General features: G+C 31.7%; 18 protein-coding genes across 21 annotated transcripts in view; 8 read left to right on the top strand and 10 right to left on the bottom strand.

Annotated features, from left to right (window-relative positions):
* The window catches only part of LOC114186223 (glutamine--fructose-6-phosphate aminotransferase [isomerizing] 2), a 5264-nt gene extending 2199 nt beyond the window's left edge, over nucleotides 1-3065 (top strand). For both annotated transcript variants that reach the window (XM_028074262.1, XM_028074261.1), the window contains 7 exons: nucleotides 51-215; nucleotides 457-817; nucleotides 913-1163; nucleotides 1270-1384; nucleotides 1978-2233; nucleotides 2308-2476; nucleotides 2769-3065. In XM_028074262.1, the coding sequence (XP_027930063.1) occupies nucleotides 51-215; nucleotides 457-817; nucleotides 913-1163; nucleotides 1270-1384; nucleotides 1978-2233; nucleotides 2308-2476; nucleotides 2769-2852 (1401 nt within the window). In that variant the 3' untranslated portion in view covers nucleotides 2853-3065. The remainder of the gene's footprint in view (nucleotides 1-50; nucleotides 216-456; nucleotides 818-912; nucleotides 1164-1269; nucleotides 1385-1977; nucleotides 2234-2307; nucleotides 2477-2768) is intronic.
* A 5764-nt stretch (nucleotides 3066-8829) lies between these two features.
* On the bottom strand, nucleotides 8830-11372 carry LOC114185298. The gene is made up of 2 exons (XM_028072952.1): nucleotides 10764-11372; nucleotides 8830-9182 (listed from the first exon to the last, which is right to left on the bottom strand). The coding sequence occupies exons 1-2, from the start codon at nucleotides 11208-11210 to the stop codon at nucleotides 9141-9143; spliced, it is 489 nt and encodes a 162-aa protein (XP_027928753.1). The 5' UTR covers nucleotides 11211-11372; the 3' UTR covers nucleotides 8830-9140.
* A 1729-nt stretch (nucleotides 11373-13101) lies between these two features.
* Nucleotides 13102-17200, bottom strand: LOC114185296 (biotin carboxyl carrier protein of acetyl-CoA carboxylase, chloroplastic). Its single transcript, XM_028072951.1, has 7 exons — nucleotides 16912-17200; nucleotides 16667-16714; nucleotides 16056-16204; nucleotides 15633-15933; nucleotides 15478-15549; nucleotides 13529-13594; nucleotides 13102-13433 (listed from the first exon to the last, which is right to left on the bottom strand). The coding sequence occupies exons 1-7, from the start codon at nucleotides 17017-17019 to the stop codon at nucleotides 13410-13412; spliced, it is 768 nt and encodes a 255-aa protein (XP_027928752.1). The 5' UTR covers nucleotides 17020-17200; the 3' UTR covers nucleotides 13102-13409.
* Nucleotides 17201-19308: 2108 nt separating this feature from the next.
* LOC114183643 (membrane-associated 30 kDa protein, chloroplastic) lies at nucleotides 19309-22603 on the top strand. Its single transcript, XM_028070726.1, has 11 exons — nucleotides 19309-19452; nucleotides 19751-19875; nucleotides 20001-20111; nucleotides 20295-20359; nucleotides 20474-20555; nucleotides 20953-21027; nucleotides 21206-21276; nucleotides 21368-21450; nucleotides 21570-21634; nucleotides 21784-21858; nucleotides 22078-22603. The coding sequence occupies exons 1-11, from the start codon at nucleotides 19350-19352 to the stop codon at nucleotides 22141-22143; spliced, it is 921 nt and encodes a 306-aa protein (XP_027926527.1). The 5' UTR covers nucleotides 19309-19349; the 3' UTR covers nucleotides 22144-22603.
* Nucleotides 22604-22705: 102 nt separating this feature from the next.
* Nucleotides 22706-23504, top strand: LOC114183644 (protein TIC 20-II, chloroplastic). The gene has a single exon (XM_028070727.1). It carries the CDS (start codon nucleotides 22756-22758, stop codon nucleotides 23350-23352), a length of 597 nt encoding a protein of 198 aa, XP_027926528.1. The 5' UTR covers nucleotides 22706-22755; the 3' UTR covers nucleotides 23353-23504.
* A 1377-nt stretch (nucleotides 23505-24881) lies between these two features.
* LOC114185508 (putative RNA-binding protein Luc7-like 2) lies at nucleotides 24882-30978 on the bottom strand. Of its 2 annotated transcripts, XM_028073264.1 has the most exons (14): nucleotides 30656-30978; nucleotides 30516-30568; nucleotides 30132-30300; nucleotides 29991-30054; nucleotides 29149-29228; nucleotides 28849-29002; nucleotides 27770-27831; nucleotides 27571-27633; nucleotides 27313-27371; nucleotides 26905-26986; nucleotides 25929-25975; nucleotides 25604-25849; nucleotides 25208-25270; nucleotides 24882-25085 (listed from the first exon to the last, which is right to left on the bottom strand). In XM_028073264.1, the coding sequence occupies exons 1-13, from the start codon at nucleotides 30800-30802 to the stop codon at nucleotides 25252-25254; spliced, it is 1245 nt and encodes a 414-aa protein (XP_027929065.1). In that variant the 5' UTR covers nucleotides 30803-30978; the 3' UTR covers nucleotides 24882-25085; nucleotides 25208-25251. The 2 variants fall into 2 exon arrangements, with proteins under 2 accessions (XP_027929065.1, XP_027929064.1); XM_028073263.1 differs by having other exon boundaries at nucleotides 24882-25270; nucleotides 30656-30977.
* Nucleotides 30979-36556: 5578 nt separating this feature from the next.
* On the top strand, nucleotides 36557-41753 carry LOC114186006 (ER membrane protein complex subunit 10). Its single transcript, XM_028073997.1, has 8 exons — nucleotides 36557-36972; nucleotides 37171-37233; nucleotides 37336-37431; nucleotides 37926-37973; nucleotides 38964-39035; nucleotides 39800-39858; nucleotides 41121-41211; nucleotides 41332-41753. The coding sequence occupies exons 1-8, from the start codon at nucleotides 36664-36666 to the stop codon at nucleotides 41494-41496; spliced, it is 903 nt and encodes a 300-aa protein (XP_027929798.1). The 5' UTR covers nucleotides 36557-36663; the 3' UTR covers nucleotides 41497-41753.
* A 1399-nt stretch (nucleotides 41754-43152) lies between these two features.
* Nucleotides 43153-47423, bottom strand: LOC114186194 (calreticulin-3-like). The gene is made up of 14 exons (XM_028074235.1): nucleotides 47261-47423; nucleotides 46387-46494; nucleotides 45994-46186; nucleotides 45588-45846; nucleotides 45343-45399; nucleotides 45084-45131; nucleotides 44877-44963; nucleotides 44742-44799; nucleotides 44592-44659; nucleotides 44373-44465; nucleotides 44068-44124; nucleotides 43883-43978; nucleotides 43557-43580; nucleotides 43153-43391 (listed from the first exon to the last, which is right to left on the bottom strand). Exons 1-14 carry the CDS (start codon nucleotides 47361-47363, stop codon nucleotides 43380-43382), a joined length of 1263 nt encoding a protein of 420 aa, XP_027930036.1. The 5' UTR covers nucleotides 47364-47423; the 3' UTR covers nucleotides 43153-43379.
* Nucleotides 47424-49245: 1822 nt separating this feature from the next.
* On the bottom strand, nucleotides 49246-50750 carry LOC114183443 (acyl carrier protein 2, mitochondrial). The gene is made up of 2 exons (XM_028070463.1): nucleotides 50431-50750; nucleotides 49246-49638 (listed from the first exon to the last, which is right to left on the bottom strand). The coding sequence occupies exons 1-2, from the start codon at nucleotides 50638-50640 to the stop codon at nucleotides 49462-49464; spliced, it is 387 nt and encodes a 128-aa protein (XP_027926264.1). The 5' UTR covers nucleotides 50641-50750; the 3' UTR covers nucleotides 49246-49461.
* Nucleotides 50751-51186: 436 nt separating this feature from the next.
* On the top strand, nucleotides 51187-55453 carry LOC114185062 (dehydrogenase/reductase SDR family member 7). The gene is made up of 12 exons (XM_028072558.1): nucleotides 51187-51415; nucleotides 51496-51551; nucleotides 51660-51693; nucleotides 52281-52379; nucleotides 52499-52647; nucleotides 53105-53143; nucleotides 53288-53380; nucleotides 53617-53715; nucleotides 53899-53985; nucleotides 54408-54491; nucleotides 55015-55080; nucleotides 55206-55453. Exons 1-12 carry the CDS (start codon nucleotides 51349-51351, stop codon nucleotides 55290-55292), a joined length of 960 nt encoding a protein of 319 aa, XP_027928359.1. The 5' UTR covers nucleotides 51187-51348; the 3' UTR covers nucleotides 55293-55453.
* A 256-nt stretch (nucleotides 55454-55709) lies between these two features.
* LOC114185060 (peptide chain release factor PrfB1, chloroplastic) lies at nucleotides 55710-61456 on the bottom strand. 2 transcript variants are annotated; one of them, XM_028072556.1, is made up of 7 exons: nucleotides 61232-61456; nucleotides 61002-61082; nucleotides 59578-59798; nucleotides 58194-58397; nucleotides 57432-57647; nucleotides 57000-57186; nucleotides 55710-56205 (listed from the first exon to the last, which is right to left on the bottom strand). In XM_028072556.1, exons 1-7 carry the CDS (start codon nucleotides 61389-61391, stop codon nucleotides 55901-55903), a joined length of 1374 nt encoding a protein of 457 aa, XP_027928357.1. In that variant the 5' UTR covers nucleotides 61392-61456; the 3' UTR covers nucleotides 55710-55900. The 2 variants fall into 2 exon arrangements, with proteins under 2 accessions (XP_027928357.1, XP_027928358.1); XM_028072557.1 differs by having other exon boundaries at nucleotides 61002-61079; nucleotides 61232-61444.
* A 7404-nt stretch (nucleotides 61457-68860) lies between these two features.
* Nucleotides 68861-75232, top strand: LOC114185683 (phospholipase A(1) LCAT3). Its single transcript, XM_028073554.1, has 11 exons — nucleotides 68861-69134; nucleotides 69221-69312; nucleotides 69406-69533; nucleotides 70225-70360; nucleotides 70466-70517; nucleotides 71605-71705; nucleotides 72269-72448; nucleotides 73433-73590; nucleotides 73950-74004; nucleotides 74460-74513; nucleotides 74814-75232. Exons 1-11 carry the CDS (start codon nucleotides 68930-68932, stop codon nucleotides 74991-74993), a joined length of 1341 nt encoding a protein of 446 aa, XP_027929355.1. The 5' UTR covers nucleotides 68861-68929; the 3' UTR covers nucleotides 74994-75232.
* Nucleotides 75233-81356: 6124 nt separating this feature from the next.
* LOC114183636 (AP2-like ethylene-responsive transcription factor AIL1) lies at nucleotides 81357-85794 on the bottom strand. Its single transcript, XM_028070717.1, has 9 exons — nucleotides 85349-85794; nucleotides 84620-85196; nucleotides 84319-84401; nucleotides 84145-84153; nucleotides 83936-84024; nucleotides 83522-83595; nucleotides 83382-83432; nucleotides 83137-83213; nucleotides 81357-82647 (listed from the first exon to the last, which is right to left on the bottom strand). The coding sequence occupies exons 1-9, from the start codon at nucleotides 85587-85589 to the stop codon at nucleotides 81788-81790; spliced, it is 2061 nt and encodes a 686-aa protein (XP_027926518.1). The 5' UTR covers nucleotides 85590-85794; the 3' UTR covers nucleotides 81357-81787.
* A 9430-nt stretch (nucleotides 85795-95224) lies between these two features.
* LOC114185568 (putative metallophosphoesterase At3g03305) lies at nucleotides 95225-99056 on the top strand. The gene is made up of 4 exons (XM_028073384.1): nucleotides 95225-95603; nucleotides 96175-96416; nucleotides 96810-98384; nucleotides 98562-99056. Exons 1-4 carry the CDS (start codon nucleotides 95324-95326, stop codon nucleotides 98679-98681), a joined length of 2217 nt encoding a protein of 738 aa, XP_027929185.1. The 5' UTR covers nucleotides 95225-95323; the 3' UTR covers nucleotides 98682-99056.
* A 1022-nt stretch (nucleotides 99057-100078) lies between these two features.
* Nucleotides 100079-105915, bottom strand: LOC114185342 (chromatin assembly factor 1 subunit FAS1). The gene is made up of 12 exons (XM_028073009.1): nucleotides 105155-105915; nucleotides 104928-105027; nucleotides 104489-104636; nucleotides 104272-104395; nucleotides 103474-103826; nucleotides 103078-103398; nucleotides 102710-102791; nucleotides 102500-102628; nucleotides 101827-102222; nucleotides 101462-101599; nucleotides 100604-100649; nucleotides 100079-100513 (listed from the first exon to the last, which is right to left on the bottom strand). Exons 1-12 carry the CDS (start codon nucleotides 105686-105688, stop codon nucleotides 100353-100355), a joined length of 2532 nt encoding a protein of 843 aa, XP_027928810.1. The 5' UTR covers nucleotides 105689-105915; the 3' UTR covers nucleotides 100079-100352.
* A 7790-nt stretch (nucleotides 105916-113705) lies between these two features.
* On the top strand, nucleotides 113706-118920 carry LOC114183277 (phosphoglycolate phosphatase 1B, chloroplastic-like). The gene is made up of 10 exons (XM_028070232.1): nucleotides 113706-114063; nucleotides 114784-114851; nucleotides 114969-115061; nucleotides 115157-115228; nucleotides 116516-116587; nucleotides 116952-117011; nucleotides 117101-117153; nucleotides 117696-117793; nucleotides 118024-118123; nucleotides 118509-118920. The coding sequence occupies exons 1-10, from the start codon at nucleotides 113784-113786 to the stop codon at nucleotides 118717-118719; spliced, it is 1107 nt and encodes a 368-aa protein (XP_027926033.1). The 5' UTR covers nucleotides 113706-113783; the 3' UTR covers nucleotides 118720-118920.
* A 958-nt stretch (nucleotides 118921-119878) lies between these two features.
* Nucleotides 119879-120781, bottom strand: LOC114183508. Its single transcript, XM_028070547.1, has one exon. It carries the CDS (start codon nucleotides 120677-120679, stop codon nucleotides 120125-120127), a length of 555 nt encoding a protein of 184 aa, XP_027926348.1. The 5' UTR covers nucleotides 120680-120781; the 3' UTR covers nucleotides 119879-120124.
* A 1828-nt stretch (nucleotides 120782-122609) lies between these two features.
* LOC114185370 (sister chromatid cohesion 1 protein 4) lies at nucleotides 122610-135972 on the bottom strand. The gene is made up of 14 exons (XM_028073059.1): nucleotides 135381-135972; nucleotides 133153-133414; nucleotides 132776-132873; nucleotides 132614-132663; nucleotides 132004-132096; nucleotides 130849-131803; nucleotides 128766-129209; nucleotides 128522-128666; nucleotides 127782-127918; nucleotides 125981-127113; nucleotides 124785-124812; nucleotides 124311-124419; nucleotides 123686-123815; nucleotides 122610-123172 (listed from the first exon to the last, which is right to left on the bottom strand). Exons 1-14 carry the CDS (start codon nucleotides 135502-135504, stop codon nucleotides 123074-123076), a joined length of 3807 nt encoding a protein of 1268 aa, XP_027928860.1. The 5' UTR covers nucleotides 135505-135972; the 3' UTR covers nucleotides 122610-123073.
* Nucleotides 135973-141253: the final 5281 nt, after the last annotated feature.

The following is a 141253-nucleotide window of genomic DNA, read 5'->3' as shown; positions in this document are numbered from 1 at the left end:
GAAGACTTTCCGATGGACAATGATTAATGTAATTAGTGCTCTAATTTCAGGACTTGACAGAAAATAAAGGCAATGGTTCAGCATTTGAGGATGACAAATTCCTTTCAAAAGATGACAAACCCAAAGAATTGTTTTTGTCCAGTGATGCCAATGCTGTGGTTGAACACACAAAGAAAGTGCTAGTTATTGAGGATGGTGAAGTAGTTCATCTCAAGGTACAGACTACACCACTCCCTCTTTTCGATGTTACACTTGCAAGCCAATGTTTTCATGTATAGTACTGAAATATAGTAATCTGACTAAGGAAAACACTCCATGACAGTAACTTTTCTTTGTGAAGATTGTTTTCTAATTCCTTGGCACATCACTTCAACTATCCCTTGCTCTCTTGTCTATTCCCTTTTTGGTGTGAATAGATCATTCACTGATACTATATGTTACGTATGATTCTGCCAGGATGGTGGGGCTTCTATTTTGAAATTTGACAGTAACGTGGGAGTAAATGGGGCTTTTCTTTCTAGAACTTGTTCAGTGAGACGTGCATTATCTGTTCTTGAGATGGAGGTTGAGCAAATAAATAAAGGTCATTATGAGCATTATATGCAGAAGGAAATTCATGAGCAACCGGAATCTCTAACAACCACAATGAGGGGGAGGCTTATACGTCTTGGAGCTAACAAATCCAAGTCTGTTCTATTGGGTGGGCTTAAAGCTCATCTGAAAACAATTAGGCGAAGTAGAAGGGTAGTTTTTATTGGTTGTGGTACAAGTTATAATGCTGCTTTGGCAGCTAGACCCATCTTGGAAGAACTTTCTGGTCAGTGCTGTGACATAAATCATTTTGTATGATTTTGCCGTTTGCAAGTTTGTTGTCCATTCGTACAATGTTTTATTCTATACATTAAATTATAGGTGTTCCTGTTACTATGGAAATTGCAAGTGATCTATTGGACCGGGAAGGACCAATATACAGGGAGGATACTGCTGTTTTTGTTAGTCAGTCTGGTGAAACGGCTGACACTTTACTCGCACTGGAGTATGCTTTAGAGAATGGTGCACTGTGTGTTGGGATAACAAACACTGTTGGTAGTGCAATAGCAAGGAATACTCATTGTGGTGTTCACATAAATGCTGGTGCTGAGATTGGTGTGGCAAGTACCAAGGTAAATTTTGCATTTAAGACTCATGTTTTCTTCATTTCATTTTATATTATCTTATTATTATTTGGTTAACCAATGGTTTACTCATGCGCGTTTATAACTATTACAGGCATACACGAGCCAAATAGTGGTGATGGTCATGTTAGCTCTTGCAATAGGAGGTGATACAATTTCAAATCAAGCCAGAAGAGAAGCTATCATAGATGGTCTTTTTGACCTGCCAAGTGAGTTTTTGTTACCCAAGTATATTACAGGAATTGGATACATTTTGGGACTCTTTGGATACATGTCTTTTGAGTATAATTTTCAATTGATTCTCAGGTTTTAAAATTAGATTTTCATGATAGGTGAATAAGATCGCCACTTATTTAAGATTTAAATGAATGCAGGTTAATCATGGTCACAGATATACCAATGATGATAGCGTCATTAAATAAGAGTTAATATCCATCAGTGCCTAAGTTCATAACATCTAGTAGAGAACTCTTAATTTATGAAAAACGAGAAGGCTGGATTTGTTTTTAATAAAACTAAACTGGCATGCATTTGAATACATTGCTGTGTTCCACGGCGGTTTTGTTAATTTCTTTAATGGAATAATAATTGTGTAAAAATAGTTATAATTCTTTAATGGAATAACATCCCCTCCCCCTAAACTTCTATCGCCAAAAAGAAAAGAAAGAATATTCAGGAGGAATTCTAGAAACCTTCAAGCTGAAAACTTTTTTTTTAGGAATCGTTAAAAATGAAAGACTAAATACCTCATGGAGCTACAGGAAAGTTATAGTAATAATCTAATTAACATGTTGGATTGTAGATAAAGTGAGAGAGGCGCTGAAACTTGACCAGGAGATGAAGGATCTAGCAAAGCTGTTGATTGCTGAGCAGTCTCTTCTCGTCTTCGGAAGAGGGTACAACTATGCAACGGCTCTTGAGGGAGCGTTGAAAGTAAAGGAAGTGGCACTTATGCATAGCGAAGGGATACTTGCTGGTGAAATGAAGCATGGTCCTTTGGCATTAGTTGATGAAAATCTTCCAATTCTTGTTGTAGCTACTCGTGATGCTTGCTTCAGGTTGGTTGTGACTGTTGATTAGCTTTATTATCTGACATTAGAAGTTTTATATTGACATCTTTTATCCTTGGCAGCAAACAGCAGTCTGTTATTCAGCAACTTCATGCCCGCAGAGGTCGTCTGATTGTTATGTGTTCTAAAGGGGATGCTTCCTCCGTATGCCCTAATGAATCTTGTAGGGTAGTTGAAGTTCCTCAAGTTGAAGACTGCCTTCAACCTGTAATTAATGTAGTTCCATTACAGGTATATTTACAATGCATTTTTATTGTTTTTTTATCCTTACAAACATTGCTTGATTCAGCAAAGGGAACTTCAATATTAGTGTCAGATTATATTACTAGTCTGGCTATCTTTATATAAATTAATCCTTCATTGCATGTCGACAGTGATTCGTAATTAATTCATGAGCTTCTTAGGTATTTTCTCGTTTTGTTTGAATATAAACTTCGGTGTCTGGATTTTTCATTTCATTCATTTGCACTAAGGAAGATTTTATACCTTATACATCTCAACAAATTATTTCTTTCCGATGCAGTTATTGGCATATCACCTCACTGTTCTCAGGGGATTTAATGTGGACCAGCCTCGTAATCTTGCCAAGAGCGTCACAACGCAATGAAGAACAGTGTGGTATGTTAGCATATTGTAAATTATTAGGAGATGTAGCCTCACTGGTTGATCTACAAGACAGAATATTGTTTTAATATGATATTACATCTTTTAGGTGTATTTAATTTCTTTGAAGTGCACTAAAGAGAATATTGTTAACATGATTATTACATCTTCGGTGTATTTAATTTGCTGAATCTTGGTTGCAATTGTTTAATCACAATTGGAATGAGTATTGATTTAAAAGTAATTTATAAGTACTGTAGTAGTCGTTTGACAAAATCGGTTGAAGTTGGTTGACGCCTATTTTTCCCTTTTAGAAGCACTGCACATCATTTAGTTTTTGTATATTGATAAATACTCTTATTATGTTATAATATTTTAAGAGAAATTGTAATTATCTTACATTTTCTTTAATTTTGATTTATTTTATGTTTATATTTTTAAAAATAAAGTAAATTATAGTGACTTATTGATATTTACTATTGTTACACCTGATACCGCTCTTATACATAGATCTACAAAAGAATATTTGATTCTGCACCCCCACGAAAACTTTATACACTTTTTATTTATGTTTCATGATTTTGGTTAAATAAAAATTCGTTCATGAATTAAATTTTAATATAATTTTATCTATAATAATATATAAAAAGATTTTCTCATTTGTACTTACATTTTATAATATTAATTATATCTTTTATAATATAATTATTTATTAATTTTTTTAAAATTAACGATTACTTTTATTTATTTTCGATAAAATTATTTATCTTTTTTTCTCATTTTTATTTATGAACAACTATTATCTCTGTTAATTTAATTTAATTTTTAATAAATATAAATTAATGTTATATATTAACTTAATAACATTACATTATTATCACCTACAAATAAAATATTATTTATATTTAAAAAATATGTTATCATGCTTGTGTAACGCTAGTAAATGAATAAATATAATTATTATAAAATAATTATTTTAGCTATTATTAACATGTCAAGTTTAATTTTAGATCAAATTATTTACTCGTCATGTCACTGAATTAAGAAAATTATTTTCATTTATTTTTACAATTTAAAAATTAAAATAAATCAAAATTTAAAACAAGAATAATTAACGAGCTCATGTTTAAATTAACAAGAATATTACTATATTTGCATTCCCCATTAAAATAGCAATTTTCAACCATTATCCTCTGGACAATAATGAATGTAACCTTCCTTTTGTCTTTTTTAAACTTAACATAGAAACATTCATCATTTACTAAAAAAAATGAACACAACCAGGAATATTTATCTTACAAAAGATGTGAATGTTCTTTCAAGATTTTATTTTAGGTTTTTGGTTGGTATAAAAGTAAGTTAATTAGTTAATGTAGTGTTTGCCAATAAACTAAGTAAGATGAGTTAACATCTCTCTAGAAGATGTAAATATCATTCTATTAAAAACAGTGTTACTTATTATATATACTCAAGAGATAAGTGCAATTTTTCCAATATTTTATTTATAATATTTGTATATAAAATGGAAATCTATTCCCTCTCACAATAATCATGAGTATATATTTTTCCATATCATTTACTAAACAAGTATAAAATAATGTCTAAGTGGATCATGAGAAAAAGTAAAAGAAAACATGTTTAAGATCCGAGAAGAGGACAAAGATTACTTCAAACTCAGATAAAAAAGCTTGAAACAAAAAATTAAAGGGATTAGTTATATTATTAGCTATAGTTATAAAAGATAATTAAAATGGAGATTAAAATCATAAAATCTAAGATTTTATATTATAGTTAGGCGTTAGATTCTACGTAGAATCGACTTACAAAATCATATAAATTTACATCTTTTTTTCTTCTTTGTTGCAATATTTTTTCACCTTCTTAAATAAATGAATTTACTCTAAATTAAACTTAACCCCAAAAAGTAAAAAAAAAATTATTTTTACTAGTCATCAATCATCACATCTCATGAAATTAAAACTTAATATAATTGTTGTTAAAATTAATTTCACAAATAAAAATTAATACAAAGATGCAAACATCACACCACCATCCAACTAAAATTAATATAATTACTTTTTTTCAGCCATTAATTTTGGATACAAACGAAACATTTGGATCCCTATTTTATTATTTAAAATTTGAAAGTTAAATTTGGATTAATTTTTTCTTTCACTAAAAATTAATAATTATTTTACTGATAGAACATGAGTTAATTTGCACTCACAAAGTAAAAAAACAAAAAAAAAAATTATAACATAGTTCTTTCTCTTCGTCTTTATCGACGTGAAAATATTCATCCATATAGTTGTTGTCTCTTAATATCAATGACTCAATTCGTTTTTTTTGTCTGTCTTCATCATTTTTATTTCCTTGCTTTCATTTGTGTTTACATGTTCATACATTTATATATTCATTTTATTTACAAAACCAAATGCAAAAACATATAATTTTTACTTCTAAATCTCCATATTGCTGTTTACAACTCACAAAATGTTCATCCTAAAAATATTTAGATTTGTGTATAATATTATAATTTTACATATAATATTATAATTTTGTATAAAATAGTATATAATAATTTCTTTAATAGCTGAAAGGCTACAATATTATAATTTTAAATATAATTTTGTACAAAATAATATATAATAATTTCTTTAATAGTTAAATGGTGTATCTCGTAACCCGAGTTTTAGATGGGTAGAAAATAGGAAGGAGATTTTAGTTTTTTTTAATTTGAATGATTTAGATCAATTAAGTCTAATAAATTGCGTAAGTGAATTTCGTAAATTTAAGTTTGATTAAATAAAAATTAATTTTATTTTTCATAAATGTGTGTTTGGATAATATATAATATAATCTGTAACAATTTTTTAGTTTAGCATGAGCGAATTGTTCAATTACCTTTTACTAAAATTACATAATGTCATCCTAAACATAATATTAATTTTAACTATGATTAAGTTATTGTGCAATGGTGATATTGTTTCCTCAATATATTGTAATAAACAAAAAAGTATTGTTTCCTCACTATATCGTGATCAATAAATAAAAAGTCTAATTTTGAATGATGTATACTGACCCACTTTATTTTTTATCCTTATTTTTAAAGGCTCACCCTAATCAGTTGGGTTTAAAGGCGGGTCCATAGAGTGTCAAAGCTCCTAAAGCAGCCAAGGTCTTTCATTCTGCACTCACTTGTCAAAATTAGTGCTTTCACTCTCACCTTTCCTCTTCACATAAACTCTGCTAGGGCTCAGTACCACCATAGTCAAGCTAGTTCGAACTCATTCCTTCTTCATGTAAGTTATCTCTCATCTTGTACTTCCATTTTCTCTAACATTGTTGTCTTGGTTCCAACAAAGGTCCCTCTTGGTAACCTTGTTTTCCTTTGTTCTACCATTTTTTTCCAGCTTAGTAAGTTGGTAACCTTGTTTTCCTTTGTTCTACCATTTTTTCCAGCTTAGTAAGTTGTTCCCAGAACTGTGGTGCTCACTGTTTGGGTATATGAGTTTGTTGGCTAACTCTTTCCAGATAAGGGAAGCTAGCATTTTTTTATGCTTTTATAAATAATGTGTCTGTTTTGGTTCTGTTGGTGCTCTTGATGATCTAATGTGTTTTTGATGGTGTGAAAATAATTTGTGTATTGTTTATGGATGGATTTTTGGCAAGCATGTGAGAGTGTCAAAGCTCCTAAAGCAGCCAAGGTCTTTCATTCTGCACTCACTTGTCAAAATTAGTGCTCTCACTCTCACTTTTCCTCTTCACATAAACTCTGCTAGGGTTCAGTACCACTATAGTCAAGCTAGTTCGAACTCATTCCTTCTTCACGTAAGTTATCTCTCATCTTGTACTTCCATTTTCTCTAGCATTGTTGTCTTGGTTCCAACAAAAGTCCCTCTTGGTAACCTTGTTTTCCTTTGTTCTACCATTTTTTCCAGCTTAGTAAGTTGGTAACCTTGTTTTCCTTTGTTCTACCATTTTTTCTAGCTTAGTAAGTTGTTCCCAGAACTGTGGTGCTCACTGTTTGGGTATATGAGTCTGTTGGCTAACTCTTTCCAGATAAGGGAAGCTAGCATTTTTTTATGCTTTTATAAATAATGTGTCTGTTTTGGTTCTGTTGGGTGCTCTTGATGATTTGATGTGCTTTTGATGGTGTGAAAATAATTTGTGTATTGTTTATGGATGGATTTTTGGCAAGCATGTGAGAGCAGGTGAGATTTGTTATGCTCGCCTAAGCGAACTGTTGGTAGTTAACCGGGGGAGGGAGCAGCTCATCCGTCAGGATGGGATCCCTCTACTTCACGTTTTTGGCTTATCTTTTTATTGCTCAGACGCTTCCCATTGTCCGTCTGGTTGATGAAATAGGGGTTCCCGGTGAAGACCTAGTCTGACTCGTTCTTACCTCCCTGCCTGTTCTCCTTTCTTTCTTTTATGAGAATACTTGCCGCCTCTGCTCTCGTTCGGGCCCCGGGAATCCCTTGCTTTTGGCTACGGTCTTTATTTACCTTTTGTTTTGGCGCTCTCGCCCAAACTGAAAGTTCTCGCCTAAACGAGGAGCTCTCGCCTAAGCGAGCATGACAGTAACTCGCCCCCTTTAGTTTCGAGTGCTCGCTTGAGCGAGGGTCTCTCGTTTGAGCAAGATGGGCTAGCTTGAGCGAGAACTCAAAGTACTCTCTGTTTTCAATCTCGCTTAAGCGAAAGCTTTTCGCTTGAGCGAGAGACCCACCCCTGTGCGAGAGCTCCTTAGCTTGAGCGAGATTGACAACACAATTGTTTAAATGTTTGTATGCTCCCATGATTGATTTTGTTCACCCTTTTAAAGTATGAAATATGATGCCAACTTTTATACAACGTGCTTGTGTTTTCTTAAATTTTTTTGTTTGGGATTTTGTGTTTTTACATGTTGAAACAAGTGAAAATATGTCAGTTTAGCTTAAGCGAGAGATTTTAGCTTGAGCGAGATCAGTCTAGCTTAAGCGAGAATTTCTAGCTTAAGCGAGACCAGTCTAGCTTAAGCGAGATCAGTCTAGCTTAAGCAAGAATTGCTGCAGAATTTTAATTCCTTACTTGAACTTGAACTTGTGGATTGATTCAATTACTTTTAAAAGCATGAATTGGGCGAATGGGTATGAGTAGAATGGTTTATCGTCTGTGATTGATAAATTTAACATGACCTTGACATGTGACTTGTATGAGATGGTTGGTAATCAAAGTGGCATGGTGTCGGTATGAATTACACTTCTATATTCATGGATTGGAAAGGATGATTTGGAATGGATTCAATATGGAACATGTATGAGGATGGATTATAAAGGTTGGCTTGAGATTTATAAGCATGATAAATATTACATGATTGTTTGAATATGATTGGTATGTTGTTAATACGTAATTCCGTGACACTCTAAAGAGTCAGTTGTAACTGTATGATAAATTATCAATTTTTACTTTGTATCTGGCATCAAGGTATGTCTTGGTTACTTTTAGTTTTATTTCTCGATATTGTAAGAAGAAGTGATTATACTCCCATATTTGTTTCTTCTACCCTATCTGTGTGTGACATTTCATTTAAATTAAAAATAGTATTTAAATGGGATGTTACATGTACTATAGATCCATTCAAATTAGCATAGATGATATATTCTTCTAATCATGTTTGCAAAAACAAAGTATCTTAATTTTATTTTCTTATTAGTTATTAATCTATAAATATATTTTTAATAGCAAAATTCTTACAAAACATTGATTTATTTGATATAATATATATATATATATATATATATATATTTTACCAATTTACTAGATTAAAAATGTTAGAAATTTTTATGTTCAAGGATTATGGTATAGGAGGTATTTAATGTGTATGAGTCTAAACAAATAAATTTATTAAAAATATATCTTGAGACGGATGTAAAGCTAATCATGTTTTATTTAATGTGTATGAGTCTAACACAAGACACATAAACAATTATATGCACAAATAAAAGACCAAAACACAGATAATAAAACCTTTATATAATATTAGCTAAACCACTCTAACCCTACATCCTTTGTCTGTCACAGATTTTGAGAACATGCTTCCAGCCATCAAAAATTTTCATCCTTTGTCCCTTCAGACAGGCGATTCATTCAATCGAAACAGAAATAAAGAAATAAAAAAAAAAATCTCACTGTACAAGATATATATGTATATACATACATATATGTATATATACACATATACATATGAATGAAGACCAAACTTAGTACACAGGTAGAGGAACCGATTGATGATGCAATGCTATCTTATCTTCTACCAAGCAGCCCTCAGCACACCTTCACTACCAGCATTAACCTGAAAAAATTCAACACTAAATTATTCACAAAAAAACATATTTCACAAACCTAACACAAACAATCATAAATTAAAATCTTTTATCAGTGTAGATTACCAAATAGAACTTCAGGAGAACAACAGTAACACATAGAAAATATATGTGTAAGTTTAGTCCAATACAAAAACCTCATAAATTTTGTATATCCAACTAGCAAGAGCCAGAGATGGAAAACAAGAAAAGAACACAATTAGAGAGTTAGAGTTTAGGTTGGTGTTGATTTTTTATGCAAATCTTTGTTATGTGAATTATCAAGTGAAACTCTAATTTTAATTGAAAAATAACACTTGAACACATGAAAAATTGCATAATCATAAATGTAAGACGCCCCACAAAAAAAGACCATCAATCCACATACCAATTATGAAAACACCGAAATTTAAATGTAAATTCTTCAGTGTATAGTGAAAATTAAAGTTTCACTTCAATAATCTGTGTTGATTTAATACAAATAATCTTTATTGTGAGTAAATCATCACGCAGAACTCAAATTTTAATTTCAAAAAAATAGCACTAAATACTTAAGAAATGCATCCAATGTTCAATTCGAAAGTCTCTTAAATTTCACGTGTCCAAATAACAAGAATCATAAATGTAGACACCCCCACAAGAAAAGACAATAAATTCCACCTACCCAAATAAGAAAATGACATGATTTATACACAAATTCTTAAATTTGTAGTGTTAGTTTTGATCAGAGAAATTTCACGTCAATAATCTATGATAATTTTTTATGCAAATCTCTCTTAAATTTCAGATACCCAAATAACAAGAATCATATATGTAAAACACTCAACAACAAGGAAAAACCATAAATTGCACTTACACAAACGAAGAAAGAAAGACTCCTGCAAATTCTTACTTCCACCTTCAGTTCCTCTCTTTAAACTCTTGATGTTTAAAATTATTGCATAATCATAATGCTTAAGAAACATTTAGTATCACTCATAGATAGTATATTTAGTCTAAAATATACTCATTAAATATCTACATATTTAATTATTAGTTCAGGTACAACACAAGAAAATACGAGAGCTACCGTAAGAACGAAGTAATAAGAGTTGAAGTTTCAATTTGTTAATTTTTAATGCAAATCTTCATCATATATTATCATGTAGAACTCCAACTTTAATTAAAAAAAAAACACAAACAGCAGTAAAAACAAATGCATCTAAGTGTCATTCAACCCGAAAACATCATAAATTTCAGATACCCAGATAACAAGATCATAAATGTAGACACCACACAAGAAAAGACCATAAATTCCACACACCCAAATAAGAGAAAAAGACAAAACCTACACGCAAATGTTTAACATCCAGGATTAATCCAATCAAATTTAAATTTCATCCAAACAATATCTACCTAGATTTTTAACACCCAAATTACGAACTAGAATCCCAATTTCAATCAAGGATCAACACTAAGAACACAAAGAAACGCATCGAAAGCGTGAGCAACAAGAAAACAAGAAAACCCCAGAAATTTCAGATCCCCAAATGAAAGAAAGGGGTTAGAAGATTGAAGGATGATAAACGAACCTCAGGGTTACAATCAGGAGGGTCTTCAAAAAGGGACAGAGATAACTGCTTATCCGCAACACCGACATCAAAGTGTATAAGACCAGAGGTGGGAACATCCACACGAATGCCCTTAACAGGAAACCACAAAAAAAGTTCTTGCGCCGACATACCGGACAATTTCCCGATCCGACCGAATCCGAGGATACCCTTTATGTTGGAATCGTAGTGCACCTCGTTCTCGAACTTCGCGTTGCAGGGTTCCGGCATCCACACCTCGAATTCCCCACTTGTTCCGTTGAACGAGTACTTCGCAATTCCCTTCGGAAGAAGCCCCACCGGAAGACCCTGCGCCCGAAGCTCGTCGTAAATCGTCGTCGAATTCGAACCCCTCACCGTCGCCGCCGTGGACAGCCACCACCAGGCGGCGATCAACGGCAAAATCCAAACCCCGCCAGCTTTAGCCATCGATGATTTGGATTTTTGTGTGAATCTGTGTTCCTTCTTTCTCTGTTCCCTTTAATAATAAATCAATCAATTTAATTCTCTTTCTTTTTCTACAGAATCGATCGCTTTCGTCCTTTTTATTAGGAAAAACTGAAAAAAAATACTCCAATAACTTTGTTCCTTCTTCTGTGCTTCCGGATTTTATTTTTAAGCAAAATTGCAACAATATTTGTTTCCTTTTTGGTACGTTTCGAGCACTAAACATTGAAAAAAAAAATATTATTTGTTTCTTTTGTTCCCAAGAACAATTATTGTTTCCTTACAAGACTCAAATATTTTGTTAATTAATTATGGAGGTTTTCCAATGCATTTTAATAAGAGAAAATAAAAAGTTATTCTTTTTTCTATTTTTGTAAGTTTCTTCTAGAATTTTTTTTCGTTTACCAGTGTGACAAAAAATAACAAGCTTGAGCTGAATTAGTTGTATAAACTTTATGCATGTAAGATTAATTTTGCGCAAAAATAGTTTCATCGAGTTTTAATTTCATCTTAAAAAATTTATTTGTATTTTTTATTTGAATAAGTCAACTAGTTCATTTAATTAGTGTTAATCAAATTTAGTTGCTATTTACTTTCAGAAATCGTTATTTTTTATTTACCCATGTAATGAAATATTTTAATTTTGTAATGCTTTTTTCCCTTTAAACTACATAAAAATAAAAGTGATATAAAAAATATTACAAATAAAGCAATCAGTAATTGTCTCTATAAAAAAAATTAATAACAAATAAAAAATTAAAGATGATAAAAATATATATTAAAATATAAATTGTTATAAGAAAAAACTAAAAAATTACCTGCTATAAATTATAACTCCTAAAATAAACTATCTTAAACCCCTTACTAGATACTTTTACATGAATCAAATTAATAACTTGTAAATGAGAAACTAATTTACGAATTAGCCGAATTCGCTCTTTATTTATATATTGTTTTACCTTCTTTTTCTATCAACCCTTTGAACCATCAATTAAATTTATTTCATCTAGAAAGCTTTAATTTTTCTTAATTCATCTTTTATTTATTTATTTTCTTCATTAAATAATTTCTCTATAATTTGTAATTTCTATTTAATTTCTCTAATAATGATTTTTCTATTAGTCTTTTTAAAAATTCTACACATCACAAGTTCTTCAAATGATCCCTCAGAGGTAAATGGGGAAAACATAAACAATAAATAAATATAAGTTAATAATAAAAAACATAAAGACTTACTTACAAAAAACAAAAAATAGAAAACCATGAAATTTTGAGGTACTAAAATCTTCACCAAACCTATTCTATACCAGTTTGCACACATCATCGATTTACCTCACATTTATATAACTTTTATGAGCTTTCAGTGTTTGGTAACTAGACAGAGAAAAAGACATAAAAAGAATACAGAATCATCCTAAACATTGATTCCGAAACAACATTGGAATTTAGCATTTTTCAATGTATCACATACGTGATTAACACTACTGTTCCCAAACATCATTCCAAAACTGGGATGAAGGTTAGGTTCAGTATTAAAAGTACTACTTTACATCTCAGCTGCCTTGGACCATTTTCATAACAAAGCCAAAAGGGAAGGGAAAAAATTCTCAACATAATTGTAGTTGATCTTTAAATAAATTTTTCATAAATATTTCTAAAAGAATAAGATAAAATAAATTGAGCTTTTATCATAAGTTGAAAGCTATCATATAATATATATCAATTTTCAGAAAAGTTATATAAAAGAACTTCTGTAAAAATTAAATACATAGATATTGAAATCGATTTAGTTTATAGAAAAAATTTACTTCATTTTACATTTTAATCTTCCTGTTTTAGAAGTAATCATAGAGACATTTATTCAAACAAAAAATACCACCATGGATGAAACGTTCCCCACCCTGCCATATATAAAAAAGAAAAGGAAGACAACTTGAGATGAATATCATACACATTAACTTACCTTAAAAGTTGAAAGAAAGAAAAAATCACTAGAACATAGTGCAAGCATGTAGAAGAAAAATAAGGAATAAATCCATTGTAAACTAGAATTCTTCTTCTCAACTGTGTCATTCCAATTTAGAACAAAATCTTCCTACACTTCCTCTATCTTTAGGGGGATTCATGAGCCTCTCACTTCAACTACCAAACTGAAGATTTTCATCTACAACACTCTGAGCTCTATGGTTCAATCACAAATAGAGGCTGCAAGGAAACAAAACAAATCAAACCTAAATAACACTGAGCATGTAAATTTTAATGGATGAGTTATTAACCAGGAGGTTCTAGAATATACTCACAGTGTCAACGCTTACAGGCTTTGCATCTTCTGCAACGATTTCAACTATGGTTCCTGACTGATCAGCCTGTAAAGTACACAATTTTTTAAGTAAAAAGATAGAAGAGAAAAACCACAGGACCATCAAGACAACAGAAAATTATACAAACCAGACATTTCTCATTGACTTTTGATATGTATCACAGTTACAAACCTCAAATCATCAAATTGAATCCTATAGTACACAATTATGTTTAATGTAAAGTTTGTTCTGTGGAAGTGTCTACCATAACACATCCTTCAATAATTCAATATGTTTTGGCACTTCAATGTTGCATCTAGACAAAAAAAAAGAGAGAGTAAAGAGTAGCTCTTTCGAATTAAAGTACTGAATGTAATGTGCCGATTGATTTCACAAGCTGTTTTCTCCTTGAGTGTGAACTAAGAATAAATTACTAGTAGGATTTTTTCCTTTTTATTATTCTGCTTGGTTAAACTTCATTGCCACAACCAGCAGAAAGTTCAGAATCTAAAAGAAATTCTTTTATTGATGAACCCTAAATCCCAATTGTTGTGCCCATGTGTAATAGCATCCTTGGCTAGGGTAGAAGATACAAGTGAATGATTTCCCTTGATATCCGAGTTTTCAACCTCCCCTCTTTATTTATACACAATATGCTTTATTTCTTCTACTATCTCAGCCTGTCCAACTAAGCTAATTAACTCCTAACTAAATACAGTACCTGTCAGAGATTAGATAAACCACAGCATTAGCTCATTTGAATGCTGTCTGGGAGAGACATCAATGTTTTAAAATGAGACTGAAACGATCAGAGACAAGGATTGGGACAAAAAGGCCAGAAACTGGAGAGCAGTCAAAGGTCATTACAGGGATTGAAGGGAAAAACACAACCACTGAGGTCAACAATGAGAAGGACATCACAAATGTGGAAAGTGGTGTTGCATAGAGTTTGATCAAAATGTAGAAATCGTAATCAATTCGCTGTGGAGAAGAAGGTATTATGGCCAAAACTGATAATCAAAGTCAATGAGGCCACAAGCCGACAATTGGAGGTATTAGGCCTCCGTCTTCACCAATTGGGAAGATAATGGCACCGTGACATCCAAAGAAAATAGAAGATCCTTATCTGTCATATAGTGAGGTCTGAAATCACTGAAGCAGAAGTGGAAGGTAAACCGATATAGATAGACTAAAAGCTAGGTTATCAAAGTGAGATTCAAAATATGAGCTAGAAGACCTACATTACAAAATGTGAATTGAATCTTATTACAAATCACAAGATACATAATCCATAATTAAAAGAACAAAACTTATTCACATAATAAAATCTTCTATCCAAACATCTCCCACCAGGTTGACTGCCTCAAATAGTCCATCCATACATTTTCCTACCAGTGTAATACAGTTCATTCTATAACTTCCCCAGTAAAATTACAGAAAAATATTTGAAAAGTTATATTCATTGACAGGCTTGAAGAGAGATAGGGGAAAGGGCAATCCAAAATCATGACCAAATCACCATTCTGCAACACATTTGAACACTTTTTTCAATTTCCATTGGCTCAATTTACTTCATAAAGAGGTAAAAATAAATTGCATATGTGCTGATAATCTTTATTTTTACATTCCGCTGTTTCATCCATTACTAATCATTAATTGACAAGTGATGAAGATTCATTTTGCAAAAAGGGGATCATATATTTTTGTTGATTGTACTAATTAATGTTTTCTAGTATGCAAATAAGTGTTAATATAATCCTTACATAACAAAAAAGGAAAATGCAAATAAACCTATCCCCATTCTGTGGTACAAGTTCTAAACTCCAGAGATTCAAATTCAACATTTTTACAAAGCAAATAGAAATCATAGGTGCATGACAAATAAGTGATGCAGAATTCACTAATTTAATTAACAGTTGCAAAAGAAAATCTAAAACATTAGAACTTACCTCTATTTCATTCATTAACTTCATTGCCTCGATGATGCATATAACTTGCCCCTTCTTGACTTTGTCTCCAACCTAAAGAAGGAACACCTTGCATCAGGGTGCAAAAAAGCATGATATGCAAATATTAAATTATGCAATAGATAGAATAGAATTACCTTCACAAAGGGAGGTTCAGCAGGTGCAGGACTTCGGTAGAATGTCCCTGCCATAGGTGATTTAAGAGGTGGAAGAGATGATTTGGTTGACTTGGGCGCAGGGGGAGAAGTTGGTGTAGCAGTTCCTGGAGTAGATGTTGGTGCAAAAGGTGGCGGTGACGCTGGCGGTGGAAGGGATGAGTACACCACCGCAGGTTGAGGAGCAGGTTGCAGTTCAGGCATAGCCTCCTTTTTCCTGATTGTTAGTTCAATGTCATACTGCTTCATCTTCAACTCCACAATGTCCCTTGAATCAACAAGCCTGCAGAAGAAAATTGGACAATAAGGTTTCCGAAGCTGATTGCACCACTTTAAACATGCAGTGAAAAGCTTATATAACAGCTATTACTAATAGAAGGAAGCAAGACTGAATTATCTGCTTACTTGACAAGACTGGCAACTTGAGTAATAAACTGAGAAACCGATTCTTGAGTTGCCAAGACTGAAGGTGGTTCAGTTGAAGGCTTTGCAGGTGGTTCCTCATTTGATTTGGCTTTGATAGGAGTAGCATTGGAGGAACTGTCAAGTGCAACCTTGATGAAGCCAAAAACATGAGACCAACATTTATGTCACATGAGTAGATTTTAACAGAATGTATACGTATTTGGAAGAATTTCTCAGAAGTTAAAACAAACTAAGTATCTCTCATATACTTAACTCAGTTAATGCATCTGAACTTTAGTGAAGAAATTAAATTAGAAAACTTCTATAAAAATTCAGTGCACAAGTTGCTTTTATCATTTTACCTCTTCATTCTCTATTCTATAAACAACACCAAGAAGCTTATTCAAACAACAGTAAATGACAATCCCAATCCCACAATTTTCTGATCAATCATTGTAAATACACAATTTCCCATTCCATCTCAGTTACCCTCTTCAACAAATTAACAATTTTCCATCTAAGCTGCCCTCTTCACAGAAATCATATTTTCAGATCAAACACATATAGACAGATACACTACATAGTAATTCAGTAGAGAAAAGATCAATTACCTCATTTAATTGCGCCTTAAACCTTGTGAAGGACACCGAATGTCCAGGCTGCACACAAAATCAGACAGATAAATGAGTAGTCCCAAAACTGAAACAACAAAACAGAAAATATAAGTCCTGCGTTTGCCCTTTTCGCAACATGGAAGAGACACTTTAGTGTCTGATTTGAAACATTGTAAGAAAAAGATAGAGTCTTTTCAATTGTTGAGACCTAAATTAAGTTAGGGGGAGACAGAAATAAGAACCTTGGTGGGAGGAAAACGTAGGTTGTTCGGTTTAGGAGAGAGGCGAAAAGAGTGTGTGAGAGGGAAATTGGTGGCGGCTTTGGTGGCAGGTGGCAACGAGGATGCCATGTTGTGGAAAGAATGAAAGTGAAACAGTGGTGGTGCAGAGAGGTGAGAGAGATGAAAGGAAGAGAAGCAAAGAGTTAAGGGTGAACAGTGACACACGGCGCACACTCACTGGTCTTCTTTAACCTTTCACTGTCACTCTCACTCTCTCTCCCTCTTACGTGCCCTATATCCACAACCAGAAACAAACAACACACTGTGCTTTAAATATGATAATGCTGCTTTTTAATAATGTTTTTTTACTTCTCAAACTTTTGTTGTTCTTTTAATTACTGTACTATTACTGTACTGTAATGTGTCACGGAGTTAAATGGTACGGATATGGATATTACTTTTTTTTCGATTTATCTGATAGATAAATATATGTTCTATATTTGTATTTATACTTTTGTGAATATTTATTATGATCCGCATTTTTTTTAATATTTATAAATATAAAATATTTATGGGTATTTTTAAAATAAAAAATTAATATTTTATAACATATTTTAATCATAAATTTAAATAAAAATATAATATATAATGTTCGTAAATTTTAAATAAAGTATAAATAACTTATTTAAATAATGTTGAATGATAATTTATTTTAAAATTAAATGATAATAAATAAATAATTCAAAATCAATGTGATAATGTTTTAATCATGTTTTTTTTTTCAAGTTAACTTAGAGTATAACAGATACAGGTATTTACGAATATGGATACTATAATATTTGTATTTGTCTCATTAACATGAGTATAGAAACACCCTTACTCATAGTCTACAAGTATCCATTTACAATATTCATTTACTATCTATGACGGATTTTATTTACAAATATCCGCGAATACTAATTTTTTTGACATTCATATAATGTGTATTTATTTTAATTTTTATTCAATTTTTCATTTTTACTTTTTTCCTTAATTAATAATATTGTTCGTGTTGAATGTTATTATTTTAGACATACCATTGTCTTTAAGTTTGTACATTATTCACAGTATTTACAATTCCTTTTAGTTTATAAATTGCAATCCTTTATTTATTAAATATTTAGTTAATATGAAATTAGTGAATTTTTTTTAAAATGTTTGCTGGTCTTATAGCATAGTGACAAAATTAGCATAAAGATTAAATACGAAATTAAGGGTTATTATGTTGTATTTTTATGTGTGTATTTGTTATGGTGATTTATAATTTGAAATAAATCGATTAATGTCTCATGACTATAACAAGAATAAGGCATGTACATGTGGTATGATTTTACCATAATCAAATTAAAATTGTGTCACTTGATCATAATACTTATTTTTATTAAAATATTGTTACTTTAATATGATTTATTTCGTGTTGTTAACTTATGACATATTGACAATTTTAGTGTTAAATCACCTAAATTGATAATAAAATAAAGATAAAGATGAAAGAGAGTTGATGTGTTAAATGTGGTGAAGAAGTGTTAATTTATTTTAACACCTTCAACAGATTTTTTTTAACTTTTAAGTTTTTGTAATTTTATTTTATATGTTATTATATATTTCAATATTAAAAATATAATTAAGTGTTTTTATTACAACTTTATATAATATAATATATAAATCTTTAATTTCAATAACTTCTACAATTTTATTCAGTTTCAATATTTTTATTACAATTTTATAATATATATATATATATATATATATATATATATATATATATATATTTAATTTCAATAACTATTATAGTTTTATTTAATATCATTATTTTTACTACAATTTTATATAATAAGTATATTTATATATTATTTGTGTATTGCAGTCGATATGTGTATGCGTATATTACTACTAACCAATGAAAAACACAGTGGACATGTGTATGTGTATTCAAAGTTTTTAATTTTAAAATTAAATATAAATGATTTTTTAAATTTAATAAAAGTATTTTTAATTTATTATATAAATAATTTTGTTATTAAAAATATTTATTTTAGTATAAAAATAATTAATTTAAAAAAACAGTTAAATCTAATAAAATGATTACTTAAAAAGTAAACATGTAAAATAATGATTTTAATTATATATATATATATATATATATATATATATATATATAAATCTTTATATATAAATATAGATATTATTATTATTATAATGTATTACTATTACTATTGCAAAGATATTGCTTGTTAATAATTTCATTTATTCTATATTACCAAAATGTAAGTTTATTATTATCTTCATAAATACAATATATATTATTTCTCTCGACAAAATATGTTTTATAAAAGAAAAACCACCCGGTGTGAAGGGTATAAACACTAGAGGCTTCTCTAACAAGATTGTGGTTGGTGCAGAACATAGACCAAAGGAAAATGGCTATGGTTATGAAGACAACGCCAATCACGGTTGCGGGTTTCGTTTCGACAAAATCCTCCACTCTTCCACCCTTCAAATCATCGTTTCTCAGTTACCGCTGTAAGTCTCTACCTTTGTTCTAACCCATGTATGATCACACGCTATATTTTTGTTCTCATATAATACGTGGGAAGATACGTTTTCTTATTTGATTCTTTGATTCACCAAAAGCTGGCGTAAAAGTTTAAAAGGAAGTAGTTTGCATGTGTTAGAGTGTTTTTGATCTGCAAAAATTTTATTTCACCCGTTTAAGAAAATGTATAAGGAAAAATATGATAGTAGTGAATGTAAAAGTATGATGCATATAGGAAGAAAGAAATGTTTTTTACAACGGAAACTTGATGGGGTTGTATTGCAGCTGGAGCACCGGAAGTTCCTGGTATGAGGGCATCATACCCTCATAGCTTGAAACGTAATTGTCATGGTGGCGGTGCCCTTGGAACTCAAATGAATCTTTACAGCAGGTTTGCTAGAGTTATCAAGGTAACATTGGGTTATACATATCAGATTTTTGTCTGTGTATAGATAAAGTATAGATAGCAACATATGAATTGATCTTTTTGTATTCGCTACTGTTTTTGAATGCTGATGAGGTTGAATTAATGCAGTCTTATGTTAATATCATTATAAGCTTCTTTGAAGATCCCAAGAAGATATTAGAACAAGCTGTGCTGGATATGAACAGTGATTTGATAAAGGTTCGCCAAGCTACAGCACAAGTATGTAATGACTTTTTGTTTACATTTATATTTTGTGTCCCTGGGTGGTTAATTTTTTTATTTCACTTCGGGTTTTGGATTTTACTTTTACTCAATTTGAAAAAGGGAGCACTACTATTGTTTAAGGGTCAGGTTTAGTGAGCTGAATGCTTTCAATAAACATGTGTATTTTATTTTCTTCAGGTTCTCGCATCTCAAAAACAGTTAGAAAGCAAGTACCAATCTGTCCAAAACGCTTCTGATAAATGGTATTCATTTTTCATAATTTTCTTTGGTTTAAAGAACTTCTATATTTTTATGTTGCACTCATCATTCATTGTTTGGTCTTTATTCTCATTCTCTTTCCTTACTAATAATAATAGGTATGGAAAGGCACAACTTGCACTTCGGAAAGGAGATGAGGATCTTGCCTCTGAGGCACTTAAGAGAAGGAAGTCGTATGCCGTATGACATATCTAAAAGCTTTGTTGCAGTTGCGTTTATTCATCATAAATGTGAATAATATGCATCAAGTGTAAATCTTGACTTGTGATATTTGTTCACTTTTACCACATTATTTATGAATTATTGTAACTAGATGAAAAGGAAAGGGCTTTGGACATTGATTTCTGGCTTTTGCATTGTGTATTGTGTGTCTGTTCAGGACTTGTTGGTCATTGTGAATTGAGAAAAGTTATATTGGGTAGGTGGGAGTGTGATATTGATTTCTGCCCTTTGCTTTGTGCTGTGTGTGCAAACTCATTTATTTTGTGTCTGTGTCATTAGCCATTATGAATTGAAATTGAGTTGTGTAGGTATATTGAAGTTGATTTCTGCCATTTGCATCATGTGATATTTACAGGACAATGCAACTTCTTTAAAGACTCAGCTTGATCAGCAAAAGAAAGTTGCTGATGATCTTCTGTCCAAAACACGGGTTAGTTGCCATATTTTACGATAACTTCTTGCTGCCATAAAGTTAATGCTCTTTTGAACAAAGAAACAAGTTTGTCGGACTATTATTACATGTCATTGATAATGTTGAGCTTTTCTACAATCAATTAGCAGTTTTGGTTATTTTGTTGAAGAAATTTGTGTTTTTTGTTTTTCAACAGCTTTTGGAAAGCAAAATTCAGGAAGCAAAGTCAAAGAAAGATACTCTTAAAGCAAGAGCTCAGTCTGCAAAGTTTGTGTTTGGCTCATCTTTTTTCATTATTTAAAAGTCTGCAAAGTTTGTCTATCACCTTTATTCTTCTAATTCTTTTTCTTTTCCTTAGGACTTTAACCGTAGTCAGTGAGATGGTGGGCAATATCAGCACAAGCAGTGCCCTTGCAGCTTTTGATAACATGGAAGAAAAGGGTTAGTTTTCTTATTAGTTAAACCCTTTTGAATGCATCATATTGAAGAAATGACTTCCATTTACATAGCATATACAGTTCTTGTACTATTTATTTCAAGCAAAAGTTACATTTTTCCAGTATTAACCATGGAAGCTCAGGCAGATGCATTGAATCAGTTGTTCACTGACAATCTTGAGGGGAAGGTAATAATGATAATACTAATAATGGTTTTTCATTGATCTTATAATAATATACCTATTTCTACAACAATTTTCTTTCACGGTTTTGTGCAACATTTCTAAGGAAAACTATGTTTCTGGTTGAATTATTTCCTCTCTTACACTTTTCACAGTTCGCACTGCTGGAGAACTCTTCTGTCCATGATGATCTTGCAGAGTTAAAGAAAGAATTATTTGCAAGCTCCAAGGTCTTTCTCTATCTATGACTGTTTCACTTTATCTATCTACTAGTTACCAACACAATCTTGGATGTAACATTTTTTATTGATATGAAATTCCATGTTTATATCATTAACACTGAAATTTGTGAGTAAGACATTCAATAAAAAAAAAATTATTCAATCGTTTAACCATGTGAGATTAATTTGAATCTATCTGATGTTTCATTTTCTTTTTTGGATTGGCAGAAGCTAGAACTTCCCCCTGGAAGAAATGTTTCCAGTAACAAAGAATTTCCATTCCTTGCGATTTAGAAAGAACTTGATGGCTCGGAAGAGGAGCAAGGGGATACTTACTAGCTTCTAGCTTCTCCCTTTTCAGCACTTCACTTTTTCTGGAGTAATAATTGCTCTATTTTACCAGTTTTCTTGGAATTTTTTTAGTAACAATTAGTTATAAATGTAAGTTTAGTCTCTAATGATCACTGCTTTAATCAGATCAAGTTTTTCTCTGGTCTTCATTTCTGATTCCTTTAGTTAGAAATTGGAAACATTTGTAAAATGCATGAAACATAGTTTAGAATAAGATTTTTGGAATAAACCTTCTGAGGAAACTTATGGAAAAAAGCTTTTCGAGAAACACATGAAATACATTTTGGAAAGAACGTTTTCGCAAGTTTTTTGGAACAAGTTTTTTTCTCTTTGTTAACATTCTTCCTCTCTTCTTTCTCTGCGACAGAGGCAATGATAAGGGGTAATTTAGTGTTATTATATTGGTGTGGGGTGCAGTTAGTAATAGGCATTTTATTGGGCCAGGGAAGCCCAATCGATGAAAAAAATGAAGTAGATTGAGAGATGAAAAAAAAAAGGCCGAATAAAGGGAAGAGTAGTAGAAGAGAGAGTGGTGGCGGCGTTTCTGTCTGAACAATGGCCACTCTTCCGCTCCTCCGCCCAAGCTGCTTCCTTCCCACTCCAACCCTAAAACCCTCACTTCCCAGACACAAACCCTTTCTCCCTCTCAAACTCAAACCCAAAAACGGCGCCGTCGGGGCGCGCTTGTCGAACACCTCTTCTCCGCCGCCGACGGAGCGCCTCATCTCCATCGCCGCCTACACCCTCCCGTTCTTCAACTCCCTCCAGTACGGCCGTTACCTCCTGGCGCAGTACCCTAAGCTCGCCGTCCTCTTCGATCCCATCGTCCCCTTCCTCGCCTTCTACAGATCCGTCCCCTACGCCTCCTTCGTCGCTTTCTTCGCCCTCTACCTCGGCGTCGTGCGAAACCCTACCTTCCCCCGCTACGTCAGGTTCAACGCCATGCAAGCCGTCACCCTCGACGTTCTCCTCGTTATTCCTCACCTCATCGCGCGAATCTTCTCCCCTGGTCGAGGCCCTCTCATGGTTTGGTCCAGCAACGCCATTTTCGTCTTCAGCATTCTCTGCTTCCTCTACGGCGTCGCTTCCTGTGTCTTGGGACGCACGCCGTATTTGCCCTTTGTCGCCGACGCTGCTTCCAGGCAAATCTGATTTTATTTGGGCTTCTGCAATTGCTTTTCTTTCTGCTTTCTTCCTTGTATTTAATCCCCTGTCGAATCTTTCTGCATTTTTGTATCATAATTCTGCGAACAATTGATTCAATCAACCGACAAGTTAATTAACTCTGTTTGTTCTTTCGCTAATGGATTGCTCCAAATGCAAATGCAAATGCTGCTACTTCTGGTTTTGCTAAACACTGTACTGATTCACTGTTTATCCATCATCCGATGTTCAACAGCAATTTGGTTCGAAAACAGTCTAGTTAAGTTTGAACCGGATTTGATAGTCTGTTAAGGTTTTTGATTTTTTCTGATTCTAAACAAAGAATTAACCGAAGTTGTAAATTATGAAATACGTGTCGATTTTGCTTATCAAAATTAACCAATGAATTGTATTTTTATCAAGTTCAAATAGTTATATCTTTCTTACACAATCTTAAAAGAAGAAAAACAAAATGTAATTTTTTTTTTTCTGATTGGATTTATTTTTAAAGTTGAGTGGTTTTTCTTTTTCTCTTCAAAATTTTAAGAGACATGTTCCTACGAAGCTGAAAAGCAGATTCATTCTACTAAGATGAACTTAATCCGATACAGATCAAAACAAAATTATGCACCATCATTTTCCAGCAGAAAGCTCGTTTCATGTTCGACAACCGGTAAATCTAACTATTTAATTTGTTAACACAACTTTTAGCTTTCCATGCCCTTCTCGAGACTTTTGTGGTTCCAATTTTATCCTCCGGAAAAGAAAGCGAAAAGTTCATGGAAGAATACTAGTTACACTTTCTTTCAATGATTTAAAACATTGTTAAGTCCATACAATTTGTTAAGTTTCATTTTCACTCTACTTAGATTGTTTTTCTTATCCTTTTAAATAAGTTTATTCCTTTATAATTTCAACATAATTCAATGAGTTATTTCCATCACATCCATCAACATTAAAAGTTCCAATTGTCATTTTTTACGTTTAAAACTTCTCAATTATTATATTATCAACATTACATCTTTTCTTCCTTTTTTCATTTTTCACTTATGATGAAACCCTAGGAAACCACTCTCCCCGCCAGTCTCCCAACCGAAATTCGACAAATTCTTTAAGCGTTGTCAATTTGAAATCATTGAATGAAAGAACGAAACGAGTGAGATTTGCACACAGAGGATTTTGGGTTCGCGCACTTGCTCCTGTATGTTTTGAAGGACATAGTCATGACAAAGAACGCTAGAAACCTTGTCTATTATGCTAAAGGAATGCTCAACAGAGAGGAATTTGACAAAGAGGTTTATCGGGTGGCTGTGAACATAAAATAATGAACAAAAAAGAAAAGAAAAAATGATTTCCAGTGGTTTTAAACAATCGGAAAAAAAAAATTCAACTATCAAAAGATAACAACACAAACTTTTGTTTCGACATTTAATGCTACTGCGACAATTTCTAAACAAAATAACTAAACCGAAAATAAGATATACGATAAAGGATTACAAATATAATTCAGTATAGAAAAGAAGCGCTCAAAAAAAGTGTTAACAAATTAACTCCTTACCGCCTCAGAAACAGGAAAACCATAATTGTTTGGTTAAATCAAATTCTCAACTAACTTAAAACACTAGTGTGTGAGTTTTTCTGTGCACGACGACTGAAAATAGTAACTCGAATCAAACTACTATTTTTAAGCACAATAGCAAGAACTGCTCCAAAGTAAGGGAGATTACAAATTGGATTAACATCTGCAAAGCAACACAAGACCATATTAGGCTACACCTAAGCTCAAGCTACATCCATCATCGAAGAAACAGTTCAACACAAGAAATCGCAAAATTATTTGTCCAACATGAGGTTCAACACCCACCTAAACTAAACATTTTCTCATATCCATAAGATTCATACCAATTGCTAATATCGATCATGACGCCTGAAAAAGAAAATACAAGGGTTAGGTACAGATACCAATTAAAATAAAATTATGCTTTTAAATTCATTAGTTACATGCACATGCACAGGCCCATGGATGTACAATCCCCACTTCTCTCTCTAAAGTATAACCAGGAACTAAACTCATAAAATAATGGAAGAAAAAGAAAAATAAACAAACAGAGGAAGTTAAAGACTATCTTTCAACAGAAATCTACAAAGCCTACTTGACCTTTAGATCAAGGGCCCATATGGGATCCAAAGCAGCTGCTTCGTACAGTTAAACAGACAGAATGTTATGTAAAAAAGACAATTATAGTCAAGGAGCCTGTACCTATGTCGATCATAATCTCTAGATCGCTCTCGAGATCTAGAGCGTGACCTCCTACGACTTCTTGATTCATAGGAGCGAGTGCGGTCAGAGTCTCTGTCACGGTCTCGCTCATATCCACGATCTCTATCATAATGCCTGTCCCGGTCTCTACTCCTACGATCATGGTCTCGCCCTCGTTCACGACTATCACCACGTTCACGGTCCCTGCTTGACTCCCTGTCTCGATCCCTGCTCCGTTCTTTTGACCTATGCCAAATAAATGCATATGAGTTTTAACTAAATATAAAATTTATTTAAATGCCCATCATTAAGCAATGAAATTTACCTCCTGTCCTCATGCCGATCAGTCTTTCGGCTTTTGTTCCTTTCTTCCTGAGCCAGAAAATAACATAGTCTGAGAACATTCCTCTACCCAATTAAAATAAAAGTCCATCTATATTGAACATTCAAAATCGACAAATAAACTAGACGTTCCCAAAAACACAAACCCCGGTCGCACAAAGTTATCCTCACCCTTTCAATCTTCCTTTCTCCTAGAAATGGTCAAAACACTTTGAAATAATCACAAATAGCATTTCGACTTAACAATTGCAGAAAAGAAGAATCTCTTCAGTATTAAACAACATTGACAAAGTGACAAACTTTTTTGACATCTAATAGTGTTGGGGACCAAAACTAGGTGCACGAGTGACAAACTTAGTATGTGTATCAGCAAATAAAAATATATTAAATTAAATGTCAAGATATAAAATGCACATGATCCAAGAAGACAATTGATGAGAGATGCCATGTATAAGCCACGGTTTGATTGATAGATTTAATGTAAGTAAAAATATCTCTTTAAGAAAGACAACAGGTTATGCACAATGACTGAACAAGCATTAAAATTATAAATATACAATTTGCATATCAGTTCACAAGTTTGCACGCTTCCATACCAAATAGAGACCAACAAGATGCAGAAAGGAAAAAAGAAAACTTTTCACATTAGAAACTATATTAGAATCTCTATAGACACCAACCAAACAAACATGATGGATTTAGATCATGGATTAATTAAATACATTTAGCAGTTACCACATTATTCTCATACCCTTTTTCTTCAAACAACTCCAAAAGAGATGAAATTACTACGGCTTTAGGAATAACGTTGCAACTTGCAACCAAACTGGATCTTAACATTTCTCTCCATATAAAAATAATAATAAATTTCATGAACCTGCTTTGAAAATTAAAAATAATAATATATTTAAAGAACCCTAAACACAAAATCAGAAATGCATTAAAGATGTCTGTCTTACTTGAAGTTCTGCTAACTTCTCACGAATCTGCATATACCCTAAATGAAGTTTTCCTCCAAAATGATCAGCTAATCGGCGATCGCTGTAAATAATAATAGAAATCAAACTGTTCAAGCAAAATACACCAGAGCATCAAGAGAATAACATATTCATGTATGGCATTATTTCCCCAAAAACTTCTAGGTAAGAATATCATGATCTACAAGCAAAAAACAGAAAAGACGCACATTCTTTAGCTGCAAAAGTTATCCTCGTAAAACTGGCACAAGAGCCTGCTGGTGACAAGGAGGTATTACTAACGGGTCAAAAGCTGAAGCACTTGAAACCCCAAATTCTAACACCATAAATCCCTTGCAAAAATTAAGGAAAAAGAGAAAAGATGATGGGAGGGACAAAATAAGTCGTTACCTGTCATAAACACTCAAAAAAGCTCCACAAATGTCACATACACGTAGCTTCTGATCGGTCTGAATTGTTATGACAAGTGAAAGAGGCATAAGAATTAATGCACTTATGTATGTATGTATATATTATAACAAAAAATAAGCTATAAATTCTCAGTAAAAAAGTTGATAAGAAAAAAATAACTAGGCATGCCAAATTGTAGATGTAATTATATATTATATAATCATATAAAATCTGCCAGATCATGGAAAATTTACTCACAATCCGGACATCTGCTGCTGTATACTTTGATGAATCCAACACTGGCTCCTGCCTGGCAGGAAGCTGAGACAGAAAACAAATACAGTACAAACCGGTTACACAGTAGTTGCAAATTTTGAAATAGTATGCAAATAATACAGTACAAGTATTTCTGTAACGTTGTATAGAAATCAACAATAAAATAAAACATATGAAAGACCTTCTTAAGTGCTTCAGCCTCTTCCAATGCTTTTTGAGCCTCATCAACCATTCCTTGTTCACCTGTTCATTCAAAAAATAAATATCATCATTAGATAAAAAGGAAGGAGACTTTCTAAAAAAGATTTGTTCATATGTTGGGCGTTAGTAAGCAGAAGGCAAAGAACATATCTTGAGGATGAAATTTGTTTTTTAAAGCTAAATACATACAAAACCAAGATTAAAAAATAATGATATCATGAGTCATGATTACCAGGCAGAAGTCAATTACTTGATCATAGTGATATTAAAACAAAAGCAAACCAAATCTTCTTAGTGGCTAATGTCACAATACATTAGTTCGGAAACGGATATGTATGTGTGTAAACAGACCATATCAATGGTAAAGCTCTCATGTGACATGAAATTTTACACCTAAATAGTCTTGGTTCCATTCTTTTATAAAGAAAAAAAAATCATCCTGGTGATTTTACAGCAATATAAGAACATTAATTGTTTATATTTCTGATACAGGAGAAAGGGGGACTAGTTATCGTATTTAATGATATCATTTTAACCTCCATATCATATGCATTATTTTAAGAGGAGTCGGAATTGCATGTGACCTTTTTATAAACATGGAGGGTGGTGATTTCCTTAAGACATAACATGAACTGATCTAATTTAAGGGTTGTTAAAATGTCTAATGAGAAAGAACATTCGAAAATTTTGTGGTTAGCTTTAACTACCGAATTAAGCCATCACTCCTTAGGAGAGGGTGCTTGTGCTTACTTTTCCTATCTGTTACTCCAGAAATCTATTAGATTGTTTGTTCATAATAACCATCTAATGCACTAAGGATACATCAGCATTTTGAAAACATGAATATAGAAAGCTTTTCAGAGATATTTAAGTTGGGTTTTATACACAATTTCAACAGTCTGCTTTGGTTGGTTTTACTAATGTGCTATGCTATTCAAAACAGTATATAATCAAAATTTAGAAGAGACAGGTCTACCTGAGTTTCAACCTGTCTACAAAATTAAGCAAATAAACAACAGCAACAACAAATGAGCTGTATAAAGACTTCCACTGACTTACCAAGATCCTCAGCCTTCTTCAGCTTTTCATTTATCATCTCTTGTGTTCGAGGATCAGGAGCAACTACAGGAAGGGGTGCCAAAGGTGGTGGATTTGGCAGAGGTGTAGGTAAAGATGCCCTATCTTTGTTAAAGGCATCTAAAAGAAGCATGGACTGTTCGAACATTGATAGGAAGCCAGAGCAATTATTAGTAACTCCTCATAAAATTTAAATCAGAAAATTATCTTCATCGTCTAACAACATGACTTACTAAAGTAACAATCACAAATGGATATTCATGTTCAAGGGATATCACTGACCTGCTTGTCTGCTCTCTTAGTTCTAAGTTCCTCAACGACCTCTAAAGCTCGAATCTTGAGATCTGTCTTGCCTTCAAGATCTGCACATTCGGAATGTATTAGATAAGTCACAAACCTCAACAATCACACCTTTCCCAGTCAGTAAGTTCAGCAAAATGGATCAAATGACATTATGTTTTATAGTACCAAAGCAGACAAAAAATAAGACCAGTTTTTCACAGTTTAAGAGATGCTTCAAACTGAAAACATTTGCATCACCTGTGACTCTCTTAACATAAGATTAACATTGTGAACCATTTATAAAATAAACGTGTTCAAATACTTAAATAATTGAACTTCTTTCTACTGTATTTACTGGTACTATTGTTAAATGCCATGATAAATAAGTGTTTGAATGTAAACAATTATCAAATCTCACCAATGAAGCTTTGGTACTAAGTAACACATCAATTTTGACTTAAGAATAAAATCATGTAAAAAGATATCAATTAGTTTAAATCTAATCAATGATCAACTGACTTCATACTACAAGAATTTAAACGACTTTAATATATCAGTTATCCAGGTACCTAACTACCTATCATAATTCCTAAAACATCTCAAACAATTACGGAATTCCACAAGTGCATACACCCAACTAGCAAGCCAGGACAAAAGTTCTGACTAAAGATGACCTAAGAAGCTGTAACAGATCCAATTAACAAATTACCCCCCTGGCAATCCATACTTCTCTACAGTTAAATACCCCCACTGGCAATCCATACTTCTCTACAATAAGACCCAGGAACGCCCATTCATTTAAAAGCAAACATGTCCAACCAGTAACAACAACAGTACAGTACCGTATTGATCAGCTTCTTTTAACTTCTCTTTAATTTCCTTAGACAGCTCAAGCACCTCAGGGGTCTGCAAACACAAAACAGATTAGTATAACTTACCACAAATCGCCACAGGGGAAACCTAACACAACAATCAACACTCACTTGAGTAACTTCGGAGACCGAAATCGCAATGGCAGCCTTTGCATCCTCGTCCTCGAGCCGCTTGAGAGCCCTGCCAATTTTCCTATCACACTCACCAATAAGCTTGTCTATCACATCCTCCAATTCCCTATCATAATTATCAGTGCCTTTCGCCTTTGCCTCCTCGTATCTAAGAACAGTTAAGCAATAACAGTACCACAAACACAAGAAAGACACTGCATCTAAATGACGCTGTCATCGCAAACTCTTATCTATTTCTCGTACTTCAATTTTAAAATGAATGCAACAAAATGAGGTAGTTTAAATCGAAAAGACCTAAAACCTAAACCAAATTGTTTTGTGCTTCGATTGCAATACCCTAGTCCTAGAGATCGAGAAGGATACTCTTTCCGGAGCTGAAGAGAGTGCACCTTAGGGCAAGGTCCCATATCCATTTTCTGAAACGGAGACAGCGAAATCCAGAATGAAAAAAAAAAAACGAAGCCCTAGGATGCGAAAACGAATGGCGAAACAGAAGAAGTTACCGTTAACTGGAAGAGTTCGTGAGGGCAGAGACCGACGAGGTAGAGACGACAAACGTCGCGATCGTAGTACTTGCGATTGACTTCACGGACATCGCCGTTACGGTTGGCTCCCATCAACACATCGAGCTGCTTCCGTATAGCATCCATGGCTGCTTGCCGGCACGAACTTCAGTGCTGCTATGTTATTAGCCTTTCTTCTTCTTCTTCTTCTTCACTCTTGTGCTGTGTTTTTATCTTAGGTTCGGTTTGGGATCTGAAACGAAAATTTACTCTCAAAAACACTACAATGTCATGTCTTCCAGTATTATTAGGGTTAAGAGGGGGTGGTGGTCACTACTCCGTTTATTTTCCTATATCTATAATTTATAATTATTAATCATTATACTGGATTTATTTTATATATTTTCTTATTTCTTTTACTATTTTAGTTAACTAACATTTTAGTTTTATAATATATAAATAATTACTCCAGTATTTTTATTGAATAATCATTTCTATTGAATTTGATATAAGTTTTTATTTTATTTGGGTAAAAAGTACGATATCCCATGAATGTTTGAAAACTGAAATATATATGATGGATAAGTTTTTTCTTTTTTTTCTTCTTATCTCTTTCAGAAAGAATTAGAAGATTTATTTAAATAATTATTTTTTTAAAATTGATATATATATATATATAATACTTTTTCTATAACTAATTATTTGTTTAAAATTACAATCGTGTTATTCACTGTCAATATATACTCATAAGACACATGATTATTTGGATATATGTTGATTTTTTAAGATGACATGTATTGAATCTACACCAACATAATCAGCATTCAAAGCATGAAAATTTAAGATTAATTATCTTAATCCAATTATTATATAATTTGGTCAACCAAACTAAAGTCCAACCATGTAAAGTCCATGAATCCTAATATAAAAAGCACACACGATTACGCATTTTTTTGACATTTATTCTCTCTTACACATTATACTTACTTCGTTATCAAAATATCTTTTGCAAGTACATTTCCTTCTTTTTATAACGTTTGAGGACAAATACCCTTTTGAAGTTCGAGTTCTAGAACTTTTTAGGAGAACTTACAAAATATGTTTAGACATTGTAAGAACAATAATTATTACTTTCAATTTATTTTTATTATTAATTTCATTTCACTTGGATATAATGTTTTTTGAAACTTTTTTTTTCATTGTTCTAAAGTACAAAATTAAGTTTAAGTTGAATCTAATCGCATAAAAAAATAACCCATATTTTAAAAACAAGTACAAAATAAATAAAATAAGTAGTGTGGTACATAAAGTAGTTATGTTACTATTTTGTTGTTTATTACAATCATTACATTACATTGATCTTCTTTGTGTTACCTAGGCAAGACCACTAGTGTGGTGTGCTTTTGTTATCATTTTCTTTCTCTTTCAAATTTTCAATAATTGTTTAACAACTTATTAATGTTGTGGATTGATATTGCTACATCAACTAGTTTTTATGGGTAGAACAAATGTCAAAAGTCATTTGAGTGTAGGTGAGGAGATGGAGAAAGGAGAGCTTCACATGAGTATTAAAGTGGAAGGAGGAAGAACGTTCATTGAATATGACATCTAAAATGATCCTTCTCCTCCTACTCAAATACATTTTTTTGAAAAAATAATTATTTATCCATATTTTATTTTATGTATAATACATTTTGATGTATTTTTTATTTATACTTATAAGTTAACATGATATAATATTTAAGGTTAAATGTATTTTAATCGATATATATATTTTCAAGAATTTATCAATGAAGTTCTTCTTGAAAAACACTTTTTTCATATGAAATTTAATTAATTAATTATATATATATATTAAATAATTAAATGATTTTTAAAAATATATATCCATTACCTTAAGTTTTCTTTTATACATGATAACAAACAAATATTTCAATCAAATAAATTATTATATGTAACACCTTAGTTTATATTGTTGTGCAGTGAAAGAAAGATGGCTATGGCCATGAACATTATGCCAATTATCGTTTCAACAAAATCCTTTAAATCATTATCGTTTATGAGATATCGTTATAAGCCCCTACCTATGATCACATGCAAGGTTGAAAAATAATATTTCATTTCACCCATATGAAATAAAAAAGGTAGTAAAAGGTAAATTTGCACTATAAAATCTAAAATATAAATTTGCATTAAGAATTGTATTGTATGGAATGCAAAATTGCACGATGAATTGTACAATCTATAATATAAATTTGCATTACAGATTTTACAATATGATATACCTACGGAATGTACGATTCAAAACTATGATTACAACACAAGTATAATTAGAATTTTGAAAATGATGGAAGTGTAGGAAGAAAATGTGGGGGTGTAGGAAAAAGTTCCCCACAATCTCATATGAAGTAACCTTTAATACCAAGTTTGAGGCGTCAAGTCAACCCCAAATCAAACCACGACCCCTTGTTGCTCTGCATACAATTCGCTTGGTTTAGCACTGCTGAAGAACAGTCGATAACAACTGAAAGATGCTTCTAAATGATGTTCTCAAAATTTGAGTGTTCACCATGGAAAGATGTTCTTAAAGCTCAATGTCACTTTTCATGCGGTGGTGTCAACGTCAGAAGCCAACCCAATTCAAACCATGAACCCCTTATTAATCCGCATGCGGTTCACTTGGTTTAGCATTATTGAAGAACAATTGAGAAGAACAACAAAATGTTTTTGAGGGTGGAAAAAACTATATGATGTTCTAAAATTTGGGTGCTCACCATGGAAAAATGTGCTTAAAACTCAATGTCACTTTTCATGCAATGGTGTTAACATCAAAAGCCAACCCCAAGTCCAACCATGACCCCTTTGTTGCTCAACATGCAATTCATTGAAGAACATCAACAACAACAAAAATATGTTTATCAGGGTGGAAAAAAATAGACGATGTTCTTAGAATTTGAATGCTCACCATGGAAAGAAGTTCTTGAAGCTCAATGTCACTTTTCATGCATTGGTGTCAATGTCAGAAGCCAATGGAGTGTGTGTGGGAAGGTGGAAAAGGAGAGGTAAATCATAATACAATAATGCAATTAGTAATTGTAACATGTTTATAACTTAAAAACAATGCAATTAGTTCACCTTACCTGTTATCCAGCTTAAACAACTTTAAAAACACAAAAACACTTATAACTCCATAAGATGTTTTATGTACACATATAAACATCAAGACATATCATTATGATAACTGATTAGCATCAACTCATAAAAGATTAAAATCTCATATGCAACTAGAAGAAGGGTCATATGCAAAGCCCGAACATAAAGACCCATAAGAAAACGAGCAAAATACAACACTTGAAGAAACTGATATGTCTAAATTGAAGAATTCGTTGTAAGGATTGCTCGTATATTATCGGTTATTCAATTACACGACTAGAAAGGAAAAACATTTAGAAAAAACTTTAGAAAAGTAACTTATAAAAAATTGTATATTTGAAAATAATTAAACTCGTTTACAATAAAACTAGTTTTATGAAAACCTTTTAATATTAAAATAATTAAATTTCATTACTTTTAAACTAATATCGCTTTTAAAATATTATTTTCTAGATCATTATAATACTTATATTACCAATAATAATAATATAATATTTTTATTGAAATTATTATAAATTATGAAAATATTTAATTTAATTTCACATACAATTATATTGTTTGAGAAAAATAATTATAAAATCATACTAAAATATTAAAAAATAAAATAAAATAATATTTATTAACGAATATCGTATATTGTTTTAGAAAATCATTATAAACTTATATTAAAATATTTAAAAAATTAAATAAAAAAATAAATTCAGATTTATTAAAAAATATCGTAAGTTTGCTCGATAACCGGTTAACGTTACGAATTTAAAAAGATATGTACTACTGACCAGAAATCAATTAAAATAATTATGAAAAATAAAAATTAAATATTAAAAAAATTCAATTATTAATTAAAGTATTTTATTAGATATAAATTTATATTTGAAAATTTTATTTAATATTATAAAATGAATAAATAACTATAAAATATATAATTAAAGTCTCTAGTATATTATATATCTATATGTGATTTCTATACAGATAAAAATGAATAAAAAAATACAAATTTTATTTTATTATTAATATAAGTAAAATAAGCGTTAATTTAAAATTAAATAATTATTTTTTGTTTTTTATATTTTAATAGTAAAATAGATTTTTAAATTGCATAGCTTTTTATTAAAGTTTAAGTTAATGTGTCATTAAAAAAATGGTGAATTCTAATTCATTAAAAATATGATCAAACTAAACACTGTTTATTAAAGAAATAAAAAGATGAATATTTATTTAAATATTTATTTTATTAAAATATAAGAAAATGATATATTTTAAAACTAAGTATGAAGCAAACGTGATTTAGCCTTATATTAAAAAAGCAATTTTTTCATTAGAAGTTATTAATTTAAAGGTTAAATTATACTTTTAGTCCCTATTTTCGTAGCAAAATTTGAATTTGGTCCCTCAATTATTTTTTATCTCAATCTGATCCCTATTTTGAGAAATTTGACTCAATCAAGTCCTTTCCGTTAGTGGTGGAGTAACTGTGTTAAATGGGGTGCCACGTGTCAGCTTCTGAATTTTTTTTATTTTTTTTGAATTTTTTTTTTGAATTTTTTTAGAATTTTTTAAAAAATTAAAATTTTGCCACGTGTCAAGCTGACATCGTGCCACGTGGCAGTGACAGTGCCACATGTCACTATTTGGGAGGTGTCATTTTCTCATTCTCAATTTGGTCCCTGTATTTTATCTTTTGTCTCAATTTAATCCCAATTTTTGTAAAAATTGTGCAATTTCGTCCCCCTCCAAATTGAAACAAAAATTATAAAATGTTTTTTCGTCCCCCTACAAATATTTTTATTAAATTTGATTTTTTTATTCAAATTGATATTTTTATTATATATTTTCAATAAAACCAAGTTTCTTTAAATTTGTTTCACATTAAATTTTACTTATTATTGTTTTCAAATTTTAAATTTATCTGTTTTTTATTGTTACATAAACTAGTTAATTTTTCTTAAATTATATAATTTTTATTTTTATACTAACTAAAATATTTGTATAGAAATTATTGAATTTTACACATTTTAAAAATATACAATTATTTAAAATATAAATTCAAATAAAAAACAATATTAAAGTATAATGTAATAAAATATCAATATAATTTATGAATTTTTTTATTAATATTATTTTCTATTAACAACTTTAAAACAATTTTAAATAAAGTTTAACGTAAAATATAAATTAAAATAAACTTAATCTTGTTAAAAATATTTACTTGAAATATCAATTTTGATAGAAATATCTTTGCATATTTATATAGAAATTAAATTTGATTTCAATTTGGAGAGGGACAAAATTGCACAATTTTTACAAAAATTGGGACTAAATTGAGACAAAAAATAAAATACAGGGACCAAATTGAGAATGAGAAAATGACAACTCCCAAATAATGCCACGTGGCACTGTCACTGCCACGTGGCACTGTCACTGCCACGTGGCACGATGTCCGCTTGACACGTGGCAAAATTTTAATTTTTTAAAAAAATTTAAAAAAATTAATAAAAAATAAAAAAAAATTAAAAAAAAAATAAAAAAAATTCAAAAAATCCAGAAGCTGACACATGGCACCCATTTAACACGGTTACTCTATCACTAACGGAAAGGACTTGATTGGGTCAAATTTTCCAAAATAGGGACCAAATTGAGATAAAAAATAATTGAGAGATCAAATTCAAATTTTGCTACGAAAATGGGAACTAAAAGTATAATTTAACCTAATTTAAATTATATGAAAGTTAGTAGAAAGATCGAAATTTCTCACATGCTACTAGAGGGAGTCAAGAAAAAGAAAAACGAAATCAATTATTGACCACCGTGCACATACCACTAACACGGGCTTTGGGAAAGTAGACGGCGAGAGAATGGGGGTGCTACTCGTACGGTGGGTTCTGGCGGTGACTCTGTTGCTAACTTGCGCTCTAGGTTTTAAATCCGACGAGCTTCTCCTAGACGACGAAGAGTTCGGCATCGAAGGTGGACGCTCCTCCTCCTTCCACTCCGATTCGCTTCCACCTTCTACCGCCGCCACCTCCACCTCTCGGAAGAGGTTTTCGGAGTCTGCCTCCGATTCCAAGATCCAGTTCACTCTCCAACACGCGTTCGGCGACTCCGATTTCTCCGACGCTGGCAATTTCTCTGCTCGCCTCAAGACTTGGAGCCACGGCGGCCAGGTTTCTTCCCTCTCCTCTCTCTTTTCCTCTTCTTCTTATTATGATTTGAAGAGTTGATATCCGATTTGCTTCCAATCTGCTTCTATTCAAATTCGCTAATGTTCTGTGGCGTTATTTCCAATTCCACTCAGTTATACTGGTTATATTATATGCGAGATTTGTGTTGTTGTGCTGAAAACCGGTTTTGATCTGTGATAGACGCTGACGAAGCTGCGGTTTAAGCGTGATCCTTTGACTGACGTTGAGAAGAAGAGTTTTCAAGTAATTATTTGTTTTCATTGAACTATTTTTGTACCTGTTACTGTTTTTGTATTTTGGCTTGTTTGCACTGTATAAAGATGTAACATTCTTCTCTTATGACAGGAACTGTTGCGAGGAGATGATTTCTATAGGATTCGATTGCCGTCCAATGTTTTGAGTCCTCCTGGCCGGGAATATATAATTTCTTCTGTGAAGGCAGTAAGTATGAATATGAATCAAGTTCTTGTCTACTGGTAGTATGAATAAAAAATTGAGGTTCCTTTTTCACTAGTACTATGGTTTAATGGTTGGTTTGTGCTTGAGGAGTGTTACTTTTAGGTCCTTGGTTTGTTTGTTCTTTTTCTTGCATTGTTTTGGTGCTGTAAGTAAGGGTGGTACTGTACTGTGGTAGTTAGCAGCCTTGTTCCAATAATACCTGGCATGTTTTTTTCTGCACTTATCTTGTGATATTTATGAAGGATGGTTTTTTTCATTCTCTCTCTCTTTCTTGTTTTTGCTGGTACTCTTTTTCATTTAAGAATGTCTGTCGAAAGCTTTAGTCCTTGTTATACTTTCATTGCATTGATCCGTTTTAGTGGCTGTGGCTCCTCTATTTGGTGTGGTGGTGATTTTTTGAGCGGTGGACTCCAATTAGAACTAATTGTTTTTCCTTTTCCAAGTAGAACTAACAGTTTTTGCCTTTCTGAATTCAGCGATGTCTTCCAGGGGATGGATTGGAGGAGCATTTTGTAATACACATGGTAATTTTCCTTATTATATTAAAGTATGCTCTTTAAGCTGCATCTGTCTGTAGTGTTGTATTTTCAAAGATAATTTCTCCACTGAGTTCAAATTCTGATACATTGTGTCACTTGATAATTAGACTCAACTGTCTTCTGGAAATGGGGAAAAATATTGGAAGACTTATGATGTCGATTTGGGTGATCTAGTCTGTAGAAAGATATGTAGAATAGGATGGGTTATATGTTCACAAGCAAATAATGACATGCTTTACTTCAGTTTTTCTGTGAATAATTTTAGGAATGTGGATTACAAATGAATTTGTTATATAACAACAATAAGATCTACCTACTCTTGCCTCGTTATGCCAATTAAGCTACATGTAACAAGTAACCCTGTATGTTTCATCTAATCCAAAATTTAAATAAAGTCCATTTAGAGTAAATTCTTTTTAATGGTTTCTCTTGAGGTTCACTTAACTATCTATCTATACTGTTGTCCATCTTCTTTTGTGCTTACTTCACTTAAAATTCTTAGATTCTACAATAAAAACACAATTTTGATCCTCTCTAGTGGTAAAACACAATTCATGCTAGCTTTTGAGTACTTTGTAGAAATATCCTTCTCGTGAACACTTTATTCTCACCACCACAAATCTTTACTGTTAGGTACAAATTTGAAACCCGCTTGACCCAACTAGAACTCTTTTGCTCGCTTTGGAAACAATATTTGATCCATTATGTTGTTTACTTTTCATTTTTGACTTTATACTTTTTATTCCTCAGCAAGTGCCTTAAGGGTACATATTAGTATTTTCCTCTGCACATTTTGTCTAGATGGAAAAAAACTAGAAACCATGGGACTATGGGTGGTATTCCCTACGCTATAGTGTAGAATACTTCAACCAGGAGACAAAACTGAACTTTTGTTGTATAGGTTTTCTTACATATCTATCTTCACATTTATCTCTTTTTAATTCATCGAGACTCACTTTAGTTTTTCTGTTTCAGGAAGGTGTTAATGTCCTGGCTGTCAATTATGGTGCCCCAGGATCTTGCTCTTATCCTAGACTACTGAAGCTTGTAAGTCACTTATACATTTTACAGCTGATCTTATTTCTTGGCTTTCATCGAGAGCTTAGCTAAACCTTTTAAAACTTCTCAACATATTTTGTTGTGGTCTATTTTATCTTCCTCTTGTTGTACACACACAGTTGACTTCCTGAAAAGTATGGACTGTTGTACCAGGGGTCACTAATGCTATCTCTTCCTTGACATACACATAATGACATAAATACAGAAATTATTCATCTCTTGTGTTTTTTTTTTGGCATATATAATTATGTAGTTATTTAAACATCTAGTATGATTGGTGTATGTCAATACTATGTATAAATAAATAAATAATTATTCAATGGTTTTATTTATTGTTTTCGTATATAGTTATCTGTTAAGCTTCTATAATGATGTTGCACTTCAAGGTAAAAGTGTGATTACATCCCAAAGCTGATTGGGGGCCAATTTAGATAGAAGACAGTTAACTTGTTAATGTATTATATCCAGATCCATACTTATTTGAACGAGTAAAATTAGCATGTATTACGCTTTTCGAGACCTGAAGATTCCATTATCTACCTCACAATATTAGCATGTTCTGGTTGATTTGTGAACATATCATCCCACAACTTGTCCTTGTTCTTGAGAGTAGTTATCAGGAGTGCAAAAACCCCATTGTGCACGTTTTCAAATCAATTTATAAGCCAGTGCAAACTTAAAATTAATGTCTATTGCCTGATTTTATACTGCACATGCTAATATTATGTATTTCTTTTTATTTTTTGCTTTAGCCTGCAAAGTGGTCTTTCAAGTCTCACACAGTTCTAAAGAACAGTGAACAGGCACCAAGGTATATCTTCGTCTCTTAATTGTTAATTTTTTTCACTTATTATAAGATATCAATAGCTTTTCATCAATATACAGATAGTAGTTGAAAAGGAGCATATACAGTGTTCCTAGCTCATGGCTGCTAAGGTAGTAGCAGCAGCAGTATTAAAAAGTAGCAAATACGTTCTTTTCTCTTCTCTTTCTATGTCTTTCTATGTTTCTTCTTGAAAAGAGATTTTAATGAGGCATAGTGTTAGGTTTTGTAATATATCAATCACTGGTATATAAGAAAGTCTACTTCGATGAATTTTTCAGTGAATATGAGCCTCTTGTATTAAATTTGAGTTCACACTTCTGAAACTAAAGGTCTTTTCTCAATGTTCCATGTACTCTTGTACTGACATTTCCTTTTTTTCCCCTTCCAAATAGTAATGCTTAAATTTAGTTAATTTCAAATTGATACTTGAAATCTTGAAAATTGTCACCCTTTTTCCTCCTATATTCTACCACGGTGGTGTCTTTTCCTTGTTAATAATTCGACCTCTGGTTCGGAGTCTTTTTGTGGTCGTTTTGCTGATTCTATTATCGAGGGACAAGGACTTTTAACTATTGTTTCATGGCTATTTTTGCACCGCAAGTATTCGGGTATTCAATTTCTCGTCTTTTTACGCGCACTATACCTTGATTGTCTGTCTTTATCAACGTATTCTTCCTCAAGTTTCACACTCCTTTCTTTATTCACTGATCTTTCCGCAAAATAGCACTTTGCAAGAATAACGTAGAAGTATACAATTATTTACTTGTATTTAGTCTGTAATCACATCATTAACTATATATCCATTCTCTTAAAGAGTGTCCTAGAGAGAGTATGTGACTAACATTTCTCATATGCTCATTGTATAAAATACAACTACACTGAAAATAATTAAATTTCTCCTTGTTCTGAACTGTTTTCTGAATTCATGTCCACTTTTCAAAAAAAAAACAAAAAATAGTTGTTTCCAATGTAAGCATGTTTCCTGAAGTATCACAATGGAATAAAAACAAAAATGGGAAATCAGAAAGGGAAAGTAGATTTCCCAACCAAATGTTTCCGTGAATTTGTCTCAAGTTCGTTGATGAAGATTAAAATTAATATGCTAGGGAAAAAGGAAGGTTGAATCTCTTGCTTTTGGCTTTTTAAAATCATACAAGAAGTAGCTTCTGCATCCATCATCATTTTGACATGTTTTAACTACTGTGCTGCCTGTGTTCTTAATTCTACAAATACTTTTGCTTCCGCAGAACTCCAATATTTGCTGAAGATGCTCTTGGTGGGGAGGAAGGAGACGGCGAGGGTGTAAAGCCAATAGAGAGGTCCTTTTGGGCTAAATATGTGAGTATACAAGCTGGCATGATCTTTAATCCCATAACTTGTTTTTTTTTCCCGAAATAAACTATAAATGTATGTATTTCTGAATTAATATTTTTCATCCGAAATGTTTCTTGATACCAGTGGATGTACCTGATCCCTCTTGGACTCATAGTAATGAATGCCGTTACTCAAGCTATGAATATGCCAGAAGACCAACCTGGTGGGCAACCTGGTGCTCCAGCACAGCAGCAGCCAGGATCTGCAGTACAGCGTGGACCAAGTTCTGGTGCTGTGCGTAGAAGATGATAAGTTAGCTTCCTCTTTCTCGGAAAGCGTTATTTGAGGATATTGGCCGTGAATGGAATCTTAGGCTGACCCTTTATGTAGAATTTTTTAATCATTTTAATTGCATATTTAAAAGCTTTGTGCCCATATGAAAAGAAATTTTAATACGATTTGCTTGTAAACATTGAAACAGCGACGTTTTAAGTTTTCCAATTTAGATTGACTAATTATTGTTATATATTGAAATTTTGACACGAATATCACTTTGGTTCCCTTGATATTGTGTGATGTTTCTGGGACCATTTGTGCCCATTATAAGTTTGTGGAATTCACGTCAATTTGTTTATGGCCGCGATAACAAGGAATTTCCTATCAAGGTATTTGAATTCACTGAATACAGATAACCAACTTATATAGAGTTGGGCGCTTCATTGCTGAAAGGTACCAACTATTTTCTATGCTAAAACCAGACGATTCATGAATATGAAAGACATTACAGCTTTATTATCCTCGTTCCCCAGTTTAATACCATGGTAGCAAATTAAACATTTTTTTATTGAATTCATTGTAATTAAAAATAAAACTTATCTGCAAATGATAGATGTACTTTAGAGTGTTAATCTATTTGAGATGTAAAAGTAGATAGTGATATCTAAGATGAGCTTTATAGAAAATAAAACTTACCTATTTCATCTACATCAACTCCTAATTTGAGGTAATGAATGACATTTTATCATAAGAACATATTAACGAAGAATGAATAGAAATTGTATCGAGCCCTTTATATTTCTTTTTTCCCTTAAACTTTTTTTTTTATCTGCTACTGCTTGTTTGAAAGGGAAAATTTATATCGAATGGAGCCTATAGAAATTATATACCTAAATATTCCATTATCAATGCTTGGGTGATTTATCGCGTGTAACCTTTCAACTTGTCCTTGCAGATCTTCATGACTATTTCTGCATTTAATAACTCGTGTATTCCTAAATGTATTGTCAAATATTTTGAATCTCTTCGACAGATTTATCTAAATGTAACGGAAGAAGACAAAATAAAATACTTTTTTTATAATTTAAAATTAACTGATTCAAAGTTAAAAAACTAATTTTAAATGAGAGAACTTTCATAAATTAATTTATCTCATAAAAATATATTTATTTTTGTCTCTCCTATCTGCAAATATTATAAGGTATGTTTGCGGTTCCTTTATTTAATTTACTTTTACTTAATTTACAAATATTAACTAAAAGCAGCACAGGTGATCCTAGCAAGGTTGCTAAAGGAGCATTGAGCAACGAGAAATTTTCTTGCTTTCTTTCCTTTCTTTTTTCTTTACAAAAATGTGATTCCTATGTAAAAGCCCGTTGCAGTTACAATATATTTGTTCTAAATTAAATTATACAAGAAATAGAGTTTCAATAACCCCAAGCATGATAACCATTTCTCACAATCTTTTCTATTTTATTTTAAGATTGCAAAAGTTCTAAGCTTCACAGTTATTTATGCATTGTAAATGACTTGGCTGAGTTAATAACAATATTGGTTCTTTTTATCTATATTCTACTCTTCATATGTATATCATATATTTGACAATTCGAAATACATTAATCTCTCAAACTCTCTCCCCTTTTATAAGTTTTACTTTTTCTGGGTTATGTTGAGCTTCATTCATATCAGTAACAAAATGGGCTTCGGTTCCCAATATATAAAGTAAATGCATGACAAGTGAAAGAAGACAAGACCAAAATATTACATTGATATGCGACAAATACAATATTTTTATTCAAAAGTTTCCCTTGGAAATTAAAATGAGATGGAATATACCATCACTACCAATGTAACTATAACCCATAACAAGCTCAATATTCTTCTCAACCACACCAGTGAGATGAAGTTTTATCCCATCAAAGCTCGTCCTGCAGATCAAAAACAGATGGCAAATCAATCACACTCATTCCACAAAGACAACTTTTTTCTCAAGTTTAATTTTTTAATTGATGTATTGTAATCATTGTTATGACATTTCAATGAATCTAAAATTTAGAGACACTAACTTAAGAGAAAAAAAAAATGCAACTTACATGATAATCGTCGTAATGGCGATGCTGGACAGAGGAAAACAACAAAGTGTAAGAAAAGTTTGTCATTGTTTGTTGCAAAACAAGGGAAAACAGAAAGTACAAGGAAAATCAGCATCTAAACCTAAAACATACATAACCATGAAAATAACTCTTTTTCTTTGAAAAAAGAACATCATGGAGAGAATACTATTTACCACTGTTCTAGTACTGAGTTTTGTTCCAAACTAGAATCTATGCCATTTGTTTTGTCCTCAAAAGGGATCGAAGATTCATTAAAAAAGGAAAAGCATAAATAATGAATGTATTCGTTCGTGTATTATACATACCCTTCTGTATCTGTCTCTGTATCTGTCCCGGTATCTACGATCATGACCTCTCTCTTTTCTACGCCTTTCACCTTCTTCTCTTGCTCTTTGAGCCTCCTGCAGAAAAAAATGAGTTAGGATCCTGGAAAAAAAAAAAACCAAGCAACCTGGTTCACCAAATATAGATGATGGAACTCAAATTGTACCTCCTCTTCTCTGGCTTTTCTCACTTTCTCTGCTTCCTCAAAACCTTCCTTTTCAATCTGAGATTGCCAAAAATCAAGGGTCATCTTAAAATGTATCTTGTGAGAAAACACAATGTATTTCACCAAGAAAATGTACATTTGTTGGAAAGAAAACCCACAATGCAATACAAAGTTAACATAAATAATATACTTAACCAGTGCTTATATATGGAGAAAAAGTATTAGATGTTATTTAATATGTAACCTAATAAGTTCCACCTAGTAGTTGGAGATTGAGCTAAATCACATGCAAGTGGGAAACTCACCTCCCTGTTGGCAAACACTTCCTCAACAACTTGTTTTGCATAATCAGGATCATCACATATCAAAACGTTGTCAAAAACTGAACCTCCTTTAACCTGAAACAGAGTATTTGGATTATACTAACCGCATTGCACTTCATGGAGAGGGAGAGAGAGAGAGAGAGAGTTCTATATTAAGTATAACAAAACAACACCAAATTTGGAAATTTACATTCTTCATACCTGCCATACTTCAATTCCCACATACTGGATAGGCTTAAGCACATAGAGATCTGGGTCATCTATAAACTCTGAAAAAGGGAAAAAAATGAAGTCTAAGCATAAAAGTATAAAAGATTATCACAGAGAACCAAGATTTACATTTGAACATACCTGGATTATCTATCCATGGAGTTTTCCATTTCCCTTTGTAGTTAGGGTTCTTGATTTTCTGTCAGCATAGAGGTTGCAAATTAGAGAGAATGGACTGTGAAAGAAAGCTGAAAAAGCCAAACTTGATGAACAAACCTTTCTTTTCCATGGTCCTTTGTATGCTGGATTCGGTATCTGTGGTGGTTTCCATTTCCCATCTGCTTCTTCATCCCAGTTTTCAGGCTAATTAAAAGGTAAAAAAATTGTATGAGATTATAAGAAAAACTCATTTTCTATTGAGAAATCATCACATCAGAAAACCAATAATCAACCAAGCCAGAAAAGCAAGGAACTAACACTAACCTCTTTAGCATTTGGGTCAGGAATTTGTCTTGGGATTGAATCATATCCCTGCAATAGCAATAACCAAATAAATGAGCTTTTCATCTCATGGATCAAAACCACCAACTTCTTGTTCTATTATCATTAGGGAAAATGTTTAGGAATTTTCCAAAGGTTTGAACCGGAGACATTGGGTTTGTTAGAAGGCTCTGATACCATTGTTACGAGAAGGTTAACCCGCACAAAATTCCTTTACAGAAATGTTAGAGCTTTTGAATACCTCAGGTTTGAAATCATCAGGGTCTTCAATGTATTCTTTTTCTTCCCAGTCTGCAGGCTGCAATTTGGAAGATGTTTTAATTTTAGAAACAAGAAAGAGGAATAACATGATTCTCTTTACGGCAAAACAGGAAATCTAAACCGAGTGATAACATTGTTATTATATGTAGAAGACCAAAAACATCAGAATATGGTAAAGGACAACATTTGAAGTTACAACTGAATAAAACAGCTAAAAATGGAAACCTTTTTGGCCTTGACATCTTTGATTTTTCTTGGAGGAAGAATATCCCAATCTGTATACATGCTTCCAGAATCTCTCTCTCTATTATCAACCAGGACACTGTATGTGGCATCTGGCCTCAGAATGAATGTGTAGAAATGAGTTAACTTGTCAGTTTCACACTGCAGGTCCTTCTTTATGGGGTAGTTTTGACCGTGGTAGGAGAGTATCACATGGAGTTTCTTTGTATCAGTGCCACATAAATCTGGTCCAAACATTAAACTATAGAAAATGTGTCAGCTATCATTCTGCAATTTTTGTTATCATTAAAAAAGTTAACTTATTTAGGTTGCAGATTTACTGTTTGTTCATTTGACATAAAAACCAAGAAGCAAAAACAAAGTGTAAAACATGGAATAAGGAACATACATATAAGGTGTATCCCCACCAAACTTCTTTTGATTAACAAATCCAGAGAGAAGCTTGATGTAACCTCCGCCACACTCAATCTCTTGCTCAAATCTTACAGAATACTGAAGGACCAATGTTCTGTTTTTGTTGGTGAATTCTGGTATTTTAGCAGAGATGGCAAAATGTTTGGCATCACTGGATGTTTGAATACCTACAATATTCCATAAAATGGTAACAAGTTACAAGACAAACCAAATTCCTGTTACTACCATTTTGGACATATTAAGAAAGCAAACAATATAAAAGCAAATGTTCATGTGTTGCTAAAACCTACAAATCAAAACTTACGATAATTTGTTTCACATTCATATGCAGCAAAAGCTATTGAAGTTATAATAAATCTAAAAGTACCTTTATCATCTGGATCACCATGCCATTGCCCAGCTGTGTGCTTGAAAGAACCTGCTTTACCCTCACTGCTTTTCCAGTCTGATTTTACCCACCGATTTCGCCATCCATCTTCACAAAAACCAGCATGTTATAACACTCATATCATATATTCATATCGAAAAACATACAAAGAAGTGAAATTTAAACTTAACGCAATGCTACAAAACCAGCTTGTAAAGTGAGTTCTGCACTCACTTATCTACTATCTACTATCAAATCGTCTTATTTATAGTCGACGTGAAATCTCCGACAAAAACACAAACAATAAGTACAAACCCTTTAATCTGGTAGGTGTTGTTTGGTCTGTTTTTTAGTTTTTAGTTTTTCATTTCAATTAATGATGCCTTCTGCATCACTTTATTTCATCTGCCTTTGTGAATAAAGAAGCTACACAAAGTTGTGAAAAGCAAAAGACAAAAGTGAAAAAACAGGTGACACTCGGTGTAGTTATCAGTTAAAAATTATGAGTTGGAAATGAAAACATGAAACAAATCCAACACAGTTTTGTCTGGTGCTTTCTTCATACACAAACAAGGAACACTCGTTATGGAAGTTGGTTTTGGAAATCATTGGTGGAGAAGAGTGATCTAAGAAGTTAAAATTTACTAAATAAGAAAAATTGATTACCCATTGACCATACTAAATATATATATAAATACACGTGGACTAGTAGAGTAAATATAAATATACGATGAATCATCATCAATTTAACTACCAATTAACTAACTATTCACAAAAACAAAAAACCAACTACCTACCCACATATGGTAACAATTGAAACACACACACATGCAGTAAGCATAAAAAAGAAGAACAGAGAAGAAAATAGGAATACCCTCAAAGCGTTCTTCAAATATAATTTCAGAAACTGCAACTTGTATAAGCAACAAACAAAAAAACAGAAACTTGTTGAGCTCGGTTGAAGAATTTTCCGCCATCTGCGGAATAAGCAAATATTTGCTTTCTGTCACTGCTTACTTCCAGTTGCAGAGTGGAGTTTACTTATAGAGGACCAATGCACTTCTTTGCCCTCCTCATCTCATCGTAATTACTTAAATGCCACATTCTAAAGTAGAGGACTAAAGTAGATTTATTGTCCCCATTAAATTAAATGCTTAACCTTCTTTTCTTTTCCTCCTTATACATTATAACTTGACAATTTATAAAGAAGTGCGAAACTTTAAATTTAACTCAATCTTATAAAATTGATGTATAAAATAAGATTTCCACCTATTTATATAATTTTAAATTGTATTATTTTTAATTAGTGTAAAACTTCCAATATAATTTTATCTCAACATAAGATAAACATGTGATTTGAGTTTCTTTAATTCTAAAATTTTAATTGATTAGGTTAAGATTTAAAATTATAAGCTCTATAAATATTTTATACAAATCTGACTCATGTCTCATTTACTATTATGTCTTTCATGACTTTCTCCTTAAATAAATCTATCAAAATTATCATAGTATTAATTTTTACTTGTATCATAATTATAAAATATAATACCAAAATAGGATACTTACAATATTGAATTATTTGAATCAATAAGACTAAAATCACTTGATAACAATTAGTGAAAAACTAAGATTAATTAGAGATGAACTATGTTTATTTTCAAGTTTGATAATTTCATAGATTTGTGTTGTTGTGATGGTTCTTTGGCGTGGTGTTTAGTGTTAATGATGTGGACGGTTGAAGGGTAATTAGGGTTGAGAATGTGGTGTAGAGGGCCAATTTGACGTAGCAATAGCCAATGGTGTTGGTTCTTTGTTGCATTTCTGTGTCATTTTTATTTAACAAAAATGGGGTAAAGAAGAAGAAGAAGTCAAAGTCTTCGAGTCCTTGCAAAGTCGTGAAACCACACAAGGTTAGAAAAAGGAAAAAAGACATTTTGTGTTTAATGGAATCTCTTTCCTCGTTTTTTCGGAGAAGACTTGAGCAACGCGTATCAAGAGTCAATGGTGACTTACACGGTCAATGTAACCATCTTCACATTAAATTTTCGCAATTACTTATCGCACCTCTTCACTTTCCTCCTGCACCCCATCACGGAATTTATTTTTCCAAAAAGAAATTCCAATAAATGTCCTCCACTTTTATGGAAAACACTTTTCGGAAGGTTTTTAGTGGGTGAAGAAAAAAATTGATGGAGTGCAAAAAGTAATTCCCTTAAAGTTTTTGTGCCTTATTTTTTTTTATTTGAGTTGTATATGAAGATAGTCCAGATCCATGATTAAAAGAGGCCCGTTTCTTTAAAATTATATTTTTTGAGTGTTGTTATTTGTTTTGCTCAGTTATAATCTATCAATATATATGAAAATTCTTTTATAATGACTATAGTTGTAAACTATTTTCTTTTTCAATATACACCTGCAGAAAATTCATATTATGCATTTTATTGCAACTTATGTAAAATTTATTATTTTAAAATGAACACCACATGCCTTATACCATATTTAATTGTCATGGTACAAGCATGGCATTAAAAATAAGTCACTAGCCATTAACCCTTCATAGAAAATCTTCATGTGTAACAATTTAACATCCATCTGAAGCTTCAAGAAAACCCTAATCTCAAGAAACCAGAGAACATACACCCTTTGTCACAACAAAATAATATCCCATCATCAAATCTCAAGAATCACTCACTCACTCATACACCACAATTTTGGGCAATATTGAAAATTATATCCGAAATAAGTAAATTTAACTCACCAACAAACGCACATGACATGCCACAACTTACTTTGTCTGAACTAAAAGCAAAGTAATAAAAACTAAAGTTGTTTGTAATAAAAAAAAATGTAAAAGAAGAATTATCAGAAATTGAACACAATTCTTATTGACATGAATAACGGAGTAACACAAAATGTGAAGTTCGGTTATGCCAATACGACCAAAGGGAGCTGGCACATTCCCAGCAAACAACACTCTTCCTAGGATGAGAAAATAAAGATCACTTTGGTAGCAGCAAAAATGTCTGATGCACCTAAACTAGATAATGGGAAACAAAACAAAATGAAGTATACACTCTACTTTGCCTGAGGATGGGATGCAATGAAGTCCACAGCATGTTTAATAGAGTTGATCTTGTCAGCCTCATTATCAGGAATCTCAAACCCAAACTCTTCCTCAAGAGCCATCACAATCTCTACTGCATCCAAACTATCCAATCCAAGGTCATTCTGGAAGTGAGCATTCGGGGTAACCTGACAAATACAAATCCAAACATTAGCTAAATATAATAGAAAACAAAAGGTTTCATCCATACATATAGTATAACATAGCCCATTGATTAAACAGTGAAAACAAAAATCCATCATCAAATAAAACCGTCCATTCTATATCCTTGAAATATCACTCTCCCTCCTATATAATCCTTATAAGTAATTTCTTAAGTATTAAAACTCATGCTACACCGCCCCCTAAACTAACTTAAATACGTATATTTAGGGACTAAATGTGTTTTCGAATTGATATTTCTGTGGAACCAATCGTCTATTTGCATTTTCCAATTCATAAAACATAGATGCAAATACTCTCACATTCATAGTCAAGGTTGTATACTTTTAGATTTATTTAGATAATCTTCTGCATAAACATTTCTGAAAAATAAAATAAAATAATTTCTTCCCTGACCTAAATTTAACATTATGCACAATGAAAACCACCTTGTAGAGATGTCGATCATGCCTTTTATAACTTCGGAAATGGTGAAAAAATTAGTGGTTTAATTATTCTAATATTATAAAGCTCTAACTAAGAGCATAAATTAGACAAATGCGACCGATGCAATCAGTAACCGCTACGGTCACGAAACAGTTGAACATGTGTAATGGCCATATGTGGAAATGATTGATTGCAACTAACGTGAAGGAGAATAACGTGAGGAAGAAAGTGACGTGGCATTTATCTAGGGTTGGCAACAATTGAAAAATATAACAGGATCGAGAAATTATGCATGAGTGGTATCGGTAATAGATGGAAATGGAGAGAAGAACCTTGGCGGGATCGACTTTCTGGAAGTTTTTGACGCAGGAGATGACGCGATCTGCAACCTCGGACTTGTCGAGAAAACTGCCACGAACCTCTTCGCAGAAACGGCGGAGGAAGACGGTGGGAGCGAGGGTTAACGGAGAGTTGCGGGGAAGAGCGTCGACACGCACTCTCAGGTATTTGATCAACGGTAAAGTGTTCCTACTCGCCGCCATGGATCTGCACCTGTGAAACGAACCTAGACCTCACTCTCTACCCTCTTCTCGTCTTTTCGATTCTCTCTTCTTCCTTCTGTTATGCTTGATGATGGATCACAATACCCAAAACACAATCCTCCTCTCTTCTCTTCCATTTCCTTCACTCCCTGGGCTTTACAATTTGGACCTTACAGTTCGGCCCAACTGCGCCTGGCCCTGGAAATATTTTATGCACCTCCTTATTTTCTTCCTATACCGCAAGTTTTTTTCCAATTCCCCTTTTGCTCTTCGTGATTTATTTCTCTAGTTTATATCACTTATATGATATAAAATTCAGAATACGACGATCTACAACATGGTTAATATGATATGTGAAATACAACAATTATTAGAAAGTAAAAAACAAATACGAAAGAAAAAAATAATTTTAAATTATAGTCATTCTCTTTATTTTATTAAAAATATCATATTAATCTATAAAATATGCAGATGCAATTTATTTTCTAAACATTTTTTTATCATTCAGAAAAAAAAAAAGTGGTATCATTATAATCTTCTTTGATATAATCGTCTTTAAAGTATCAAAAAACAAAATCGGGGTCAGTGACGATAGCTTTTACGTTAGAAATTCGCGTTGGCATTTCACTCACCAGCAACCAAAACCAGAAATAACTGCACAGCTTAAGCTTCTGTATTGTATTGTATTGTTTTGCATCGCCCAGCCCCATGTTGGTGTTCTTCATTTGCGTATTGCTTTTCTTCATCTTTGTATACAAATTCCTCACTGCTTATGGTATTTCATTTTTCTCATTCCAATGCTTTCTCTTTTCATTTATCTTCTTTTTGTTCTAATTCTCGTTTTTGATTTATTAGGCGATTTCACTTTGATGTCTAAGAAGCAACCTAAACGCGAAGAAATTGAAGACAAGGTTGCGAGAATCACACACCCACACGCGCACACACACACACACTTGAGTGTTTTATTCTCCGTGTCTTACAGGAATGACTTTGTATTTTCATGTTTCATTTCCACCCAGGTTGTTTGGATTACTGGCGCTAGCCGTGGAATTGGTATAACAAGAACTCTTCATTTTTTTAATTTTATTTTTCAATTTCAGTATTATATTTCTGTTGGGTTGATTCGTTCACTCACGTTGACCTTGGACTTCGATCAAATAAATCTTGAATTCTAATTTGCCCAGAAATCACATTGATAAGCGAAGGACTAAAAATAATTAAACTTTCAAGAATGTAATCGAGGATGATTAATGATGGCAACACACTTTCTAACTCACTTGTTTGAATGCGCACTCTTTTATTGGTTGAAATTAATCGAAATAACATATTTTAGTAGTCTCACTTTTCATTAACGGGTCCCTCTTCTGATTTTGTAATTTTCAATAAATTTTAAGCTTAGTTAATAATGGAGTGTGTGTTAGAAAGTATATTACTAGCACAGCACTACTCTAATCTGCAATGCCTTATATTGCCTGTTTGTAATTATTTTATTATACCAGATTTCCTTTTTGTTTACTTTGTTCTGTATAATCCTAGAAGGATTCCTTCAAACAGCCAGAACTTTTTCCATATCTGTAACTAATTTTGCTTGCAGAGCTGATTCCTTTTTCTTTTTGGTTCCTTCAATGATGTATATAAAGGGGAGATTTTGGCTAAACAGCTTGCAAGTTTAGGGGCCAAGCTTATAATCTCTGCAAGGAATGAAGTTGAGCTAAACCGAGTAAGGACACAACTGAAAGGTATTTTTGTGTTGTGTTACTGGAAGTTCCATGTGATAAATTAGTTTGTAAATTGTGTACAAATAATGATATATACTCACATACCATGATCTATTAATGTGTGGTTTGCATACCACCAGGTAAGCATGCACCTGATGAAGTCAAGATTTTACCATTGGATTTATCGTCTGGAGAGGATTCTCTAAGGATAGCTGTTGAGAAAGCAGAATCCTTTTTTCCGGATTCCGGTGTTGATTACATGATCCATAATGCAGCTTTTGAGCGTCCTGTAAGTGACATACTGCTTTATCCAATGGTTTATTTAGTACTTCAATATGCTTGTAAGTTAAAAGAGGAAATAGAGGTTACTTTCATCCTTTAATTTAGAAATACAATTTGTCAAGACAACATTATTAGTCACTATTTCATTCTATAGGGTGTGTGTGCATGCGTGTCTTTTGCCCTATGAGTTTAGAAACATTTCATCAGCAGAAATTCCTACTACAAAGGTGATACTTTTTATTGGTCAGCATGCATTTCATGATATGTGTATCAATTATCTACATTAACTGAACACCAGCACTGAAAAGATTTCATTACATGATGCTAGCTTATCATTTCATGTCAGTATTCTGATGCTTTGTTGAAAGCTGATAAAATTTCTCTTCACTTATCTGATAAAATTTGCTGATCATATGCTATGCTCACTGGATTAACTGTATTGTGAATTGATATTTGTTGTGCAGAAAACATCAATTTTAGATGTAACTGAGGAAGGTCTTAAGGTATTTCATAAAGGAGACTCTTGGTCCTGCTGTTCAATTACCAATCCTTTACTTTAAAATTTGTTTTTATCCCTTTTTCAGTCTTCTTCCAAAACATTAAAAGATATCATCTGAAGTTTTATATTACTCTTTTCTCCTGATTAGGCTACATTTGATGTCAATGTTTTTGGGACAATAACTCTTACAAAGCTCTTGACACCTTTCATGTTAAAGAGGGGGCATGGTCATTTTGTGGTGGTAAGCAGGAATGAGTAGTCACTAGTCAGCTTTTCTGTTACATACTATCTGTCAACGAACAATAATAATTTTAACTGTTTGGTAAAAATATATTTGGCGTGTTATATGTTTTTGCATTAATTGCTGACTATGCTAAGTACTAATGCACATATTTTTGGAGAACTTCTTCAATATTTCTTGTAAACCCTTTCCCATTCATAAACTGATAATCTTTTGTTACTTTCAATTACAATCAGATGAGTAGTGCAGCAGGAAAGACACCTGCCCCAGGTCAGGCTGTATACTCTGCTTCCAAATATGCGCTCAATGGTTACTTTCATACCTTGCGTTCAGAGGTATGTAGACTATGTACGGGAAGGGATGCAATTTACCATGATAAACCATACTATAGTGTACAAATGGAAGATAAACGAAGTAGTTTTTTTCTAATGAGAAAAAAATGGGTATAATGGATGTTATCTTATTGTAATTATCATACTGTACATAGTTATGCACTACTAAACATTTCATGGTGACAGCTCTGTCAGAAAGGGATCCGAGTAACTGTGGTCTGTCCTGGTCCAATAGAAACGTCAAATAATGCTGGATCAAAGGTTCCATCTGAGGTTTGTGTATTTGCTAATTAATGCATTACTACTGCAAAGAAAGACAAAACTTGAGTGAATTTTTCTTTACTTTCTTTTCACCATATTACGTAGTGCATGTATCTTTGGAAACTTCTAATACTCTAGAGTGATAAATCAAGATATACTACCATTTTCTGAGCTTATAGATGCAATTCAAGAATGAAGAAAATTTTTTCCTTGCACATTTTTAGCAAAAGTTGATGAATGTAATTTTACTAAAGAAAAGGACAAATTGCAAAGAAGCAGCATAGTGGAAGATGCTGGAGTTTACAGTATTCTCTCCCCTTTACGTTTTGATTGTTGCTATTGTTCTCTTTAACTCGTGTCATGTTGTGTTCTCTGGATGTGTCAATCGAGTCACTGAAAGATTGTTTCATTCATGTGAAATTCTGTCTCCACAGAAGCGTGTGTCATCTGAAAAGTGTGTGGAGCTGACTATCATTGCTGCAACCCATGGCTTAAAGGAAGCTTGGATATCATATCAGGTGAAAGCATTGATTAGAAATGTACTTTTGTTTCAATATGTCGCCATTTTTAAACATTTATTCTCTGCATTTTGTACAATGAAATCTCCTTAATACTTGTTTTGCCATTTTTTGTACACGTCACTTTGTTTGCCTCTTAGACAAGTGAATCTCTGGTGTCTGTTTAGATAAAGCATCATCCTTACAATTTATCATTAAATGTAACAGTGTGACAGTGTCTTGAGGTACAATGTAACTGTCCGAATAATTATGTATTTGACGTGAAGATGTAATGCTCCTTGTCAATTTGCTAGGCCATGGATTTTGAGTATGATGCTGGGAATATTTGTTCCTGCTTTACTTTATGGAATCCAGAAGAGTTTTTGTTCACTGGACCCGGAATATTGAATGCTTTCATCAATTTAAAATTTGGTTGCATCTAAGCATTTGGCTTCTCACGATAGATAGGCTAATTGATGCTTTCAATTAGCACCAATTAAAATTTCCAGATTGCAACTTTAATCCTTGAATCTTTTTCGTGCAGCCTGTGCTTGCTGTCATGTATCTTGTTCAGTACATGCCATCTGTTGGTTATTGGCTCATGGACAAGGTATTTTCTAATTCTATAGTATGCATTTTTGTAACTTTATTACGTATTCTTTTCTTTCTTTCTTTTTTTGCTTATGTGCTGGACATCGATCAAAATGAATACATACCTTGTTTAAATGACTGTAGGTTGGCAAAAATCGAGTAGAAGCTGCTGAAAAGAAGGGAAACACATATTCTTTGAGCTTACTGTTTGGAAAAAAGAAGGCCCCATGATGCCCATCTGTGCATGGTTTTCAAAGATCTGTATCAAATATATTTTAGTTAAAGGTTCTCTATCAAAATGAATGACACCCTTTCTGACAATTGACAGAATAGAGTTATATGTTATTCCAAAATGAACAATGAAGGTTTATAAATTTTCGATGGGCAAGTCATTCTGCAATACTCCACATTACTTTGCAAATACAGAACAATTTTTTACGTATAAAATACAGAACAATCAATGTGCAAACAAACTAGTGATTTTTAAAGAAAATAGCCTACACTATACTTTTGTCGTCGAAGATGGAGCTGCAGAAAACTTCGATGACGTAAGGAGTCTAGTTCGGTAAAAAAAATGGCAGGTGATAATCTCAATTTCCAAATATCACTGGAAGAAGCCAATGAAACTTGATACTTCGAGCTCCAAAGTTGCATTAATATACAACGCCAAGTTAAGATAATATTAATAATTAATGCCGTCAAAAACAATAATTAAAATTATCAATGGAAAAGACTTGCAAAACAACTTATTATATAAACTTAATTTTGCATTGGAATTGACAACAGAGAGCAACTAATACAACAACCAAACCGTAATCCATGTCTACAAGGGAGGTATATCAGTTAACCCCAGTTGAGGACAGTGACATGTTTAACTTGTATTTGAGGTATGATTTGATGAAGGGATCCAACTCCCCATCCATTACAGAGATGACATCTGTGGTTTCATGCCCTGTTCTTACATCTTTAACTAGCTTGTATGGATGGAATACATAGTTCCGTATTTGTTGTCCCCATTCAGCCTTGACTGCGTCCCCTCGAATCTGCTTAATCTCTGATGCGCGCTGCTCTTCAGCTATAACCAACAACTTGGCTTTCAAACGGCTTAAAGCTCTGATCTTATTCGCCAGTTGTGATCTCTCCTCTGCACCATGCTTGTTTAATGTTAAAACTTGCAAAAAACACATGTTTGAATTGGATGCAGACTAGAAAAGGCTCAAATGAACCTCAAAATTTAACAAAAACATTAGTAGTCTCGGATCCATATATTAGTGAACCTAGACGTACGCAGTCCATATCAAATATCCACCGGAGTTCATCTTTAACAAAAGTCCAAATACACTACATAGTACCTACCATTCACGCAGTATTTTGATCTGTTAGATGTACGCAAATGTGCAATGCACAAAATAAATGATTGATAAAACGTTTTAACACAAACCAAGTAATCATAACTGAAAATTCAGAAAGTCACCACAAACAGTTTCAAGTTCGATTATCATATACGTGTTCCAAACAAAGAGGGCTGTATTGATTAGCTTACCGGACATTGCTGGGATCACTTTGTGCTTATAGATTAGTTTCCTAAATGACTACTTCTAGATTCTGGTCATACTGAAAGGGTTAGAGTGGGGATAAGAATTCCCGAAGAGGAACAATTAACGGCATATGTTTGAAACTTTGGTTCATTAAAGTAGATTGGACACTAAATTATTTTTGAAGTATAGTGTCTCCAAATATATCTGGGTTATCATTATCTTAGAATTTGTGATGTATTTGAAACTGCGAGAAGCAACCTGCATATTGCCCAGTGCAACATGGAAGAGTACTATAGAAAGGTATGTAATAAGTCCAGAAAAATATACTATTGTGATCAAATAATTCTCAAGGAGCTGAACAAAAATATAAATAAATAAATCCCAAAGGAGATAAACGAACCTGTGCAGCGAACAGTGACACCAGTTGGAATGTGTGTAATCCGAACTGCAGTTTCAACCTTGTTGACATTCTGACCTCCCTTTCCACCTGCTCTTGAAAAACTAATATCGAGGTCCTCCTCGGGAATTTCAACATCCATAGATTCCTCTGGAAGAAGAGGCATCACCTCAACACCAGAAAAGCTTGTCTGTTTATAGATATTAAAAAGTCAGTTTAAAAGAAAATATTATGAATATGATAACTAAATGGAAAATAATATTAACTGTTCATCAAATATCTAATAGCAAATCTTTAGAAAATGAATAAGCACGTTTATTTGTTGTAATTCGTGGGCAAGGAGGGGAGGAGTGGACATTACACTAGCATCATTGTCATTCACAAACACTGTATTTCAGCTATCTGAAATTCAGCCACCAAAATGTTGGTTATTACCTGACGAAGCCCTTTGGCGTTAAAAGGTGATTGACGAACAATGCGATGCGTTCCTTTCTCCCCAGACAAATACCCATATGCATAACGACCTTCAACTTCAACAGTGGCCGATTTTATTCCAGCTTCTTCTCCGGGGGATTTCTCAATCACTCTGGTCTTGTATCTTTGTTTCTCACCCCATCTCATGTACATCCTAAGAAGCATGTCTGCCCAATCCTGTTCTGGAGATGATAAGTTTTGTACAGAAGTTAAAGCTGAATACGCAGAATCACCATTAAGTACTCAAATTTCAAAATATGATACAAATAGAAAAGGAACTGGAAAGATGGATACGTTGGTTTCATCATCTCACACAAGACAGGGCAAATATCCTGTATTGTGGGATGGAAATAAAATCAGTAAAATAGGCCCCACCTATAACTACCTTTTCTAAATGGTGGAATTTTACTTCCGTAACAAACCCACGCCCCATATTTAGGAGATCGACTTTATTGCATGTGATATGACTGTTAATTATCAATACTTAGTAGTATAGATCAACAAATAATGCCAGAAGGCGGGAAAGGTTAAATGTGTTGAGACATCTAAATAGTATTCTCAAGTCATAACTCAACTGCAGTACAAGGAAAAAGACAAATTGTAGCTTTTCTGGGCATTCAAGTTCTGACATTCTACCAGTACAACTGTTTTCTTTTCACCTTGAACTAGGAATGTCAGAAACAAGTTCATTACTATAGCATCTGAACAAAGATAGCTATTTACCTGGGCATCAGTACCACCAGCACCTGCTGTAATAGAGATAACAGCACCTTCTTTATCATAAGGACCAGAGAGAAGTTGAGTCAGCTCATATCGATCTAGTGATTTATTCAGTTCTTTAATAAGATTGGCGGCCTCATCAAAAAGTCCTCTATCAATGGATTCCATTTCCTCAGTCAGCTTAACTATTGTTTCTGCATCCTCAACCTACAATCATTGCGAAGAAGATCCATATTGGGGCATAGCTTAATTTGCATAAGAGAAGAAGTGAACACACTATGAGCCCTCAGGAGAAAAGGAAGATTTAGGCATACACCATACATATATCATGATCCAGGCCTCTTTAAAAGCCAAGTCCGCAGATGGGATGGTTTCCTTTTCCCCAGTCTGCTAGTGGGTTAGTTCCTTTTGGTTTTGATGTTCTTTTACCACTAAGTTTTCTTTCATTTCCTTTATATAACTATTAAACAAAATATAATAATTTTATTAAATGTTATACCAATTTTAACACTAAATGTTTAAGCTTCTTGGCCTGATGGAAGGACTTCGCATTGAATGGCTCTGAATAAACTTTCAGGTCAGGCCAAGCTTTTATATTTTCAAAAAAGCCCCAGTCAACCCCTCCTAAGATGGGTAACAAGCCAAGCTTAATCCAATGTCTTGAAGATAGGATCTGTTTAGGCAATTGCATAGTTTAGTCTAGTCTAGCTTTCGTAGCTACTCCCATCCTATTACAGAAAATATAATAAACCCAACATACAGGACAAAAAATCTAACAATTTTTATAACAAGTTTAGCACTGAAACCATCAGATCAATCTGAATGCAACCCGTGAATAAATCTATTTTTAAAATTTTGCAACTTTCTTTTAAATAAAGGAATTAGAGAATAGATTATAAAAAATAGGGGCAAGAAAGCATAAATGGGAGATTTAAAGTAAGGGTCAGAACGATTTTGTGCATCACTTGGAAAAATAGATCAATCCTTTTCCTTTCAAACTAGAAGAGGCACCTAAAATGCAGGTACACAAACAACATTTAAATATTCTGATTTATTTTTACAATTGTAAACGTAAACTCATTTTAATTAGTAATGTCAAAAAAATTTTAGAGAAGAGCATGGTCGTTTAATTGCAGGATAAAATATCAAACTCGATAACACTGTACTCTTATTTGTACACATAAAATTGCAGTTTCGGTAGTTGAAACAACCCCGTGGGATGTATTACAACTTTACATTCCACTCTTTATTGTTAGTATATCTGGTGCTCTTTCAGCCAGGACTTTATAATTGGACACTGAAACTTGAGGTTCCCCATTCTTCATTACTATTAACATGCTGGTCCTTCCTAAAACAATTGTTGAGAATCAATACAAGTAAATCTAACCTGTGTTTTAAAATCATTGAGTAATTTTATCTTCTCTTTCACATCAGCCAATGTCGAAAGAGTCTTTTGAGCTGTCGCCCGATTGTCCCAGAAAGAGCTATCTGCTGCTTGCTCCTCCAAATTGGCAAGTTCTTGCTCCAATAGTTGTAGACCAGAAGACTCTCTAATCTCTTCAACACGTTGCAACATAGTTTCAACATCCCTCCTCAGGGAGTAAAAATCTGCACAAATAACACCAAGTTATGTGCTACTTTATGGCAGCAACAAATCCATAATTGTCAGCAAGTTTCCTCTGATCAAACCATTCATGAACTACGATGAATTATATGATTATGATCATGAAACAGCAAGAGGGAAAGAAGAGAATCTCAAGCGCCTTATCTCTAAAGAAGTTCACAGGATAATATGCAAATCTACTTATTCAGTTACAAACTATATCTTAGATTGCATCAATTTGGAAAATTGAAAATAATGAACAACAAATACTAATCAGAGGCTGCAAAGTGGTATTTTTATGTTGGCATTCCTTTAATTAAAAGGCTTCCGACTCCCAGTAATTGAATACCAAAAAAAAAAAAAACAGATACAACTTCTACCAAACAAAATTAAGCAGGTTATGCTAGTGAGACATATTGTAAACTTAAAATCCAAGGAACCCCTTCCATTCAACTATAAGTTAATAGCACAAAACAACTTTGCTGTTCAAAACTCGATATCTCTAATTCACTGAACCTGTCACACAAGGGCCTTGGCTTATAATTGGAAAGAGATAAATGCAGCAGCCATGTTAGCCGTACTATATACACTGAATGTGTTTATCCAATATGCACAAACAGAAATGAAACCACGTCAAATTTTTATTTAGTTGAAGCAATAGTTTATAGCTTCTGGAGGAACACTACGTGGCCATTGACGCGGAAACAGATACGCTATAGTAACATCAGGTCAACTCAAATCCAATGCTCGGTTCGCAAAATTTATTTTGAATGAGATTGATTTTTGGTCGTTAAGATTAATTCTCAAGTGATATGATTTACATGTGAATGTTTTTATTTAAAGACAATACAGTAGTAAAGCTCAACACAATTTTTTATCCAACACAACAGCTGACTAAATTTTTCAATTCAAAATCAATTCTGGATACCCATTTCTTGACCTCAAACAAAACCTACAAACAATTTCCTAGAATATTCATCTGAAACCACGATAATTAGTAAAGGTAATCAATCAGACAGGTAAGGACTTCTAGAAAAATAAATAGCAAAAGTTATTTTAGAGAAATTATACAATAGTTTTTTTCTAAATTAGCTTATAGATAAGTTTAATTTTAACTTTTGAATTCAAAACACTTACTAAAAGGTTAAACTAAAATAAGATAGAAAAAAATAACTCATATTATTAACTGAAGACACAAGTAAAATAACCTTGCAGAGCCCATTCACTTGCATCGGTGTTCTCTCCTTCACCGACACTCAACTGGTTCTCCGGCGCGGCGAACAGAACTGCTACAAAATTCACAAACACACGAATATATATCAATTATGAGGCCGGAATATTAGAAAATGTGAAAAAAAAAATTGAATAAACAAAAAAATTAAATAGGAGGGGAAGAAAATGAATAGTGAAAAAATGGCGGAAAAGAAAATGAAATTACGAGACGGTGGAGAAACACGCGAAGAAGAAGAGAGAGTGGTGGAGCGAAAAGATAAGAAGGAGAAGTGTTTAGAAGGATTAGGAATTTGTTTTGGAATGAGAAGAGAGCGTTTGCGCGTGGCGGTTAGAATGGTGCAAAGAGGCTGCGAAACAACCTCCATGGCTATCGAGCTCGAAAGGTAAGGAACAAACCGATAAGAGTCTGCTTCACACTCTTCACTGCTTACAAAAATATTAAAATAAATAAATATTTGAAAATAAAACTTTAATATTATTATTTAATTTTTTAAATATACTTCGTGGTGATTTTTTTTTCCTGAAATTTTAGCCTTTAAATTTGTAATTGTCTGTGATTTTTTTATGCTGAAATTGTTTTTACACAATTTCCGTTTTTTAAGTATTTATTAAATTTTTATTTGAAAATTATAATGTAACGTTTCCATTTTCAATTTCACTGTGCCATTTAAAAAAGATAGAAAATTACTTATGTAACATCCTGTTTTCATAGCTGTTATATTATTAAACAAAATATTAAATTTTTAATAATTCAAAAGCGGTCGATAGTAACAGGTTAGTATAAAGTATAATACAGTTATTCTCAAAATAATTATATATATACTGTCCATACATACAGCCTATACTAAATAAAAGGGGTACAAAACACCCTAAGCATCTATGAGGAAAAACAGGTGACAACTACTATTAGGAACGCCCTGGAACCCACTCAACTCATGTCCAGGAGTGGTGTATCCTCACCTGCACCTATATCTGCTCACGCCATTCAATAAGGACGATCATTGCAAAAATAGAAGACACAAAGAACACACAGCATACAAGAAGGGCAAGCTAACTTGGACCAAGAGTAAATCATGTAAATTTTATAGTTAGGCAGAAATCAGAATTAATCACACAATTATCAAAATCATCCAATTAATCACAACTATAACACCATACACCATTCTAGACTCGATATCCGGATTATGTAAGTGACATTGGAGCTCTCGGTGGCTTACACTTGTGATGGTTCCTAAACTCTGCAGAGTTTTAGACACAAGGGGTATTCACCCAACCACTCCCAAGATAAGTCCCATCACGTCTATGACGGATCGGGTCCATAGACCAGGACCTCCTGCTACTCCCCTCGACGTAATCCATCATACTCTACATGAGTCTTAATGGTTACTAGGAGCGTCAGGATGCCACCAATATGAGTCCTCGTGTCTTTACATTTACTAAAACCATTTTCCTTAGAATTTCCCTTGAAATCCTAACTCCAACATATTCTCATTCATACCAATTTCACACTCAATTCCATCACTTTGACTATCATGCATAAGGATCACATACAAGACTAGCCTTTATCATATTAATGCAATTAATACAGTATCAATTAGTCAAAAACAGTGAAGGAGCTAACTTCTGCAGGGAATCTCGCTTAGGCTAGAGAGTCTCGCCTAAGCTAGAGAGTTTGTCTCGCTTAGGCGAGTTGCTCTCGCCTGGGCGAGACCTCTTACAGTGGCAAAATAAAAATCCTGGGCGAGCTCTCGCTCAGGCTAAACTGGCTCGCCTAGACGAGAAGTTATCTCGCTCAGGCGACTCCAGCTCGCCTAGGCGAGATTTCGCGCAGTGACAGAGGTGATCTTTTGGTATTTTCGCTCAGGCGAGAGCTGCTCGCCTGGACGAAACTACCAGGAAATCTCATATGTTCTTCACATGCAGGCTCGCTCAGAATCATCTAACACCCAATTTCACACACGGACAATTTCAAACACGAATTGAACACACAATCAAACAATTCAATCACTCATGAACACATTTCATACGAAATTTGGGTAAAAGTCAGCTTCCCTTACCTTTTTGCCAATAATTTAGTTGGTGGAATCAAGCAATTTGCAAGACAACAGAGTTTTCAGTTTAACATAGGAGAATCCATCACCACGACGTGGAGAAGGAAGAATTACATGATCAGACTCAAAATTCATAGATTAACTAGCGAATTCTAGCTGAAATTGAACCCAATTTTAAAAAAAGAAACCTGCCTAAGAGAATGGAAGCTGAGGGAGGAAGCTGTTGGGGTTCCTGTTGGTTGTTCCTTCCATAATATGAGTATAGGTTATGAAAACAGTGAGATATGGCAGCAATAAGGAAGAGAAGTTGGGAGAAGGGTGGGTTGCAGAGAAGTTGAGAGAGAGAGAAGGAAGAGAAGTTGTATTTCTGTTTTTAGGAATTTTAGAAAGAGGGGTATCATAACTTATAATTAAGTAAAAAATGAATAAAATAGCGGATGATTAAAGTTAAATTATAAAAAATGTATAAAAGTAATTAGATAAATAAATAAAATTATGATAGTAACATTGTAGAAAAAAAAGTAAAGACTATAATTATTATAATTATTTATATCTTGTAAAATATATAAATGCTTGGTGTTATTTTATACTTTTATTTATATTTATATGAATAACGTGGAATAATAGATTTAATTAGTAATTTGATATTTTAATTTGTTAGATTTGTTTATTTTTATCTTTATTATTGTAATTATAGTTAGTTTCAATTTAATCCTTAGATTTTTTAAAACGTTTTGATTTGAATTTTTCATTTAATAAACGTTAACACCTTAAGTATTACGTGTGTCATTTTATGATATTTCCATTTTTTTCCTTTTTTATATTTTTTAAATGTAAAAAAAACATAAAATATCATTTTGTCACATGTGTGAATTCGTTAAATTTAAAAAGAATTGACCTTTTTAAAAAAGTTTTAATTATTTTTTATTTTTTTAAACATAAATTGTCACGTGATAATGTCATGAATATATAATATGTTTTAGACATTATGTTCAATTATCTTGATTATTAATTTGTTTATATATTGTTTAAGCGTAATCAATGTTACCAACAAGTTTTTAACTAAAGTTATTTGCTCAAGTACCATTGTTTTAATAACATATATTGTTGCTCAAGTGAGTAAAAGGTCAAATGTAATATTTATTAAAAAATATTGCTCAAGTAATATTCTTATGCATTTAAACATGCTTTATTTTGTTTAAATCATTCTGAAATTGTTACATTATTATATTATAATATAGTTATTATTGCATAATTTTAATTTGATATAAATAGTTAATGAATTAAAATGCATGTAAAAATATATAAGATTAAATATGTATGATATAATAACATGAAAGACAATTACCTTAACAATAATTATTAGTTCATATGTGTTATTAAAAAGAAAAAATTCTTGTAAGATATTTTTGTAATTCAAATTTGATGTTTCAGTATCACTTGTTTTTCTTTAATTGAGTAGTTGAGGAAGTATTGTAACATACTAGTATGTTTAAGTCGAAATAGGTGAAATAATAAATGTGATAATAAATTAAGATATATTTGTGTTAATCATTTTATTATCTTTTAGTTATCTTAATCCAAGTTTTAAACTTGAAACCATAAAAAATTGACATAATCTCAAGTTGTCCTATATCTTAATCTCAAGTTTCTTTTATTATTTTTATAAGTTTTTATATAAGTGGACACGAGAGTTATGTAGGTTACACATAATTTAAGAACGTTTTGAATGTGTTAATCATTTTATTATTTTTTAGTTATCTTAATCCAAGTTTTAAACTTGAAACCATAAAAAATTGACATAATATCAAGTTGTCCTATATTTTAACTCCCATACTACTAATTTTAAGAACAAATTTTAATTTCTTTAACTCATGTATATCCTAACAAAATGTAATGGAAGTATTAAAGAAAAATAAATGATCATTAAAAAATTATACAAATAAAATTTAAATTAAAAATAGTAAAAATCCTTCACGAGGCTTTAAATTATATATGTATAAAGAACAATTCATTATAGGAGTTATTCTTAACAAAATATTTAACTATAAGTCAAATATTAATCTCCAATACTATAGTAAAAATGTAAATTACCGACAACGTTTTACCAATAAATTTAAATCTGTTGATAATGGTTACTTAACGGTAGGATTATCGATGAATATTTTTACTTAATTTACCAATGAATTATATTTATCGATAATGGTTAATTACCGACATATATCCTTATTTAATTTACCGACGGAAATACTGTTGGTAAGGTCGTATGTAAAATTCTTGGCCTAATTATCGACATATATGACTTATCGACAGATCAAAATCGTTGTGATGTCTTCGATGAAATCATAATTACAATTAAGATTCTCTTCTCTAATTTCAGCTTCATCCCTAATTTAGATTCTCTCCTCTAATTCCTACATCTGCATTGACGCTATCGTGACCTAGTCACTACTTACCGAAATCCTATCGTGACATCTTTTCTACCCACCGTGATTTGTAGTGACACTCGTGACCTTAGTGATTAATAAAAGATAAATTTAACAATAAATATTACATATGACACTTTTATTGACATTGATAATCAATACAATAACATGATTATCAATGAAAAATTGTTATTATATATGAATAACAATCATCGATAATACCTGTTTTTTTTAGTGCAACTATATAATGAATATTACCTTTTAAAAATACCAAACTAATGTCACCATAACTTTGTGATATTTATTGGGACAATACATATAAATATCGTCATGTTATAAATGATAAATTTAAAACTTTTATGTAATATTTACTTATCAAATTGAATAAATTTTTTTATCTGTTATCTGTTAATTTCATACATATTATTGTCGTACTGCCCACCACCATGACAATAATATAATGCACAACCATGATAAACACAACTATCAAAAGATTAAAGTGTACACGTCACAGTAAAGTATATGTATGTTCATAGTTTATGTTTACTTTTTATTTATTTATTATTAGTATTGGGGACTTGGCTGATTCACTTGCTAAATCTGGCCATGACGAAGACATTTATGTAATATTAGGTACTTGTCATCATCAACACATTTCTATAATTAAATAACTATATTCAATTCAATATTATAAGTTGATTTTTATGCTTTACCAAGAAAAATAAAATCAGCTGTCATTAAAACAATTATCATCCCAACAATAAACTCATCACAAAATAATATAAAAAAAATGTTTACATCGTTCCGTGAATGTAATTAAATATTTTTCATATCGTGATAATTCATTTACATTATTATCTGTGTAGAATATTCAATTAACTCTTATAGCACTGTATAAATAATAAATTTATGTGAAATCTTCTTTTTCTATTAACAAGAAAACGGAAACTTTCTGAAACTCGAACCAATAATTTATTGATGTATGATAATTAATCTCTTAATCTATAACAATATATAAAGGGGATTCCTCTTTTTGTATCTACTTTTCAAAATACCGATTTTATCCTTCAAATATAAATTTATTAAATTTTTAAAAATTGACCATTATTTTTATAAACTTTTTACAAAACCAGATGTCTCTGTTTCTTCTCTTCTTATTTATTTATCAATGGTTATTCTTTTATCTGTTCTGATATATTTCACTTTATTTTTAATAAATATAATTTTAATATATATATATATATATATATATATATATATATATATTAACTTAATAACATTATAATATTATCATCTACTAATATAATATCATGCATATTTAAAAAATACATGCACACAAGTGTGATAACGCCTGTGTTACGCTAGTTATTAGTTAAGAGTCGTTTTAAGAAATGTGATAATATTAAGGAGTGTTAAGGGATATACCATTTAGAATTTTATAGATGCTTTGAAAATGTAGGTATCGTACCAGAATTTTCTACAAGTGTGTCACAACAAAACACGTAGCTGTGTGTTTCTTTTTCAATTTTTATGTTAAAGGATGCACGTGGCTACCGATTTAATTGTTTCTTCACTAAAAAACAAAATCGCATATTTCAATATTAATTTATTATTTGCCTACTCTCATATTTTCTTACCTTTAATTTTGTAATTAATTTACTATTTGCCTCCTCAATTTGATACTATTTTCCTTCTGACCCTGCCAAATTTTCTTACAACGCTTCACACATATTATTAATTCTTAAATATATTGGCAATAACTTAATTCTTGACCATGTAATTGAAAAAAATTATTTGAAGAAATGAAACTTACTTCAATGATCTTTACTTTTCAACAACAAAAAAAAAATTGAGCCCCAAATATTTATAGTTATAAGTTTTAATTTTTTTTCTAGACACTACTACACTCGGATTTTAGTTTTAAAAAACATTTTTTTAAAAATAGTTTACCAAGTGAACAAAGTAGGCAAAAGAAGTCCATAAAATTATACGCGATTTATTACCAAACTAGTTTAGTTTATTACAATGTAAGTAATTTGATTTAAATTTATATTGAATTTGAATTTGAATTTAAAAAATAATGCCTCACTCTATCAAAAAATATGGAAAGAATATTCATTACTTTGTACAAGTAACTCCTATAAAGGTATACTTGAGGCATGTGATATATTTAATGATAAAGTATTGTGGGTGAAATGAATGTTATGCACGAGGCATGTTAAAATACCGTAAGAAAAATTTGGGTGAAACAATGCTTGTGTGTGTTCACTAAGTGTTACCATACACACAAATATTAATAAATGCTTAATTTATTATTGAAGAAGCCGGTAATAAATGAATGTTGTTTATTATTGAACATTAAAAATATATTGTATTGTTATTTTAAAACGTTAGAATTAGTGTTAATTAATGTTTTATAGTGGTACAGTAGAGGAATAACACAGACAAATTTAACAGAGAATCTAAATTCGTGCAGAAATGGATTGAAAGAAGTTGTCTTTGACAAAGATAATAATATTACAACGCCTTACTCACTAGTACAAAAACTACATTGAACATCAATATTTTGACAACGTTTTTTTTACTACCATTTAACACTACTTTTTACTATTATTTACTTTTTTTTATTCTAAAAATATAAAAATTAATTTTGTTAATACCATTTTATCTTTTTACAAATTATCAAATGATGATTAAACGATGTCAAACAACATTTTTTAACTACATTTTACACCGATTATTTTTTACCAATTACATTGGTTGCTCCGCAATCCCCAACTACATTACCCAAATAACTACCACCCAAAAAAAAAGATGAAATTTTGACCGGTACCCATGATTTATAAGAACGCAAAAAGAAAGATACTCAAAGAGAGATTAAGATATTAAAATACTTTGAGAGAGTTTTTGTTTTCAACAAATAGAAAATCTAAGTTTTGATCCAATAACAAGATAAGCGATAACGAGAGAAGTTAAAAAAAGTGAAAGACATTTTTCACACAACTTAATAAACAAAATCAAAATACAAAAAAGAAAAAATCATGTTAGGACTAGAGCTGTAAATTCCGACTCTGAACAATAGGCCAAAGCAAATAAACCAAAGAAGGAGGATGCAGATGCAAAATGGATGTCCAGATGGAGTACATTGCACACATACGCAAGCAGTTGAGCAATCTTTTACCATGCACACAGCATAGCGCCGAAAATTCCAGAATCCAATGTCATCTATTTCCAACTCGGACACAAAAATAAAACCCTTCCATTTTTACTTTTTGCATTTTCTCTCCACCAAGAACCAGAATTAATAATAATTCTATTTATTATTTATTTATTCATACATTAATAAATAAATGGTTCGTGTTCGCACACTAGTTGTTGAAACTCCCTCACCAGCTTCAGTGAGAAGGAGAAGAAAAGGACGAAGCCATGCGTTTCTGCCCGTGCTTTGGATCCGACGAGGTCAGGGCAATCGCCGATCGCGACCCGCTTCTGCTGGTTTCGGGTATGGGCGGCTCCATTGTCAATTCCAAGCCCAAGACATTCGGGTTCACCACCCGGGTTTGGGTCAGGCTTCTGCTCGCTGACATGGAGTTCCGGAAGAAGATTTGGTCCCTTTACAATCCAAAAACAGGTCCTTCCTCTACTTCTTCTCTTTCCACCATTTTTGAGTTTTCGGTTAAGTCGTTGTTGGTCTCGCAAATTGACGCGAACTCTCAGGCTACTGTGAAACGTTGGACAAGAAGTCTAAGCTTGTGGTTCCTGACGATGATCATGGCCTCTATGCGATCGATATTTTGGATCCATCGTGGGTGAGTGACTGATTATAAATGCTTTTACTTGTAATTATTTAGTAATTTGGTGTTTTTCTTGTGCTTGAGTGTTTCTCTTGTGTTGTCTGGCAGTTTACGAAGTGTGTGCATTTGACAGAGGTGTATCATTTTCACGACATGATTGAGATGCTTGTTGGATGCGGTTACGAGAAGGGAACCACGCTGTTTGGGTTCGGATATGATTTCCGCCAAAGCAATAGGTAATGCTGTGAACTATAAACTTCATTTCCTGAATTTGTTATTTACCGTTGGGGAGTTTTTTTTTTTTTTTTTCCCATAGATTCTAATAGTGGAAAAATTACACAAAATTGAACTGGGCATCTTCCATGACTTCAAGTCAACTTATGAATTATTCGGATAAATTTTTCCATAAACACTTGATGATAAGAAAATAGGAAATAAACTTCTTCTCTAAGTTAAAATTAATCTTCGAATTTGGATTTAGGACTTAATTCAATCCTTAAGATAAACATTGTCTCCACTTATTTATTTTAATTTGACCGTATCAGTGAGACCTAAACAATCATTCTTGAGGTTGTAATTAAGGTTAGGTTTAAGTTAAAAATTAGGTTTTGGTGAAACTAATATGAGAAGTTTTTTACAATTTAGTTTATGGATAAGTTAATTTTGATTCTGGGAGAAAATCATTTCATTTTTTTCTTTTTATTAGAGAAATTTATCCAAACAGATCCTTGTGCCCTGCTTTTACTGAGTATGTCTCATTTAAATTTTTCAAAAAGTCCAGTTACATAGTTGATTTCAATTTACAAGAGAAGTTCCTTTCATTTTACCATCTGTTTTTTTTTTTTCTGCTATAAATGCTTATGGAGGAGTTTAGGGTCTAACTTCACACTATGTACTTATTGTTATTATTGTTGTTGTTCATGGTAGGATTGACAAGTCAATGGAAGGTCTTAAACATAAGTTGGAGACTGCTTACAAAGCTTCTGGTGGAAGAAAAGTCAATTTAATATCGCATTCCATGGGAGGAATTATGATCTTGTGTTTCATGTCGCTTCACAGAGATGTGTGCATAATTTTTCTCCATGACCTCTTAAAACGGTTGTGATATGTATATATAGGGAGGGAACTTATAAAGTAACTAGTGATTGTTTTCATTTTTCCTTGGCAGGTGTTTACAAAATATGTGAATAAATGGATTTGCTTGGCTTGCCCTTTCCAAGGTGATTCCTTTGCCGTTGTGTGTTTTCCTTTCTTTGGACCCTGTTCTTTTCGGTAAACTGCAGTCATTTGTATTGGTCTACGATATAAAATTTAAAAACAATAAGTTTGCTGAATATAAACTTTCCCTATAACATATGTTGAGTTTCAGAGAGAGAAGTTTCTGTAATCAATGAAAACAAATTCACTGCCGAAGAATTTCTGAGCTACATCAGGTTTATATAATTAGTGACATTAGCTTCTAACAGAAGGTACTAACAGAATCTAACTAACTCTTGGTTAGTTAGAGAATTCAACTGTCATAGAAGCTACTAAATTACTACTGAATATGTAAAGTAAACTTGTGGAGTAAAAATATGCCCCCACTACCCTGCAAGCTCATGAGGGGTGAGAAACATGCAAATCAACCACCTTGAGCTTGGACTGATGAGCGCAAAACCAAAAGGGAGAGAGAGATTTAGTGAGAATATTTGCACATTGATCAAGGTTTGACACATGAACGGAACCATAAGAAGCTTGAGGACAAAATTCTCATGAATGAAAAATAAGTCCAATACCATATGATATAAGTCAATGTGAAACTCATAAGATGAATTTGAAATAAATTCTTAACAGCGTGTAATCTATGGACTACCTGCTATTCTACAAATTTTTTGCAACTACTTAATTCTAATTATCTACTATTTGTATTCAAATGGATGTTTTCATCTCATTGATTTGATTATCATGGGCCCCATTAAAGTACATAACTTTATGTCTCTGTTCTTTATGAGGAACTTGATTTTTTTCTGACATTTTTCCACGCACTGGATTGAAATAAACACTTAGCCATGATTCTCTTCCAACTTTAGTTACCAAGAAAAACAAGTCTCTTTTCTTGTCGAGCTTTTTTAACTATGGACCCACTATAAATATATTGATGTGATGAAAGTTTTAGAAAAATGTGCAACTATGAATATATCGAATATTGTCAATGCTCGGCATCACAACTGCAAAGAGCTTAGGATACTTTTTGTTTATATGCATCTATTTCCATTTTCCCAGATGCCTTAAACCATCCATGCTTGAATATGAATTCCACATGAACAGGAGCCCCAGGGTGCATCAATGATTCTTTATTAACTGGATTAGAGTTTGTTGATGGCTTTCAAAGCTACTTTTTTGTTAAAAGGTGGACTATGCATCAATTGGTAAATTCTTGTTCCCAAGTAATTAGTTCAGTCACCATCTTTGAATTGAATTTTGACTGTTGGGAAAAATATATTTTTCCGAGGACAGATTTTCATTATATTTTTAAAATTTTAAATCAGGGCCTGTGGGTGTGGTCCAGTTCAAATGAACTGCCTTTTCAAAGGAATGGATTGGATTGTGACTTACCTTTGAATCCTTTGGAACTAGTGGATATGAGCTACATACGGGACAGAATGACTGAGGGGTGCTGGAGTTGTTTTCTGCTATGAAGCTTGTAATGGATAAGACCATTACCCATGTATACACTTTCACACTTTCTCCGAGTACTTCTCACTACAATTAAGTATTCTGACTTAGCTATTGAAGGCTCCACAGTGTCGAACCTCTCTGGCACCCATTACAGTGATTGACTGATGTCTGCAGCTCATATCTATTAGTTCTTCAGATCAAAAGCCTGGTCACCGTCCTATTCATTCATTTGAGAATAGTCACAATTTTCTTACTCCGTGTAACATGCTGTAAAACGGCTAAGTTTTTTGGAATGATCTTTCTTACACATTAGCTAGTGGAGTGTCCATCAGTCTATGAAATGTTGGCAAATCCATCTTATGGATGGAAAAAGCAGCCAGAAATTCTAGTCTGGCGAAAGCATACAAAGGACGGGGACAATAACACCAATTTGGAATCTTATGGACCAACCCAGAGTATATCTTTATTTGAAGAAGCACTGCGGAATAATGAGGTAATCTATTTGAACTTTTCTTTAGGTTGATGAATCTAAGGTGTGTGGGCATATATACTTTAAAATGTTCAAGCTTTGATTTTTCTTTTATGATTACTATGTAATTTGTTGGTATATATTAATATTCTGTTTGTGGTTAGACTTATTGTATTCTTGAGGCTTTTTCTTTCACGTTTCTTCTCGTATCCTTTTTTCTGGTTTTGGAGGATAACTTATTCTCCCTTAGTTTTAGTTATCCCTTTCTTTATATATATATATATATATATATATATATATATATATATATATATATATTTTTTTTTTCTGTAGAAGAATCAGCATTTCAAACTATATCATCCATGATCACACTTTTCTTTTATATTGTAAAAGAAATGTTATTAAGGGGATTTTAGTGATCACTAAATCTGATTTATAGATATATTACTGCATCAATTATTAAGGTGTTTTTGGCCTAATGGCTAATTCCTTAGAGTCAGAAGTCAAGTTCTTGAGTTAAGCTCCTAACCATCTTGTGACATAGCACTTCATGAGCTGCTATGCCACATTGACGTGTACTGGTTGACCCACCTAGGCTCTGCAGTTTCTTTGACTGGTTCTGAAAAACCCAGCCTATTTGCATTTTCTTTGACCTGTTATGACCAATTGCGGTTATTAGATAAGAACTGAGCAGACCTTGGATGAGTTCCGGGGTCAATCAGGAAAACTGGTTGTTTTGATCTGGTCCTGTTCTCAGAACACTGGTTGTATCTCACGTGACCTCTCTTTAAAGGAAGATCTAAAGTCAGCATGACGTCTATTGCTTAGTAAGCTAAACAAATGTCATCATGCAAGTTTTATCTCTAATGCCAAGTGAAAATGATTGTGCTAGTCATGAAAACCATTCAATATGACAGATGTTATCTTTCCTTTTCTGATACAAAAAATGATTCCTCGTGCAATTTTCCTTTTGCTTGTACCAAGGACTTATGGGTGTTATTTTTGCAGCTAAGCTATAATGGGAAAACGATACGGCTTCCCTTTAACTTTGATATACTTGACTGGGCTATTAAAACACGACAACTTATCGCAAATGCTAAATTGCCAGATGGAGTCAGCTTCTATAACATTTACGGGACATCGTTGGACACACCTTTTGATGTTTGGTATGTGACTAAATTGTTGTTGGAAAATAGTACATCTATAAACCAGAAGCATTAATTTAGGTTGAGAGATAAGAAAATTGGTTTAAACTGGATACTTTGATGTTGGAATGTTTATTCTCCCTACATCTTTGATCTGAATTATATAAAGCCCCATAATCAGTTTCTTTTTATTATTAAAGTTTAAACCCTTTTTCATATTTTGGTCTACATAAGGAGAATCTTGTCAATAGAATTTGAGCTTCACAAGAAGGATAATATTATCCTCATGACAGTTTAGATGAAATTTCCACTTCTCGATATTCGAAGGTTTCTATACTATCTTTGCTTCTGACATGTCCTGATTTTCGGGCTTAATGCAGTTATGGTTCGGAAGATTCTCCAATTGAGGACTTATCCGAAATTTGCCACACAATGGTGAGTCACTTAAATCTCTTACATGCCAAAAAGGAAGACCGCTAACGAGAGTCTTCTATCTTGATTCTTTAAAAAGACTTCATTTGTTCTTCATCGTTTTATTATATTCATCGTTTTATTATATCTTTACTGAGAGGCTAGTATTTGTCATAAATCCTAAAAAGGGCCGGCTACTGCTTTTGCAGCTCCTTCCATATATTTAGTTGGAGAGAAATGTGCATATTTTAGAAGGATGTATCTTTTTCCCTCTCATTGTTATAATTCATGTTAGTTTCAAGAAAATATCTACAACTGGTGTGAAAGATATTAGAAATTGTACTTATTTTTTTTCCATTTTGACTCTGCATTTTGTTTTTCTTTCTGTTCCTAGGATATAATTCCTGTCTTGCTGATAATACGTTGCTGTGTCTGTGCATGCATGTATTAAGAAATTTTCTCGTCTATGTTTTTTTCAGCCACTATATTCTTATGTGGATGGGGATGGAACAGTTCCTACTGAATCTGCGAAGGTACTCTCTCCAATCTTTCTGTATTCTGTAGAACACTTACCTCTAGCCACATTGAAATTTTTGTAAACTGCTTTTAGCCTAGCTGTAATGCCTTCAAGGTAATTATTTGCTACCTTTTGAAAGATAGATGCATATGGAAGTAGTCCAAATAGAAGGGCATTTGTTTGAACTATGTGATGCTCTCTTAATATAGTACTTCCAAATTTATCTTCTGATAGCAAACTTGTAATGTAGTAAACAAAAAATAATACATAGCTTCTTAGTATTGATTTGTGGAGTTCTTGTGTTTTGATATTACAGGCTGATGGACTGAAAGCCACCGAAAGGGTGGGAGTTGGTGCTTCTCATCGTGGAATATTACGAGATGAGACAGTATTTCAACATATTCAAAAATGGTTGGGTGTTGAACCAATGGTTAGCAAGCAATCTAAAACATCTAAAGTTGCAGATGCTGGTCGAATCGTGCCTATGGTTCTATAACTTGCTACTTTCGTTCCTCATTTACCAAAAGAAAATTCCATTCCTTGCTTTACTTTTTCTTTTTTTTTTAAGAAAAAGGAAAAGAGGCTTAGAAAGACTTAAAGTGCAATAAATAATTTGGCGAATGTTCAGGTAATCTAGTGTAATTTCATTGTAAACGTTAGGGTAAATGGCCCATGTGATTCTTAAATGTGACATGCTATCTATTTAATTATTGAAAGAACAAAATATTTACTTTACTCTGGGCCTGTATATGTAAAAAATAATGTAATTAATCTTTATTGTTAATTATTTTAATATTATTCTGTCATTAAAATATAATGTCAAGAACTATTTTGTAATAGAACTATGACATTATGGAGCAATTTGAATTTTTTATACATTTAAGAATTCTTGGATTTTTTTTGGGAGCCCTACAAAATAACAATTTGCAACAGTTTTAGAAACATTGAGGACTCAACTTTCATTTTACATAATCAAAGAAGTTGACAAAAAATAGTTGAGACTTGTTTGAAAATTTTAAAATAGTTCGTGATTCAACAAAATACCTAAACCTTAAAATATATGTCCATACAACGTTATTATTTTATCTGTGTTTGTAGCTCGGGAGTTAATGATGTCCATGACGGGCCCTTGATTTTATCGTGTCTTTGGAAGATAGACCATTTCTTTCTGCACCACCATACTTTTCATGTGCATTTTCATGGTGTGGTTAAAAGATCAAACTATTCTCTTGTTGCAGCCTCTTTCGTTGCCACTATCCTTGTCATGTATTGTGTCATGGATGAATTCAAGAAGAAAAGTGTTCTAGATTATGTTCAGCAAAAACAAAAAACAAAACAAAAAGTCTTTCGAATTGTATAATTTACAAAACATTTTAAGAGAATGTGCTATCCAAAAGCTTTTTCTCATGCAAAGAATGAATTATGGATGTATAATCTCAAAGTAAAAAAAATTCGGATTACATAATTCACAAGTTAAAAATGACTCCTAAATAAAACAATTTAGAAATTTTTTTCATATAAAAATGAATTTTAGATTCTAGAAATAAAAAAAAAACTTTTGGATTGTACAATCCAAAAATAAATAAATCTAAAATATACAATATCAAATTTATTTTCTAAAATAAAATTTTCCAAATTATATAATCTGAAAATTTTTGCATTTATTTGAATGCAGGAGGGAAAATGTGAAATGTAAAAAAATCTCTTAAAAGATAAAGATCATTATCCCGTTGTATAAGGTTTGAATTGACCAAATATAAAAGATTATGACATTGAATAGAACAATATGTAGATCTAAAATTCCCTCAAACACTTTTACACTATTTGAAGCTTATACTACACTTCACTTAACAAGAACATTTCACATCCAAGCTTTAATTATATAAACCTTCAAGGTTAATACATTGAGAACTTGACTATTGGCAATCGTGTGACTCCTTGATATTTCAACAAATTCCTTGGCACAAGAATCCAAAGGAATTGTAAAGGGATGAGATTAGAGGTTCAAGATGTATCATTTAATTTCATTTAACAACAAAAAAATTTACAATTATGAAATTTATTCTTTCAAATTTCACATAACAAAATAGGCTAGTAAAGACATGTATTTAATTTGTAGTGTTAGGGATCAACACTTGAACATATCCCTATATCCCTTTAACAACAAACTAAATATCCTTCCTTCCACTTTCATCAACGAACTTGTATTAAAGAACACTCAAACACTAAAAATAAGTGTTATTTTGTATCTGTCCTTATAGGTGCTAATCAAACCACAAAAACTAAGAGCACCATTCACATTAACTCTGTTATGCCTATTTAAAGAAAGAGTTGACATGTGATTGGGCATAAACACCCGTCAGAATAAAAGAAAGTAGTTGTACTTATTTGTGATCCCCAAACTCAAGCTCTAGTTTAAGCTAACATAACAACTTCATCCTCATCAATTTTTTGTGTTTTTAAGTATAACATTATATGATTCCAAATACCCCAAACAATATTACATGCATCACCACACCTGATTATATTTATTGCTAAGTTCAACAAGTTTAAATTAGCTAAAGTATATTTTTACATTATGATAGTAAATAGAGATCCTCTTATCCAAAATTATTATTTGTGTTGCTACTTTACAAGTAAATAATAAATGACTCACACTCTCATCGATATTATTAGGCATAACACAATTACTATTTCTTGATCGTACTCATCTATTTTTTAAATTAGTATTTGTCGCTGCTTTATTGGTAATTACTCTCCATACACAATTTTGAATTGATGGCAAACCTTTAGTTTTCCTAAACATGTTATTTCTAAATTCTTCAAGAGTGCTATTTTCGCACAATAATTTTTTATAAGTCAATTTCACACTTTTCTTATGTTTAAAATTAAGTAACATTTTCTTTGATTATATAATTTTATTATGAATATGTAATTCTAATATTTTAAATTATATAATCTAATATTTTATTTCAAAATACGTAATATCAACGTTCTAGATTATATAATGTAAAAGGTATTCTTCTAGAATCTAAAATGTATTCTGATTATAATATGATAAAAAACATATTAGTAAATTTTATTTATATTCGTAAAGTGGAAGAAGAAAGTGCAGGGATAAAGGAAGAAATAGCTTTGAAATTATACAGTACAAAATATATTTCAAGATTTTGCAATTAAAAAATCTAAAGCATGAACAATTTAGACTTTTCCAATATTCTTTTGGAGTGCATAGTGGGTACATAAAGAAATTAGGAGAGTAGTCGAAGAAATAACCTCAAACTTGGGCCTTTTTTTTCATTGAAACATCTCACAAAAATAGTTTTTATTGGGTTTCTTTTACTGCAACATGAGTTTAAAAGATAGCACTATATACTTGTAGTCCAGTTCAAATAAAGTTTTTTTATTTTATTTTATGACTATTTTACCTTTATAATATGTTGTCAAATAAATGTAATTTGTATCAAAATATCATTTTTTATGTTGCTAATAGAGATATAGAAATTTATGTTTAAAAGTGTGGTATCCTAGTCTTGGCTATTTTCCCAAATTTATGTGCATCATAAATATATCTATATTTTAAGTGAAAAAACATTAAATTGGTTTAAAGATGAATATTTATAAAAGTGTTTCACAAGGCAAAGAGAGGAACAATGTTATTCATTGTTTTGGGACAGAAGTAATGTATGCAAAGTTGAAGAAGAGTAAAAAGGGTAGCGTTGCATGTGGGTGTTGGTCAATGTTTCTTGATGGATCTTGTGCTATTGCTTCTTCATGTTCATCTTATTTGGTGGCCAAGCATGCTTCATACTAAACAAATGAAACAAAATTGGTGAATCTATTATTGTTTTTGAGCTGAAATATTGCTTATCTCAAACACTTTGGGAAGTGTTACAATTGTTTTCCCCTAGCGAGGTTGATTGTGGTATTCTTGAGAGGACAAGGATTAGACTATGTAGATATTCATTACGATTGGGACACATTGTTGGAAGTGTGAATAGTAAATTGATGAAGCTCAACAAACTATGCAATTATTTAACCATTTGGTTCATGTGATTGTGAGTCATTGCCATTAGTAAGTTTTTCATTTTATTCTGATCTCAAGTTCATTGAGCGATATAGTTAGAATTAATCACCATATTCAAGATATTGTCCGTTTTAAAGTTTAAGAGTTTTGTTACGGTTTTATTCTTAAAAGACGCATTAGAAGATAGAAAAAAGGAAAAATATTTAAAACGTGATTGACCTCGATTCTTAAGGGACATGGTTGAGAATTTTGTCACGGTTTTATTTTTAAAAGACACATCAGAAGATAGAAAGAGGAAGAACGTTTAAAACGTGATTGATCTCGACTCTTGAGGGACATGGTTATTTTAGTCACCGTGCACATTATTAGTATTAAAAAATTTATTTCATCAATGTTTTAAGTAGTTGTTGATTTGTGATAGATGCCATTCAATAATTACAACTTTCTTATTTCGGTCACTAACTTTGGTAACCTATTTTTTGTATAAATAAGTAAAATAAAATGAAGGGATTAATTCATTTATAGAAAAATATTGATAAGAAGCAAAAGAAAAAAAAAATGGTGTGTCTAAGAAGTAAATTTGAATATTGTAACGAAGAATTGCTTTGTATTTTTGCTTAATGTTAAGATTTGATTAAGAAATAGTTATTAATTAGGGTTGGGTTGGGTCCACATATGGTGAATATTTTATTATTATATAAAGAATGTTGATAAATAGTGGAAGGAAGGGTAGGTAGTCAAAGTCAAAAAAGTTGAAATCCCAAACAGAGTTTCCACAAGCACAAAGCTAGGGCATTGGATTTGATAAATTAATAAAAGCCCCAAGAAAAAGACATGAATGAGCATTCCTAGAGCTTGTTAGCTTACGATAGGATTCTATTTGAGAAGTTAGACACAGACGCACATGCATGAAGCATGCAATTTTTTAATATTCGACTATTCCAACCCAAATCCCATAATCTCTTCTTCACTTCCAACATCATAAACCCTTTTAACTTCAATAAACAAAACTTAATCTTTAACACTCAAAATTAACTTGCTTACTTATTGTCTCCATTCTAAAATTTAATAGAATATGTTAAAATATTTCAAAAATTTAACCTTACAAAACTGATTTGTAAAGTAGGATTACACTCACTTAAAATTAGATATTAATAGGCGGTATGATAATGGTCTGATAATAAATAACATGATAAATCTAACAAATAATAAATATTGTTGATTAAGATATATTTGAATGTTCTGACACCATCTTAAGAAAGTAACTTTAAATCTATCTTAATTTTACAAAATTAATTTATAAGGTAAGGTTCACCATTTATTTATATATTAAAAATTTATTTTATTATTTTAAGTCGATGCGAGATTTTACCAAAAAAAAAATATGTAAAGCAAATTAACAAAAAAAACTTTCAATCATTGTGAGGCTACATATAACTTTTGTTGATGAAAAATGTAGTAGTAAAACACACTTTTTTCTTATTCACTCTTTGGAATATAATGAACATTGTATAAATTTTGTGGAAGTTCTCATTAAATAACCCAAAATTATGCACTTTATTCAACGAGACTCGTATAAAACTTATTAAATAAAAGAAGTATGTATGAACAAAGCATTAAAAAAATGTCTTGCCAACACTATTTTAGTTGCTTTTTTAGTAAAAGACAAAAGTTCAAGCTAAAGATGTCACTAGCTATATATTGTTCAAGTCCAACAATATCCCATACCCAAAAAGCATGAAAATAGCTTAAAAAAATGGAGGCTTTAAGTCCTCCTGAGGTTAAATAGGAACCTCTCTGGGCCCCTAATTTGGTGCTTCCATCACTCACCCACTAAAGCCATGCAGTGGGGTCAAAACCTAAAGGATTGAGTTAGCAAGTGATGTTATGAATATTAATCATACATGCATGCAATTACTTAAGACACTAAAAAAATCAATTTTTTTTTTTCAAAAAACAACTACAAGTTTACATCTTTTTTCTGAAAAAGGTTAATTTGAAGCATTAATGTAAAAATGAGTATGAAAGAACATGGTGGGTAATTGAAAGTTGGTTTAGGGTTAAAGGTAATTAAGAGTAAGTAAGTAGGGTTTATAGAGATGAAAAGTGAGTAGTGTAATAAATAGAGAGATAAAGCATGGGAACAAAAAGTAAGGAAAAGGATTGCGACCCACTACACTAGTAGATGCTACAACACTTTAACAAAGTTCACTTTTCTTGGAAATCTCTTTGATGAAGAAGGGGCAGTGTTTGTGCATGGATAAGGGTGAAAATAATCTGCAACAACCACAGAAATCATTCATTAAATAATATTAGGTTTTCTTTCCGAGGAGGCACGGGTACTCCGCTGATTTCTCCGATGAATTTCGATTTCCCTCATTGTTGTTTCCTTCTTCACTTGTTTTCATGCCATTTTTTTCACTTATTATTCAACTCTTCTTATTATATTCCATTCATCATTTTTATCACCCTCACCACCACTACTGCAACAATCACAAACAAACAAACAACCAGTGAAAAAAATCCCAAATAAAAAAGACAGATTCACTTTGTTCTTTTCTCATTCAAAACAGCCCTAGCTACAACGTTGTTTTTCCACTCTCACATTGTCTTCACCATTTTCTTTCATAAATCATTTTTGCTTCATTAACTTTAAACAGTTAGAGTATGAATAATAATCAAGTTCGTTTTATATACATGCATGTGCTTACAATACGAAACTTTAGTTTTTATACTCAATGTCTCACTTTATTCCCATTGCATCATTTTGTTGACACTCCTCTATTTCCGAATAGTTAAACAAGAACATACGCGTTTATATGAAGATAGTAATGAGGAGCAAAATACTTTTCATATTGGTCATTCCATATGAAATTGTGAAGAAAAAACTAGTGCCAAGCATATACATTGATGAAAAGAAAACTCCACCCTTTGTATGATCCTTGTTATTCCAGAATTACAAAACCCGGTGAAAAAAAAAAAGAAAAGAAAAAAAGCATCCCAATGATCTATCTGTCCACATGTTAATCACCAAAATTCACAGCAAAATGGTTCTGCCATGACTAAACTAGATTTTACTTAGACCAGACCCTAGTGAAGAACTAAGGATCTTCACAAGTTAGAGATGATGAAAGAAACACTATATTAATTCTCATCTTCAAAAGGTGCAAGGAGGAAGAAGAAAGTCAGAAATATATGAATCATTGTCATCATCATCATCATCATCACCTTGGTGTGACTCAAACTTCTCCCCAGTTTTCCACCTATTCATGCAATAACGAGAAGGGTGGAGCACCATGGCAGAGAGACCTAGGTGCAAGAGTTGGAATTCCAGTTGGAACCCAAGTGTTGCATGCAGAACCTTGATCTACAGAACCTGATTGCTGTTGAGAAAGATAATACAAGTTCCTTGCATGTGCATGATAAGCATCATTAGATCCATAAACACTTTCATAATCACCAAATCTTTGATTACTGTGATCACCCTCACTTGCAACAACAGTACCAGTTCCCAGAGGCATCACATAGCCCCCACCACCACCTCCATAACCATCGTAAACCACCGAGTTCGATGAAGAGCTATTGTCAATGGAAGCAGAATCCATGTTCATCATAGGGTGCAACACAGAATTTGTGTGGAAAAAGTTGTGCGTGCCGTTACTCCCTAGCTGCAGTTGATGAATATCAGGGTAAGACAAAGGATGAGAGGTATCAGAATTGTCGTGCTGTTCTTGCTTGCACCATAGTCTCTGTCCATAAGGGTAGTGCATGGTGGTGGTGCAAGGTTGAGGTTGGTGGAACGAAAGACCACTGTGCCAGTTATGATGATTTGTTGCTGCTGCTGCTGTTGTTCCTGCGAAATTGTTACTGATACCACCATGAGGTAGGTGAGAGTTCAAGATGGTCGTGCTATGATCCTCTTGGTCTGTTCTATGAGCTTCCACGTTGAGTTCCACCTGTTCCATGTCCTTCAAACGCTTTGCAGCACCACCAATCGGCAAAGTAGTGCTCTCGAGAATGCTCTTCACATCGTATCTGCTCATGTCGAAGTTCGTAACAGCACTCAGTCCTCGGAATTTGATGGCCGCGACATCATAAGCCTCTGCTGCTTCTTCTTGAGTGCCTGAAAATTTTTTTCATCAGTGAAAAACATTGATGCAGTTTCATTGGTTTTGGATCAAATGCATGCACTGCAACTGCAACTGCGTTTATTTCGTCAGTGATCAATGAATGAATGAATACCTTTGAAATTAATGACTCCTATATCATCAAACATGCACATTTACTTTATGAAATTAATATTTCTGCAGATCGTTATTATTAACATTTGGTCACCTGAACGACAATAAATGTGTCTTTAATTTCTTCGTTTTTGTTGCTTCGAGGTGCTGGTGTTCACTTTTTACCTACCTTCTTCTATCTAGTTGTTTCTCATTAGAAACTCCATGGTTAAGTTTTTCAAAGTTCTTCCTTTCAAAAATATATGCACACATAGTGTATCCAACTTACTATAATCATATGCATGCAATCAAAAATTAAATTGGATGAATGAAATTATTCTATGTATATGCATCTTCAAATTTGACCAAATGATTCTAAAATGTAAGCTTACTGAATGTTCCCAAGTAAAGATCCTTGTTGCCTGCAACTCTCCCAATCCTTGCTTGCCATCTACCATGTTGATGGTGTCTGCAATTATTCATATACATTACAATTTTTTTGGTTCTAAATTCAAATACCAAATTATTGCAAATTCTTCAAATAAAAGAAACTGAGCTCTTAAGGGTACATGCTTAAATTAATAATTTTAATTTACCATGGTTTTCACATACTATATAGTAAACTATATATATATACCTTGTTACTCCTCGATAAATGGATGCACCGCGAGAAAACCCACTACTCTTCCTGCATCAATGTGATTTTTTTATTGAGAATAACATGGTTTAAAAAATGAATAAAAGTTGTATTTGGTTAGTGGTGACACTTGCAAATACCTTCTCAATGACGCAACGTACTCTTGCCTGGTCATGTGCTTCATTTCTTCCACCTCCTTCTCATAGTGGTTAATCTAAAATGCATTGATTGTTGAGGGAGACATAAAGTATTCCATGTCAAAAAGATTACATCAAGTGATCATGTACACACACATACATAGTTTGCATTATCAGACAAATAACAGTTTCTCCTAGGAAAAGACACATCCCATCAAATGAGGAAACTTTTTTCATTCTACAGGGGCACCAACTAAACAATACCATGATGCCATAACTTGTTTCGTTAATACCGATACCAACTTTGTCTAAAGCAGTGTGTGCAAACAACAACAACAACAACATCCTTAATTTAGTAAACATAAACAGGAAAAAAAATGAAAAGTGACAAAAGAAAATCAAGAAATGACAGCTTACTGGGAAATTTGTTGTTGTAGTTGTTCCCCAGTATTTTAGTGCTGCCAAATCATAGGCTCTAGCTGCCTTTTCTTCTTTGTCATAGCCTCCTGAAAGTAGTGACAACAAATGATTACCAATGTTAACGGATTTCATGGTTCTCTTCTTGTTACTTTTGGCAAAAACAATAGTTATAATTTAACATAAGAAGTGTGTATTATTGTACTCACCCAAGTAAACTATGTTGAAGAAAGCCATTGTCCCATAATGGATGTGGAGATGAGGAACACAGATTAACAGTGTCGGTTAGTTTAAACACTAAAAAGACAAAGAAAGAAAAGGAAAAACATTGACAACATTATAAGCATAGAACTAGAACTAGAGGAACATGGTAGATCATTTACCTTGTCTTCCTTTGCGGGTTTGTCCCTCTCTTCTGCAACTATTATCCCACAGATGAGCCTCGTATCTCCCAGTCCACCTATGCCTTCAATCAAGTAAAAACAAAACTGAATAATTTCATCATCATTTCAAAATAAAAAATACTAAAAAAGGGAACTTGTTCCAACAACAATGAAACTGAGTGAAGGAACCTTTTAACTGAGATTTGAAGCAGTGACGAAAGATTTGGGACAGTTAATTTAAAATATAATAATACGGATTTAGATTTATGCTTAGGGTAAATAAAATGAGAAAAATTTAAACCTTGTTACACCACGGTATATAGAAGTTCTTTGTCCAAAGGTGTCAATGGACTTTCTGGGTGCAGATTCAGTGGCTCCTGTTGGGGTGGTGGTGGTGGTGGTATCAAGTGCAGCAGTGGTTGGTGGTGGTTGTTTGTTATCGGAAGAACTCTTTCCATTTTCCACACTTGCAGAGAGAACAGGAAGTGAAGTGTTGGATTGTGAACCAGTACTCATAGAAAGTGAAAGAGTCTGCACACTATTTCCACTGTTCCCACCACTTTCATTGTTGTTGTTGTTGTTTTCCGAGGGTGCCGGTTGGTTCCTCAGCCATGTTTTTATCATGGATAACCCTATGGAGTTACTATTACTTGTGCTACTGCCGCCATTTCCAGCCACTGGCTGAGTTGGAAACATGTATTCTGTCGAGGCTGAGTTACCACCGTAGGTTTGGTCGTGTTCTCCGAACGAATGTCCTCCTAGGAAGTTTTCAAGCTTTGGCTGTTGTTGCTGTTGATGATGTTGATTGTTGTTCATGTTTTGGTCACTGCATGAAGTTCCCAGCAGCAGGTTTTGACTGTTGTAGTTCTCCTTCCAATCTGAGAAAGGAGAAGCAAAGATTAAAAAAGAAAAGCAAAAAAAAAAAAACAAACACTTGTATCAATGCGAAGATTCTACTATTTTTCTTCTTGCACCGGTGGAAAATCCAAGAAAAGCAACACATATGGAAGAAAAGTGAAAAGAAAAAAACCTTGAGTGGTGTTGGGAATGTCATTGTTTCTGTGAAATGCTTCATATATGCCATAAGAAGGAAGGTTGAGTAGATGAGGAGTTGAGTCAGAAGTGAGATCAAAACAGTTTCCTGCAACATCAGTGTTCGAGATTCCACCAGGGTTGAAGCCAAAACGAGAAGGTGCTGTTTGAGAGTGATCTTGAGTAGAAGGGTGTTCTTGAGGAGAGAGAGAAAACCCCAACAAGTTCATAGACCCCATGATAATGCTTCTTTCTGATAAATGAATATCACAGAACCTTCTTCAGAGAACTCTTCGGTATATATAGGATGAAAGAAAGAAAGTAGTAGCAGTGTTTGTGCATGTAGAAGAAGAAGAAGCAGTGTATAGTTTTTATATGAAAAGGGTGTGAAGAAAAGAAGATGGAGGAGAAGAAGGGTCAAATTCTTGAAGAGCTCAAAGATTGAAAAAAAACATTTATAGCATAGAGATGAGAGACCATTTATAGTATATTTAAACTATATTTATATGCTCTGAATTTTCTCTTTCTGGCTGATATGCTTCATCCACACGCGCGTACAATAGAAATGAGACGCGTCGTGGAAGATATTCTAGGGCACTTTGAAAATCTTTGAACCACTTTGGTTCAAAGGCTAATGAAAAGATATAACCACACACAAACACATTCACGAGAACCGTTTCGTAATAAATACTCCAAACACAACCCTACTTCCTCTCTCGGCATTGCAAAATAATGCATCTGTTCTCATCAGTTGTGACTTGTGACACAAAACCACACAACAACACAACGTTTCATATGAAAACAAATTCTGATGTGATATGTGATATCACCCTTTTCTTAGTAAAGTGAAAAGTTTGATATTATCAACTTTCATTTCTTAATTAAATTCTTTTTATTTTTTCAAAGTGATAATAGAAGTTATTAAGAAATCAATAAATGAACTTGTTTTATTAAAGAAATCTAGTATGTGTAGCTTAGTTCTGAAATCTTATATTATTTTTTTTTATCTAGGGTCATCATTAGAAAAAATGTAGAAAATGATTTTTCTGACAGTTAACTTGATTTTTATTTTCTTTTGACTGTTTGTAACTATGATTCAAGATTAGATTTTGCAGTATTGCAGTTTTTTCAAAGATAAGCTACTCATTGTTCATATGCATAAACACGTGTGGACATGAATGATCAGTCTGGTGCATAATTGAACATGTATTTTTTTAGTATATATTTCTGTACGGACACTGATCAAGTTATTATTATGTATGAAATTTATTGTTTGCATGAGTTATTTTTAATCCAACAATATCAATTAAAAAAACAGTATAAATGTATGTTCACTCCACACATAGAATGTTTAAGAAAGAAAAGTCACATGTACAACAATAAACTAAAACATTAATCATCTATATCCTCTATGTAGCAGTGTTTTTTCAAAGGTTTTCTCAGTCCAACCATTGAAATGTTATTTTTTCTATGTAATGAGTTGCAAAGTTGGTTTTGATTTGGTTGAAAGAGTGTTTGGTTTTTAGAGATAAACCAAACCAAACATTGAAAGATTTTAAGGATGTTGAATTATGTGGTTTTGTTGTGTTGGGGAGAAGAATGGTTGCATTCTCTTTCATGGCTGTAAACAGGTGTAGTGTGTAGGGGAAGTTGAAATAATAATTTTCTGACAAAATAGCGTGACAAAAAAATCACACGCAGCCACTCGCCACACCCATTTATTCAAGCCCACTTGGACATTAGTCACCTCATGTCAGACCCTATTATCACCATCACAAGTCAGAACCTTAACTTGCTTTTTTCAAAATTATAAGTTAAGTTCTACTACTGTTCATCTTTCTATTTAAAATCATTTTCAAAATCAACCTTTCTTTGTCATGGTGTTATGTTTATGGTAAAAAAAATTTGATATTGGGAACCAAATTATGACAATGGCACCTGAAATAAAGACAGATATTCAACCAGATAAGTTAGTGTATTTTTATTAGTTTTCTTTCAAAAATGTTAATGTGTTTTAAAAATTAATATATTAATCTACATTAATTTATAAATTATTGTTATGGTTAATTGAAAAATTATGAAATTACTTATTATCAGTTTAAATAAAATTTAAATAATTAAAAAATATTATTATGAAAAAATATATCAATAATATTTACGTTTGTGAATATGTTGATAAAATATTACAAATTTTTTTAGCACCATTAATTTAAAATTTTATATTAAAATTTATACTTTTTTATAGAATTTTTATATATATTCTCATTCTCATTTTCCAACTTGCATAATTAAAATATAACGCCAAGTTGGAAGTTCGAAATTGTTCAGTTACTTTTTTAGCTTAGCGTAAGTATATACATTCTTGATAAACTTGTAATAAAAAATAAAAATAAATTTAACACCAAGTTTTTTTTTTACTTATTTTCATAATTTTCTTAAAATAATAATTTGATATATATGAATAGTTTCACTTTCAACTATAACAAAGATAACTGAAATATATTATTGCATAATGATCATGGGTGAGATTTCATCAATATTTTCTATACAAAAGTGTTGTCCACTTGAATTAGTGATCATAAAAAACATGTTCATTAGAAGATAGTCATTAATTAGATATATTTAAAATTGAAGTGGCAAAGAGAAAACATATTTTCGCTTTCCATATAAACCAATACAGGAATAATCTCACCAATCATATAACATATATTTCGAATTTGATTGAAGGTTTTGTTATTTAAATCGATAAATGAAGTTCACCTATAGGACAAACTAAACGCATTGAGCTATAAATGACTCAAGTTGATTTATGCTACAATTTATTTATTTTTACCTAACTTAACCTATTTTGCATACTTTTCAAACTAAGACCAAACTTATTGTCACAATTTCACTTACATGAAAGATAATCTTTATTTAAAGGTTTTCAACATTAAATTGATACTTTGTCTAAGATTAAATCCTTTTAATAAATTCAAAAGATACGTGCACATGTCACAATAACCATTGTAATAATGTTCAAGACATAATAAATGTTGTCATCATTGTGACATTGAACACCTTTTTGATACTGATTAAGAAAGAAAAAGGCAAGTGTGCTAATATGTTTATGTAACTAAGACCTTTATTATAAATTAATAAGATTGTGTTAATGATATGTTTCTCACCTATTACACACATCCAAGCACCTTGAAAATTAAAATTTGTTAACTAAAGTAAACATTTTTATTATAGAGTCATACAACAATACACAATTTTGTGTGACATCACAGTTCACTCATTATAAATCTTGAATTGATTTGTCTTTTTATGATATATAGTAGTAAAGAGTAGTTCATGTTTAGCTGAATAATGTGAGAATTGTAGATCAACAAAACATATAATGTTAAAGTTCACGCAGCATTTGTAAATTATCTTTATTTGCAACAAAAAAAAAAACTATTTGTGCACCCAGAAACTTAAGATATATAAATGCACAGATTTACATGACATTATTGTTCACTAATGAGGAGCTTTCGTAACAGTCACACAAGGAAACCAATTATATGAGAAAACCTAATGATTGGGAAAGAACAATATTGTTACTATAGAGTCATACCACAATACACAATTTTGTGTGACATCACAGTTCACTCATTATAAATCTTGAATTGATTTGTCTTTTTATGATATATAATAGAAAATAGTAGTTTACGTCTCGCTGAATAATGTGAGAACTGTAAATCAACATAACATATAATGTTATAATTCACACACCATTAATAAATCATCTTTATTTGCAACAACAACAAAAAATTCATGCACCCAACAACTTAAGATATATAGATGCACATATTCACATGACATTATTGTTCACTAACGAGGAGCTTTCGTAACCGTCACACAGATAAACCAATTATATGAGAAAACCTAATGATTGCGAAAGAACAATATTGTTCACAAGTTAAGTACCTTTATAATAAAATATTTATACTTATAGTGAAAAATCAATTATCTAAAATGTATCTAAAAATGCAAGATTTGTAAATAGCAATGATTTCAAGAATTTAAATCATTCTAAATGAATTATAAAAAATTGTTTAGGTTAATTATTGTCTTACACCAAATTATTTGGGATTTGTTGCCTACAACATTTTCTTGTCTACTAATTCCATAAACATGTCAACAACAAGCAAACTTTTCACAAAAGTTCATTAGTTCATTTGAAAGAATCCTTTGCTCTAATGATCGTATACAATAAATATTAATTTTCAATTATCTAAATGATTTTGACACCATCTTTATTTATTTTAAGCCAAAAAAAAATTAGCATTCACCATATTTTAACTGTCATTGATATCTTATAGAATTTAATAGGGATATTGAATTGTGAAGATAAAAAAAGTCACAAAATTATAATATGTTATCCTTTTACAATTGTTAACTTTAAAGACTCCATATGTTCAAATAAAATTTGAAATTAATATTAACTATATAATTTAATATTTATCTGAAGTAAAAGAGTTTATATATATATATATATATATATATATATATATATATATATATATATATATATATATATATAAGAAAGGAGCATACTTATGATTTACATTACATGCCTTCAAATCAGTTTATGTATTAATTAATTTATACACATTTTCTTTCATAATTTTCTTAAGAAAATTAACTTATATGTATTTATATTAAAATTTGTATTATATAATAATAACGTTAATAATTAATTTTAGTGATAAATAATTGTTAGTCATTCTATAAAAACTAATTTAATACCAATTTAATAAAAAAAATTACTAAAATAATCATTGTTATGAGTACAAACTTATAATTGATCGTGAAATTGATCAATAATTAATTAGAGACTAATTTAGAAATTAATTTTTTTAATAATACAAATTTTGATAGTTAAAGTTTTGATAATTAAATTTTAAAAATGAATTATAATTTTTTATTCATAATGATGATAATTTTAGTAACTAAACAATTTTTTTATTTTAAATATATAAATTATTTTAAATAGTAACTAATATTTTTCTTGCGATGCTAAAAAGTAAGTTTTACATCTCATCATAACACGAATACCATAATCTTGTCAACACTTAATCTTTAAAAGCATCTTTGTGAACATTATTTAATTTAAGGTCCTATACATGAAAACTCAACCTACATTATTTTTAAAAAAAAAAAGAAAACCTATTTAATCGAAAATGTTAAATTTATGTTATATGCTCTCACTCGCAATAATATATAAAATTTGAATATTTTTTTCTTTGTGTGTGTCATATGCGACGAAGAAACACGTAGCAACCCATAACTGTGTGAGATTGGGTCCATTATTTAACCATTATTTCATCAATCTGCTCCCCCGTTTCAAACGGAACTCCCTCACTCTCCTCACAAAACCCACCAACAATAATTCATGGATAGAGACAACCTTTTTTTAACCAAAACTATATTTTTATAACTATACATAAAAATTACTCAAAAATAACTTTGTAATAGTAAAAATATATGATAATGAATTTTAAATAAAGAAAAACTATAATAGTTATTTTCTATTCCAGTATTTCAATAATATCATAAAAGTAATATAATTTAAATATATATTTTTCCTTAAAAGGGAACAATACTTAATATGTTGCTTCAACTTACTTAAAATCAAAACATTATTTTAAATAAAAATTTATAACTGTTTGATAACTTTGGTATATATGCTAATATTTTTTTTAACTTCAACATTAATAATTTAAAATATATAAATAAAGATAAATATCATCTTAATAAGTGATTTAATAAAATTAAATTAAATTAAATTTAGTTTCAACATTTTAATATAGTAACAAAGTATCAAAGTCTAAAAATTTAAAATAGTTAACACTCAAATTAATAGTAAATTATGCTTTTAGTCTCTATGTTATAACTTGATTTTATTTTTCATTCATATTTTAAATTTTGATTAAGTTAAGTTTTCATACTTAAAAATTTCATGAATGTCTAAGTGTGTTAACTATTTTTCTTTTTTGGTACTACAAATGGAAAATTTATGAACCAAATCTATCGTAGTTTGTTGTTTATCACTTGAATAAATAACATAATTAATCCTTAAAATTTAAATTTATCGCATCCCTATTAATTTCTATACTTAATATTCTCCACATTTAAGCTAGTATTACTAGTGCTATTGATAGAATATGAAAAAGCACTACTAATTTTTTAATTTTTTATATATACACTAATGACATAGATTAATGGGGGCAAAGAAAGATTATTGTTGCTAGTTGTGCCCCTTTGGAAGGACAACAACCCTTGTCTTGCGGGTTACATTTTTCATTCTCAAAAAGTTTGTGAACAGACAAATTGGAAAAAAAATCTAACTCCCAAGCTTCCAATGTGGAATTTCACAAATAATACTCTTAATTATGCATATTATTATCACTATTTTAGGATGTTCATAAAAAAAAATACCAAAATACGATCTCATTAAAAAAAAAAACTGTATTTTTTTCTGCATTCCTATAAAAAGTTTTCATTTTTATTGCTTAGATCAATACCTTTAGCATGTTTGTATAACCATTCCTATCTAAATATAAACAAATTTGTCTAATTTTATGAATGAGACATTGTCTAAGGAATTAAAGTTATGCACATATAAATAAAAAATGTTTATTTAAAAACTACTATATATATATAGTAATTTTTTTAAGTAAAAGTTGTTTATTTATTTTTCATTTATGTATGAATATAAATTATGCTATTATTGTACGAAATACTCAATGATCAATTTTTACAAAAAAAAAATCCAAATTATATTCATTGAATCTTCTTTTTTCAAATCACTTTTTTTTTATCAACAAGAGTTGAACATAAGATCATGTTTAAAAGTATTTATAACTCAAACTAGTACACTTTTTCTCTTTATATTTATTGAATGACTCCTTTAAAATAAACTAAAAATATTTTTTTACATCATTGATAGATTTTTTTATATATATATATATATATTTTTACACTTAACCATGGTTAAGTAGTTGCATGCCATTTTGTTTGCAAGTGGGAATTTTGATGAAGTGTGAAAAGAGAAGTACAAAAAGTTGAATGAGAAGTATGAAATTAATGAAGTTGAAATGAATTAATGGGCACATGGTGAAGTAGAATGCAATAGGTTAAAATGTGGAAGGAGGAAAAAAAGAGTGAAAGAAAGAGATAATAGTAATAAAAGAATGATCTCGAATGCTTCAATTTTCATAATCTAAGTTTGACCACTAACAAAGGAATCAAGGACCATAAAACACATGCCTTAACAACCACTTTTTCTTTAATTAATACTTTTTAAATAAATAAAGTCTCATTTATTAATTACCATTATTAAATTATTAAATTACTAAACCATGTTGACGGTGCCATCCCCTCTTGCCACTGTAAAAACATGGTTAGAGTAAATGTTTACCTTGGTATTATAAATAATGCCTAAATAAATACTACTACTAATTTGTTATCATTCATTGAGATATTCAAAACAATGTTTCTTTTTTAATTCAAAAATATTGCTATTGCCGTTTATTTATTGAGTTTTTTTTTTATAAGAAATATTATCAATTCATTAATTAATCAATCAGTACCTTAAGATAGATATCTTTGCAAACAAATATCATGGTTTTCAATATTCATTGAATCTTCTCATTGTAATTTAAAGTTTTTTTTTTACAAGTTATGATAAAGTTGCATTAAAAATGTAAAAAATACATTAATAATTTATATTTTGGACTACTTAATCGGTGTTTTAAATATATTTATTAATTCTACATTATTAGGAAACAAGCCAGAAAAGGTAAAAAAAAAAAGTAGTGATTCTTTGGCATGTCTAAATTGTGAAGTGGATTGAATATTTATAATGAAGTTTTTTTCCCAGAATGAATCTACGTACTCGACAAAAAAGCCCTCGTAATTTGACAAAAAAGCTACTTTTGACCTACGTGTAGTGTCAATACCTATACATAATGGGCCTATGCGAAAAAAAAAAATTATCAATGGACATTGCTTTTTATTATATTGTATCTCACAAGTGTTATTAATAAACATTATAGTAACAGGTTTATTTGAACTTTAGTTTTTTAAATTAAAAGAAAATGATAGGTGAAAGAGATTGTTTGAGGTGTTTAGATAGGTTTTTTTACGTAAAATAATCATAAAAGTTTGTAATATTTTATACCAATATAATAAGACAACAAAAATAGTGTATTACAATTGTATTTTAATGGGTTAAATATATTTTTGTTCATTAACTTGTAGTGAAGATTGAAATCAGTCACTCTTTTGAAACTTTGATTCAATTTATTCCTTCAACTTTAGTATTGAATGAATTTAATTATCTTAATATGATTTTATTAAGTTTATTTAACGTTTCAAACATGTTTCATGATAGTTTCTTAACTAATATTTAAGCAAAAATGTATTAAACGAGTTAAACAACTCAAATGCTATAATAAAACATATTTGAAACGTCACATATAGGTAACAAAAATTGGTTAAAATAACTAAATTCATACAATTATAAAGTTAAGGGACTAAATTAGACCAAAATTTCATAGATGAACTAATTCCAATTTTTGTTAAAAGTTAAAAAATTAAAAATATACTTAATCATTTTGTAATATAGAGATGGATGTGCTCGAAGAATATTACTATTTAAAGTGTTATTACATTGAACTTTTGAGGTATGGGAAAATAAGAAATATTTTTTGAAACCTTTATTTTGATTTTGATTATTTTTTATTTTTTAAGTAATGTTGTTTTGAGAATATTCCTATAAATAAAATTCGGAAGCTTGACGTGCACAATAGTCTATGGCTTTTGAGATTATTTGTGTGCCAACCTAACTCAAATATAAAATTATTAGTGTTGTTGAAAATGTATATCAAAAGATAACACAAACCTAACTACATTACTTTCTATCTCAATGTTCATGAGTTCATGCTAATGAACAGTGCAGCTTACTTTGAGAATATTTTTATTGACATTTTAAAGTTTTAATCTTTAGAACAATGTTAATGAATTTTACTATTATATAAATTTATTAAAACTTATGTTTCTATTATATTTTTCCTTCATAAATGAAATTGTGCTTTTTGCATTATTGAACATAAAACCATCTTAACCACTCTAAAATTAAGTAAATATTTTTAAATAACATTTTCTTTTGTATTTATTAGGATATATTCATACCCATTTGTGCTTTCAATTTATCTCGATGTTCATTATTTTATTGTAGTAAAAAAAAAAACCATTTTTTACAAATGCTAAAGCAACATACTTAAATGAAACAATTTTGTTTAAATAATTAAAATAATGGTATTTGTTTTTCGTTAGGGAGAATGCATGAATTTGAACTCAAAGGACACGACAAAAGGAGTAGTGAAAGTTTCTACTTTTATTGAATGAGAACTCTATCGTTTAATGAGTTAGACTCAATTTTATTATGAGCGTTCTTTTTTTTTTTTTTAATTTTATTATGGCACTTTCCTAAATTATCTTTTAGAACATCAGGTCCTTGAGCTTTATCTTAAATATCATTTAAATGAAGAGTGCTTAAACGCATCAAACACATGGAAAGTTTTTTATATTACGTTGTAGTTAAAGATGAATCAACTTTAAAAAATAGTAATATATTATTTAAATTGAAAAATAATTGAAGTGATTGAAATGTAAAAGGAAATAATATACGTAAAATCGAAAATTAAACTAAGATTAAAAAATTTAGAAATAAAATATCAAAATCTCAGAAGAAATTGAAAGACCAATTCATGATTTAGCTTATAAATTATTGATTTGAATTTAAGAAACGAGATTGTTAATTAATAAAAGAATCTCAGTGGAAGACACAACATGGTTCACTCACTGTAGTTCATCACAGTGATCATGAAACCAACGTAGAAAAAGCACCCCAATTCCGTGCGCTGAATTTGAACAATTAAAAATGAAACTACGAACCCAAAACCACCGAGGAAGGAGCACAAAGCTTCTTCTTCTTCTTCATCTTGCTGTTGCGATTCTATGTGACATTTGCATAGCTGAAAGCAACGATGGAGTTACACACATCAAAGAAGGACCAGATTCTGTGGTTTGGGTGGTTCAGCTTTCGGATCTTCATTTCAGCGTTCACCATACAAATCGTGCCCTCGATTTCGCTGAATTTGTGGGCCCCGCTCTCTCCGTCATCAACCCCTCCCTGGTCCTCATCACCGGCGACCTCACTGGTTCGTCTTATCTTTCATTGCTTTCACTTTCAAGTTTAAATTTTTAAGCTCAAATTGTTTCTGGGATGTCGAATAATGGTGTGTGGGATTTGTTCTGAGAATTTGCCTTGAATGCTTTTTTATGGTCGTTGACTTTTGAAACAATTGCTTGAGATGTTAGAATTTAATTAGAATGTACATTGTAAAGGTGTATATTTGTTAATATTTATGATAACTGTTTTGATATTCATGTTAAAGATGATTTCTGATTAGTTATCAGTCTTCAAATATTTAAAATAGAGAGCATACCAGTAACTGTTTGTTTATGTATACTGAATCCCCTTATCAGGGTTCATTCATTGTATAACGTGTTTCTTAGGTAATAAAAAGGTATAAGTGTGATCTATTTTTAAACAAATGTTATGTAATTGTAATTGTAATTTACTTGATGAAATTGTAATTGTAATTGTAATTGTAATTTCATGGGTTGTAATTGTAATTTACTTTAAAAGTTATGTATATAGATGATTTCTGATTAGATAACTATGTGTGAAGATTAAACTCTTTATTCTAATGTTGCTGTTTTTACCAGACGGTAAAAGCAAGGATTTGCTGACAATGAAACAGAATGAGAATGAATGGGTGGAATACCGGAGTGTTCTGAACACTGTTATTGAGAGAAGTGGACTCGACAAGAGCTTGTTCTTTGACCTCAGAGGCAACCATGATAGTTTTGGTGTTCCGTTTGTTGGTTGTTCCTCTGATTTTTTCTCTAAATACAGCATCAGTGGGCAATTAGGAAGAAATGGGCGTGTCAATAGTGTCACAGTTGAGGTCAGTGTCGCATATTCATTTTCTCTTGAGTAAATATCAAATTATGAAACTGAACTGTTGCTGTTTCCCTGACTCTAAAGCAAGCATTAAGGTGTTGTTAACGTTCACAGTAAGCATATTGTCAGACACAGATTTAAATATCAGACTCCATTTGATTCATAGAATTTAGGATTCTAAACATTGATGAGAAAATTAACTGTTGAAACCATGATGAAATACATGCTTATGTACTGAATTATAAAGTTGTTAAAACCAGTTTCCTTATCATACATGCACATGTTTGGACTAGACTAAAGAATTCAGAGCTCTCAAATTGTAGACTTGATTCTTTATATTACTTGGTGCTATGATGTTCTTTCTTACTTATTTTTACACACTCACATTGTATCACAGACCGAAGAAAGAAAACATCTCTTTGTTGGGTTTGACAGCACAATGTCAATTGGCTTACGGGGTCCAACCAATCTGTTTGGGCATCCCACAGATCAATTACTAAAGGATCTAGACTTGAAACTCTCACAATGGGATTCTCAGTCAGAAAAACCAGTTACCAAAATTTCCTTTGGGCATTTTCCACTCTCATTTTCTGCACCCTCTATTTCTGGAAGGACATTGGAGGATGTTTTCCTAAAGCATTCCATATCAGCTTACCTGTGTGGGCATCTCCATATTGGATTTGGTTTGAACTTAAAGCGGCACCATCAGTTGAGTGATCATTTTTCTCCCTTGCAGAAATTTTTTCAGTTCAATATACATCAGAGATCATTAGAAAGTACTGTAAATTGTTCAGTGGGAGTCACACCAATTCAAGACTTTTGGGAGTGGGAGATGGGTGATTGGAGAAAGAGTAGAGCACTTCGAATTTTAGCCATTGATAGAGGCCAGGTTTCATATGCTGATGTTGATTTCAAATCAGGAACCAAACATATAATTATATTACCCACTTTTCCATTAGACTCTCGCTTCATGATAACATCTTCATGCCGTCACAACTATGAATGTAAATCTGTTACCCCTTCATCTTATGAGAAAATTCGAGCTCTGGTGTTTTCTGTTGCCCCAGTTGCATCAGTTGTAGCTAGGATCTACGATTCAAAATCTGGAAACCTTGATTTAGTCGTAGAAACACATATGATCAGGCATGCTGATGAGAACGGCACAGGAGACCTCTATCTTGCACCATGGAATTACAAAGCCTTTGAGGATGCTTCTCCTGATAGATATTGGCTTCAAATTGAAGCAAATGACAGTGCTGGCAGATCAACTTTGACTGAATTGAGGCCATTTTCTATCAATGGTCTTAGCCTCAAATTTTCTTGGAGCTGGAAGGAGTTCATGGTCATGGGGTGTCAATGGGCTGCACTATACTACCCACTATTCTGGTCTGCTCTTTACTTTTTTTTCTTATTCCTTCTTCTTCCAAAAGCTCTCATTGTTTTTCCAAAGAAGAGATACACTTACAAGAACTTCATTGCCAATAAAGGCTTGGTAAATGGTGTGTTATGGTTTCTCCAGGAGCTGTGCAGGATCAACACATTATGGTTTGGTTGGATAGCATACCTATTTTATCTGATATTGTCTCCCTGGTTTATGGGGCAAGTTTTTAATGAAGGGGAAAATATGGTGTACATGACCTATAAGGGGTGGGCCATAGAGACTTCTAATGGAGAGGGGAAGCTTGAGTATGTTGGATCTCCTGATATCTTGGTGGTGGTTCTTCCCCATCTGTTATTTGTGGTTTTGCCTGCAATTTTTGTCACCGGTGCTCTGACAGCAGAAAGAGCAATTTTCCGGGAACATGTGTTAGCATTCTTAGAGAAGAAGAAAGATGATCTTCGTATGGACTCTAGAAAAACTGTATTAAATGATCACCATAGCAGCATAGCATCAAATGTTCACCTTTGCAAGCGATGGATTAGGAAGCTTCTGTGTGTGGTGTGCGTGGCAATATGTTGGAAACATTTTATGGTAAGCCTTAAAATAAAACTTTGCAGCATATCAAGCACCAATTTTCTCTTCAACAATTGATATTACTTATATTATCTTTACTCATTGAAATAGAGAATAACACTAAATACCTTACTTTTTCCTTTTTCTTTCGTTCTTTTTTGTTCTTTGTTATTTACTTCAGTTTTTCCGTTACAGAAATGCAGAACTCTTCTAAAAGCTTATGAGATGAACCCAGTTCTCCATTTTCTGGGCTATGGTATTTCAGTTCCCTTCTTGTTGGCACATGCTATCATCAAAACCAGAAACGCTGGATGAAACTTGTTCCAAAGGTTCACATGCATGTCTCCATGTTATAACAACAACCAGAGGAAACACTTGTGGTTGAAGCTGGCTGGGTTTCACAAACATTATAGACCCATCAACTAGTTGTTTGGTATATTCATCCACCCAGCAAATTACCTCATTCACTATTACATTTTTTGTGTCAGAATTCATAGGACTTGCCCTTGATAGTTTACGCTTTAGTTGTTAGAAGCACCAAAAAGGACCTATCTAATATGCACTATGGTAGTGGTTTAACATGGGTTGAAGAAGTATGCACCTGGTTTCTTTGGTGACAGAGTCACTTTGGAAGATCTGACTCTTACAATAACAAGGTTTAGAATATAAGTTTATTAGTTAACTGTTGAATTGTGTAGTGTTATTGTGATAACAAAACCAAATAAAAAATTGTAAATATATAATCTATTATATGATATTTGATTATTTTTAAAATATTGAAATAATAGTGCAGTGAGTGCTAATTGATCCATAAATGTTATAAAATTTTATAAGCTTCAAAATTTTATGAAAAAAAAATTAACAAATCAATTACTTCATTACCTTTCATACGTTTCCTTAAATCTCCTAACTGTAAAGCATCAGATAAAAAACTATAGGTCTAGGGATGTGTTATTTTTAGTTGGCGATGTTCAATTACTTTTACTAAGGGCAATCATAATTATTAGAGAGCTAGATCTAAACATTAATACAGATTCAGTTTATCGGCATATAGAAAAAATCATGTAAAGAAAAAAAAAACTCACTTTAATCATTTATCATAATAAAAAATAATCTGATCAACTAAAAGTTCAATAATTTCCAATATCTTACAACTTTCAACATCTAAGATTTTTGTATCAAATATGTTCTGAATAGACATAAGCTAAAAATACGAATGTTGTCTGCTGCAATTCAATATGAATTTAGAACTTAATCAAATTGTTCATAAACATTTATGATAAATATACAAAATTTTCTAGAAATTAAAATTAATTTAACATTAAAATGTTAACCATAAAGATAAAATTTATCATATCTACTTATTTTAATATTTATTAGAAAAATTATAATTCGTAACTAATCTTGTCTCGGTAAAATTATTAAAAACAGTCAATGAATTTAAATTTTAGAAATCAAACACAATTGAATAAAATATGATTGCTTTAAAATTATATATTAATAGGTCAATTAATAAATAACATCCAATGTGATAGTATATTTAAATTCATATTACTTAAAATACATCTAATAAATATAGCTTCATTTTTATTTATACCCATTTATTATATAATTTAACATTTGTAGATGTACTTGAAATACTTGGAGTTTGAATCCAAGTAAAAAAATAAAAAGAAATCAAATACATTATTTAAGAAGATTAAGGACAAATGTAAATCAATCACACAGTTATTATTGAACGATAGTTGGAAAAATAAAAACAGGGTTGAGTACATTCTCTTTTTATAGATTACAGTTAACACAACACAATCAAGTCTAAGCTTGCAAAACATAGTGAAGGGAGCATCTGACATGGACGGTATTCAGGAACTTGCTTACAGTGGTCAACAAGCATCAAGTGCAACCCACCATCTCAAACTTTTACGAAGTCTAAACTAAGAAATCTGAACGTAGAAAAAACGACTATAAGCAATAAAATGTCAGACATTACACCTTACGTGAACTTTCTGGTCGTTCATCAACGGCAGAAGATGATTTCAGGGATGGCAGCGGTGAAGTCTCACCAGGTTTCACATTTTCACCACCCGGCGGTAAACACCTTTTTGAAAAAAATGCCGCAATACTCTTCGGTCCCTCACTGGATTTTTCTGACAGTTCAACCAGACATAGTTTAGATATTGAAACAAAAAACATCAAGACTTCGGGGAGAAGTGCTTGGGACAGTAAAGATAGCATACCAGGTTTAGCTGTCAAACCAAGCTTATCCAGAACTTCTTTCTTCACCTGGATAAAAATGAGAAATATAAAATTCAGCATAGATACACACTAAACTCAATCACGAAGAGAGAGAGTTTGTGTTCCCAGAAAGTCAAAATAGCATTGGTTTTTTAGGTCGTGATGCGCAAATTCATTTACAGCTTGGCATCTCGATGACCCGGAAAAATTTATTAAAAACGTGACTGGTATCATATTCAGAACTAGAATGCACATCGGTGGAAGGGGAAATCAGCCAAAATATGTTCTTGGAGTCCAGGATAAAAAAAATGGTAAAGGATCACCCCCATTAACTTTACGAACCATTTCTTGATCAAGGTGAGGGAATTTCAAAGATTTGATAGGATTTATTCAACCCTTTGCCAAATGATGATATACAACAGTCACTAACTGCCATCCTGATGAATAAATAGATACTAGATTGTAAGTTATAAGATGGCTTTAGTTCAACACAACTCCATACGAATCCAATTGTTAAGGGGCCCAACCAGGTTAAGATAATTGGCATGTCCACTCCATATTTAACCACCCGAGTTCATTATGGGTCAAATGTATGTCAGGTTATTACTTGTGACTACTATCCACCAAAAGCAGCATCAAGGGTTTCTGGGGAATAAATGATATTCACACAACATACCAAGGATCACAACTGCAAAAAGTTTAATTGGTAGCAAAGGTACTAGATTCATACGCATCCATACAGTTGAGAGGTGGGCAATATAAATATACTAGCAAATTATACTAAAAATCGTTAATTTTAATAACTTTCACTATAGTAATTAGCTGCAACTGCTAGATTGTGAGATCTCCACCAAACTAACCTGCAAACGGTTATCGACATAGTCAGCTACTTCGCGTACTTTATTCTTCATCAAGGACTTCGGCACAGAAGGGAATTTCTGTTGCAAAGATACCAGCACTTTATTCATACCTTGAGAACAACTTTGAATAGTGGTCACCTGAAAAGTTACAAAATCTTTGTAAAGTGATAAAACTTGCATGTTATCTCATAAAATTAGATGAATTAGGAGAGAATAAAAAGGGCAGCTTTCCCAAATCCCTGCACCTGGCAAGTGTCATCTCAACCAACATAATGACTGATTGTTCCCTCAACCAATTTCACTACATTGACTCTGGCAAACTACACATATACATGAAAATTATCCAATTCAAACGCATAACTTACAATAGCGGGTAGGTCTGAGTCAGGAATCGCAACTACACCAGATGTTGAACTAGCACCACCTTTCCCATCAGAGAGATGGACCTTTTGTTCCTCGTCTTGCATCTTATCCATCGGTATTTCTATAGGTGAGCTGCCAGGTACTACGTACATACGCAAAGCCTGCAAGAACTTCTGCTCCACCTTAGAAATACCACCAGTACTGTGATCTGGCGACAACTCCTTGTCGTGAATAAAATTTGTTATAATCAAGGGATGATTTTTCCGGAGAGCAAGGTCTGTCAAACTGTTTACATATTTTTGTTGCCGAAGTAAAGCACAAAACTCCTCGTTGTAGCTAGATGAGCTATCATTCCCCTTAATGTCACCATCTATTCCCCTTCTGTCCACTTGTGCACCCTATATATAAATAAAAGAAATTTAACTAATCAGTTGCAGTGGTTTTAAAATTCAAAAACAGTTGTCTGTTACCGGAACTACTGTTCTAGATGAAATAAAAGAAGCCCTTGATCATGCTCCTATCCCAGCCCTTGCAAATGCTGATAAAAAATACATAGCATGCACAGATATCGAGACATCAAAAGGTCTAAACATCACTCATCTCAGAATCACTGAAATGAAAAACATTGTAATAACAAACACAAACTGATTACAGCAAAAAAGACCAAGCCTATACCTCATTTTCGGAGAGATAGCCATCTGGTACCAAAAACCCATCTTCACTTTCTTCATCAGACTTTGAGCATTCCTCTTGACAGTCCTCTTCATCTTTATCACAATCAGAAAGACTTTCACCGGGTTCCTCCTAAAACAGACAGAATGTTGTTAGCAGATGGACGGCATCCATTGCAAATTAATTCAATTAAATACAGAAAAATCAATGCACCTCTTCCCACTCCTCGTCACTGCTGACATCATAATCCAGGCTTGGATCCTTCCTTAGCGGATGGCGTGCTCCAACAATTTGACTAGAAAAAATACATATTTTAATACACATGCAATCTCAAACAAGAAAATACTGAAAATACATATTGTAACACACAAAAACGAAAAGTATCACTGACAACAGCGCTAATGTACTCATGTATAGGCATTTAATCAAATCAACAGAGCATCTAACATTAGGGACAGTATCTGCATAACTAAACTTTAGATGAACAGTTGAATCACTGGATTTACCCATTTTTAAGTGAATGCATACTACATCCCTTTAAAAGTCAACATAAAAAATCCATTCATGAAGCACAATCTAACCTTTTTGTGGGCCAAACACCATAAAAGGCAGGCCTATGAGACTTATCAAACTGAAATAGTTGCCGTGCTCGACGGTACTTCTTGCCATCATGAAGAGAACTATCTGCATTCGCTGGACATGAACTGATATCAGAACTATATTCACCCAATCTGTCCACGTGTTTCTCCATGTCTAACTCATCATCATGAACATCAGTTTTAATAGATGTCAGCTTAAGCTCCTTAAAAACTTCAGTCCTAGGCTTCAGACGAATGCCCCAGTTCTGTTTTCTGTTTGAGCGAATTGATTGTCCTAAAGAGCGCCATGCAGAAAAGTGTGACCTGAAAAGAGGGACATTTTTAGTTAGATCTGAAAACAGAACAACTAGTGTAAAAAGAATGTTGAAAGAAACTTACTTGCGAATATCCTCAAGTATTACATCATTACTTGATGCAAGAGTACAATCCATTGCAAGTGTAGCTGACTGAAACAAACTTTCATTCTTGCTGCTTGACAAATCAGATGCAGATGATTTGGTTGAAACGTTGTCATTCTCAGATGAGGAATCAGCTTTACATTTTTTCAGAAAACGATGCATAATTGAGACTTGCAGTTGTAAACTCCGCTTCTTCTTTGACTCAGCTTCAGCTTTCTCTCGACGTCGTTGTGCCTTTTTTGTTTCCTCTACTTGTTTCTTTTGCTGTTGCTTCTTTATAGAACATTTCTCATTATTTGTTGTCTCACCTTGTGACAATTGTAAATCCGATTCCTAAAAGAATCAAGTGGTTGAAAAAATAAAGTCTTTAATAAACAAAAGGTAAATTTCATTTCAATTTTTCATCAAATGAATATTTTTGTAACATACTTTTATTATATTCTGCAAAAAATATATAATAATGCTCTAAAAATTAAACTTGATAAGCAATTACAATTATATACTTGCAAAAGTGTTAATGTCTAATAAATAAATTTTTAATTCAAATTTTTAAATAAATTCTCAAAAAAGTATTGTATCCTAAATTTTAAGAATTGGTACCACTATATTATAACAAACACCATCTAACGCAACAGACTGTTAAATGTTGTTAGCTAGTAGAAAATATTCATTTTAAACATATGTAAAACATGATTGCGCTGCCAATGAGAGCATCATCAAGAAAGAAGCAACTTCAGCTATAAAGAACACATAGCAGCGCAAAAATAGTAACACTTACATTGGGCTGTGTTTCTCGTTGCAGTTCTTTGTGCATGTTTGCTTTCTCTTTCTCAGCTTCTCTTCTGTTTCTCTCCAGCTGTTTCATTAGCAATTTATTTTCTTCATTTGCTCTTTTCTTGTCCCTACAATTATATGTTAGAAAATTAAATCAATCATCACAAGCATTTAAATATTTTTGAGACACAAACCACATTATGTTAGGAAGTGTTGTGTACATGGCTTCACTATTTTTCTGCAACGAATTATCCACTAACAAGCGGATATCTGCCTCAGGAAAAGCTTTATTGAGCTTTGTCGATGCCCTCTTTAAGGCATCATTGAAATTTGGCTCACACTCTAGCCTTTTCAGAGCTGCTATCATTTCTGAAAAAAAAAAATAGCAAATACTTATTAAATAAACATACAACCTCATTTCCAAAACTTGATCAGATAAAGAACTCTTAGAAAGGCGAAAACAATGAAACACAAACTATGAACGTAAATTATGGCTAGCTTCAGTATAAAAGCAGCTATAATGCAAAAAGAAAGTCACGTTACCACCAGCAAGAATAAAAATTCACATTCTTACTTTCAAGACAAATAAATAATTTGACTAATTATAAGCAAAGTACATTCAACAACCAAAACTAACTACACTAGTAGCGAGCACATTACCAGAGACCGCTATAATCCTATCATGGATCCTCTTCCGGCACATGCGTCGAACACCAAGCTGTCCTCGGACAGATATCGGCAACAATTTCAAATCCCTCGTCTGCATCACCGATAAACAAGTCTCAATTACAATTGAATGACCAAGCCCTAGCATGCATGTTATACGACTGAATACTTAATGTATCAAACATGAACAGAAATCAAGATAAGCAAGAATTCTCAATCACCTCCCAACACCAGAGACACGACTCGGCGTAGTCCTCTAATACATCAGCATCCGCATTAGGCAAGCCATAAGTCACTCTCTGTCCCGCAAACAACACGCTACTCTTCACAGTAGCGTAGGTCACCGGCTCCGCCAGCACGATTGCGCCGCTACCGACCTCTCCGTTCAATCTGTCGTGAATCTCATCAACCAGCTTCGACAGCGGGAGGTCGCTCTCCTCTAACAGAGCCGCGACGACGGCGTTTCGCGAACCGCCACACTGGCTCAGTTCGATGCGCACTTTCTCAGCCACGGCTTCCTTATAATAGCGGAACAAGGCGTCGAGCTCCTTCTCTAGGGTTTCAATGTACGCTTGCTTCTCCTCGGCACTCTTTAGGTTTTGCAGCACCGATGGAACTCTCTTCCGGCTCCGCGGAGTGGTGCTCCTCGGAGTGGTGGTCTTTGCACGATTCGAATTCGGATCTTGAGAACAAGGACGAGGCGGAGTAGAAACAGGTTCGGCACCGCCGGCCATGGTCCCAATCGGCGCTGCCATTTCCACCTCTTCCACTTTCCCCAAAACCTTCTGTGAGTTTTGATAACTGATTCGACCTGTGAGATCTGTTGTGAAAAATAAATGAACTTTAACCCTATTTGTAATGCTGTGGTGTGTAGAAGAGTGGATTAAGTAAAGATCGATTTGGACATGTATAAACGCAATGGTAAAGAAAAATTGAAAATTGGCTTTGGGGAAGAAATGAAAAGGATGAGAATATAAACACAAAAATTGGTTAATGAATTTTGTTTTCGCGCCAAACTCGCTCATTTCGCTCCATTGCCGAATGTATTTTCGGGTATCCAAACCCTATTTTTCGGGTGTCCGAAACCTGTTTTCAACCGTTTTAACCCGATTACAAAGATATATGATGAAGTAATCTAATTATTATTATTTCACAAGTTTTATTACTAATTTTTTGTTTTTTTTTTTGTTTTTTTTTCAAATTTTAAAAATTATTTAATAAAATATGAACTTAAGTCAAAATAATATATCATTACATTATTACTTGAATAATCATAATAGTATATTCAAACAAAACTTTTCATAAATATCTTTGGAAAAAAAATCATAATAAAATGCTAAAAAAAGGTAAGAAAATATATTGAAAAACTTGCACAAATTAACTTAGGTATAAGATAAACTTAAACCACAAAAAACGTTTGTCCAATTCTTTTTCTTTTTATTTCTCCGCTTTATAAGTATTTGTAGATAATTTTTTTTAAACACGTCTTAAAAAAACATGAAAAAAGAAAAAATATAATAATGATCAAATATTTAAATAACGTAAATAATAAAAATGACAATCATTATAGTTAAACGATAAAATGTCCATTGAAATTTGAAATGTAATTCATAAATTTTTTATTAAAAAAACTAGTGAATATCTTATTTTAATGTAAAAATATATTTAATATTATTAAACTTAAAATTATTGTTCTCTTTATTAAGAAATTATTAAATTGTTATTTTGGTTTGAATAAACTAATATTTATCTTTTGTTCTTAAAAAAGTTGGATATCAGGTGTTAAAATTAAATATAAAAATATTGTTTCAAATTAAATTGGATAACACTTTAAGGAAACAAATTGAATGGTATAATAATTTTGGTAAACTAAACTCAACTATTTTGAGTTATTGTGAGTTTTATAATTATTCACAAGTGTAAATTGTTTTTAATATTCATTTTCTTAAACATGTTTTTCAGTAACATTAAAATGTAGGAACTAAATTGATTTTACAAGAAATCAACTTACAAAAATTCAACTTATATTTACACTTGAATTCAAATCTAATTTACAATAGCAATTTTTTTTTTTTGTGCAGGTTAGTTCAATGATATTAATGTCATCCTAATTATGGATTAATTTTGATGGATATTTATGAATCTAGATGTGATTTTTACTTTGCTATTTAGGAGAACTTTATGGTTGTGTAATTTAGCTTAATATTGTTGATTTTACTCAGTCATGCTTTGAAGTTAAGATTTGTTTTGAAGATGAGATATCAGAGGATAAAATATTATAATTATCTTATATTGTAACATGACATTTGTTACATTTATAATATGATAATTACTTACTTTACTTTATCAATTTAGTTTAGTGTATTTCTTTTGCCTCTAATCAAAATTGACTCCATCTAATATAATATAATGAAAACAATATACTTGTTAAGTTAATTATTATTTGCTGAATCTTTTATTTAAAACATAAATACTTATCTAAATAAACTCAGAGTTTAATTATATATAAAAGATTTAGAATTATAATACATATTTCGCTTAAAAGATAGTTATAACATTTCGTATGCATCAATTAGTTATAATTTTGTAGTTTGGTAAAATTGTTGTTCTTTTATTATTATTTTTTTCTAATGTTTTTCTTCATATATCATCGTTTTATAATTTAATCACATCCCATTGTAGTACAATAATTAATGAATATCTATATTTGATTAGATTTTTAAAAGGAATAAATTTCTGCTAAAAATAAATATCATATTATAAAAAAATTGTTGATGAAAAAAAATTTGTTAATAAAATAAAATTGACTAACCGATTTAAATGACGAATTTGGAATTTTAATTATGAACAAAAATATCTATGAGTAAAATTTATTGATAATTTAAAAATTTTATTATCGATGGATATTTTCATTAATAAATTATATTGATAAAAAAATATAATTGGTCATTAAGTTGATCTTTAAAATTAGTTATTATGGTTTTAGCTACCCAGGAAAATTGGTCACTAAAAATTAATTACTTAGGTTTTGACTATAAAAAATGAATTAGTTTCTAAATTATTTTACAATTATTTAGTGACTAATTGTAATTTTTTATTTATAATAATAATAATTATTTTAGTAATTAATAATTTTTATTTTTTAAATTAGTGTCTAAATTGGTCACTATAGTGATTAATTTTTAAAATTTATTTTTAATTGAAAATTTATTTTTGTAATGGTAAATCTATTTGACTTTTACATTTTTAAATTTAAAATTATCATCCCATAATAATATTTTTTCATTTAAAAAAATAATTTTATGTCTATAAAATAATTTAAAGTCAATAAGTTAATTCATTATTTCAATATTTATACTTGAGTTTACACATCCTATGAAATCGTAGTTAAATTTTGAATTATCAATCGATTTACAATGTAGTTTTATTAAAAACATTTGAATCACATTTCTCTCTTCTTTTTCCTTTTTCAGAACATTGAAGTCAACATATTCTCACTTGATAGTTTTTACCTTATTTAAACCCTAAACGGATTATCCCGGAACTTTTTAATTGTTACATTATTCATACAATGAAGTGATTAATTCATTATTGTTCTAAAACTTATTCATTATTCATATTGGTATTGATTATTCATTATTCTCCAAAGCTTATTAATGTTTATGAGTTGAACTAGGTATTTGATAACACCACCTTTTAAAATACAAACATCAAGCATATATTGATTCTAATCTATAGACTAATTTGAATGAATTATTTTTATGTATATATTGAGTTATTTATTTTATTTGGGATGCAAATAATCACATGACAATTTCATGCAAAAGATGACTCACATTTTGAAGAACTAAAAGTTTAAAAAATTGAACATGTTATTGTTAGTGGTAAGACAAGTTAGGTGAATCCTCCTTTAACCAAAATTTATGATTATCCATTTAGTCAATTGTAATTCTAGAAAACTATAAAGGAAGTGACTTGGAAAGTGATAATTCTTCGAAGCTCAATCAACTCTCACTCCACAAAAACTAAAAGTATAAATAATTACAGAAAAATTAAATCTTAGTGGGTAAAGATGATAACATAGGAGAGAAAAAAAAATGTAGTCTCATCCCATTCGATTCATGATAACAATATTTGTTTCAATCTGAATCACAAATTAAAATATTATATAATTTACCATTTCTTATATATTGTTATAAAAAAATTGTAAAGAATATATGCAATTTGAAGTAAAAACTAGATTTAATTAGTTGGATGGTATCATATTTCGTTCATATATGTCAGTTTAATATTTATTTCTAAAAATGCATCAATCGAGTCCCAATTTTTGAAAAAATATCTCAATCAGGTTTTTTCATACAAAAATTATTAAAATCGTTAACTTAATTCATGATTTTTACCACTAAATTTTTATATAAATATCAATACTTAATTTTGTAAGTTATTGACGGTGTTAATATTTTTTTGTTAGAAAAGACCTAATTGAGATATTTTTTCAAAAGTTTAAACTCAATTAACACCTTTCTATGAAACGGTTACCAAACTAAAACATCTAAACAAAAATTGTACCATTCGACTAATTAAACCTAAAAATTAGCATTTAAATATAATTTTTACTAAATTTTTTTTTCAAATAAATATATTACTCTTAATCTAAATCTAGTTCTACACGATTCATTTTATTTCACTTTATAACGGTAACAAATCCAACCATAAACATATACTCAATTCATGTTGGAATGCATCTTATAATATAAATATGTTTCTTTTTTAGAATAGTAGATTAATATTTATTTTCCTCAATCAATTTCATAAATATCGAATAATCTTAAGTTTAATTTTTAATATATATATATATATATATATATAATGATCTTTTAACTATTAATTTTTTACAAATTTCTTTTATAATATTAAGTGTCACTTTTTAATTCATTTTTTTTTTATTTTGAATATTTTAAAATTACTTAGGCAATATTACATTTTATTACAAGAAAAAAATTGTCAAAATTTAATTTCATTGTCTTGCATAAAACATCGATCCTTCAATTCAAATCATATGTACAGTAATTTAGTTTTTGTTTTTTTTTATCGATTTCATTTTATTTGCAATAATAATTTAATTTGGTATGAAAATGAATAGCAATTGGATTTAAAAGTTGGTGCATGGTTTCCAATGTTGATAAGCATAGGTGTAATGTTTTCCAATGTTGTTACCGTTGTTGGGATTAATGTGGTCTGCTGTGGCACACTCTTCAACGGCAATAAGCGGTGCATGGCAGGTTAGGTCTGCTATGCTCTGCTGCTACATTACTCTGCTTTGCAACTTTCAATGTCTGTGTGAGAGAAAAAACACGAACGCTGAGTGGAACAAAATTCGGCGAAGATCAGCACTGTATAGCCGTTAGACAAAGATTTATTTGAACTTTTGTTACAGATATACTGTGCCAAAAAAACAGAGTGCACAGAGAAGATACCTTTTATTTACTCAATTATGATCAGACTTTATTTTTTCATGATCTTCAAAAGTTTCATTTCAATCAGCCAAAATTTACTTTCCGGAGGATTGAATTGAAACCTGATCCGTTTTTTGAAAAAGAAAATGGAGATAATATTAATAATTGCAATTATTTTGTTATAAATAATAAATTTAAGAATTTAATGTAGAACACTATTATGGGTTTCAATTTAATTTCTAATAAAAAATATTATTATTGATGTAAAAAGTTTAGTAAAATAGAAAAGATAAGGAAATTTTAAGTTTTATGAATTTGATTAATTGAAAAAAATTAAGAAATTAATGTTGAAGAAATCAAATTTAAATTAAGAAATTAATGTTGAAGAAATTTTATTAAGGTATTTATATAAATAATATATGGAGGGAATGTCTCATTTATTAATGAATAAATAAATATGTTTATAGTAGGTGAATTGTATTTTAATCATTAAATTTTAAAATGAATTAATATGTTTTTTTTTATTTAGTGACACGTTATTATTTCTCTAAAAATTTCAAATATTAATTTTAAATCTTTGACTAGTCAGGAAATATTCCACACATACACTTTCATATATTTTTTCTTTAAATTTTAAATAAATATAAATGAATCGAGTTTTTCTTAAGCAAATGACAAGTTAATATTTGTTACAAGTTAAATGGCATGTTATATACACATTTTAGTTAGAATTTGTTAAATAGTATAAATAATTTAAAGTTAACTTTAGATCATTTGCTGTGTTAGAAAAGTTTTACATAGTTAGATTATAAGAATTATATGTATTCATTTTAAATTTAAAGAGTAAATTATGTGAAAGTTTTGAACCAATAATATATTTCAATTTCACATAAAATAAAAAACCTATCTAACATTTTATTAAATTTATGTTACTAATTTTACTAAAATGATAATGCTTGACATTATAATTATATCAATAAAAATTAAATTATTAAATGTATTATTTTACGATTTAGCTGTACAATTTAATCATAATTCAATAATATTTTACGTAAAATTAAATTTATGTGATTGTTAGTAAAATGATTTTTTTTTTTTTGTAAATTGTAGTCTTAAAATAAGTTTTGTAAAATATGATCAGTTTAATATAAACAACGTGTGGGTTCAAAATAAATAATATTGAACTAAGACAAAAATTGCGCACTCATTTAAAATTCAAAATTTAGATGTATAATATAAATTAAATTTATTACCTGAATCCACACACACACACACACACACATATATATATATATATATATATATATATATATATATATATATATATATATATATATATATATATATATATATATATATATATATATATATTCATATGTATTTAAAATTTTGAACATTATTAATAGTTATATTTTTTTAGTATTCTAAAATAAAAATATATTAATATTATCAACTAATATGATAAGTAAGTTAACAAATTGAATTTAAAATGCATGTAAGAACATTAAAAGAATTGAAAGGTAAAAGCCGGCCAAAAAATAACTAAAATTTAAATTGTTAAAATTAATTTAAAATAATATTCAAAATTCTTTAAAATTAGTATACGTAATACTAGGGTGGCAAAATGAGTTGGCCCGTTGGGTCAGCCTCTATTAAAAGGATGAGTTGTGTTAAAGATTTCAACCTCTTAATCTATTCTAACCTGTCTCATCCAGTCCGTCGATTGGATGAGGCAAAATACAAATTAATATATCCTAACCTGTTGGTCTGTTTTTAAAAAATAAAATAAAAATAATTATAAAGATTATTTTTTATATATTATTTTTTAAATGTGTAAATATATAATAGTATTTTAATTAAATCATTAACACATACAAATTAAGTTTAAATTATTAGTTGTAATTGAGTAATTTAATATGTAAATGTAATGATTATTTTATTTTATCTAATTAAAAATATTAGCTAATCAATCAAAAGTTTAAAAAAAAAATTGATTAAATATGTTTTTAGTATTAATTTATATGTATAGATAAACAAATTTTAAAAAAATTAAAAAAATTAAAAAGAAAAAGAAAAAATTATCTAACTTTTAATAAATCACAGGTCGGGAATAATAGAAATAAATTGGCCTATTATACCATCCCTACGTAGGATATAGTTTTTTTAGCGACCTTCAAAGAAATTAATTGAATTGGAAATGTGAGTTTCAAATTAGTGATATCTTAGATGATGAAACTAATGTACAATCGAGACAAATACACCAATTTTCATCATTATTGGTTGACGACAAATAGTTTATTGGTAATTTTTTTTTGGCAGAAGTCTTTACAATACTCCTAACTATTCATTTCAAACCTTTTAAAGTGTGTTTACAAAGTTTTTTTTTTTTTTTTTAATGAGTATCGTGGGAGTAACATTCAAGGTAGTCTTGTATTATTAAAAATTTGGGAGGAACATGTAGAAGAAGATAATTTCACACTGTTAGAGATGTAAAGTTGCTCCAAAGTGTCGTTTTTTTTATGAAGTGAATTGTTTATTCTTTTCCTAGGCGCGTTGATTTTAATTTTAACTTTTTTTATTTGTATTTTTACAATTACGCCTTTTGATATGAACAATTAATATTTTACAAGAAAATCAAAGTTATAGATATTATCACAACATAAAGACACGTGTATAAAAAAAATGTATAAGAATGGTAAAATGGGTTGACTAACAGGTCAACATGAATTAAAAGAAATAAGTTATATTAAAGATTTTAATCCATCAGTCCGTCTTGATCTAGTTTATCCAATCCATTAATTTGATGGGTCATAATTCAGGTCAATTTGGTATGTTCCATTTATTCGTTTTAAAAAATAACTTTTTTATATATTATATTTTTCAAAAAATTTAAATATATAATAATATTACCATTTAAATCATTAACACTTAAAAAATAAATTTCAATTATTAGTTATAATAAAATAATTTAAAATATAAATATAATAATTATTTTGGTTTATTTAATCACAAATATTAACTAATCAATTAAAAGTTGAAAAAGTATTTTATATATTAAATATGATTTTAATACTTATATATATTTATAAATCATTCTTAATTCAGTAAAATTACTTTTTCTTCTTAAATTTGTTTTCTCAAAATTTATAAAATGCATAATATGTATAACGCAAAATGTTTGTAATGTGAAGAGAATAAGATCCACAGAAAATTCAGGTTGGGCTCGAGATTATGATCCAAAAGCGCACGAACTTGGTCCACTCAAAACCTATGGCTCATGTTCAATCTCTTAACCATTTCACCTTCGTATCACATGCTGCACCCATGCACACACCACACAAATAATAACCAAAAAAAAAAAAACAAAACAAAAAACATAGCAATTCTGAAGGAAATGCTCAGAAGCAGCACTTTAACACACAGTGTTACAGTCACCTGTGTTCGTCAAAGTCACAGACAATGGCACCAATCAATTCCCGCGAACTATAGAGTCTGTGACGCTGCTCGTAACACTCTGTTATCGAACTCCGCGATCTTCAAGTGGAAGACAAAATCGAATACTAAACGTAACAGCTCTGGAATGGGAACCTTCACCACGCGCGCCTTGGCGCAGCCGCTGAAGAACGCCGACGAACTCATCGATTCCGTCGAGACGTTTATCTTCGACTGTGACGGTATGTTACTGATTTCGAACGCTTCAACTATTTGTATTTCGCACGCATCATTTCATTTTTATACCGATTCAGGATGAGTTTTATTTTTATTTTTATACATTTTTCATTGTAAATGTTTTTATATCCTCAGTTCAATTAATTAGAGATCAATCTAAACATAACTATTGTATAATTATTTAGTTATTCTAAAAAAAATGGTTAATCTTTTACCTAGTTTTATGTATATGCCAAAACTGAAAGTAGACTAAAGCGTAAAATGAAGTCGACTATAGAAATTAAACGATTAATTTGACAAAAAAAAACTCTATACTGTTTATTTTTTGTAGGCTATTAGACCAAATTCTTGTGCATGATCAATCAATTAGAAGTCAACTTTTAAAATAGTTATTACACAATTAAAAAAAACTCTATAATAATAAAATGCTAATATGTGATTATCGGTGCATTTTAGATAAATTGTAGAGAAAGTTGTTTTTGAAGTTATGAGTTTAATATTCCAGCTTGTCCGTATCATGTTAATGGATATCATGCATGATATTTGTGTACAAAAGTGACCTGATTAATGGAAAAAATGGTGATGCTTGATTTTTTTTCTGAGGTCCTTCGGTGAAAAAATGGTGATGCTTCTTGTTCTGTTTTGCTTTATCAAATCCCTTGGGTTGTTTCCAAAGTATATTGACATAATGCGAATTTCTTTTACCATTAAAACTTAATTCGCAGGAGTTATATGGAAAGGGGACAAATTAATAGGAGGAGTTCCCGAAACACTTGACTTGCTCCGGTCAAAGGTTTGTGTGCTAATGTAGGCACTAGGCTTTTACCTGCAAGTTTCAATGTGAACTATCCTTCAATTTATTGTTCTTCATTTCAAGCAAAAAGTCTTGAGGTTTGTGAACTATCTTTAGGGAAAAAGACTAGTTTTTGTCACCAACAACTCAACCAAGTCTAGGAAGCAATATGGAAAGAAATTTGAAACCCTTGGCCTGAATGTCGGCGAGGTTAGTCCGCATTTGTTGTTCCTCACTTTGTTTGCACTGAAATTGTTTAGTGAATAATAATGAATTTGTAATCTTTAACTATTGTGTTATTTCAGGAGGAGATTTTTGCGTCATCCTTTGCTGCTGCTGCATATTTGAAGTCCATTGATTTCCCAAAAGATAAAAAGGTAAGATATCATTTTTTGGTTTGCAGTAGGACCCAAACTAATATTAAGTATTTAATCCAGGAACTCTTTTAACCTCAAATGGTACCCTAAGTTAACATTAGGAGTAAGTTAACACTGGCCTCCAGGTTAACACTTACTATATGACATGCCTTTTGTTTGGGAGATTACACTTATTCCCCATGCTTTGTTATTTTGAAAGGACGTTACGTAGGACCATTTTGTAAAGGAAGGGATATGTGTGATTCATTATTTCATTTAACAGAAAAGGTTATCAAGGAATAAGTCCATTAAGTAAGGAACGCTAGATTAGTTTTTTCCCAAACACAACAAGTCTCGGTACAATTCCACTTAAACATAAAAGTCCACAAATCTTACATTAAAGTTTTGATTTGTTTAATACTCTTTGGCTTAGTTTATCAAGGTTATCCATTATATCCTTACAGACATATATTTATATGGCAGTTTCTTTGATGTAGTTGACTAGTAAAGGGGCTCTTTGTTTCTGCAACGAACCTTGCTTCCCTTAAAAATTTTTCCCGTATCTTTGTTTGGCGTTTTATCTCATCCTTTGTTGAAATATATGCTCTCTACCTTTATAATTATGCCAAATATTTTTATGCTGGAATCCTAAAATGTTTCTTTTTATTCTGTGGTATTTTCTGCTGCCATAAAGTTTCCTATTTGTTACTTTTATTGATTGAAAGCGAAAATACATTTAACTTAAAATCCTTAATTCCTGAAATGCAAAGTGTGTCCTTTACCCACATTCCTTTTGTAAAGCTGTATCCATTAGAAGCAGCTGCATCTATTTTTGGGTTAGCTGTAATGATGGGAGAATGAATGGAGTTGTAACAAATGATTTTCTTGTAGGTTTAAAGGGCATAGGGAAACCTAAGAAAACTGTAGTAGAAACAATTAGAAAAGACCTTGCCCAAAATGGCCGCATTTCAAGTTTGGATTTTGATGAAAGCTACTGGGTTGTGTCTTTGATTACCACATGACATAATATGAATCATATGACACATTTTGACCCCAAAAGATTAATTGATTTTGAGGCCAGGCTAACGATAAGTGAAAAACTCAACGATATTTATGCGGAAACTCCTGTAGTAATTGCAATGCCGAACGTCATACTAGCGTGATTTTTTTAATTGTAAAGTATATTTCTCAATCAATGCTTCAGAACATTATCATTTGAATTATGTTGCAACTGAATACTATATCTTTCATAAATATTAATTATTTATAAATCTGAAAGTTAAGGACTGATAGATGAACATGATTTAGGTTTATGTCATTGGAGAAGAGGGAATCTTGAAAGAGCTTGAGCTTGCTGGATATCAGTACCTTGGTGGGCCGGTATGCACTATTGAGTTCCATATGCAACATATTTACCGTCTGTCTTTTTAATACTTATAAATCTGATCTCTCAGTTACTGTGTAATATCATTTGTTTGCTTGGTTGTTTCTTTTTTTCTTTTCAAATCAGATTGATAGCTAACAATACATATAAATTAGATTTAAATGATAATGCATGGGACATAAAAATCTCAACATCTAGTGTAGAAGAAGGGCGCAGAAAGTCAAACAAAACTAGTAGATGTAATGTATAAAATATTTAAATAGTTATGCATATGTAATGTATAAATCTTCTATATTAGTATGGAATTATCCTTATGTCTGATTTCTCCATCCCAATTTTATATGCATGTTCTTCATTTAGGAAGATGGCGGGAAAAAGATTGAACTGAAGCCAGGTTTTTTGATGGAGCACGATGAAGATGTATGTGCTTCCTGCCTTTATTGATAATTTTAATATTTTTATTTGATATTATTTGTAGTTCGTGTAAAAAAAATGTGTATATTTATTAGGTTGGAGCAGTTGTTGTTGGGTTTGATCGCTACTTCAACTACTATAAAATCCAGTAAGATTTCAAAGCTGTCACTGAAACATTAAGGACACGTTTATGCACTAGAGTTAGAGAGATATCTATTTTTATTTTCCTGTTTTCTTCATAAAATGTTGCTGTCATTGAGTTCCAAGCGAAAGAGATATCTTATTCCTTCGAATCTGTACATGTTAATGCAGAAGAGGATTTATTTTTTCTTTGGTTAGCAAAATCTGGGATATATGAGCCTGAAATGTTTCCTTAAAGCACTCGATGTTACATGTATTTTAATATACAGTAAAGTCTGTCTTGCACTATTTTATGGGGTTGTGAGATGGGATGAAGGAATAGAGAGAAAGAATGGAAAGGAAAAAAGGAAGAAAAGCAAATGTGATACATTATGTGATGGAAAAAGAAATGATAGGTAAAAACAATATAAGAGAAAGGGGTGTGAGAAAATAATATCCTCTAGCATGAGCATGATGATGATGGCAATCCTATTTCAAAAGTCACGCTGAGGTAGATAGAAACTCTGGATTTGTTATTATTGAATATCACTTTTTCCTTCGTGATGAAAGGTATGGAACACTCTGCATACGTGAAAACCCTGGATGCCTTTTCATTGCTACAAATCGTGACGCTGTTACTCATCTCACAGATGCTCAAGAATGGGCCGGTTTGTCCTTCTTTCTTCTCTCCTTATTGATTTTGTTTATTACTTTGTGCATAATAATCTCAGGAGTCGTTTGATTTTTCTTTATTATGCCACACTTCCAGAATTAGAGCACAGATTACATTAAGAAAACAGCAAAATAAGTATTTCAAAACAGGATTACAAACTAGAAACAGTTCAAAGCATCAACAACATGGGAAATATGATTATGCACTTTTGTACTTGCATTTCAGGTGGGGGGTCAATGGTTGGCGCCCTCAGTGGATCTACTCAACGTGAGCCACTAGTCGTTGGAAAACCCTCAACGTTTATGATGGATTACTTAGCAAACGAGTAAAAAGCTTTCTGTTACCTTATTCTTTATTTTCAGTACATGATAGATAAGTTATCTGTGGCATATATAATCTGCGTGAGTGTATGGCATTGTGTTGCTTAATGTTTTTACACAACTCTTATCTATTTACACATCTTTGCACCAAATCATTACTTCTTCACATTTCCCATCTTTTGTTGCTGTAGTGGGTCATTTTCCCTGCCTTTAAGAGTAACACGTGGTCATTAAAAAGAATAAACCACTATTTGTTGCTGCAATGAGAAAGTTTAGAGACTTAATCATTATTTTTAGTAAACCACTTTATATTTAGGGCAATGGATAGTAAACTGTAAAAAAAAATTTCTCTCTAGAATTTCTCTTAACAGATGTAATTTCATTGAACAGATTTGGCATTTCGAAGTCACAGATATGCATGGTTGGGGACAGATTAGACACTGATATCTTATTTGGGCAAAATGGTGGTTGCAAAACTCTTCTTGTGCTCTCAGGAGTCACCACACTGCCCATGCTCCAGAGCCCTAACAACGCCATACAACCAGATTTTTATACCAACAAAATTTCAGATTTTCTTACTCTGAACGCTGCAGCTGTATGACCAAACACTTTACATTTATAATTTATAAATGTATCATCCCCCAATTGAAGGTGGGGAAGGAAAGTCGTGTATTTTATTTAAGAAGTAAATAGTAATTAGAAAATGTTCCTTTATTATTATCTTTTTCCACTAAAGAGAATTATGTACAAGATTATGAAATGAGTAGTTTGATTATCTGTTAATATAAATATTGATTATGTATACTGTCTCATGACGTTTAAAGTTGTATCATCTGGAAAACAATAAAGGAGTGCCCCAGTGACGTTGCGATTCTTGAATTAAAAGCAAAAGTGAAAAAAATATAGAATTTGAATTTCACTACAATGATACCTTTGATTTTAAATGTTGAATATCACATTTAAAATCTTAATTAATAGCACCCTAAAAAGACTAGATATTCATCTAAATGGGATATTTAGTCAATGTGTGAAAAGAAGTTCATGTCGAGGGGAATTAACTTGATATCATGTTATTAGAGGATTTCTTTAGGTGTTTTGTTCCTGAATATTTGTGCTATTATTCATTAATATCACTGTGAAGATTTTCGAGGTTGTGAACAAATATAAGAAGAGATCACAAAGAGAGAATAGAGTTCGTATATAAAGAAGATTAGATCATCATTTTCAACCCAGAGTCAAGCCTAGAAGAAAAAAAGGAATGAACATCTTTATTTCATGTAAAATTTTAAAATGTAATAATGTCTTAAAATCTAAAATAATCCTAAAAATAACATGTATCATGCATGAAAAAAGATATATTAAATTATATGTTTCATAATTTAAATATTAAATAAACATAAGGGTCTTCTTTCTCAAGCTAGATCTACCATGAGCCTTCAAATGAGTTTCTTTCATCCATTTGTGGTGACATCGATATTAAAACAATATCTTTATCATTTTTATTTGATGTATTCATTTTAGTCATTTTTATCTATGACTACGAACTCAAATTAAATTTCTAGATATACAAAAACGAATACAAAAAAAATCCAATTATGATCATCAATTCCAAATTTCACAAGAGTACTCTGCTTCAAAATGACTTTTATTAAGTGCTTCAAAAGGATCATTATTAAAATAAAGAAAAATTCTTCAAAGTTAATTAGCATCTTCAGAATTTGATATCCAGTAACAGAACTAAAAATATAAAAAACCTCATATAAGGCAAGATATAATGGGCAAAACTGATATTATAGTAATAGAACTTCTGATTGACAAGGAAAAACAGGTAACAACAAAAAGAATGAATGGAGTGAACAACCACACACCTAATTACATCACAAATAAACAAACGAACACACATATATCTATCTCAGGAGAAATAAGCATCCAATTCTCCAAGAAATCAACGAATTTTATAACCCATATATCAGCAGAGAAGCATCTTGTTCTTGTTCTTGTCAGAATCAAACTTGGAAAGGCCATGGCCAATCCTTCAAATCCTCGTCCTGCTGCACCTTCCCACTCTTCATAGGCACAATAGCACCATTACTTCCCTCAACACAAGCATAGTACTTCAAGAAAAACGCAAGAGTGAGCACCACCCACTCCAAGCAAAAGATCAAAATGGTGAGTCCACCAGCCAATTTCAGAATCACAGCACCGTCTTCTTCCCTCACATATGACTTCAACTGCCCCAAAAAGTCCCCAGTTCTTGTAAACACCAAGACAGAAACTGAACCCTGAAAAATTGCTGTTAACACAGTGGCCACCATGTGTGCAGAGTACCAGCTATTGGCCCCCACTGCGGCACAACCCGAGACAGCACCCGCGATTGTGAAGATCTGAAGAAGGATGAAGAAGAAGCCGCAGAGAGAGGGAATGAGACGCAGAGAGAGAGTGAGGAAGATGCAGCTGGAGGCTGCACCCAAGAGAATGTAGTTGCAGAAAAGAAACACCTTGTGGGTGTTGTAGTGGCGTGGAGTGATGGAGGAAGAAGAGTTCATTGTGGAGAGACCCATTTGGGTTTTGAGTGAAAAAATTGAATCTTTGGAACAGGGGAGTGAAGTTGCAGGTTGAAGTGATTGAGATTGGGTTTGTGATGATGGGTGGAGTGAGAGTGGTGCTTGCTATTATAGGTGTTCTGAGGTTCCTGTTCATAACGGTCATATTTTTTTGTTCGTCATTTGATTGGGTCGGTGGAATGTGACCGTTGGGGAAAGTGGACCTACCCAGCTGTGATGTTGACGTTAGTTTCCCCTTTCCAACGCCTATTTGTTCTTTTAATTCTTGTCTTTTGGTGTGCTATTTTTCGTTTCCTTTTAATTTCAATAATTTGGTTGTGTGAAAGTTTGATTGTAGTCTTTATTTTTGGATTAGGATCTTTGCTTTAAATGTTTTATGTTAACATATGTGTAATTAATATATAATCTTCTCTTTTATGCATGTAATCGAAAATTCAGTTTTTTTAATCTAACTGTTTAATATTTTACTCTCTTATATCACATCACACATCAGAAATAAAAAATAAATTACAGATGATAACCGTAACTCTTACACAAGTTATTAATAATACAAAAATCGTTATATTTTAGAAAAATATAACGCTATATATTATTGTTAACGACTATTAAGCATTATAAATATAAATATAATAATAAATAAAGAAAAATTACACAGATTAAATAAAACTTAATTTTATTAAAATATTTTTTTGTCCTTAAATATGATCACAGTCTCTTCTCATCTTTCCCCAATCGATTTTCGAAAGGAAAAGGAGTTAACATTTTAAAACAATTAGACGCTTCTCATCTTTCCCCAATCGATTTTCGAAAGGAAAAGGAGTTAACATTTTAAAACAATTAGACGCGCTCTTTTACATAAGATTAGTTGTTTGTAGAAAATATCAGTATATTTAATTTTTTATTTTTTAAACTATTTTATTATAAGAGTTTGATAGTTGCTTATTGTATTTCTATAAATTTATCCTGCACCAATAACCCTTTCAAATAGATTTCCATTAAAAGTTATTTTTGCCTAATCACAAATTATGCGAGGACATCAAATTTGAAATGACTGAAAAATTATGTATCGTCAATTGTGAACTTATAAATACATAAATAATTTTAATAATATTTGATACTAGCATATAAAATTAAAACCTATTATTAAACTTGCATGTGAACAACTTTGAACAAATTGCATTAAATTGATAATTGACAATTAATACATTTGAAAATAAACATTATTCTTTTATAATAATGAGAATAAAAATTACTGACACTTATTCTTATACAAGATCAAAGATATTCGTATTTAAAATGTAACAAAATGATTAAAATTACACCAGAACAGTAAAATTTTTTTTTTTTTTTTAATGAGCTTTACTAGGAGAGGAAAGACATTATTAATTATGAGATGAAGAAAAAAATAACAAGTCTGAAAATCAATACATGTATGAATTTATGATAACATTTTCAACAAAATAATGTCTTTTCTGTGCTCATTAACCTAGTTTATTCCGGTAAAAATAGTTACATCTATAATAATTTAAAAATTATTTAACCCACAGAAGGAAATACTCCTCACATTTATACTTTTATCTAGATTTTTAATTTTAACGAAACATAACCGATGCAATATGAAAATGTCAAGGGACATGCCATTTTAATGTAAGCATCAACACCTTAAATTATTTTCTACAAATCCTGCACAGGAAAAATTTCCAATAAAAGAATAATTAAATAAGATATCAATCCACAAATATTTAAAAAACAATTCTACCTAGTTCATACTTTAACATAAATCTAACATAAATCCAAGTCTTCAGAGATTGAGACCAAAGACAGTATTTTCACAGATAAAATCTCAACAAATAAATAAAAATATCTAATGGCAATGATCCAATGCGGGCAACAATCTACATCTAAAAATTTAATCAAAGAAACTATGTACAGAAAACGACATACCCTTAAAAAGATAAATATTAAATACAGTTAGATACTATACAAATAAAAATACAGAAATGATGTACCTTGTCCAGCGACAGTTAAATTACAAGGTGCTTTCTGTTACATAAATCTGATGCCTATATAGAATGCAGGATATCATTCTTGGAGGGATGAGTTTAAACGGCATACAAATTAGCATCTGTAAATTACAAATTGTGACATTTTACAGAAATATATACATTAAGACCCAGAATAATCAATTGGGTGATACAAGCGCCACTTCAACCCCCCTGCCGTTGAAGAACTAAAAACTGAACAGCTAAATCCTATCTCCAAAAAATTATAAATGAAAAACCATAGCCAGAATTGGGGAGAAATGTTGAAAATATTATCCCAACCCAGCATATTCCAGCCAAACTACCACCCAATGGATCTTTACAACTATATCTGCCACTACATGAGGTTTCAGAAATCTGACCTCATAAGCTTCATTCGAGGTTTTATGCTAACATTTGCAAAGGGTTTTGGCTGTTCCACATGGACATAATCCCTTGTCTTGAGAACCTGCAATCATAGTTGAAATTGAATGTGAACCAATGCAAAGTTTCTAAGTGAACCTTTGAAAGCATATTAAGAAACAGGTCCAAGGTGTGAAAGAACACAAAAAATCTAACACCAAAAGAGTGATATGTGACCCTCCAAAAGTAAGAACTGGAGCTAAAGCTATATCAATAGAACATGCTTTATGACAAGATTTATACAGTTCTCAGCCCCTTTGGAGTTCAACTCACTTATTTCAAGGGTGTTTGACTTCCAACTAGCAGAGAGAACGGTTTAATCTTTGGCAATTATTTGTTTCTCTCTTTCATTCACTTTTCCCACCATCTATTTTAGGCGCTTTTAAAACTTAAAAGATACCTAATACTTTGTCCCTCAGGTTATTGTTTATTCCCACCCTCTCCTCTAATAAGATATTTCAATTATCATAATCATACATGTGAAGATGTTAAATTAATATAACAAGATCATTTGGGAATAGATTTTATTTGTGTAAATTCAAAAAATTCTCGACCATACCAGTGTCTCGAAAAACATCCGTGATGCTTCCTTCTTTGTTTTACCAACTAATAAATTGTCAAGATGCAGCTCCTTCCTTCCATGAAGATCTTCCTTATCAAACACAGTCTGCAGATACTTGGCAACAGCCCTGTGGATAAATGCAATAGTTAGCTGTTGATATATAACATGCATGAAACTGAGAATCAGTGCACAAAGATCTGGCGAAATCAAATGAAATAACAAAGAAAATTTAGTTATATGATCGTAAACAACCTAAACTCAGATACATATTAAATACATTTCAGATGTTTGTTAATTGTTATTTTGCCAAGATGACTTAAACCTGAATCATCTGCACACAACAACTTCCGGCTCAAGTGAAAAAGACATATTTTAATTGCAGATGAAGTGATCTGTCCATATCTTCAAGGGAATCCATCCCATCTAAGGCAATGGCGAAGGGGATTTTAAATGAAATGGAAGTATTTGACTAGGTGTAAAAGGAAATTCACGAACAGCCATACACATGACAAAATGATTTTTAAATCTTAGTTTGACATATACATATAATGATTAGCAACACAACAGTGAGGAAAAAAGGAAGTGCAGTTACTCTAGTTGGTACACTCTAGCATAAACAAACCTGGTCCTGGAAGACCATCCACTATTTTCAAGGTGAGTTCCTTCAGCAGATGGTTGAAAATCTTCATCATCATCATCAATTATCTCATCATCCCCAACATTCAAAAACCCTGGGAGTATACAGAAATAATGAATTAGCACAGATCAAAGAAACATAAAAAAATATAAGTAATAAAAGCTCAATCTCCTGCTTCAACAACTATTGCTTATATTTGCCACATACTTAATATTGTTTTGCATATTCCAAACTAATTAAAAAGGGTGGAACCAATGAGGAAAAACAATAACCAACACCAAATAACTTCTTAGAACAGGAGAGACATGAAGGAACTGTCGAGGAAAGGAAGCTGGCATCTAAATGAAGAGTGATTGACTCTCGTTAATTCATTGAATGATTGACTGATGGCTAATATTAACTAATTAGTTTAGATGGCACTTTCATAAAATGAACAGCAAAGAGCTTTTAGAAGCAAACCTGTGTCATTAGCAATCATATCATTTTCCTGCACCATGTAACCATAGAGCTGGATTAGGCATGAACAACATAGTAAATAAACACAACAGACAGCATCTCAATTAAAAAATCTTTGCCAAAGGCAAGGAACAGCACATAACACATTTGGCTTCAAAATAAAATTCCAAAATACCAACAGGACAATCATATGAATGCCAAAAAACATAGTGACACATACTTAGAGTTCAGAAGAAAGATAACATGTGCAATAATAAAAGAAAGGCTTAAATGTAGACATCAAGAGTAGTGAAATTAGCAGAAGTACTTATTTTCACATCACATCCCAAGGTGCAGTGTTATCCAAAGTGCAGTTTAAGGCAATTTCAATGAATAGTAAAGTGCCAGAAGAAGTTAGGGACACTTGCCAGTTGGATGGAATCATAACAATAAAAGTGGAGTGTAGAATTGTAGCAGTTCTGAAAACTACCGGCTATAATTAACATTGCTATTTTCCTGGACCGTACTTAGGGTTAGACCATACTGCACCTTTTCTCCTTGGTATTGATTTTAATTTTTAGGGCTGCTACATCTACGACTACTTTTGTTGTAAAAATGGTAATGTCTAATTTTTACCGAGAATGTTGGGCTAGAGTATTCATTTGTATGGAAATTTAGTAAAAACAATCACGCAGGCTTCTAATAGCATTCATGGTAAATAGTACTTCAATAATACACCGTATGCTACACTACAGCATACGTAGAACATGATCAGCTTCAGGAAACAACACTAAATATGGCTAGATGAACACAAACTGTTTCAGGAAATAGCACTAAAAATTGTCATGATACAGAGCAACAAAAGAGTGACGAGACATAAAAGGATTGAAACAAAAACGCAAGCAAGAAAATTAGCTTTAATTGCTGTGAGAACAGAGTTTAAAAAATATGAAGACCACCTCATTCAAAACCCAATTTCCTGTTCCTGCTTAAAATAAAAACTTTATCACCAAACCATGTCCAGAATTTTTGTTTCAAACAAAATTTTGAAATAAAAACTGATTGTTGCCACTTTAGTCACATATCTCAATGTTATCAAACAATGCTTAAATTTTTCAGGTATATCAACTAGATAAATGATTCTTGTAGAAGAATAAGAGACAAATCCAACAAATAAAGTATTGGAAAGAGGCAAAATTAAAGCAAACTGGAGAGCTTACATCATTCTGTTCTACATAGGGACTCCTAATTTCAGGGTACATTGTACTTTGTAGTCCAGCTTCCTGAAAGACTAGGTTTTCTTCATCTTTCAAAGAACTCTCTTTTTCATCTACACTGAGAGCTTCAGATTGTAAACAGTCTACTTTAGCATTTTCTATAAATATGCTGTCAGACCTTGCACCCTTGTCATCACACTCCATGGCAGAAGCAACAATTTGATTCTCATTTAACTGCCCCAGCATGCTGTTTCCATTTTCCTCTGATGGTTGATCACCATTAAAGGGAGCCTGAATATCAGCAAACCCATCAGTTTCTTTGGAACCAGTAGCCAAGGAAGCATACAAATCATTGCCTTCAAAACCATCTGTTTGAACTTCTGTTCCCGGTTCCATGCTAAGCTCAATAGCACCTACTCCTTTTCTATCGCTCTGGCACTGCACAAACTCATCCTCTAAAATAGGGATTGTATTCAAATTCTCAGCATTTGGGATGCTCAAAATATCTGAATGAATAGAACCAACGAGATCATTAGTTTTATCCATGAGAGTCGGTGATGTGGTAAAATCATTTTCAAGGACTTCAGTTAAAGATGAAGATTCATGCCCAGGGCCAGCAGAGCAATTCTCTGCTTCAGAAACAGCAATATTTCCTCCGACATGGTCTACTTCAACATTTTGAGAATTGTCAAGCTCCTCCACATGAGAAACAATATTTGTGTGCCCGTGGGCATCAATATCATGAGATCCCAAGTTAACCTCAGATTGATGACTCTCAGACAAGACAGGTATATCAGTAGGATGCACCCCTGCATCTTCTTGGAGTTGGACACCCATAGGTTCATGAGTTGTGTTCCTGTGAGCATCAACATCATGAGATCCCAAGTTAACCTCAGATTGATGACTCTCAGGCAAAACAGGTATCTCAGGAGGTTGCACTTCTGCATCTTCTTGGTATTGGACTGCCATAGGTTCATTATTCCCCACCACTCCATGAACTTCAGTATTTGTTCTAGAGTAGGACTCTTGATCATTTGTTTTCTCTATGAAAGAACTATCCATACCATAATCACAAACCTTGATTCCAGTCAGATCAATTGTCTCATTTCGCAGAATAGTAAAGTCAGTAGTCAAATCTGGAATGTATCAGAGAATTAACATAAATTATATTACATGAAAATTTCATAAAAGAATATGATGAGCAATGAAATATTAAGCAAATGAGGATGGTTTAATCAGGATAGTGATGGCCAAATGCACTTATAAAAATAGGTTTAGAAAAGCAATTCAGAACAGTTGAAAAGGAATATCAAGGATGAACTGGTCAAATGGCACCATTGTTGTTTCTTGATTAATAGCCAGCTCTATAAAAAATTATTATAGAGATGGAACAGATTACATTGGAAGCCACTAATCGAGAAAAGTGTTGTCATGAGTGAACAGTGAATTAGATATATCGTAAGATCATAAGTATTATTTTCCTCATTTCAAAATACACGAGCAAGAAAAAACTGCATTGCAAACAAAAAAAGTACTAATGTGTTTGTCTTTCATTAATGTTATTATTTTCAGTTTACATACTTTCATTAGAAGTAGCAAATATACCACAACTTATTTTCACGTGCTTTTGTTTTGGAAGGATATTTTGTGAAGGAGACAGTTAAAAGACATGAAAATATTATACATGAGAAAAATCTTGTTATTTTAGAGATTTTAACATTTAAAGAAAGGGGGAGAGAAAGGGTTAAGCAAATGCTCCAAATAATCAATAACAACATAAACAAAACCAAAATGCATAACTCACCTGTAAATATCGATCCATGGAAAATTTCATCCTCCAAAAATTGTCTCTGAATCATTAAAATCTCATTACTAGTGCAAGGAGCTTTTTTCCGTAAACGACGGATGTCTTCAGTATTGGTCAACTGTTCACGTATTGTACTTCAGAACAAAGAAGGAAAAACAATTAGTATTCAGGTAGTCAAAAGGAGTGTGGTATGCCGTAGAAGACAAAAACAAAAGTGGCATCACAAATTTGATAATAAATTGAAATGTGAACAAACTTTAAAAGTGAAAAAAAAAAAAAAGGTATATTACATGTTACAACTATTGCCGGACAGTTGATGCAAGATCAGAACTAAAGTTACCCTTTAATAAATAAAGGAGTTACTCTACACTATCAATTACGGACACTGACAAATGGTAAGAAAACAGTTCACAACACGGATAAAGTAGAGGTCTATAAATAAATGGATCAGATATCTTCCCAATTGAAATAACCATCTAATATTGATATAAGCTATTTTAAACATGTTAGACATCATCTATTATGGATAAACAAAAGTTTAAGCAGATATAATTTTCTCTCTTCTTTCAAATGTGCAGAGTGGTTTCGGTCATTTAGTTACCTACAGTACAACAAAAAACAATTGCCCGGCCAGGCTTACCTTGGCAGTTAAATAGATAAAGAAAGAGTAAAAGATCAACTATCAGAAATAGTAATAAAGGAATAGATGTGTACAGATGAAGAGATAGAAAACATACTCGCCATGCAAGACCATCATATCATCCATAAGCACCTTCCTCTTCAAGGCAGTAGTACGAGGTGCAGAACGAGCTCGCTTCATTGTTGCTATTTCAGGGGCAGCAGGGCTGGGTTTCATTTTCAAAACTGAAGATTTTCTACCAACTGCACCAACAACAAAGTTTTTTCACCCTTGCTACATTCTCAGGGAAAAAAAAACTGTAACAAAACATAGAAAAAAGCATTAATAGACCACTCTTATACCTAATATGGATGACAATAAATCGTCATCATCAGGAACAGACTCGGCAGTTCTCTTGGATTGAGCTCCCCCGTAAGACTCCATCAAATCCATACTCTGCACTGTAAGAGTACTTTCTGTGAAGCTACGTTTTTTACCAGAAATGCCGTTTACCCCAGCAGGGCCCGCATGGCCTTCAGTTGCACCCAGGATGTCAGGAGTAGATGCCATCAGCAAATCATTTGTTTCGCCATCATGTTGGTAAGCTAAGGAGAGCAATTTTTCAGGCTCTGGCATGTCAGTAACAGCAGATCTATTTATACTTTCTACTTTATTGCTAAATATCTGACTCTCAATTTCCATATCTGTTTTCCCAAAATCAGGTGTTTCTTTAGATACGGATGGCTCTATTGTCTCTTGGTAACTTAATGCAGGATTTGAAACATCAGTTACATGACCTTTTTCACCTGTAAAGAGTAAAAGCAACAGGTTATCAATAAAATGGAATGTGCATGTTTGATAATATCTATCAACAAGATTATACAATTAAATGGAGTAACTTAACAAAACAGAATCTAGTTGAATTACTACAAAAAGGTACTATTACTATGATGCTAATTAGCCATGCAGAAAAGAAAAAAAAAAATCAAATGGAAATTACACAACAAAATGTAAAAATCAGTACAACACCATGGTGACACTCAGGATTTGGTAATAGGCAAAATGCCAAAAAGATTTTGGCGCTGTTACTGGGCAGCAATTCTTTGGTGCATGTAGTAGGAATGAAATGCTAAACATTTAGCAGAAGAGAAAACTTCTATTGGGTTGTACGAATCCAGTATTTTTCTAGCTTCTGTCAAACTCTGGTCATGATATTTCAGACGGGTGTTCTAACATCCCACAACTTTTGTACGCTATGCCGCATGTTTCTTAATATATGTTTCCGTTTTTTGGTTATTGTCATCTACAGTACTTCAGGATTTCTTATCCTCTTATGCAACTGTCGCTTCTCTTACTAAATTATTTTCTTAAATAAAAGAAACACATGTAAAATTGCATTGTAATAACAGACAATGGTTCCCAGATAGAGATTGTACATATGATTGGGAGGGAGGTTGCACAACCTTAAAAAGTAGGATCATGTAAAATTGCATTTAATAACAGACAATGTTTCCCAGATAGAGATTGTACATATGATTGGGAGGGAGGTTGCACAATCTTAAAAGTAGGATCATAAAACAAACTTGAAATTTCATAACCAAGAATACAAAAACAGACCACGCAGCCACAGTCACAGTAGTCAGTGTCAAGAATGAAAAACTGTGATAATGAAAGCATGTCACAGGCACAGCAGCAAACATTCACAGAAAGTTACCAAAGAGAGGGTCAAGTTGAGACTGAGATGAGGAGAGGTCGAGATATAGATAGAATCAAAGAGGGAGAGCAAGAGAGAAACAAAGAGGGAGGGCAAGAGAGATTTTAGGCAGTGTTCATCTAGGTCTGAAAAGGAGGGAGTATCAACATAGGGAACCAAAAAACTGGTTAAAAATTAAAAAACACTTGTGGCATACCGGGTTGTGTAACCCAACCCCAAAAATAAAAGGATTAGAAAAGGGATTGAGTAAATGAAAGAAGAGAAAAAAATAATTAAATTCAGTGTTTTAAACACAGGGTTGCACCACATGCCAGCCAGCCCAAAAGATGATATAGTGGGATAGTGGATAAAGGGATAGCAAATAGTGATATAGAGAAATGAAGTCATGAGAAGTCATACAAAGCAGCATGGGTCGAGGGAAAAAGTGAGAAACAGCTTTTTTATTGATTTTATAAGTAAATAATGCTTTCAAATTTGAAATCCAGAGAATAGCCTCCACCAAAAACACCCTAACATTTTTTGGAATCAAGAGACACTGCTTAAAGTCTGTTAAGGTCACTATTTCCCTCACAACAGATGGTACACTGAACTGCTCGGCTATAGTGGCCACTGTAGCCGCCAAGGGGACTACTTCACTACTCCTACATTACACCTATATAACAAGACTATAGTCCACTATTAAGAACCTGATTAGGTAATATGAGTCACCTCAATTGAGGTTATGTAAATACCTTCAATAAATGACAGAGAAGGCTGGCCCAGATGGGAGGTGCATGGTTGAAGGATAGACTCAGTGGGCTGCACAGCCTCAAGCGATACATGATTTAAACCTTCACCTTCCTTCAGTTCTCGAGAAGCCTGAGCTTCCACGTCAACAACAACTTCAGGTCTTCCAGGTGATCCTAGCGGATTAATAAGATTGGATACTAGAGCATCATCAGATGGACAGGATTGTCTGTCACTCTTTGAAATTTCAATGTCATTCAGAACTTCATGCTTTGATAATGTGTTACCGTCCTCCAAATGACCACCTGATCCTGGAACCTGAGATCCATCCATGTTAGACAATGGTTTACATGAGATGTTATCTTGATCAGAAGCAACATTTTCATTGTTGGTCAAAGGAGAAGAAACAGCACAATTTATAACAGTTTGGTCCAAAGGAGCAGTCGCTGGGTCACTATTCATCAAAACTCCATCTTGCAAGTACTCCTTTTTGTCATGAACAGCAGACGCATTGATCATCCCACCTTCACATTCTGGTAACACGGTGGAAGGAAACTCTTTATTGGAAGAGTCCAACAAGGGTAATGATGCTAAGGAATGATCTTCATGCATCAAATTTTCTTGATCCTTGATTACAACCTGACATTCTAAATGCCCCTGCTCCTCTCTTTTTTCATCCATTTCAATCAGATTGCAGCCTTTATCTTCATGATGCAAATCTAAAGAAATATGATTCCCATTACTTTGCAAGGAGCAATCATTTACATCGTTATCCTTTTGGTGATGCAACAATTCGTTTTGTGTGGTCTCCATTGATTTTAAATCAGTTGAATTAGGACAGTCAACTTCATTATTGCCCTGATCCATCTGAGTTCCAAATAGGTTAGGCTCTTGAAGTCCAGGGGTAGATGGACCCTCAGCATACTCACGGATTTCACCAGTGGTGGGTAAATCATCAATCTGTTCAAAACAAATCAGATCACTAATTAAATCAGAAAAAAACTACAATCTCTAGTAAATGGAACAGCTTCCATTTCATCCTCTTTCCAGAAAGAAAAAAGAGAAAAATGAAGAACACATCACATAAAACCAAAGATTCGAGGACATTCAAATATTACTAAAATATAAAGTGTATCTTGCTTCACTCAAGTTTTGCTTACCTCCTCTTTCTTTTCATCATTTTGATGAGACATTTGAAGACTAGCACCAAAGTCATCATGCTCCAAAGTAGTAGCCTTGTCATTTAACAAAACCTGATTTTTGTCAAATCAAATTAAAATCTCCAGAAGTAATAAGAAAAATGCATCCATACTCTGCATAGTCAACTTAAAGTAAATTATTTCCACACACAGTAATACACATTAAGACACTTTGCTAACAGGCACGATTTCAGTAAAACCAAACATAACCATGCTCCAAGAACAAAAAGTTCATATCTATGCTCATCATAAAAATGGTACACAACAGCAAAGCATTTGTATTCGTGACAGATAAATACACAAAAACATATCTAGGAATGTAATGATGCAAGAGAAAAAAGTATCAGATCTATATCAGGCATACCAGGCCTGTACATTTCAGATGCATATGTACGTTGGCATATTACCCACCAATGCAGCACATCTATGCTTCTTAGTTATAACCAGACAACAAAATAATAATATTCAAATCAGTACGTTGGAGCCCCTGAACCCACATATATCAGATATTGTCAATCAACTCCACGAACAGAGTGCTGTGGGAAAACTTAAAATAAGAAAAACAGTTTACCTCATCAAGGTCTAGCCCAATTTGAGAAGCATCACCATCACCAAAGCGCTCTGCAAGACATGTTTACCACTAAAATTAGCAACAAATCTCTCCACAGAACATTTAAAATTCACTATCAACAAATCACTACAAAGAGAAACAGAGACAAAATGGTAGACTAACCATCCAAGCCGAACTGTGAAGTAGAGTAAAGCACACCATCCATAGTATCTTGCAGTGTAATCTGCTCCCTAGTACTGACATGGTGATCAACATAGTTACTGCAAGTTCACAACACATAAATTCCTCCATTAACAAGCCAATATACCTATCTTCCACTCGAACCACTAACACAAAATCACCATTTAGAATAAAGCAATTCTGTAAGAGCATAGCCAAATGAAAAATTGGCAACTGAAAATTTCTGGCATTATTATTAAATTTGTATGTCATCTGAAGATGCAAAGGAAAAATCTGAGATGTAACTGAAAAAATACCATTGTAGTAAACAATTGCTAAAGCTAAAACTGACAATATATTCAAAGTATTTAAGAACTAACGCTTGAAGAATGTCACTATCTGGCAGTTCAAAATCATCAAGATCGAAAGTTTCAGGTAAGGTGATGGAATGGTAAGGTGCAGTGGACTCTTCAGGTGGCAAATCAACTGCTGTGGAGCGAAAGGCTTGCTTTATCTTAAGCAAAGCTTCACTACAGTCATCAAAAAGGTAATTCACCTTCCTAGAATATATCCTGACCACACCAAGCAAAAGATGGCTGGATAAACGGAGTGCAATTGGTACTTCAGGGAAAAGAATGGAATCTGTTCATTCATAAAATTGACCAAATAAATATATGAAATGATAAAATGTGATCAAAATTAGACAAAGGCAAATGCAGAAAATCCACATACAACGTACTGAGCAATATTAATTCCACACTAGGATAGTCCTCTTCATCTATCATAACCAAATTTAAGCAATCAAAATTATTTGACATAAATATAGGATAGTCTTCACTCATTCCACACATGTGGCTATATAATCAATCTTTCTCGCATATTTTATAATCTTAAAAGTAAAAATCTAGTAAATCTACAGAGGAACAATTATCACAACCAAGGTTAACTCTTGCTCTAAACAAGACTTGTATATTTTCCTCTATTAATCTTATCATCATTACCACCATCATTGTTTTGTCGAACAATAATTCCATTATGAATGTTCAAGAGAAAAGAAGCACAATCAATAAACTGACATCAGCCAAAAAATCAGGGGACCACAAAAAGGCTCTAGTACAGAAACAGTTGCTAGCATTTGTTTTACACTGCCATGCAGATAGACATATCTGGAATATAATATTTTTAAGGATTTGCGGACCTTTTACTCCAGCTCAACTTATTTCTTGCAATCGACTTCAGGAATTTCATTTTTATTATTACAAACATCAAGTTCGCACTATTTCTATTCCTTTATGTGTACGATATCATCACCAATAGCAGTTCAGCTACATCCAACAAATTGCAACCCAACTTGAGTTTACATTCTCTGTCAAACATTATATGCTATTAAACTACTTGTTGGACATTAAGATTAAACACTTACCCAACAAATCTTTTTCCATGACTCAAAACAATTATATTTGAGATCTTCACAAAGCCAGCATGATTGAAGCTCACTTATTTATTCTCCCATGCCTTCTTCATGCAAATTTCCTAAAACTTGTGGTGATTTATTTCAAGATTATACTATTTGGAAATATACAATTGGTGGTTTGTAGTATGTTATTCTTACTAGATCTAAAGTTAGTTATGAAATTAACAGAGTTCACCGATTCAAGACATATCCTCTTTTTACTCATTGCATAATGGTAAAGAGCATTTTAAGATATCCAAGGGACCCGCCTCACACCAATGAATGAACATCTGAAGTGTGGGATAAAACGGTTCAACTAGAGCCTGATAGTGGTTCCGAATGGGGCTAGGATAGATTATGATACCATCTTATGAGCTTATTGAACAAGCCCTTTATTAAGTTGTTTATACAAAAGCACCATGATCCCTTAGGCATAATTTATTAAGCTACCATTGGAAACGTTTATATTGCAATGTTTCTAATTCTGGCTCATCCTTAGCTTGTTCTATATTTTGCCATTCCATTCATCAATCTAATTTAGTCTCGGAAGTCGCTTTTTTATTCATCTACACTGAAGAGAATGTCATACTCAGAAAATATTTCAAACAATTGGACTAACAACAAAAACAGGACGAACTTGGCAAATATCTACCTCACTTAGCACTCAGGATTCTCAAACTCCACTGAAGTTCTAACCTGTTACCCTAAGCAGTTTAAGAAGTAGCTTGTTTTAGTTGGTCTATTGTTACACGACCTAAAAAAGCTCGAAATTTGTGCAACCCGACCATTAGCTTTTTCAGTTTTCACATATAATGGAGACAAAAGTTCAGATTGAAGAAAACCAATAGCTGCACAATTTTCTAAACTGTAACTAATAACTAAATATCCAAACTGTCGAAATTAACGGACAAGGTAATTAGATTAGGAAAAAACAAAACAAACTTTTGTATCCTCATTAAAATAATGCCTTTCAAAACATTAATTACAATCATAAATTACACCACTAACTAGCACACAACAATTCAATAACGAATTACACCATTAACCAACAGAACACAACTTGCTGAGCCTTAAAATCCCAAATTAAAAAGCACGACTCAAAGCAAATGCACCAAAAATACCAAATCAAAAAGCACAAAAACAAAACAAACGCACCTACGGATACACCAATGTCAGTGTCAGCCACCTGATTCTTGCGGAGCTTCCTCTCCAAATGCGCAGCTATCCATATAGTCCCAAGTGGCCCTTTCTTGGCCAAAATAAACTGAGAATAAAACATCCCTTTTCTTCACCTCGCAAATCCCCAACTCCAAAACAAACACCTTTCCCCTCAAACCTAAAACCCCATCACAAAACCAAATCCAACACCGAGAAACCCTAATTGCACCTCCTCCACCAACAAAACCGACACAACTCCACCACAACCACGTGGGAAAAGCAATTCGCGCGGTGAAACAAACTAAAATTCACCAAAACGTCTTCGTTTGATCGAGAAAACGCAGAGCGAGAGAGAATCATCACTGAGCATGGCTTCCTGAAGTGGAAAGAGAAAACCCTAACAACAGTGTGAGCAGAAAGAAAGGTGAGAATTAAAATAAAATGAAGAACAAGATAGATTTGGGGGTAATTCTAATTTTGAAATTGAAATTGAAATTTGAACAGAGAAAGAGAGCGATTTGGAAAGTTCAGATTTGATTTGGTTTGGTGTGTTTGGGTTTAATTTTCGAAATAATATGACAAGACAATAAATAAAGTAAATATAAGTCTATGTATAGTATGGTATGATCATAATATAATAATATATTATATGCTGAAACTAACATCTTATTAGTATTTTACGTGTTGTGTTGGTTCTCTCTGATTGGTCAAAAAGTGACCAATACAAATCTATACTTCATTTTTGTTTGCTTCTATCATTTATTTACACAAGTTCTTTCATTGAAAAAAAGTTACTAAATAATAAATTAAATAATACATATTTTTTTAGCTCTTGTTTATTAAACATTTATTCACTTTTCAAACAAATTCTCTTTTTTTTTTTTTCTATTTCTTCTGTTGTTCGTATATCTCGTATATATTTCCTATACAGAAAATAGTTATGGATAGAACCGAGAAGTTTCTTGAAAATATTACTAAATCATTACTTCCAAGACTTTTTGTTTCGGCTACGGTGTATACATTTTATTTTATTTTACTTTTTTTATTATTTTTAATTTAAAATATTTATAATATAAAATTAATTTTTATTTTATTTTTTAAATCATTATTTTTTAAAATTTTAAATTATTATTTAATAATAAAAAACATGTGTATACGTGTATTGTTTTTTTACTATAAAAAAATTATTAACTTATAGAACAGTTTTCAATTATTGAAAAAATATTAATAAACCACAAAATAGTTTTTATAAAAAGGTAAAATTGTCAAAATAAATAATTTTTATAATCATATTATAAATTATTTTTTATTATGTAGATATTTTACTATTATGAATAATTATTTTAATTAGATTAGTTATTAAAAAAGTAAAATTGAAAAAAAAAAGATATGTAGACTAAAGAAATCTTATAGATAATGTAAAAATATTAGCACAATCAAATATTATAATAATTATTTATTTTTTATAAAAGATATTTTACAGTGTTTTAATATTTTTATTTTTATTTACAAATTATTTTGTGATTTATTAAAATTTTAGTATTTTGTATATTTTATTTTTAAGTTTTTCTCATTTTTCATTTACTATTTATTAATTATTTTATTATTGGTATTGTTGTGTCAGAAGAATATATAGTAAAAGGTCGTGTATGTGGGATTCACTTCACTTTTGGTACTTCAAAAGTTGATATCTCATATCTATGTCTTAAAAGGTTTAGTTTCTTTAATACACAACACTGTTTAATTTGAAATAATAGTTTATTAAATTATTATTATTAAGGTGTTTTCTTTGAAAGACATTAATGTAAAATTTCTCTTTTCATTAGTAATAGTAAATGTCAGTAATTAACTTATTGTTTATATAGGAAACAACTTTTCTTTTTTATAAATTAAGATTTATTTAATTAATTTGTTTTATCTGAACTAAATTTTACTTATATTAAATTAATTCAATATATATAGTTTTATTTTTCTCTTCTCCTTTTACCTATTCTTTAATCTTATAATTTAAGGGGAAGGCAAGAGGAGTTGATTATTTAAAAGTTATTCTTAAAAAATTATTTGATTGAATTGTTAATTCTACTCAATGGTTGCATTAAGGTTTGAATTTAAATTGGAGATTTTTTGGTACAAGAGGCATTTTTACGTGGGTATAGGGAATTTGATCGAAACATGGTAAAGTTTAATGATTTTGATAGCATGTTAATAATACGTGAGTTGTGAACTATTTTGATTTGTGATTTTGGTGAAGTTGTGACGTGTATGATTGTGTGGAGATATGCTTTGTTGTTGTTAATAAGATATAAATAAACACTGATGAAAGGGTTAGATGAGTATAAAATTTATTGTACGAATATGATTTCTTCGGTGCGATTAAGTGAGTCTTTGATGCAGTAAGATGATTGTACGATTCTTTTTGTTATTTATATGAAATTTGTCCTACTCATAATAAATATTTATCCTTGAATGCCCCGAATTAGTTTTATGATTGTCTTAAGTTATGTTTGATAATGTAGGTGTTATGGTTGCTATGTTAGTTATTTCCAAGATAAAATGCAAATCTAATGTGAGTCAAAGTGTATTGAATTGAGCTTTGTAAGGAATAAGACTATTCTGACCCAACTAGTGTCTAACTCACACAAAGTATGACATCTAAGTGGTGTGAGTCGAAGGAGACTCCACATGACAGACAGACAATATGATATGAAAAAATATCATATTTAAAGAACTAATGAGGTTAACTTTGTCATTACTTGGTTGGGGACAGTGGTCCTGAGTATTGAAACACCATCAGATGAATTGGGAGCAAGCATGACAGGTGCAAAGTTTAACAAGTCCATTTATACACTAGTCTTTTGAAAATAGAGTCTATAATTATTTTGTTGTTGAGTCACATTGGAATGGTAATTGTTTTAGCCATTGGGTTGGACCACGTGGGTTGATATTTTGTACTTCATTTGATGAATGCAAACTATTTGTGCATATGGGCTAAATTTAAAATAAGATGTTCTAATGTAGTGGTGTGGTTTGATGTGGGACAATTGATGTTCAATAATTGGGAACCATGTGTTTCCTGTCTTGATGGACATTGAAGAAAAAGGTTCATTGAATGGTGTGATAGTTGTAGCTAGTCAGATATGATGGAATATTTGTTCAATAAAAAATTTTAAGACTAAAGATAAGATGAAATGAGAAAAGTATTATTTTTCTCATAGATCTTCTTTATTTATATCTCATTCCTTTTGTTTTTCTTGTCCTTTAGATGCATTAGCTCACCTTGGTGTTTTGTTTGTGTGTCACTTGTTCTTTTTCTCTACAATGATCGTATGAAAATACATGGGCAGGTGGTAGGTCAAGAAGGGGCAGAATAGCTTTGGAGCGAGGAAGGTCATTCAAGACCTACTTTTAGCTAGCTTATATATGAATCACCCTATAATGTTGTAGTTATTGTATCCATATAGCTTTTATTTTGAAAAACTTCAAGTATAATCTTGGTTTACCATCACCCTTTCGATATTAATGATATGTAATAAATACTTATAATTACCTATAATTTCCTATTTATAAATGTAATGAAGACACTAGTGCAAAATAACTATATTAGACTGATTATGGAAGGCATATTAGATTGGTTTCATAACTGATCTAATATACGTTGATATATGTTAAAGATATATCATATCAATTCAGGAACAACCGTTTTAAAACCTTAAATTGAAAAGGCAAAAATGCATTTCTGAAACATTGTCCTTGTTTTCCAAATCTTCATTGTTTCATCTTCGATCTTGGATCTAAAATACACCTTTGATTTGTCAAATACACCTTTGATTTGTAAATTTGACGAGAGAGAAAGACACAAACTAAAAACCCACAAATCAAAAGCGAGAGAGAATAAAGTTTGGTTGTGGTTGTGCAACAACGGGTCACGACATTTTGGAGTGTCTTGGAGAATGTTGAACGAAGCAGTGAGGCAAAGGTAGGGAGTGATGATGGCGAAAACCTTGGTGCCAACAAGTTTGATGAAGCATAGTGGTAAGCAACGATTAAGGTAGCTCTTCCTTGGACATAGTGAGCGACGGAAGGCTTGGAGACTATGGAATGGAGCGGCGCGATGACGACAAATAGCTTCAAGCCTACAACGGATGGCGATGGTGGTGAACGATGTTGGGTAAGGTTTTTTTGGTGTACGAAGAGGTCACCAGAGAGGACGAAAATCTTCACGATAAGTGAAAAGGGTTTCGAGCGTTAAATAAAAGAAGCCTTATTTATTGATTATCAATTTAACCGATTTAATATGTACATATTAGATGATTCTCTCTATAATTGATATAATAAATACATATTAAATCAGTTTTCATAACAAACGATCTAATATGTTTCTTAGTAATTACAAAATTTTCACCGCATTTTTTATTATATCAATTTCGCTGCAACCAAATATAATATATTTATTTTCCGCTAGTGAAATCATCATATATGAATGGATATAGTAGAAATAAAGGATGTGACAATGCGAAAAATAATTCAGAGCAGATGATGTTTCCCAATGAACTGCATATGAGAATGACAAAAAATGCAACTTTTGGTCACCAATGCAAGCCTAATTCGCACAAAATGGTTGTTGTCAGTTTTTGTATACACATTTACGTATGACCTGTAAGCGTTAGACGTAAAAAATATTTTTTACGTCTAACACTTATAAGTGAGAGTAAATTTACGTTTGTTGTGTAAACATAAGGTAAAATTTTGACGCTTATAGATCAGACATAAATATTGACCATTTTGACCATTCAAGTACAAAAATGTCACCACGCCTACATGTGAGATGTAAATTCATGGTAAGTTGTTTTTATGGCAGTGTTATGATGATTTTGCAAAACATATTATTGTGATTTGGAGTAAATTTTGCTTATTTTAAATTAGTTCAAGAAAAAAAAACTTCTTTTTCTCTTTCTTCTCCCTCTTTTCCTCTACTTTCTTTTGTTTTTCCTTCTTCTTCATCTAATAAATATGAAATTATATAAACATAAAACATCCCATAAGTCTAAAATTAATCAAACATCTAACATAGACAAAAGATAAAATTAGTATTCAAGACAAGCAAGAAGAACATTCATGCATAACAATAATTGAGTTCCTTAAAAACAATCACGTAAGCTAATACTACAACCAGGATGAGAAATTAACCTCAATGCAGAAAACTATTCAGAGGGAATTATGTTTTTCAATAAACTGCACACGTAATGGAAAAAAAATGCAACTTTTAGTCACCAATGGAAGCCCTAACTCAAAAAATGGTCACCACCATCAAGGGAGAGATTTGCATAGGAGGATAAGTGAGGAGAAGTGTTACACTTTTTTCTAAACACATTTATGACTGGCACTTATAAGTCAGGCATAAATTTATGTTTGTTAGCTACACATTACAGTAAAACCATTTTTTAAGTTTGACACTTTCACACTTTTAGTTTAAACATAAATATTGACCATTTGATTACAAAAATGTCACCACACTTATCTGTCAGACATAAAATTATGGTTAGTTATTTTTGTGTCATTGATGTTTTTTTGGAAGACATTAATGTAAAATTTTCTCTTTTCTTTTATTAGTAATGAGAAATGTCAGTAATTAATTTACTGTTTATATATAACACATTTTTTCTTCTTTTATAAATTAAGATTTATTTAATTAATTTTGGTTGTCTCCAAGTAAATTTTGCTTGTTTTAAATCAGTTCAAAATAATGTAGAGAAATTTATTCATAGAAGTGAAAACTATAGCTCAAATTTATTCTTTACTTTTTTACATTTAAGTATTGTTATTTAATTTCGTTATTTGTGTGACATGTGGATTCTTAGAAACATTATGAT

This window comes from Vigna unguiculata, chromosome 5 (assembly GCF_004118075.2).
Source record: "Vigna unguiculata cultivar IT97K-499-35 chromosome 5, ASM411807v1, whole genome shotgun sequence".
NCBI lineage: Eukaryota > Viridiplantae > Streptophyta > Magnoliopsida > Fabales > Fabaceae > Vigna > Vigna unguiculata.
This window is presented reverse-complemented; position numbering and strand designations above follow the sequence as displayed.

Excerpts from the sequence above, each read along its gene's own strand:
- LOC114185298 (XM_028072952.1), bottom strand. The coding sequence starts at position 11,210 with ATGGCTAAAGCTGGCGGGGTTTGGATTTTGCCGTTGATCGCCGCCTGG. Across the intron at positions 9,183-10,763 it reads CTCCTGATTGTAACCCTGAG|GTTAATGCTGGTAGTGAAGG; the intron begins GTTCGTTTATCA and ends GAATTTTTTCAG.
- LOC114185296 (XM_028072951.1), bottom strand. The coding sequence starts at position 17,019 with ATGGCATCCTCGTTGCCACCTGCCACCAAAGCCGCCACCAATTTCCCT. Across the intron at positions 16,205-16,666 it reads TTAAGGCGCAATTAAATGAG|GTTGCACTTGACAGTTCCTC; the intron begins GTAATTGATCTT and ends GGCTTCATCAAG. Across the intron at positions 13,595-15,477 it reads AGTTAATGAATGAAATAGAG|GCTGATCAGTCAGGAACCAT; the intron begins GTAAGTTCTAAT and ends TGTACTTTACAG.
- LOC114183643 (XM_028070726.1), top strand. The coding sequence starts at position 19,350 with ATGGCTATGGTTATGAAGACAACGCCAATCACGGTTGCGGGTTTCGTT. Across the intron at positions 20,360-20,473 it reads CAAAACGCTTCTGATAAATG|GTATGGAAAGGCACAACTTG; the intron begins GTATTCATTTTT and ends TAATAATAATAG. Across the intron at positions 21,635-21,783 it reads CTGACAATCTTGAGGGGAAG|TTCGCACTGCTGGAGAACTC; the intron begins GTAATAATGATA and ends CACTTTTCACAG.
- LOC114183644 (XM_028070727.1), top strand. The coding sequence starts at position 22,756 with ATGGCCACTCTTCCGCTCCTCCGCCCAAGCTGCTTCCTTCCCACTCCA.
- LOC114185508 (XM_028073264.1), bottom strand. The coding sequence starts at position 30,802 with ATGGATGCTATACGGAAGCAGCTCGATGTGTTGATGGGAGCCAACCGT. Across the intron at positions 27,832-28,848 it reads GAAGAAGGCTGAGGATCTTG|GTGAACAAGGAATGGTTGAT; the intron begins GTAAGTCAGTGG and ends TTGAATGAACAG. Across the intron at positions 27,372-27,570 it reads CAGCAGCAGATGTCCGGATT|ACCGATCAGAAGCTACGTGT; the intron begins GTGAGTAAATTT and ends ATAACAATTCAG.
- LOC114186006 (XM_028073997.1), top strand. The coding sequence starts at position 36,664 with ATGGGGGTGCTACTCGTACGGTGGGTTCTGGCGGTGACTCTGTTGCTA. Across the intron at positions 36,973-37,170 it reads CTTGGAGCCACGGCGGCCAG|ACGCTGACGAAGCTGCGGTT; the intron begins GTTTCTTCCCTC and ends GATCTGTGATAG. Across the intron at positions 39,036-39,799 it reads ATCCTAGACTACTGAAGCTT|CCTGCAAAGTGGTCTTTCAA; the intron begins GTAAGTCACTTA and ends TTTTTGCTTTAG.
- LOC114186194 (XM_028074235.1), bottom strand. The coding sequence starts at position 47,363 with ATGGCGGAAAATTCTTCAACCGAGCTCAACAAGTTTCTGTTTTTTTGT. Across the intron at positions 45,400-45,587 it reads AAGATGTCAAGGCCAAAAAG|CCTGCAGACTGGGAAGAAAA; the intron begins GTTTCCATTTTT and ends TCCAAATTGCAG. Across the intron at positions 43,979-44,067 it reads GAAAAGCCAGAGAAGAGGAG|GAGGCTCAAAGAGCAAGAGA; the intron begins GTACAATTTGAG and ends TTTTTTCTGCAG.
- LOC114183443 (XM_028070463.1), bottom strand. The coding sequence starts at position 50,640 with ATGGCGGCGAGTAGGAACACTTTACCGTTGATCAAATACCTGAGAGTG. Across the intron at positions 49,639-50,430 it reads AGAAAGTCGATCCCGCCAAG|GTTACCCCGAATGCTCACTT; the intron begins GTTCTTCTCTCC and ends TGTATTTGTCAG.
- LOC114185062 (XM_028072558.1), top strand. The coding sequence starts at position 51,349 with ATGTTGGTGTTCTTCATTTGCGTATTGCTTTTCTTCATCTTTGTATAC. Across the intron at positions 52,380-52,498 it reads AGTAAGGACACAACTGAAAG|GTAAGCATGCACCTGATGAA; the intron begins GTATTTTTGTGT and ends GCATACCACCAG. Across the intron at positions 53,716-53,898 it reads TTCATACCTTGCGTTCAGAG|CTCTGTCAGAAAGGGATCCG; the intron begins GTATGTAGACTA and ends TCATGGTGACAG.
- LOC114185060 (XM_028072556.1), bottom strand. The coding sequence starts at position 61,391 with ATGGAGGTTGTTTCGCAGCCTCTTTGCACCATTCTAACCGCCACGCGC. Across the intron at positions 61,083-61,231 it reads GCGTGTTTCTCCACCGTCTC|CAGTTCTGTTCGCCGCGCCG; the intron begins GTAATTTCATTT and ends TGAATTTTGTAG. Across the intron at positions 57,648-58,193 it reads CTGGTGGTACTGATGCCCAG|GATTGGGCAGACATGCTTCT; the intron begins GTAAATAGCTAT and ends TCTCCAGAACAG.
- LOC114185683 (XM_028073554.1), top strand. The coding sequence starts at position 68,930 with ATGCGTTTCTGCCCGTGCTTTGGATCCGACGAGGTCAGGGCAATCGCC. Across the intron at positions 72,449-73,432 it reads AAGCACTGCGGAATAATGAG|CTAAGCTATAATGGGAAAAC; the intron begins GTAATCTATTTG and ends TTATTTTTGCAG. Across the intron at positions 74,005-74,459 it reads CCGAAATTTGCCACACAATG|CCACTATATTCTTATGTGGA; the intron begins GTGAGTCACTTA and ends TGTTTTTTTCAG.
- LOC114183636 (XM_028070717.1), bottom strand. The coding sequence starts at position 85,589 with ATGGGGTCTATGAACTTGTTGGGGTTTTCTCTCTCTCCTCAAGAACAC. Across the intron at positions 85,197-85,348 it reads CATTCCCAACACCACTCAAG|ATTGGAAGGAGAACTACAAC; the intron begins GTTTTTTTCTTT and ends CTCCTTTCTCAG. Across the intron at positions 84,402-84,619 it reads ATATACCGTGGTGTAACAAG|GCATAGGTGGACTGGGAGAT; the intron begins GTTTAAATTTTT and ends ACTTGATTGAAG.
- LOC114185568 (XM_028073384.1), top strand. The coding sequence starts at position 95,324 with ATGAAACTACGAACCCAAAACCACCGAGGAAGGAGCACAAAGCTTCTT. Across the intron at positions 96,417-96,809 it reads TCAATAGTGTCACAGTTGAG|ACCGAAGAAAGAAAACATCT; the intron begins GTCAGTGTCGCA and ends ATTGTATCACAG. Across the intron at positions 98,385-98,561 it reads TATGTTGGAAACATTTTATG|AAATGCAGAACTCTTCTAAA; the intron begins GTAAGCCTTAAA and ends TTTCCGTTACAG.
- LOC114185342 (XM_028073009.1), bottom strand. The coding sequence starts at position 105,688 with ATGGCAGCGCCGATTGGGACCATGGCCGGCGGTGCCGAACCTGTTTCT. Across the intron at positions 100,650-101,461 it reads ATGTCGATAACCGTTTGCAG|GTGAAGAAAGAAGTTCTGGA; the intron begins GTTAGTTTGGTG and ends ATTTTTATCCAG. Across the intron at positions 100,514-100,603 it reads TGGTTTGACAGCTAAACCTG|AAAAATCCAGTGAGGGACCG; the intron begins GTATGCTATCTT and ends TTGAACTGTCAG.
- LOC114183277 (XM_028070232.1), top strand. The coding sequence starts at position 113,784 with ATGCTCAGAAGCAGCACTTTAACACACAGTGTTACAGTCACCTGTGTT. Across the intron at positions 114,064-114,783 it reads GTTTATCTTCGACTGTGACG|GAGTTATATGGAAAGGGGAC; the intron begins GTATGTTACTGA and ends CTTAATTCGCAG. Across the intron at positions 116,588-116,951 it reads ATCAGTACCTTGGTGGGCCG|GAAGATGGCGGGAAAAAGAT; the intron begins GTATGCACTATT and ends TTCTTCATTTAG.
- LOC114183508 (XM_028070547.1), bottom strand. The coding sequence starts at position 120,679 with ATGGGTCTCTCCACAATGAACTCTTCTTCCTCCATCACTCCACGCCAC.
- LOC114185370 (XM_028073059.1), bottom strand. The coding sequence starts at position 135,504 with ATGTTTTATTCTCAGTTTATTTTGGCCAAGAAAGGGCCACTTGGGACT. Across the intron at positions 131,804-132,003 it reads ATGATGAAAAGAAAGAGGAG|ATTGATGATTTACCCACCAC; the intron begins GTAAGCAAAACT and ends TGTTTTGAACAG. Across the intron at positions 128,667-128,765 it reads TTTATTGTCATCCATATTAG|TTGGTAGAAAATCTTCAGTT; the intron begins GTATAAGAGTGG and ends TTGTTGGTGCAG.